This window comes from Cervus canadensis, chromosome 20 (genome assembly GCF_019320065.1).
Source record: "Cervus canadensis isolate Bull #8, Minnesota chromosome 20, ASM1932006v1, whole genome shotgun sequence".
Taxonomy (NCBI): domain Eukaryota; kingdom Metazoa; phylum Chordata; class Mammalia; order Artiodactyla; family Cervidae; genus Cervus; species Cervus canadensis.
The window spans coordinates 41,557,539-41,701,717 of record NC_057405.1 but is presented as its reverse complement, the minus strand read 5'-3'; the positions used below and the strand labels follow the sequence as shown (position 1 = coordinate 41,701,717).

At 38.5% G+C, this 144,179-nt stretch overlaps 2 long non-coding RNA genes across 3 annotated transcripts; both read left to right on the top strand.

The window, feature by feature from the left end:
* The first annotated feature begins 28,607 nt into the window (after nt 1–28,607).
* On the top strand, nt 28,608–121,796 carry LOC122422575. 2 transcript variants are annotated; one of them, XR_006263882.1, is made up of 6 exons: nt 28,608–28,711; nt 50,467–50,524; nt 51,851–51,933; nt 92,462–92,526; nt 114,720–114,847; nt 121,668–121,796. It is a non-coding gene; the product is annotated as an uncharacterized LOC122422575 (long non-coding RNA). The 2 variants fall into 2 exon arrangements; XR_006263881.1 differs by lacking the exons at nt 92,462–92,526; nt 114,720–114,847; nt 121,668–121,796 and adding exons at nt 53,273–53,304; nt 58,796–59,123.
* A 33-nt stretch (nt 121,797–121,829) lies between these two features.
* LOC122422577 lies at nt 121,830–132,542 on the top strand. Its single transcript, XR_006263884.1, has 3 exons — nt 121,830–121,872; nt 123,838–124,130; nt 132,190–132,542. It is a non-coding gene; the product is annotated as an uncharacterized LOC122422577 (long non-coding RNA).
* The last annotated feature ends 11,637 nt before the right edge of the window (nt 132,543–144,179 follow it).

Sequence of the window (144,179 nt, the reverse complement as noted above, 5' to 3'; positions counted from 1 at the left end):
TGCCTCCTGCCTCCGGCGGGGCTGGCGCGGGTCCGCAGCCTGCGACCTCTTCTTGGACTTTCTCCGTCCCTTTGTTCTGCGAACAAGCCGGCAGTTGTTCCGGCCGGTTAATTTTCTCTCTTTTGGTCTCCCACAGTTCAAGTTGGCACCTCACAGAAGCTCCCTCCGATTGTCCTCAGGGCACTCAGGCCCGGACCCTAGGCCAAGCTAGGCCGCCTAAGACTCCCTTCCCAGGACGGGTCTCCGTCCTTAGCTCTTTTGTCTCACTTTTTATCTTTTATATTTTGTCCTACCTTCTTTCGAAGACAATGGTCTGCTTTTCTGGGCGCCTGATGACCTCAGCTAGCGATCAGAAGTTGTTTTGTGAGGTTTGCTCTGCATTCAGTTATTCTTTTGATGAATTTGTAGGAGAGAAAGTGGTCTCCCCGTCCTACTCCTCCGCCATCTTGGCTCCTCTAGATACAGTTTTGATTTATTCAAAGTATAAGGAAAAATTAGTTGGGAAAATTTTGTCCCAGTTTGTTATCATTTATCTTGAGAGGCCCACTGGTCTCTCAGAGAGAGCTTTAGCCAAAGAAGCTTCAAAGTGAGGATTACATTCCAGAGATTGGTTGTTCAACTTCCCAAATCCAGGAAATTTTTGCCAGTATACTTTGAGGTGATGAATTAAGTCTTGTGAACTGACATATAACAAACTTTTTGGAAACTGATTTAAAGAAACTCCAGTGACTAATTTGTAATGAAAGCTAAAACTAACAGACAGAATATTTATGTTTACTGACCTGCAAATAGTTTACTGAACAATTGCTCCTTGGGAGAAAATTATGACAAATCTAGACAGCATTTCAAAAAACAGAGACACTTTGCCAACAAAGGTCTGGATAGTCAAAGCTATGGTTTTTCCAGTAGTCATGTGCAGATGTGAGAGTTTGACCATAAAGAAGGCTGAGAGCTGAAGAATTAATGCTTTCGAACTGTGGTGCTGAAGGAGAGTCTTGACAGTCTCTTGGACTGCAAGGAGATCCAAACAGTCAATCCTAGAGGAAATCAGTCCTGAATATTCATTGGAAGGACTGATGCTGAAGCTGAAACTCTAATACTTTGGCCGCCTGATGCAAAGAGACAATTCATTGGAAAAGACCTGGATACTGGGAAAGATTAAAGGCAAAAGGAGAAGGGGACAACAGAGGATGGTTAGATAGCATCACCAACTCAATGGCAATGAATTTGAGCAAACTCCAGGAGAGAGCAAAGAATGGGGAGTCTGGTGTGCTGCAGTTCATGGGGTTGCAATGAGTAGGACAAGACTAAGTGACTGAACAATAACAATAACAAACAGCAAATAGAAGAGATGCCAAATTACAATCCAGGACGATTTTCTCAGAAAGATTTAATGAGCATCTGGCAAAATAGATAATTTAGATTGATAGCATCAGCAGTCTATTGATAACCTGATTTTAAACTCAAGCTTATTCACCAATTTTAGTTTACATGAAACAAAGGCACAGTGGAACATTTAAAAATGTATTTTGCATGTTTGTGATATTAATAGTTAATATACTTTTACATGTACAAAAAGAAAACATGCATTTAGCTAAGCACATTTCCTTAAATTTGTTACTCATTACAGTGGCTTTTTATTTTTTACATCTAAGTAAATCTATTTTAAAGAAACATTTAGATATTTGTGGTAGTAATACTTCAGATGTGAGGCAGTAATTCCTGAGATGTTTTTTACCCACAGTTAGAAGTTGCTGTAAACTCTTAGGGAGTAATTCTTACCCTTTAGTAGTCTACTAAAATAGGCATGTACATTTAACTGGATTATGCCCTCACTTTATGTTCTCTGCCCATCAAAAATCAGTTCAAAATCCACCTAAAAACTCCTTGCCACTTTTAGAAAACCCTGCATGATGAATTCTGGCCTATCCTGATTACGCTGTTATCATTTCAGAATTGGTAAGTTCATTTTAACTCTATGAATAGGCATTTATTGATCTAAAATGTGCTTTCTGTACTTCTTATTTAACGATTGTGTAGCCAATGTCAAAGATGGACCCACGCATTTTCCTGTTCTGATATTCATAATCTTAGTTGTATCCTTCCGTAGTGAATAGGGCTCAATCAGATCAGATAACTGGATATTGTGGAAGTGGCAGACCTTGACTTCTGAGGCAAGGTCACAAAAGACATTGAAATTTTCCCCTTGAGACTTCTCCACGGTCCAGTGGTTAATATTCCGAGTTTCCACTATAGGGGGCACGGGTTCCATCACTGATTTGGGAAACACGATCCTGCAAGCCCTTCTCTTGCCTGGCCAAAAAAGAAAAAAAGTGAGAGAAACTTTCTCCTTGCTCTCCTGAATCACACACTGTGGGAGAAAACAGTTCAGACCTCGTAAAGACATTCAAGAAGCACTACAGAGACGTTCCTGTGATGAGGAGCTAAGGCTTTCTGCCAATATCCGTGTGAGAAAACCATTCTGGAAAAGGATCTTTCAGCCCAGTCAAACTTTCAGTTAACTGTAGCCCAGGATGATACCTTAACTACAACTCATGAGAGACCTTGAGCTGTAACTAACCCAGTTAAGCTGGTCTTGTTTTCCTGCAACAACTGTTAAGATGATACAATTTATATTATTTTAAGCTACTACGTTTTCCAGTATTGTGCCATGCATAATAATAACCCTGGCATAATGATCACTTGTGTTCTAACATTTAAGCTATTTAAAGTCATAACATTTTTCTTTCCATATCTTTCTTTCTTTTTTTTTTTTTTTTTTTTTTTTTTTGCACAGTCCTTTTGTTATTGTTCAGTTGCTAGGTCATGTCTGACTCTTTGCAACCCCATGGACTGCAGCACGCCAAGCTTCCCCATCCTTCACCAGCTCCCAGAGTTTGCTTAAACTCATGCCCATTCAGTCAATGATGCCATCCACCATCTCATCTTCTGTCGCCCCTTTCTCCTCCTTTAGGTGTAAGAGAAGTAGCAGAATTGATATACAAGGTTAAAGACAAATGTGATAGAGAAATGGTGACCTCGCCACTGTGGTTTGGTGCCATAGCATTTTGCTCTGTAAATAAAATGATGATAGGGCATTCCCTGGTGGTTCAGTGGTTAGGACTCTGTGTTTTCACAGCCGATGGCATGAGTTCAATCCCTGGTCAGGAAACTAAGATCCCTCAAGCCACACTGTGAAGCCAAAAGGAAAAAAAAAAAAAGGATGATGATAGGAATCACAGTTTATTCATCGTTAACTTCAGGGATATGAACTAGATGAGCAGGTACCATAATTTAATCTTTTACTTTTTTTCTGTAAGTTCTTGATGGTAGAATTACTCCCTGGAAGCTAGTAAAATGTCTACTTTTCTCTTTGTCTGAAGTCCCCAAATTAGATGATAGTCTATTGCTGTTCTAGTAAATAATGTAAAACTGTTTTTTCAATCTCTCTAGCTCTCTCCCTCTTTCCTTTCTATCCTCTTTTTTCTTTTATCAAATAACTGGCTGAGGAAGATAGTGAAGGAAGGTTTTAAAAATATCTTTATTATCGATAAGTAATAGTTTTAAGAGGTTAATACATGACCCCCTTTCCCCCTACTTAAGTAGGCATAATCACTTTCTTTGAAAGAAAATTTAAGAAAATTGCCTCTGTTTTTGATATTTGACATCTCATTATAACTAATCAAGCAATAATATTTCTGAAGGTGGGATTACCAATGAGGAATTGAGATATAGAAATAAAAATCATGTTGATGGGAAAATAGGTGAGGGTTTTGATTTATAGTAACTGTTGGTTTATGGTGAAGAGTGAAAATCATTTTGCAAATATTAGGGGTGTTTTCATCCATATACAAATGTTGTTACTATTCAGAAGATGTAAGTGTTCTCCAAAAAATCAGAACAAGTAGACAACATATGCACATATGCATATAAAGATATTTATTTCAAGGTATTGCCTCTTTTAAATATAATTTTTTGTATTTATATTTGACTGTGCTGGGTCTTTGTTTCTGGTCAGACTTTTCTCTAGTTGTGGCGAGCAGGGGCTACGCTCTAGTTGCAGTGTGTGGTCTTCTCATTGTGGTGGCTTCTCTTGCTGCAAAGCATGGGTTCTAGGGAGCACGGGCTTCAGTAGTTGTGGACCTGAGTTCAGTAGTTGCAGCTCACAGGCTCTAGAGTGCTGGCTCGGTAGTCGTGCTACACAGGCTTAGTTGTCCAGTGGCATGTGGGATCTTCTCTAATCAGGATCAGACCTGTGTCTCTTGCATTGCCATGTGATTCTTCACTACTAAGCCACCAAGAGGAGCTCCAAGGTATTGTCTTTTGCTAGTGTGGAGGCTTGCTGTTCAGTCGCTAAGTCGTGTCTGACTCTTGGCAAATCCACGGACTATAGAGCCTGCCAGCATCTTCTGTCTGTGGGATTTCCTAGGCAAGAATATTAGAGTGGGTTGCCATTTCCTTCTCCAGAGAAACTTCCTGACCCAGGAATTGAACCCCAGGTCTCTGGCATTGTAGGCAGATACCTTATCTCTGAGTCACCAGGAAATCCCGTTGTAGAGGCTATCCAATTCAAATTTGTAAGGCAGGCCTGCAGACTGGAAATACCAGGAGTTGATTCTGAAGTCTTTGGGTTCAATTTCTTCTTCTTCACAGAAACCTCAGTACTTGCTTTTAAAGTCTTTCGTCTAATTGGACAGGCTCACCTACATCACGGAGAACAATCTCCTTCACTTGAAGGCAGTTGACTGTACAATGCTAACCACACAAAATACCATCACAGCAATACCTTGATTAGTGCTTGATTGAACAGTTGGGTACTATTGCCTCGCCTAGTTGACACATATTGATAAAACCAGCCATCTTAGAAAATACGAATTTGGAATTAACCATACAGTTCCCATTTATAGTAGGAAATATAAATTCCCTAAACACAATTGTCACCATTAAAAAATGCTTCTAAGAACATTTAGAGTCAACTACATATTGATCTTTATTGTTGGGGAAGATTAAAAAATTTTTCTCTGTTACTGAACTGGTTGAAGTCTTAGTACTGTACCTGCTAAAAGGTCCTTAATCTTCAAAGATTTCCAACTTTTAACATTAAACTCCTTCTCTTTCTCCAAATAAAATGTGCAAGGACTTCTGGCACATAATCTGGAGTGAGAAGTAGTTGGAGCTTGCAGGGCTCCCATTACACCCACGATTTTTCCTTTTTATCTGCAGCAGATTCTCCACTGGTGAAATTTTTCAGTTTAATTTTAATCAGAAACAGCTGTTTCAAGCAGATGCTCAGAGTTCAAAGACATTATGTACACAATTATAAAAACTTTCATTTTCAGACAACAACAGTAAGCCAATCTAAGTGTAGCATGCCTAGGGATTCAAATTACATCCTTGTGTTTTATTTAAGAATCTACCTAGTATAATGCTTCCTAGCAGCTAAGAAAACAGTTCTGTCACTTCTCAAAACCTAGAAAAGCCAATGTCAGGTCTCTGGAGAGGCTGCCTTTTGTCATATCTCCAGATATGCAAATTGCTTATCACAGGGCAGAGGTGTTTTTCACTGCTTCCAAACAAATGTTGCTTATATTTACTGTAAGCAACATTAACAACAAAAATCACCTGTAATTACTGACCCAATGACATCTTTCAAAGTAAAATTCTTGGCTACCCACCCTTCCAATAGGCTGCCAAAAGATACTAGAAAGAGTCTCTAACTTTTGCAAACATTTCCAAAGCCACTGAAATTCAGCTAAGAATCTGAAGTACTTACTCTCCTGGGATATGAATGTTTGTCCCCTGCTGGGCTGATGTGTTGTCACCTGCTTCTATCATTTATTAGGACAGAATTGCCTGATGGGCTAGGTATTTCCGAAAGGGTGAATCAATTCTAAAGTAAACACAAATGGAAAGGCAATGTTTTTCTATTAGATTCTCTGCTCAAATGTGAATAAATTTAGATATGCACTATTCAGTTTTGATAAGCCAAAAAAACATTGGAACTTCTTTAATACTCTATTTTTTTTAAGATGTTCTAAGAATTTGATGTTGGACTGCTGACTTTTTTTCTTCTTTTTGCTAAATTAGAGCATTTTAAAAATACAAACTTCTACAATCTACCATCTTCATCATTTTATTCAGAAGTATCAGAATACCAAGAAATGGAAACAACATCATCTTAGAATAGTATCCACCTTTTTTTAATGGAATAAACTTAAAGAAAAAAATGACTACACTGTCTTCATTTACTCATTTATCCATAGATTTGTAAAACAAACAAACAGAAAGAATCACAAAAGCCCAGCATATGCCCTCTAGTAGTTTTGGAATCACTAGTGAAAATGTTACCTGAAAACTGGTTCACCTCTTTGTAGATGTTGAGTCAAAAGACACAGTCAAGTCAAAGGTTTGGAAAAGGAAGGATTTATTATTTGCTTCAAGTAAAGGGAACACTGAGGGTCTTTTTCAAAGTAATGTCTCCTGGAACTGCAAAACTGGGGAAGTTTTAAGTTAAGCGTACATGCAATTCATGAAGGGGCTTGAGGAGAGGAGAATTCAGTATGGGATTGGGGCAAAGGTCGACAGAGTCTAAGCTTTAGTTGATTGAAATCACTGATAGTTAGAAAAGGCCAACATCATCATTCGTTAGGTTCCAGTTGATTGAGTGGTTGAGTGCCCAAGAGGGCTTTCATTCTGCAAAACAGCTCAAGAAAATGATTTGGGCTTATCTTTACCACTGAAACAAGGGCTTCCCTGATAGCTCAGTTGGTGAAGAATCCACCTGTGATGCAGGAGACCCCAGTTCGATTCCTGGGTCAGGAAGGTCCCCTGGAGAAGGGATCGGCTACCCACTCCAGTATTCTTGGGCTTTCCTTGTGGCTCAGCTGGTAAAGAATCCACCCACAATGTGGGAGACCTGGGATCCCTGGGTTGGGAAGATCCCCTGGAGGAGGGAAAGGCTACCCACTTCAGTATTCTGGCCTAGAGAATTCCAAGGACTGTACAGTCCATGGAGTCGCAAAGAGTCGGGCACGACTGAGAGAATTTTACTTACCATTGAAACAGAACTGAGAGTCTTTACAATTGATTTATTATCTCTACTGTTGTTACTTCACTTGCTGATAACAGTTTGCTCTTTTGTTCCCCACAAGACCATTACTACTGAGACCTGTTCAAAGGCAACCATTGTGACCAGGCTTAGATTACAAAACAGCTTAGGCCAAAATAACTTAAGTCAAGAAAGTCATTCCTGGTTCTCTTTCTGTAGAGAACTCCTCACCTATCTGTTTAGAATTATTCTGCCAACACAATTATTCAGTTTTTTTTTAATAAAAGGTGAAATGATTTGCTCACACACACACACACACACAAAGGTAGAAGAGCCACACTTTGAACCCATATTTTCCAATTCATTGCCCATCTTACTGAACACTGATTTGTCCAAAACTTTTATAGTTCTGTCTCTTCCCAAAATAATCTTGTCTCATCCATTCTTCTATTACTCTAACAAACTGTGACCATGCATATTTTTGTTGTTGTTTAGTCGCTAAGTCATGTCCAACACTTTATGATCTCAAGGACTGCAGCCCATAATGCTTCCCTGTCCATGGGATTTTCCAGGCAAGAGTACTGGAGTGAGCTGCCATTTCCTTCTCCAGGAGATGTTCCCAACTCAGGGGTCAAACTCTTGTCTCTTGCGTTAGCAGTTCAGTTCAGTCACTCAGTCATGTTAGACTCTTCGAGACCCCATGGACTGAAACACACCAGGCTTCCCTGTCCATCACCAACTCCCAGATTATTAGCAGGTGGATTCTTTACCACTGAGCCACCAAGGGAACCTCTGTCATAAATTAATCCTAGTTTAATCACTGCAGAAGACAAGTTCTTTTAAAAACAAAATTTAAGATGAAAATTGGTCTGAGATGGTCTATTGGTGAGTCTTCTTTTTTTAATATTTATTTTTATTTATTATTTATTTGGCTGTACTAGGTCTTAGCTGTGGCACTCAAGAACTTCAATCTTCACTGTGGCATGTGGGATCTTTAGTTGTGGCTTGTGGCATATAATTCCTTGACCAGGGATTGAACTGAGCCCCCCTCCATTGGGAGTGCAAAGTCTTAGCCACTGGGCCACTAGAGAAGTCTAATTGGTGAGTCCTCTTTGTAACAGCACTTTGAAAGTTAAGAGAGGTAGGACTGGGCAGAGAAAAGCTGAAGGAGAGCAGTGTAATTGCAGCAGTGGCCTCAGCCAACCCTCAAAGAGTCTTGGAAGTGGCATTGCACTTCAGAGATGTTCCAAATTGAGACAAGAGGGCTAGGTCTTTGTAACCCTGTGTCAACTAGTCATTGGATGCAGGTTTTCCTTGAAGACAGGCATAACCTTGCAGAGGCAACTTCTTCCAGAGAGGAGAGGTCCCTGAGAGGACTCTGTTGAGAGCTAGCAATGGGCTACACCACCAGCAGCCATGGTAATGAGAGCATGGGTCCTTAATGGGGCCTGGGCAGTGCACCAAGGCATTCACTGCAGTGTTCTCCTGCAGCTCTTAGAACTGTTTTGCTTTCGAAATAAGCTTCTTCCATCTTGGGACAGCTCTTTCTTGCTGTGTTGCAAGGCAGAGCTCTCCACATCACTAAGTGCTCACCTTTAACGGAGAATGAGGGGTTTCTTCAGGTACATTGAGCCTGATATTTCCACTGTAAGTTTTCAGGGTCCCACTCCTTCCCAGCCAGGTCCCTGCCTGCAGGAGAGGATTGAAAACTCATCCTTCATTGCAACACCTTAGTGTAGGGCAAACCTGGGTCTGGTCCTCAGCTTTTCGTGCTTTTGGCTACAGAAATGAGTCTCTGTGTAGGCTGCCAAGGTCTCTGGCTTTCACATTTCATTTGACTTGGTAATTAATTGCCCAAGACATTTTATTTTCTTTCTCTAATGTCTCAGTAGCTTCTGGCTACAACTCTCTGATTCTATATTCTTATAATTACGACTCCTCCTGACCCTCTCAAACACCTGGGGTACTTCTATTATCAGCATATTTCCTTCCACTTGTATCCCATTCCAACTGCACAGTGGCAGTATGCCAGAGGCTCTCTGAACTCCACCTAATATCAGTAATATGTCCTCATGGCTGCAGGATATAGGTTGATTCAACTCCAAAATCCTATTTTAGAACTAATTCCTAAAGTCAGCTCTCTTAGGTGAGTATCCTAGGGAATAGGCTCTGGTAAAATTTAAGTGCAGAAACAATACCTCTAAAGGAAAGAGGGGAGAAAGACTAGGAAGAGGCAGTTTCTACAGAGGCTCTCAGACAATCCCTAGCTGAGACAAAGTGATTTGTGCCTTTATACGCAGGAGACGCAAGAGACATGGGTTCGATCCCTGAGACCAGAAGATCTTTTTGAGTAGGAAATGGCAACCCACTCCTGTATTCTTGCCTGGAAAATTCCATGGGCTGAGAAGCCTGGTGGGCTGCAATCCATGGGTCTCAAGGGGTCAGACACGACTGAGCACACGCATGCACACACTCCAGTATCTAGCATCACTGAATATGAACACCATCACTTTGGGTGAGATAGCTCTTTGAGGCTGGGGGAGGCAATTCCTAGGGGGGGACTTATTTGTGAGTCATCAATAGGCAATGATCATAGCAGCTATGAGATTGGGTACTTTGGTCTTAAATGAGAATCTATACTTACCCAATCACATCTGTCAAAGGAAATTCTTGGCTACCTGCCCTTTGTATAGGCTACTAAAAGATATTAATATTTCTAACTTCTGCTACCGTACTGATATCAATTACAAATAAATTGTGAACTATAGACTAGAAATGCTTACATTTATTGTCTTCTTCAGATTCAGTCATTTATTTATCTTGCATTCAACAAACACCCCTCCAAAATACTAATGAGTACTCATCAAGCACTGGGCTGGATAATAAGACTATAGTAATACATGTGATAGACAAGTTCCTTCTGTCGTGGAAGTTACATTTCTTGTGAGTAAGGCAAGCAATAAACCATTCATTAACTTATTTAATTAATATTTGAATTAGGCATCTACCATTTTGATATCTTATTTCAAATACTAAGGAAATCACAGTAAAACAAAACAAAGAAAAATGCTCCTGCTGTCAAAGATCTAATATATGAGTAGGAGAGATGGAAAACTTGTAAGCAAGCAAATAAAAGAGTGGTATTATTTCAGATCGTGACAGATGCTACAGAGAAAATAGCACACAGTAATGTGATGAAAAGTGACAGAGAGGACGGTCAAGAAGAGTCTGTCTAGAAGGTGGTATTTGAGATAAAACTTGAATAGTGAGAGCAAGCCACTCATGTGAAGGTCAGAGAGACATGTGCTCAATTAAGCACAGGCAACAAGTGAATGCCCTGATGAAACAGGAAGGAGGCCAGCAGAAGTATGGCTGAGGAGGCAAGGTAGATGCTGAGGTTAGAGAAGTGGGCAGGACATGCAGGCCATGGTAAGGAGTTTGGATCTCCAACTGATAGAGAAACTATTCAGTTCAGTTCAGTTTCTCAGTCATGCCCGACTCTTTGCGACCCCATGAATCACAACACACCAGGCCTCCCTGTCCATCACCAACTCCCAGAGTTTACTCAAACTCATGTCCATCGAGTCGGTGATGCCATCCAGCCATCTCATCTTCTGTTGTCCCCTACTCCTCCTGCCCCCAATCCCTCCCAGCATCAGGGTCCTTTCCAATGAGTCAACTCTTCGCATGAGGTGGCCAAAGTATTGGAGTTTCAGCTTCAGCATCAGTCCTGCCAATGAACACCCAGGACTGATCTCCTTTAGGCTGGACTGGTTGGATCTCCCTGCAGTCCAAGGGACTCTCAAGAGTCTTCTCCAACACCACAGTTCAAAAGCATCAATTTTTCGGCACTCAGCTTTCTTCACAGCCCAACTCTCACATCCATACATGACCACTGGAAAAACCATAGCCTTGACTAGATGAACCTTTGTTGGCCAACTAACTTTCAAATAGGTGCATGAAGAGTTTTACTTCAGTTCTGTTTTGTTTTTTAATATATATTAATATTTATTTATTTTACTGCACCTGGTCTTGGTTGCAGAACATGGGATCTTTGATTTTCATTTGGCACAAGAGATCTTTAGCTGCACATGTGCACTCTTAATCATGGCATATGAGACCTGGTTCCCTGACCAGGGGTTAAACTCAGGCCCCCTGCAGTGGCAGCACCGAGTCTTAGCCACTGGACCACCAGGGAGCTTCCTGACTTAAGTTTTTAAAAAAAAAAAAAAGATTATTCTGATTACTATAAAAAATTGAATATGTGGGGATCGATGTGGAAGCGGGTCCTCCAAATAGAGGATATTGCTGTCATCTAAGGCAGTGATGTTGGTAAATAAAGAATAAAAACCTTAGAGATGGAGACAAATGAATACTTACTGAGTGGATTTTGGAGACTACTTGACTACTGACTAGTTGATGATTAGGCACAGGAGTGAGGGAAAGAGGACTGAAGGATCATGTTTTTTCCTTTGTTTATATACTAGACAAATGATGAAATAAAGGTGGTCATGCCATGAGAGTGATGTGATAGGGAATAAATGGTGAGCATCTTTATATGTAGATAGCATGGTTGTGAAAGGCTTCTTGTGAAGGTAATGTTTGAGCAGAGATCTGAGGCATAAGAATGATTGGCCAGCTGAAGATACAGGGCCAGAATGAGTAGTCCGAAGGGCAACTGACACCACAGCAAAGGCCTGATATCAACAGGAACCTATGATGGCTGGAGCACAGTGAGGGAGGGGAAATGCCATGAGATATGGCTGAAGACAGAAGCAAGAACCATAAAATAGCTACTCACAACTTTTTCCCCTAGACCTGTATATAAATCAGCCAGTTCATTGATTAGATAAAAAGCTCTGCATGAGAACTGGAAGAAGACCAGTATGCCTGGGGGCAGGGTAAAGTTTTTATAACTCCCAGTATTTGGCAAAGCTGGTTTGTTTTTACCACTTAGTCCCTAGGGCCATTTTGAGATCTTTTAATTGTGCTTCAAGATTCCCTATGACTGAGTAAATGAAAAATTCATTTGTGGTTTTTAGTTTTAAATTTAGAATTAACTTTTTGGCAGGTTTACTAACAATAATAATATAGAACACATGTAATGTGCAAAATGCTCTCAATTTTCAGCATTTCTGTAAGATATCGCAAATATTATTTTGCTCATTTTATCAATGAGTTGAGTTGAGTCATGGAGCAATTTAGTGAACTTGGCTAAAGTGAATTCCCCACTGAAGCAGGAGTTAGGATTAGAAATCAGGTCCCTTGTTTCCTAGTGCAGAATCCTTTCTAACAGACCCTTTTCTCTCTGAAAATGATGAATCATCACAGATAAAAATGTTTAGTAGAACACACTTTTGGAGCCTTGGTCTGAGCAAAACTACAGAAAGAAGCAACAAAGAACAGCATTCTTTCCAATAAAGAATACTTAAAGACAAATAGGTGAGGAAGAAGCAAGCCAGGAAATTAAAAAACCGAAAGGGACTATTGCTTACCATTTTCTTCCCCCATTTCTAGTTTTTCCCTTTCCTGGAAAATGCCTATTTTTCTAAGATCAAGAACAAAAAATTTTTAACTGTTGGTCTCTCACTCACACCTATTTTAGAGCTGGAAAATTTGGTCCTTACATTGCTTCTTTCTATACTCTTTCCATTTTAACTTTGTGGATTGACTTTTTTCTTTTTAATTTAGATTGCAAACACTTGGAGAACAGAGTGCATTCTATACAGTGTAGAGCACATTATGTAAATATGTGGCAAACATTTTCACAATGATTTAGTTTTTTTTTTTCAAACAAGCCATTATAAAGGGACCATGACTACTGAGTGTTGGTTCATTAGCTAATAAATGCCCATCCAAAGAATAGGCACCAGATCTGAAGCTGAGTCTCAATGTGTTCAACATAATACATGTGGGTTTGGAAATTCAAGATGATCATAGGTTGTGGCTAAGTTGATGAAAGGAGTGTAGACATAAACTAAAGCCTCTGCCATCAGGTGAAACTTTTTCTACTTCTTTTGAAATAAATCTAAAAAATGCTAACCTGAAACTTGGTTGAATAATTCTGCATACTTCAGCTGTAAGAACACTAGATGTTTCTGTACTAACTGGCCCTTCTGGCAGCTAAGGTTTGAGACCTCTGCTTCAAAGTAATCCAATGCCTTGAAAATATGTCATTTGTTCATGTTAGAAAAGCAACTTGACTCTTTTCAATTTTTCATTTAGGTACACACAGGTTCTTCCTCAGTATAAGCTTTTGAGACACGTATGGATAATTGTGAGATTCCTTTTAAATTCTTTAGTTTTTCCTTCTGAAACAAAAGGCTGTATTTCTTCTTCATCCTATAGTCAATTAACTGTTACTATTAGGTGGAACAATCTCAAATTAATAACAAAAAGAGGTTACCAGACTTGGTTCTGAAACTGAATTTTAATAGCATAGGTAGAAAACCTAGGTGTGTGTTTAAAATATTTTGATTCTAATAATCTAAAATATTAAAAATAATGACATAATTATTATTATTGTTTAATAGTATATGGTAATATATTTTAAATATCTATTTGATGTGGTTGAAACGAACTCTAAGATGAAAGCCAACAATCTTCCTTTTCTTTGTTCTCCTCCCAAATCCTTCTCCACTGATCACAGCTTCTCACTCGCCACTCATTTACACAGGGCATCCTGAAAAGACATGTTGGAAAAGGTCTTCCCTTTGAGGGATATGCAATTTCACACGTTATATATCTTATTCCCCTTCTCCCCTTCTCTGCTTCATGAGTGGTAAAATCACACTGTATGTTTTCTCATCCCCAAACTGTGAAAAATATTAATCTGTTAAACTGAACATTTTTTATACACAAGTTTTTATCAAAGAGAAATGACTTTTTTTTTATTTTCAGGCTGGGTTTTTTAGGGGAAGAAAATATAAAAAAAATGATCAGATCACAAAAAGAAGCAATGGTCTCTATACTCACATATTTCTATTACATCATAAGCCCATTATACATGTGTCTGTACTCTTTACCATTCCTTGCTTTGAAGACTAAAATGCTTTGCACAATTCAATTTTAGTCAAATAACTATCTCAAAATATATTTTATAAAAAGTAGAAGTGAGCTTCAACACACTGCAGTGATGCTCCAGCAAACAGCCTGGAACCTCACTAAGAATATTGTCAGAATTTGAAGAGAGATTTGTTCTAGGCATGACATAAAAATGTAAAAATTGAATTTCTTGCACAAACTTAAAACCAAAGCGTCGTATAACCTGTCTGTGTTTTGGACCCAACATGTCTCTGTGTATTTGGATAAAAACTGTTGAATGCACATTTTTTGGTGAACCTTCAACAGCAAAGCATGAAAACAGATATGTTTCTGCTCTTTTCATTATTAGAGAAATAAAAGCAGCTGTGCTGGGCTTGTGTGTGAGGAAAGCTCTCAGTGCGGCCTTCACACTCTGGAAGCTGGGAAACCTGGCAATGCAGAACAGGGTTCACATCATGAGCATCTTCAAACAAGTGCTATTCAGGGCCTTGCTCCTTTCTGGTTTTGCTGCTTTCCTGGTACCAGAGTTCTGTGCGGGAACCTGTGCTAAAGCGAGGTAAAGTTATAATGGCCTAAGTCTGCATAAAACAGTAAGAAAGGCTATTTCACAACCAGACTTCATCAGAATTTGAGACTCTATCATTAAAAGAGTGAGTGTAGCTTATCGCATTTGAGAGTGACAAGTACAAAATAATGCTAGTGCTTCGACAGAGTTCTGCTAAGGCTATCTGAATGAGGAGGACCAAATATGCCCTTTCTAGACACAATACATGCAGTGGAAGAAACCCAGCACGTTTGGTGAAAGAAAAATAAATCCAAGTATAAAAACAGAGTCTTCTTTTATGCACTTGTTGACCTGACAGTAACCAGATGGTAAGGTTTTTTTTTTTTTTTTGCATTGAATTGATGGTTTTCGGGCAGAAGGGCTATTTTGGTCCAGTTTGGAAAATTTGTCACAGAAGTTTGTTTGTTTCAGTTTTTCTCTTCCTCCTGTAGAAATCCTCTGTGTGTGTGTGTGTGTGTGTAGGGGAGTGTGTATGTGTGAAGAGGGAGTACTTATATATGTGGCAATGTACTCAACCTGCCTTATATAGAGCAGAAATTATCCCTCAGTGAAGAGAACAAAGATTAAATATGAGAATGAAGAAACTGGACTGGTGTTGATCTGAAGTTTGAATTGATATTATATTCTTGATCAGAGTCAGAAAAGATTAAAATGAAGACCCTGATAAAGGAACAGTAACATACTTAACTCTATAAATTTTCTAAATATTGCATTTGTTGTAGTATCTTGTGTAATTTTCTTGAAGGGAGGAATAAAATCAAGAATGAATATCATTTAAATGGGCAATAGATTATCAGGCAAACCACTATATTTAAGGTGTAACTGCCACACTTTCTTTAGGTGTCTGTATGACACTCACACATCACTGTAGCCTTAGTCAAAATCCAGGTCACAGAAATAGCTGCAGGTGATTCTAACAAGAAATGCAATTCTGCAGCATTTATTTTCACAAAGTGCCTGTGTGCCAGAATCTCCTAAAATTTGATTTGTTCTCCCTCTCATTATAGATCTCAGAAGACTCAGGTTATGAAGTAGATTTAAAAGAAGAATGGGGAAGAAGAGAACATTTAGGTATAGGTTCCAAAAAGCCTTGGCATAAACTCTGAAACTCTAACCCACACCAGCAATTGTGGAGAGTTACTCAGAAAGCGTTTCTTGACCAAATGACGTTATTTTTGATTCTGTAAGTTCAGCTCATATGGTAATTTTTGGTCTCTTCTCTTTCTTTCTCATTCTCTCTCTCTCTTTTTTTTTTTTTTTTGGTTTTCAAATGGTACCTTATATTTGACGAAGCTCAGATAAATGTAGTATGAAAAAATAGCCATCACAGAATGGTTGTTAGGAGTGACGGTTCAAACGTGAAGGATGTTTGATCAACTATCAAAGAAGTGTTAAACATTTAAAAATTAGCACAAATTTGGTCAAGTCCTATTGATCCTTAAAGCTCAATTTTCAAAAATAACTATGTCCAGGTTGTTCCAGCTGAATATTCTGGACTGTTAGTGGATTGAATGGGAATTCAAAAACTTCCACTCTGTAAGAGAAGGAGAAAAGGCAGACGCCAAGGGAGTAGGCAGCACCTCCTAAGGATGTGACCACATTCTAACCCCAACAGCAGGGACTGCTGAGATCAACTTCTAAGCTTTTGTCTTGTTTACTCTTTTGTATTCCTGCCTTCTCCCAGGACATCTAATCCCCATTTCTTTGGGCTTGATCTAAATCTTGTATTAAGTGCAGAGAATGTGAAGAGAGTAGCAGATTCCAAAGTGCGCTCACTAACAACTCCTTACACTCATCTGCAAAATTAAGTTCACTAAGTATCAGTTCAGTTCAGTTCAGTCGCTCAGTCATGTCCGACTCTGCGACCCCATGGACTGAAGCACGCCAGGCTTCCCTGTCTATCACCAACTCCTGGAGTTTACTCAAACTCGTCCATCGAGTCGATGATGCCATCTAACTATCTCATCCTCTGTCGTCCCCTTCTCCTCCTGCCTTCAATCTTTCCCAGCATCAGGGTCTTTTCAAATGAGTCAGCGCTTTGCATCAGGTGGCCAAAGTACCGGAGTTTCAGCTTCAACATCAGTCCTTCCAATGAATATTCAGGACTGATCTCCTTTAGGATGGACTGGTTGGAGCCCTTAAGTGTAACATCCCTCAACTTTTTCTTCCCCAATTCTGATACACTGATGTACATGCACATTTTCCAATCCAGGATGGGCCCTCCCTCAGGATCAAAGCTAATCTCTCCACCATGCTCATGATTTCCTCTCTTCTTGAAATGGGACCTCATCCATCCATTTCCCCCACTTCTCCCCCCGCCCCCCATTGCCTTTGGTTTATATTAGAGAGAAACCTCTCCTATCCTTAAAAGAAGTTCTTGCTTGAGCCTGTTTCCCCTTCTGTTCTCCCACTGTAAATGTCATAGCAGCATTTTCCTACTCTTTCATCTTTTTCCCCATTTACTCTTCAACCTACTGCAATCTGGCCTTTTTCCCCACCCCAGGGAGCAATTCCTTTATACCACTCCTTTGATTCTCTTCTTATTACTTCTCTGACCTCTCTTCCTGGTTTCTTGAAAGGCTTCTCTTTTTCTGCCTTCCTCTAAGATTTTGATGATCTTCAGATTTCCTTCTTACAGCATATACTCTATCCTAGAGATATCTTTCTGGCTTCAAAATTTTAATTGTTGCCTGTTTACTTAAAGCTCCTCAGTAAATTTCTCTAATATGATTATTTACTGAGAAAAAAAGTATTTTGTATTTACCTCCTCTGAATATTTATACCTGGAATTCATGACTCTTCCATCTTAATACCTCTGAATAGAATCAGTCTTCCTTTGCTATTCCTGGGCTTTGCCTTCTCCCTTTCTCTTACACTGTTACAACCAAACAACCACCAAGTCTTACAGAGTTTATTTATTAAAAATTTCTTGGCCTTTTATCATTCTCTCAGCACCTCTTCTCTGAATTACTATAATAACCTTCTAAATGGTGGTGCTGTCTCAAATTTTTATTTTTAAATCCATCCTGCACACTGTGATTAAAAGGGACTATCAAAAATCTATTTAGCTACCGCCCTTCTCAAAGCATGGGCTTCCCTGGTGGCTTAGTGGTAAAGAACTCTCCTGCAAAGCAGGAGACACTGGCTCAATCCCTGGGTCAGGAAGATCTCCTGGAGAAGGAAATGGCAGCCCACTCCAGTATTCTTGCCTGGGAAATCCCATGGATGGAAGAGCCTGGTGGGCTTCAGCCCCTAGGGTTGCAAGAGTCGGACATGACTTAGCAACTAAACTGCCATACCACTATTCAAAGCATGAAATGGCCTTTCTTAATGTAGTATATAAATTTTCCATCATCTGGCTTCTGCTACATTGTCAGTAGCAGAAAGTCCCAATTTTAGTCTGTCTGCCAATGTTTCTTTTCTTTCACCCCATTTATCTTGCCTTCCCGGCCTTTCCTGTTGTTTCCTCTGACTGAATCACTTTTCCTTTGTATCTTCATCTAAATTCTGTTTACCTTTCAAAGTATCACTTTCTATACAATGCCTTCCTCAATATCTCCTCAAGACTGTCAACCTCATGGGTGGGAAATATTTCTGCTGGTGATTTGGGGCCTCACAGTATCAGCTAGATATTGAGAACAGACAAGTAGTAAAGGTCAGATTAAGTGCTTTGCTTTCTTAGTCAAGGTAAATGTTCCAAAATCCTCTAGGAGTATCCATTGTGTTGAGAAAGTGGGGTAAGATAGTAGAATACAGACACCAGTAAGTCAAAAAAACAACAGTGATTTCAGATTTTAAAATTATGTCCAAAACTTTGGTTGTGGTTACTCCCAAATGAAATTGAGTAGGATCAAAAACACTGGAAACCCACTAAACTTTTGAGGACTTCATATTTTCAAAGAATGTACAAATTAAGTTTACAAAGATATTATGAGTCAAACTAAAATCAGATCATTCTGAACCAGAAGAAATCAACCTGAAAAAAGGAAGGGAGCCCTCAAACATACTTCAGAGATGAGCACAGAGGACGCTAGACTAGAAATAAACTTCCCAGTTGGGCAAAGTCACGGGCTCCTCACAGAGAGACAAATTAGGGCAGTAGACTGTCTATATAAGGAGCTTAATCTAAGGCATATAATTTTCATGATTCTTACCAACAGCCCTTAGTAATCTCTATGGATAGATAACTGTTCAGTATTTCCTATTTTTCCTTGTTTAAAATTAGAGATTTTAGGACAGTTATCCTAGTCCTATTCCACCATTGTAAATTTAGTATAGAGGGGCACATAGCTTGTCTCTTATTTTAGTAGGTTGTCAGATGCTTGAATGAGATCTGGAGAGGGCTTGAATGTGCCCTATGTATGAGAAGAGTACCACAGATGTACGGCTAGGCAAAATGGTAGACTGTGATAGAGCTAATTGATCCCCAGTTCATGTTCTCCTCATCTATGGCAATGGACTCTTAACTCTTACAAGGCCCTTCAAAATAAAGAGTACATTTTTCTAGCTTCCCTTGAGACTAGTTGTGGTTATGTGATTTGATTCTGGCTTGTAGAGCAGAAAGGCAATGTGCCTCCTGGGTTTTTCCTTGAAGGAATGTCCTCCCCTTACTCCCTTCGCCTTTTCCAGTGATGGAAGGTGGGGGTGGGCCATCCATTGAACACAAGATGGAAGCCATGTGTCCTGAAGGTTATAACACTGAAATAGAAGGAGCCTTTGTTTTGATGTGATAACTAATATAAATTATATAAAAGAAATTTTACAAAAAGTACCCAGGGAGTTAACACAACTAATTAAATTTTATTATTAAACCATGTCTATGTTAGGAAAACTTTGTTGTTTTTCATTTTTTCCAAAGGGGTTCTAAACATTTCCTGGAATCTGCAATACTGAAGTCTCACATGCATAGTCAATTTTTTTCCCTTTACCCATCTACATTTTATTTGGGGTTTGGGGTGGGATGTGGGGTAACAGTGGGACACAATTGGAGGATACATGAAAATAAATGATCAGTTTCCACACTCCTTCTTGATTGGTGGTGGTGGTGGTTTAGTCACTAAGTCATGTCCAACTCTTGCGACCCAGTCGACTGTAGCTAGCCAGGCTCCTCTGCTCATGGGATTCTCCAGGCAAGAATATTGGAGTGGGTTACCATATCCTTCTCCATCCTTCTTGATTATATATTAATTATTCCTCATTTGCATTGTGATAGGTACTTATATCATTGCATATTTTGGTAAATATTAATTTACAATGGTCAAAATCCCCAAGAGATTAATTTCAAGTGGGCACAAAAATGATGAAAGGTGAACTTGAGAAATCGAGGTCAAGAATAGTGGTAAGCACCTTTATGATAGAGCTAGAACATTGAAGACCGGGATTTCCTTGGTCATAGAAATCTAAAAATTTCTAAAGGCCATTTCATTTGAGCCTGGTTGATATATTGCCAGAAAATCAGATGTTTCTCTTGTCTTTATCTGTGTCCTCTCCTTCCCTGGCCTAGGAAATTATTTTAGACTTTCTGTATAATCTCTAAATGCCATCACATGTATACTTATAAGAGAGAGGGAGAGGGAGATTTTACACACAGAGACGGTGATGTGAAGAGAGAAGCAGAGATTGGAAGGATGTAGCCATAAGCCAAAAATTGCTAACGAATGCTGGCAGCCACCAGAAGCTAGAAGACACAAAAAATAGATTCTCCCCAAACCTATGGAAAGAAATAATCCTGCCCACACCTTGATTTTGGACCTCTAGACTCTAGAACTGTGAAAGAGTAAATTCGTGTTATTTTAAGTCACCAAGATTTTAATAATTTTTAGTAGTAGCCACAAGAAATTAAAACAATGGGTAAATTAAAACTGTTTAATATACATTGGTTTGTCTTTTTTATAATATAAGTATATATACCAAGATTACTTATTCGTTCATGCATTCCTATATTCACCCAGTAACTATTGTTCTTTTCTGGTGATTGCATGTGTGTGTGTGTAATCATGCTGACTTTGTCTTTTCAGGGTTTAAACAGACAGCATGATGCTATGATGACCTTCTCTACTTGCCTCATTCTTTCCTACGCTTCATGACTTCAGCCTTTCTGGCTTCTTTCTGTCTAAAAAAAAAAAAGCTATGAGTAAGTTAATTACTTGAAGTAGTTTCATCTATTACCACTGTTATTTGCTGATACATGCAAGCACAATTATTACTCCACCTGGCCTGGCAGCATGACAGACATTTGATGGATGGAAGGTTTTACAATGTATTTTATTCTTCTAAGTATTGCACAGGTCTTTATTAGGGTCATATCCATGACAAACAGACCATGTGTTTTAAGGAAGTAAACAACTGAGATTTAGAAATCCGCCAGCTGGTCTGCACAGACAAGGAGCCGAAGCCTCTGCTGTCGTTAGCCTGTGTTCCACTGGGGGAGACACACAGAGAGGTGTGGAAAACATTGGACAAGTATTAAAGCAAGGCATTTTTACCCCTCTACCCCATGAACCATGTTCTATCACAGTGATTCTGTTGGGCTAGCCTATGGAGAAGAGGTAGTGACAAGTGCTACTTTAGGAAGATGGGAGACAGGTAGTGAAAGTCAATGTTATAAAGTAGGTAGCTAGCCCATCCCCCTTGGCTTGGGGTAGTAAAAGAGAAAGAAAAGATGGGACTGAAATAGGGGAGTGAGACAGTCAGACATGGGCTTTTAATGGAGGAGAGCCTAAGGGCTCTGACCTCATTCCCCATTAGGAGTTGAAGAGGAACCCACTGACTAGCGTTGGCCACACAAAAGTGTAGACTGGCCCACACTGGGTGAGTGGGTAGAAAGGCACAGACAGGCTGAGACAGGGTTTTGTTTTTCCTCTGAAACCTCCCTCAGGTCCTATGCAATGTGAATGCTGAGTTGGCAGCCCAGTGCCTGGCCAAGCCAAGCAGACTCAACCACAGGTTCATTAGGTATACATGTCAGTAACAGACACCAGCAAAAAGCACAAGGATGGGACAGGGTCAACCATAGCTCACCGGGATCCAGCCAGTATATTAACAAAGCAGCATAGGATGGTGGCAAAAGGCATGGGTTATAGACTGCCTGGATACTATTCCTGGCTCTGCCATTTACAGTGTAGTGTGTGCTAAGTCTTCAATCATGTCCAACTCTTTAATTCCCTATGGACTGTAGCCTGCCAGCCCCCTCTGTCCATGGGATTCTCCAAGCAAGAATACTGGAGTGGGTTGCCATGCCCTCCTCCAGGGCATCTTCCCGACCCAGGGATTAAACCTAGGTCTCATTATGTTTCCTGCATTGGCAGGAGGGTTCTCTACTGCTAGTGCCATCTGGGAAGCCCTACCATGCAGTAAAATTACACAAAAAACAGTGTCTCTCTCTGCCTCAGTTCCTTCAACTATAAAACCAAGATAATGAAAGTATTTACCTTATAACATTTATAGTGTTACTGCAAGGATTATATTAAGCAATGCACGTAATCAATTAAGAGCAATGTTGAAATTATAATAGTCATTCATTAAACATGGCTGAGTTACCCAAGAACAAGCATGAGGCCAGAGATTCCCTTTTCCACACTGTTTTGAAGAGATGTAAATCCTTCTCCTACTTGAGGAAATTAAAGAGAGCTGAGTAGATACATGTAAAAGATAGAATAATTATAACAAGTCACACCTAAAGAGACTATTTAAGCAGTTGGATTGAATTAAGTTTCAAAGTGGAAGTATAATTCATATAATTTCTTTTTCATTTTTTCTTGATACTAGCTGACAAAATTGGGCACCAGGCTCATGAGCAAGATCAGATTAGCTAATAGACTAAGAAAAGATTCTCTTTTTTTCCTTCATAAATTGTAGTGTGGGTAGATATCTGGTCCTGACCCCTAAGTAAGCAAATGAGCATTCTCTGGAGGTAATGATCTGTTGACAAAACCCCAAGTGGGTAAAGTCATGTGTAATGATTGTATAATGATAGTCCCAGCATTCTTCTTACTTAATTATATGTATTCCTTAACTTAAAATTTATATTTTACATGTATAAAATTATATATAATAAGGGAGCACAGGGTAAGAAAAGAACTCCCTGAGAAAGTGACACTACAGTTTAGACTTGAAGTTGAGAAGGAGTCAGGCTCGTTTATATTTGAAAGAAGAGTTTTCAGATAGAAGGAACACAAATGCAGAAATTCTGTGCCCAGATGAATTGTTATTGTTTTGGGAATGAAGGGAAAGCCAATGTGGCCAGAATAATGGAGACCAAGGTATGTGCCATGGAAGGATATATAGATCATGGTAAGGAGTCTGAGTTTTATTTGAAAAGAAATGATAAACCACTGGATGTTTTAAATTAAGGAGTAAGATGATCTGATGCACATTTTTACAAATCACTTCTTTGCATGGAAATCATTTTCTTTCTAAGACATGACTGGAAGAGAAGTAGACTATGATGTAATCCAGACAAGTGAACATGATAGTTTAGACAAGGGTGATGGTGGTGGAGATGGAAAAATGTCAATGGATATGGAGTATATTTTAGAAGCAGAGCCAACAGGTTCTGCTGATGCATTAAATGTGAAGTTGAGAAATTGAGGACAATTTCTTGAGTTTTTGGCTCTAGTCTGGGTGATTGAAAGCAAATACTCTTTACTGAGGTCAAGAAGAGCAGTTTGAGGTTGTGGGCACAGGGAAAAACAGACATTGAGGATTCTATTATGGACATATTTAGTTCAAAGTGCTTGGTACATAGCCAAGTGTCAATATCAAATGAGCAAGTTCTATGAGAGAGTCTGGAGCTCTGGGTAAAGGTCATGGCTGGGGCATATACATGAGGTGTCATTGGCCATACAGACCAGCAATTAAAACCAATGGACAAGGAACAATCATGTAAGTAAAGAACACAGATAAAGGAGAGGAGCAGGCTCAGGATCTCTTTATGATGAGTCAAAACCAAAACTAAAACATAACAAGTGAACAAAAAATGTTTCTTTATCTTTCTCTCAAATATATAAATGAACTGGAAAAGTGCATGAAGAATACAAGCTAAACTTGTAACACTGATTTGGTGATGGGTATGATATTGGAAAATTAGAGATACCAAGGGAATATTTCATGCAAAGATGGGCATAATAAAGGACAGAAATGGCATGAACCTAACAGAAGCAGAAGATATTAAGAAGAGGTGGCAAGAATACACAGAAGAACTGTACAAAAAAGATCTTCATGACCCAGATAATCATGATTGTGTGATCACTCACCTAGAGCCAGACATCCTGGAATGTGAAGTCAAGTGGGCCTTAGGAAGCATCACTACGAACAAAGCTAGTGGAGGTTATGGCATTCCAGTTGGGCTATTTCAAATCCTAAAAGATGATGCTGTGAAAGTGCTGCACTCAATATGTCAGCAAATTTGGGAAGCTCAGCAGTGGCCACAGGACTGGAAAAGGTCAGTTTTCATTCCAATCCCAAAGAAAGTCAATGTAAAGAATATTCAAACTATGGCATAACTGCATTCATTTCACACACTAGAAAAGTCAGTTCAGTTCAGTTCAGTCACTCAGCTGTGTCTGACTCTTTGTGACCCCATGGACTGCAGTAAGCCAGACTTGCCTGTCCATCATGAACTCCCAGACCTTACTCAAACCCATGTCCATTGAGTCAGTGATGCCATCCAACCATCTCATCCTCTGCCATCCCCTTCTCCTCCCGCCTTCAGTCCTTCAGTCATTCCCAGCATCAGGGTCTTTTCAAATGAGTCAGTTCTTTGCATGAGGTAGCCAAAGTAATGCTCAAAATTCTCCAAGCCAGGCTTCAACAGTACATGAACTGTGAAATTCCAGATGTTAAAGCTGGATTTAGAAAAACAGAGGAATCAGAGATCAAATTGCCAACATCCGTTGGATCATCAAAAAAGCAAAAGAGTCCCAGAAAAACACCTACTTCTGTTTTATTGACTAAAAGCCTTTGGCTGTGTGGATCAAAACAAACTGTGGAGAATTCTCCAAGAGATGGGAATACCAGACCACCTGACCTGCCTCCTGAGAAATCTGTATGCAGGTCAGGAAGCAACAGTTAGAACTGGACATAGAACAACAGACTGGTTCCAAATCAGGAAAGGAGTACGTCAAGGCTGTATATTGTCATCCTGCAAATTTAACTTACATGGAGAGTACATCATGGGAAATGCCAGGCTAGATGAAGTACAAGCTGGAATCAAGATTGCTGGGAGAAATATCAATAACCTCAGATATGCAGATGACACCACCCATATGGCAGAAAGCGAAGAAGTAAAGAGCCTCTTGATGAAAGTGAAAGAGTTGGCTTAAAACTAAACATTCAGAAAACTAAGATAATAGCATCCAGGCCCATCAATTCATGGAAAATAGATGGGGAAACAATGGAAACAATGAGAGGCTTTATTTTCCTGGGCTCCAAAATCACTGCAGATGGTGACTGCAACAATGATATTAAAAGACGCTTCCTCCTTGGAAGAAAAGCTATGACCAACTTCAGTTCAGTCTCTCAGTCGTGTCCGACTCTTTGCGACCCCATGAATCACAGCATGCCAGGCCTCCCTGTCCATCACCAACTCCCGGAGTTTACTCAAAATCATGTCCATCGAGTTGGTGATGCCATCCAGCCATCTTATCCTCTGACTTCCTTAGACAGAATATTAAAAAGCAGAGACATTACTTTGCCAACAAATGTCTGTCTAGTCAAGGCTATGGTTTTTCCAGTGGTCATATATGGATGTGAGAGCTGGACTATAAAGAAGGCTGAGTGCCAAAGAATTGATGCTTTTGAACTGTGGTGGTGGAGAAGACTCTTGAGAGTCCCTTGGACTGCAAGGAGAGCCAACCAGTCCATCCTAAAGGAAATCAGTCCTGAATATTCATTGGAAGGACTGATGTTGAAGCTGAAACTCTAATACTTCGGCCACCTGATGTGAAGAACTAACTCATTTGAAAAGACCCTGATGTTGGGAAAGATTGAAGGTGGGAGAAGTAGGGGACGGCAGAGGATGAGGTGGTTGGATGGCATCACCAACTCCCTGGACAAGAGTTTGAGTAAGCTCCGGGAGTCAATGATGGACAGAGAAGGATGGTGTGCTGCAGTCCATGGGGTCACAAAGAGTCACACACGACTGAGAAACTGAACTGAACGATGATATTGGAAGTAGTTGAAGTAAAATGTTTTCTTTAAACTGCAATCATTTCAGTATTGTCCAAAGAGGCCTGACTTGAACAATACTAATATTTATTAATGTTTATTTACTAATTTATATTTTTTGAAATTAAAACAAAATGTTTGAAGAAAGTAAAAGGTAATACTTGTCCATTATAGACAATTTAGAAAGCTATACCAAGCCAAAATAAGAAAAGAAAAATCATTCATACCCCATATCTCAGAAGTGATCATTTTACATTTCAGGACATGGACTTTTTCTTGTGTAAATATACTTATATAGAACCTTATATATTTTCCTTTTAGCTTTTCACACACACACACAAACAAACACTCACGCATGCATGCACAAAATGATTCACAGAGTCTGTGCTATTAATTTCCATTCTATCCAAAAATTATTTTTTTCAACTTCCATGTTTTGATACCACAAATATTGCTAATCTATATTTAAATCCTATGTACCATCCTCCTCCTGACTTCCCAGGTGGCTCTGTGGTAAAGAACCTGCCTGCCAATGCAGAAGATGTGAGTTGATCCCTGAGTTGGGAAGTTCCCCTTGAGAAGGATATGGCAACCCAATCCAGTATTCTTGCCTGAGAAATCCCATGGACAGAGGAGACTAGCGGGCTACAGTCCTTGGCATCACAAAATTCAGGCATGACTGAATGACTAAACCACAACAACCATCTGCCTCCATCCCTTGCTATCACATACTTTCACTTGGGGATCCCCTAAGAAGTCCAGAATCAAAGAATTAAACTTGAAATTTGTCAGGTGCTACAATCTCCACATTCCAAATTTTGGTAAAGGGTACCATTATATTCCAAATCCAAAAAATTTTTAGGTAATTTCTCATCCTCGACCTGTCTCATCCCCTTGCTATCTGTATCTAAATTGCCGGTGTGTTCTACAAATTCTGTATTTTGTGTGACTCTCAAACCTGATTTCAGCTATCCTCATTGCCACCACTTCAGTTCTACCCTTTAGTTCACGAATGTTTTTTTTACTGTTATGACAGCTAATTCTTTTCTTATCCTGCTCTAAACCAAACTTTCTCAAAAAAATATAAGTCCGATTATCATGACTCCATCATTTCAGACTCCGCAGTAGATACCCACCGCCAACTGTGTAAAAGCTGAACTCCATTGTGTGGGGCACGAGGTGTATCAGGATGGGGCTGCTTTGCCTTGAGTGCCTTGTATTTCCTTATTTGACCCCTTACATCCTCATTTCAAGTCATAGGAATGTACCTGTGGTTTCCAAAATATGCTGCAGTTTCAAGCTTGCCTACAGTTCCTGATAGAATACCTGATACCAAATAGGCCTTCAATGCATGCTTATTGAATACGAGAACGTAAGAGGATTCCCAGAGCCTACAGTATAGATGTGAAACAGCAGACTTAGAGGTGAGAAATTCAAGTGGAAAAGGAGCTGTATCAAAAGGGTTCAGAATAAGGAAGGAATATATGAGATCGTAGGGAGACAGTATCCAGGTATTCATATTCTAACCCACACTGTCCAATAGTAGATCATTTAAAGCTTTCTGGTAGCCATATTAAAAATAATAAAAAGAATCATGTAAAAATAATTTTACTAAGGTCCATTTAAGCTAATATAGTCACCAAATTTCCATTTCAATGCATGTGGCATGCATGCTTGCTCAGTCGTGTCCAAATCTCTGCGACCCTGTGCACTGTAGCCCACCAGGCTCTGCTGACCATGGGATTCTCAGGCAAGAAGACTGGAGTGGGTTGCCACGTCCTCCTTCAAGGGATCTTCCCGACCCAGAGATTGAACCTGTATTTCCTGCATTGCAGGCAGATTCTTTACCACTGCACTGCCTGGGAAGCCTTAATTGATATTAAAACGATTAAGATAGTTTGCATTATTTTTTTCATACTAATTACTTGGAATCCAGTGTGCATTTTATGCTTAGAGCACATTTTAACATCGAGCAGTCATGTCTCAGGGGCTCAGTAGTCACATGTGGTTGGCAGCTACTGTAGTGGATAGCAGGGGTCTAACATCTATGGAGGAGGAGGGGAAAATCTGTTGTAACACTGTGTTGTAACATTGGGAGAAGGCAAGGTGAATCCAGAAGTTCAGCTTGAGGGATTTAGGAATGTTACATTTCAGTGCCCATAGATGGAACTGAAAATGAGCAAGAGGAGTTAGAAATTGAGAGTAAAAAGTTAGGAAGGAATTTTAAACCAAAGAGCAACAGTAATAACTATGATGCAGAAATAGGAAGTTCCAAACTAAAAGCTGTGTTACTATGGTGCAGGAAAACGAGACCTAGCTACTTCAGATAGGTGATCAAAAGGCTTCAGTTCAGTTGCCCAGTCACGTCCGACTCTTTGCGACCCCATGGACTGCAGCACGTCAGGCTTCCCTGTCCATCAACAACTCCCAGAGCTTGCTCAAACTCATGCCCACTGAGTGGGTGATCATAAAGCTTAGGTATTTAGATTTTGCCAAAGGCTGTCTTCTGGTTTACTTTTCTTGGCCTCAGCTGGGAAAAAAAAAAAAAAGTGACCATTTCAGAAATTCTCATAATTTATTATCTATTTAACAGTACTTTTCACTTGTCATAAGTCAAAATCCAAAGTAATGGATTCCATTTTTGCCACCTTGAAATATGAGACAGTCAAAATCTCTGAATTAGTACAGGGTGGCAGCAATCACTGAGCAGAACTTGATGACAGTACCCGGCCTTCCCCTCCAATAAATAGCTGTGAGTTCAGCTAGGGCGCAGAGCTGAACCCTGGCACCTTTATTAGATAAGGACACTAATTATAGTGAGGTGGAGCATTACTCATTTACATACTTCTGAGGAAACAAGAACAGCGACGTGTCTGAACTGATAAAAGGTGAGCAGAAACAGGCTGCCTGGTTTTTGTCCACAGAGGGTACACATCTGTCACTAAAGATGTGAAGAGACTTGATACACAGTCTTTTTAAGGGAATTTCTTGTAGTTAGATTCTCTATTTATAAATAGGCAATAGTCCTTTCTTTTGTTGTTTTTTCTGGACTGTTTTAACTCCTGGAAGAGTAGTTTACAAATTCTTAGAAAAGAAAAAACAAATGGAGATTACACTGCAAGCACCCAGTTCTTTCAAATATTAAAGCAACTGGATATTTGAACAATGCCTAGTTTTTACCATATCTGTCAGCATCTGATGACTTAACATGCAAGAGCCATCAGTAAATATTTCACTTTTAAATAGTATTTCCTTACTCAGTACTTCCTGGTTATTTACCTAAGTACCTCAAAAGATAAACCTCTATATTGTTATTTAACTTTTTGGTTTTAAACCTCAACAAGCATCTAATGAATTTCTTTGATGTACCTTTCAGTGAAGAAACTCAGTTTTCTTTACTGATTTTTTATTCAATTTTTAGTCAAACTTGTACATTTTTTTTAATTTAGCACTGAAAAAGGAGGAAAATTTCATTTTTTATCACAAACAGCAGAAGGCTAATTTATATAGACCACATAAATTTGACTATAGAACTGGACTTTTGAATCTAGTAATGTGAAATCTTTCTAACGCTGTACTTGTGTTGAGACTTATTTTTGGTCCAAGATTAACCCTCCACTGCTGGAGGAAGGCGGGGCAGGGGCTGGGGGAAGAAATCAGGATGTGATTTGTTTGGGGGAGGACTACTGGGTGTGTGGATAAAGTAAGTCTATAGCTTTTGCAGAAATATTGGCTTTTGATGTTACAGGCAAAACTGGTTATTTGTTGCAGAATGAGAAAACACTTGCCATGTCTACATTTGTTTCAGGTTAAATAATTTTAAAATATGTATTTTAAAAGACATAATTGTTCACTGAAGCTAGTAATGTTAATTCTAGTTGGAGGAAGAAAAAAAAAGACCTTCAAGATAATGTTCACTTTGTTTTCTTCTTAAACAAACCCATGGTTCTCAATCCTAGATTGGGGCTTCTTCCTCAAGTTTTAAACAAGTGTTCTGTTATTGCTGTTGTTCAGTTGCTAAGTCATGTCTGACTCTTTGTGACTTCATGGACTGCAGGTATAATTCATAACAGTTCAAGGCAAGATTTTAAAGTTTCTTGTCTATCTCTGTGCCAGTGGTCACCCTCCAATGGCATTCAGCTCACTGGAAATCAGTCCTCAGTAGGAAGAGTTAGTCAAACTTATCCAGGCTTCAGGGAGAGGACTTTCTCATCAAAAAAAAAAAAAAAAAAACCCTTGAGATAACCCCCCTTTACAGTCTGCTTCCATCATTTTGAACCTATAAACTTACTATAACCCAGCTGCTAATGATCTTAGACAACCATATATATTTATTTTATTTAGAGAACTGTTTCCCATGCTTCTCCCAAGTTATTTTGTAGAAATATCTTCCATACAACCAGGAACAATTTGGCAAGAATGCGTTGTCAAAGTCAATCCATGGTAATGGAGAATGGGGTTCTGTTAATTTATACTTGCCTAGGTTTTACTTTTACCTGAAGAAAAAAATACATATGTTATTGCTTTTAAAGGTTTTATTGTATGGAATTTATTTGTTTCTTTGTTTTGTTTTGTTGTTTTAAAGACAAAACTATAGAGGAAATTTCTGAAGAGTCAGTAATATTCTGGGTGTATTTAAGACAGCTAGTTACTACACTTGCTTAGTCACTCAGTAGATACTGAAAAATAAAAAGCATACACCAATATGTAATAAGACTCTAAGGATAATGAATAATAATTAAGGAAAAATTTTAATTAATTGATAGCATTTAAATCAGTTATAGTGGGGTGCATTTCTAATAAAGCTATGTTTTAAAAAGGAGGGGAGTTATTACCAAGGCCAAAAGAAAATATTACAATCAGATTGATGTTCAAAGTTAATAGCACAAGTAACTTTAGCATACTCTGATGTAAGCTTCACTGTCAAGTTGTTAAAAAAAAAAAAAGAAATGATTCAGTCTCCATTTATAGGACAGTCCGTGGCTTGTAGCAATCTATAAGGATGAGAGAGAGAAAAGCAGGATTAACATGTCACTCTCCCATGCTACAGAACCATGGGACCTGCAAATCCCAAGAAAGAGGGAAACTCTTGCAAGGTCACTTGGGATTAGGCATGCAAACTAATGGCCTTACTCATTGTTCCAAGGGGTCCTGTGATTGGGCTTGAAGCCAACACACTGCAGCCAACAAAGTCTCTCAATTAGGTACAGTCCCCATGCCAAGTTTCTCAGCAAGAGCATGTGAAAGGGCTCCTTTTGACTTTTGATCAAATCCATTTAAAATCTTTGCCATGGGACTCTGAAAATCACCATTTAAAAATATGTCTGGAATGCCTCATACCTGGGAACTAGTATTAGAAACGTGTACTTATCGTAGAGATTATTACTGATGAATTCAGGAAGCTCTCAAGCAGACAGATTCAAAACAAAATACTGCTGTGGGCCGTGGTGGCAAGAGGAAATCCATTCTCACTTGCCAGCCGTGCTAGGATATCAGTTTTTTAGGGTGGAGGCCTTGTCTTACACCTCTGTGCAGGTGCAGGGCCCCACAGGTGGTAGACACCTAATGAATGTTTTTCTGACTGGATAGGTGAACAAAACAGATTTGTTTACTGAGCTCGCAAAACAATCATCAAACAAATAGGCGGTTTACCATTTGGAAGATCCTTCTCTACCCTGTTTTCCCAGTTACCCATGGTGAGTCCTGAAATATTTGTCCTTTTAGAAGAGAAGAGCTTTTTACACTGGGAAATCCAAACCAATGGCAGGGTGCCTGCTTTGTGGAGGTTGCCTAATCCCTCCTGCTTTGGAATGCTCATTTGTGTTGGGATGTGAAGTCTCCTACCTTGGCAGGGATCTCAGAACTACAGCGAAGGCTTTCACTTCAGCACCCTTTCTTTTCAAGTATTAAAAAAAAAAAAAAAGTAACAAGGTTTGACCGACACATTGCACTGAATACTTTGTTTTCAGATTTTACTTGCCTTTTCTAATACATTTTTTGGTGACTTTTCAGGCAAGAATATTAGAGTGGGTCACCATTTCCTTCTCCAGGGGATCTTCCCAACCCAGGGATCAAACCCACATCTTCTGCATAGGCAGGTGGGTTCTTTACCACTGAGCCACCTGGGAATCAGCTGTGATAATAAAACACTGACTCACAATCCATAAGAAGGATCCACACATATTCCCTTTAAGAAGGATGCTCCCATGATTTCAACTCAGATTAGGTGGACGTGGTAAGTGGAGACATTGAACTCAAAAGCAAAAGAATTACAACAGACTGCGGCAAATTCTGTGGCCTGTGCATGGGATTATCTGCCTATCCTGCTAAGCTTCGCTCCATGGAGCAAAACATCTCCAAAGAAATGAACTGTTTTTTTTCCTGATTAAAAAAAAAAAAAAAAGCTGTTTATTTTCATCTCATAAATACAAGAATTCATGAGATATTGAACACTTAAATCTCAATCATGAAGGCTTTGAGAGGGTAAATTGTAAAAATGTACTTTTACAAATTTAAACAATATTTGAAAACTTAATTGCCTATAGTCTTCAAAAAGATAAAAATTTATGACTGTGACATGGGCCAGATATCAGATGAATGGGGTGGTAGAGAATGAGGGGGAAGTGGTTAAGTTTGTGTGTGGTTCAAAGTTGTTCAAATTCTTGAAGACACACACACTCAGAGTCACATGCCTTGAGTGAAATGTATCAGTCAGCATATGTCTCCCTTTGGCCATTATTTTTAACTCCTGAATTCTACCCTGATGTTTTGTTTAGTTCTTCTAGGTTAGAGGGATTTTTCCAAGTGAGAGTCAAGCGTAGATCTGCTCCCTGTCATGTGAATTGTTTTAAAAGATGTGATTTCAGAAGTTTTAAAGATTCAGCCCAGTGGAGGTTAATTCCATCTAATCCCTTTCTTTTTTTTTTTTTTTTTTCATCTAATCCCTTTCTAATTCACCAAAAACTCAGTCCACTACTACCTACTACCGTGACCCAATATGGACTTAGTTCAGTTGCTCAGTCCTTTCCAACTCTTTGCAACCCCACAGACTGCAGTATTCCAGGCTTCCCTGTCCATCACCAACTCCCAAAGCTTCCTCAAACGCATGTCCATCGAGTCAGTGATGCCATCCAACCATCTCATCCTCTGCCGTCCCCTTCTCCTCCTGCCTTCAATCTTTCCCAGCATCAGAGTCTTTTCCAAGGAGTCAATTCTTCGCATCAAGTGGCCAAAGGATTGGAGTTTCAGATTCAGCATCAATCTTTCCAATGGGACTGATCTCCTTTAGGATGGACTGGTTGGATCTCCTTGCAGTCTGAGTCACTCTCAAGAGTCTTCTCCAACACCACAGTTCAAAAGCATCAATTCTTCGGCGCTTAGCCTTCTTTATAATCCAATTCTCACATCCATACATGACTACTGGAAAAACCATAGCTCTGACTAAACAGACGTTTGTCAGCCAAGTAATGTCTCTGTTTTTTAATATGCTGTCTAGGTAGGTCATAGCTTTTCTTCCAAGGAGTAAGCGTCTTTTAATTTCATGGTTGCAGTCACCATCTGCAGTGATTTTGGAGCCCAAGAAAATAAAGTTTCTCACTGTTATATGGACTTAGACGTGACCCTTACTCAGTGCTCCTCTCCTTGAGCTCCCCCTAGAGGTGAGAGTCTGCCACTAACAACCTCTGTGGCCACTCACAGTCTTCTGAGAAAAGATGGGATAAATACCCTGGAAGAGGATTAGCACTAGGATGATTGCTAAGAACATAACAATCAAACGGAAAATAAAAGCAATATTTATGTGAATTTATTCCCCATTCCCTCTGCACCAAATAAATATTTAGAGCATATACTGTATGCAAAGAATTGTCATAGATGTTCTGGAAAATAATGAAATCACCAATAACACATCTTCCTCTCTCGGAAAACTAAACGCATATAAAAAAGCAACATTCTTTCTGCTTTCCTGACATTTTTCACTAATTTTTCTCCTAGGTACTTCTTAACTAATGGTGTTCTTCAGAACTCTCTTCAAACTCTCTTTTTTTCTTGCTTTACATTCCTTTATTTATATACTCCCATTCATTCTTTTGGTTCTAATAACCACCTGTTTTCTCAAGATTTCCATCTTTATATCGCTGGTCTGAACTTTTCTTTGAGTGATGGGTTCATACTTTCTTTAACTTTTCTGCTGAAATTCTCCACAAGAAAGTTTCAAAGTCACTTCAAACCAACACACCCAAGTGATAACTCAAGGCCACAAATATTTAACTAGAAATAAGCATTGTCAGTGATAAGGGCTATGAATCTAGAAGGTGACTTTGGGCTGAGATTGTATGGGGAAGTCTTATAGCAGAGCTAAATTTGGGGAGGGCTTTGAACAAGAGATTGTCTGTGGGCAACAGAGTGGATGAAATCAGAAGCATATCTATCACAACTTCTTCAACAGAGACCTTTTCTGTCATCCCAATACTTTTTTAACATCCAAGGTCAGCTTTGGCCTCTATTACAATTCAGTTTTTTTAAAAAGAGAGAAAGAGAAAAAAACACCTTGCTTCACAGAAATCTTTCTTTATCTGCTTTTTTTCCTTTCCAATTGGGGAAATTGGAATTGGAGACCTGATAAACAAGGATGAATCAAGCCACGTTCCCCTCACAACAGGAATATACATATTTTCTCAAACATATTTGGATTTCTCTACCCCTGAAAAACAGAAAAGGCAATGCTGAAGTCCAGTTGAGAGGTGGCTCTTGAATACAAGGCATTTTCTTTATTCCTTCTGGAGCCACTTGAGATTGTGGATCTGACCCTGCCTGTGTCCCAGCCAAGGAGCTGAATGTAGCCGCTGACGCTCACAGCACTGCCCCGCAATTCTTGAGAAAGGCATGAAAGAACTGACTTCTTTTCTGTTCCCTCCCTTGCAGTGGTGCTTTCAACGTAAGTAACTCTCAGCCCAAGTTGGACTTTTTGTAATCCCATCAAAGCAAGTTCTTTTGATGCTTACTTCAAAATAAAATAGATTTTTTCCCTTCTTTTTATCTCATGCAATGTTGCTATTTAGAAGGAACACGGGGAGGCTTATCTGTTCCTGAGTAATCACACTAATTGTTTTTCCTGTTTTACCTTTAAGTTCGTTGATTCTTTCCTTGATCATATCCAGTATATAGATGGGTATGATATACTTTCCTTTTGTTTTCTTTCCTCTGCTCACATCATCAAACTGTTCCTGGGTACTCTCTACTTTTTCCATTAGAGCTTTTTAATGTATTAGCCACAGTTATTTTAAGTTTCTTGACTGATAATTCCAAGTTTACGCCATATCTGAGTATCATTCTGAGTCTTGTTTTGTCTCTTCAAATTATTTTTTTCTTGCCTTTTCACATGCATTGTAGTTTAGTTTTGAAAGCTATGATGTAGTGTATATTAAGAATTGAAATAAATAGGCTTTTATGTGAAGTTTTATGTTCACCTGCTAGGAGTCAGATTGGGCTGTGTTGTTTGTTTTGGCTATAGGCTTCAACTTCCTCTAGTACCCTTGATTTTGTCTCTCATTCATTTTGGGATTCCATAAGAACTCTTCCTTGGATAGAAGCACTCAGCCTTTTAACCAATAATCCATTGTTATTACTCTGGATCCTTGCTGGTTAGGTGGTAAGATATGGGAAGGGAAAACAGTCTCTAATCCTATGAACAAATCTGTCTTTTAGTAGGCTTGAGTTCTTGGGCTGTTACCTTCAAGGGCAATTTTTTTTTTTTTTTTTCCTCCTCTGAACATAGAGCTTTATTATAGAAAACAGTGGATCTCTGAACCTTTTGTAAATTGAAGTTTTTCCCTCTCCCTGCCAAAGCCATAAAGGGATTTTCTTGGTTTTTCACACCAAAAAAAAACCTGGTGGGATTTCTGGAAGCAGAACCCATGAATGTGTGGGTGGTCCCCCTACGACAGTGCCCTTAAGGAATTTCTCACTCACATGCTAGCCCACACTCAGTCTCCAGTAATTCATCAAAATTACAATTTGTGTTCCTACTAGTTTATAATTCTAGAGGCTTCCTCCCCCAGTAAATATATCTCAGCTATGACTCTGGGTTCTTCTGTCTTGCTAGAATTGGGGGGTGTAGGTTTGCCTTGTGACTTCAGCTCTCTGACAGGTCCAAGGAAAGTCACAGATTTTCAATTTGTTCAGTTTTTTCTTATTGTATGGACAGATGGGACATCTTCCAAACCTGAAACATGTCACAGCCGAAAGCGGAGGGTCTCTCTTCTTCTTCATCCTTTACAATCATTAATCAAAGATCCCCAATGTTATCTTCTATCTCTAAATCCATCTTTCCTTTTTATCCCCACTGCTATTGCTTCCATGGTGTTTGTCTCCAACTTAGATCATTTCAGAAACTTTGTAAATGATCCCAGTGTCCTTAAATCCCTTCAAGTGGTATAAACATACATCTAGTTTTCCAGAAAGGATCCCAGTTCATGCCAATTTTCTGAGCGGAATGATTACAGTGCTCCTTTTTCAGTTTCAAAGTGTGCCTGTTTAGCAACCATGATGTGGTCACTCGTGATTCACTCAGGATTGTGAATCAGTCTTGCCCTGAATCCACCTCTGCCCTAAAATAATCTTTCTAAAGTTTAACTATGATCATGTCCCTCTTCTGTATAAAATTGTTCAAGTCTATATCTTTAGATATAGACTTTATCTAAAAGGTAAACATTTAATGCCTTATTAGGCAAGGGCATCCAAGATCCTCCATGACTTGACTCCTGCCTTTTTTGGCTAGTTTTTGTCAACCCCTTGAATTTGACGGCCTTGTGAAATAGAGCTGTTTGGTATTCCTTGAGTACAGTATGTTGCTTTAAACACTGCTACCTTTGCTCTGAAACCATCCAAGGCCCATTCTTTCTCCCTACCTACCATTCCCAAATTATTATAAATTATGGTCAATTAATCATCAGTCATTCATAGTTACATTTTATTATAACCATTGTTTTGTAGACACTGTCACACCTATACAAACACTGCACTACAAACCCACATTGCACACACTAGATTATGAACCCCTCAAGAGCAGAAACTATATCCTAATCATTTGAATTATTTATGTCAGTAATGTAGGTGGTACTCAACAGTCATTCTGTTGAGCTCCATTAGGAGACAGGAGTGCTGTAAGTGTTCTAGTTAGTAGCAAGGGTACAGTCAAATTATAGTCAGCTTTATAGAACAGAGTCGAAAGAGACAAAAGCTATGGATGGAAGTAAATATAAATTTGGGCTGAATATGAGGTCATACTCTCATTTCTCTGTCTCTGCCTTTCTAAGCTCCCTCTATCTGGACTCAGAGTTTCCTTACCTTAGAAACAAACTCACAGCCCTTCTTTCCCTTGATGCCTACAACAGGCTTTGGAAGAAGACCTTTCTCGACTCAAGTCCTCCTTCTTTCATTAATGATTTAGGTAGTCTTCAGTAATTTGGGTGTCAAGATTTCATTCCTCATAAACCTAAGAAGATTAAGATGGATTATCAGATTAGTTTGAGGAAAGTGAGAGAGCTGGTGGCTAGAAATTCTAAAAATAGGATATATTCAGGTACAACCAGCTATCAGAATTTCCCATGAAAATTCTGTGCTATGATCTATAGAGCTTGTTTTGTCAAGAACCTTTCAGTTGCTACTTTATTGATTCAATCTACTGGAGGGAAAATTTATTTCAGCCATAACTGATTTTCCAAGTAAGTAATCAGTCATCTGCTTTCTTCTACCTACCCCAGATAGAGTATTCTAGAAGCAGATGCTGAGATGGAGCTCAGAGTGCAAGCTATTACCCATAAAGGGAAAGGCAGAGGGAGACGTGAAACCATGATACAGGCTCTGCAAAACCTTGACCAACCTATTGTGAAGCCTTTCCCAAGATTAGTCAAAGTAGTCAGGCTTTGTATGCGACCTTGTTCTGTCACTAATGTGGACTGAGCTATAAGGGCATGACCCCAGGTGAGGCAGATCTCCATAGCTGAGGCAGACTCTGAAGCAGTCGACACCTTTGGACCATCTGATGACCACAGTCCCTGTAACTGGGCATTTTGTCCTTCCCTGACGAGAAACCTAAGAGGCACATCTCTGTGTCTACCATCTTTGGCTCTGCTTTATCAGAAGTATGATGAAAGTGTTCACCAAAGCTTCAGACTTATGTCTTATCAGCTGGGCAGCTTTAGAGAAAGAATTTCTTTTACAAAAGTTCTAGTTAATATCCTGAGATTGAATGTTATGAGTTTGGCTTGGGATCAGGAACTCACTACCAGCCCCAGGGGTTGTGAGCCACAACTATACCAACAGACAAGAGAGCAAAGAATGAGGAGATTCCCTAAAGGTACATCGTGGCACTGTTACCAAACTAAAGGTGGAAGGGAGCGGGAAATTGATGTCTTCTACCCTCTTGTGGGCCCGGATACTCACGCATCTTGAGCCTTTCTAGACTAATCTGGTCCCCAAGGAATCATGGGACACAGTTAATTATAGGTAGAGGGTCTCAAAGAGCACTGTTAACTTTCACAGAAACTTCATTATTTTGAAAGACATGACTTTGAATTCTCTTTAAATAAGAGAATTTATAATGTTATAATGTAAAATTATTACAAATTCCCCTCTCCTTTTCTACCAATTGTACTAATTTTCTGAAGTACCACTTGCTTTCCTTTCATTTGTGATAGAGTGGAGAATAACTGTGGGATTCTGCAAAATGCTCAACGGGAAACTAGTGCAAGAACATAACAACAAAGAGCCTTTCATGCGGCAAGGAAGAGTACTTCTGTTGGCATGAAGAGCCTCTACCACTGGGACTGTGAAACTGTGAATCTGTGAAAAGAAAGAGATTTCTATATTCAGGAAAACTTGATACTTTTAAAGTAGTGTCAATTTAGTGTGTGTGTGTGTACATACGCATACGTATGTATGTGCGTGTAGACACACAATTTGTCTCTATATGTATGTACAAATCTTTTGCTTAAAATCTCTTTGGTTAGGTTTATGAAAGTTTTCTTTCTTTAGAATGCTGAATTTATTGCTCTTAAATAGAATAAACCAAGGCTTATACTCAGGAGGCATATGTCAATACAGGCACACTACTTATTAAGTACTGAAATATTTTTCCATGAGTTGGGAAATGGTATAATAATAATAAATGTGATAAGTACTGAAATTAATTAATGAATTTCAGCACATGTGGTTTATCCTCCGAAACCACACACTGCTTTGATTCCAAGATTTTTAAAAATTGTTTAGCTGTGGGCACTAAAGCCCAGAACTGGAAGGCCTGCTGAAGAGATCCTATTATTTGTTTCAGGTGTTGAGGGATTTCTTTGGGGTTCAAATGTCCTTGGCTGGGAGAAGGGAGATCACGCATCACATTATGGAGGAACTTGGTGACAGCTGAAGAATCTGGGAGAATCCTGGGGCAAAGAGAGCACAAGTGAGGCTTCAACCACTCAGGGAGGATCAGGACAATTTGCTTTACTGGAAAACTTTTCCCTGCAGGGACTGACCACTCCTGAACCGTGTCTATGAGGAGGAGATCTACTTGGGATCCCTTTCAAAGATCAAAGAATGTGAAATGCAAGAAGTGACTGTGGGAACCTCCTCTCTGTCTCCTTCCCACGGCCTCTGGCCAGTTCTCCCCACGGAGGAACCTCAAGATTCCTGGGCCCTCCCATCTCTGCCCCTGTCTGGTCCTGCACGTCTTCCACTGGCACTGGTTGAGCCTGGTAGCAGTTACCATTGTTTCTCTTTCCCTCTTCTTTCCCTTTCTTCATTTGTTCTGCTTATTAGCTGGGCTTCAACCAGTCATTTTCATCCCAGCCCCAGTTATTCCCTGCATGGACATCAAAGAGGCAAACATCTCACCCTTTTTTCAGGGGACAAAGCAGACGAACCATGCACATTCTTAGCTCAGGTAGCTAGAACTGGCTGATAACCACCTCCCTTGACCCCTCTTCCTACTCACTTTTGTATTAATAAGATTTATTATTTTTTAGGATGATAAGGCCTACAGGTAAGGAGACAATGGACGTTGGAAAAATAGTTTATTATACAGGCAGATCCCAAGTGGGAGAATACACATCATGCCCCTGAGGGCCACAGGGGAGCACCGGGAAGTCAGAGGGGAAAAACCTGTGGGCAAAAGCCTTTATCACATTTTCCGTGAGAAGAAATAGGTGAGGCAGGGAAGACAGGTTTGGGATTGACTAAGCTGAATCATTCCAGCATTTGGAGCACTGGGGCTGTCCCCAGCTGTCTCACATCTGGCCCTGCAGTGACTAGGGCTGCTGGATCATGGCCAGGAGTGTGAAAGCCTGATGTGGGAGTTGGTAAGAGGTGTGGACGCTGAATTGGTTGGTTTGTTTTGAAAAGAGTGGCCCTGGGAGGATGATTCCTCCTGAGAAGAAGGAAAGCAAAGGAGGCCAAAGCAAGGTGACTCAGCAAAATTATCAGGTTGTTTGGATCAGGTGTCTGTAGTACAAGCACGTAGGGCAGCATTTAAACCATCAAATTTAAAGTAACTAGAAATGTGATAGATACATTTTCTCTTTCTCATTTTTTTTTTTCTCTCTTCCTCTGGCTTTCCAACTTCTGTCAATAAGGTTATAACAAAGGGCCACTGTCTTTTGCTCTTGGATGATTCTTGGAGAGAGATTCACTTTAATGGAGAAGTCTTTGTAAGAACTTTATATGTAAAATCTCAGCTAAGAAAGGAGCATCATTTAATTCTATCACCAAAAATTACACCAATGATTTTAAAATCGTTAGAATGACTTGATGAATGAATTTTATTATAAATTTGAATATTTGGTAAGCAAGATATACAAAGTATAGAGAATACAATTGGCTCTTGAACAGCACAGTTTTGGATTACACGGGTCCACTTAAATGTACATTTTTTTCAATGGTAAATTCCATAGTACTACAAGATCCATGGTTGATTGAATCTGGGGACATGGAATGATGAGGAAGCATGAATGCAGAGGAACCAAGGATACAGAAGGCCTACTATAAGTTATATGTGAACTTTTGAAGTTGGCACCCCTAACTCCTGTGGTGTTTCAAAGGTCAACTGTGTTTATTTGGAGACTAGAAGAAATACATTTTTACAGCCTTGATTTATATATTAAAATATAAACTCTGTATTGTATATTTTATAATATAAATATATTCATATATCAGATATTAAAATGTTTTATAAATTTAAATGACTAAACAGTTTTTACATATTGTATTCTTGTTACCTCCAACTTTCTAAAATGTGATTTTCTTTCAAAGTCTGTTTAAAGCACTGTCTTCTTTTTACAAACTTGGTCATGATCATGACTTGTATCTCTTCTGTCTGTCATCGCCTGCCCCCTGTTGTCTTTCTAATTTTGTGGTGGTAAGATCACTGAAATTCTCCCATCCATTCCTAGAGCAGTCGTACTTTTCAAGGGATGGGTGCATATCAGAATCACTGCGAAGTCTCTGAAGTGTTTGCTCCTAATCCAGCCCCTCACCCAGCTGCACACACACAAAATATATCTATCCAGGAGATATCTGAATCTAATGAGAAATTTTTCTGGAAGTATATCAGAATCACTTGGGGCAATACTGACCTAAAGCAGAAAAAAAACCTAGGAACTGCCTGTCCTTAACTCCTCTTCTAAACTGGGGAACTTGTTTGAGCAATGTTCCTTGACAGACTGACCTTGGTCATGGTGTTCTAGCATTGCTCACACTTACTAATACAATCCAGATCACTGCTAATACTTGCCACTGCACTTCTACAATCTTCTCCAAGTCAAAATTGTTACTGAATATTTCCAGTAGCAAAGTTCCAATGGCTGGGTTTTCAGGTCTCATCATCCCTCTCCCCTTCTACACCCTATCCCAACCCCCCATGCTACATGCCCAGTGTGCTCAAATTAGCGTCCATTGAGTCAGTGATGCCATCTAGCCATCTCATCCTCTGCTGCTCTCTTATCCTTTTGCCTTCAACCTCTCCCAGCATCAGTCTTTTCCAATGAGCTGACTTTTTGTATCAGGTGGCCAAAGAATGGTTTTCATGTCTAGATAATGTAGATGGGGATGTGTTAGGCATCCTGGCTACATTTGTTCTCCTCATAGAGTTTATATCAAATACACTGGCTTTTTTGGGGTAGCTATTTGGATTTAGGGCATCTCTCCCCCCATTATATCTGGAAGAGCTGTACCATTTCTATCTATCCTTCCACTTGGGCTTTGAATTCTTCCTGCTTTCTGCGCCTCAGAACTCTCACACATTATTTAATAAGTGTCCACTTCCCACACTGGATTGTGATTTCTAGGAGGTCAGTGATCTTATTCTATTTTTTATTCCTATTGCATCTGATGCCTGGCAGAGTGCCTGGCACATAATAAGTGCTCAATAAATATGTATTAAGTAAACAAATGAAAAAACTAAGGCTGTTGAAAGTATGAGATGGTGTAATGTAAACTCCATCTTAGAATCTACCACGTTACTCATAACACAACTCGGTGACTTTCACTTTCACTTTCATGATGTTACTCAGACTCTCAAAATATATTGAAATGACAAATGAAGATGCTTGGAGGGATGAATAACTCAATGTCATGTCTGAATTCATGGACTTCAGCCAGAAGAGTAGTGTTCAGTTTTAGAGGAAAGTACTCTGCATAAAGGTTTAGACCTAAATATAAGAAGCCTTGTGTGTGCATGCTCAGTTATGTCTGACTCTCTGTGACCCCATGGACTGCAGCCAATCAGACTCTGTCCATGGAATTTTCTAGGCAAGAATACTGGAGTGGATTGCCATTTCCTCCTCCAGAGGACCTTCCCAACCCAGGAATGGAACCCAATTCCTCTCTGTCTCCGGCCTTGATAGATGGATTCTTTACCACTGTGCCACCTGGGAAGCCCATATAAGAGGATATATCCCTGAATAAAAGTTAAGACAAGTCCTCATCATGTACAACACTTCTGAGTTCATTTTGATGGTCAGTACCCACATTCCTTTAAAAAAATATATGTTTAGATAATTTTCTCCTTTTCATGTTGGCAACAAAACAGAATCAGAGTGACCAAAGGACTCAACACAGTTCTTAACCATGGCCCAAGGCAACAGAAGGCTCATTCTGAGAGCATTTTTGGGTTAGTCCACATCTCCTTCATTTATTATGAAATGTCACTGGTATTTCCTGCTTCCACAAAGAAACTCAAACCCCAATTGATGCATCAGTGACTCAAAAGGACGAGGCTGTTTTCTCTCTCTTCATCCGTAAAACAAAGAATCTTCTCCTTTTCACCAAAAAAAATCCCAAATAAGACCAGGGGGACTAATAACTTCAGCTCCAATTCTATTTGTTCTGTAACAGTGCTGTCCAGCGGAAATTTAATACCCATCATAAATGTGAGCCACAGAAGTAATTTAAAATTTTCTAGTGTTAAAATTAAAAAGTAAGGTACAAGTAATTTTAGTAATATATTTTATTTTACTTAACATACCAAAAATATATCATTTTAACGTGAAATCAATAGGAAAAATTATTAGTGAGATATTTTACATTCTTTTTCCTACTTTGAAATCTGGTGTGTCCTTTACAATTAAAGTATGTCTCAGTTCAGACTAGCCATATTTTAAGAGCTTAAAGCTACATGTGGCTGATGGTGACAGGCTGGTCAGGATAGTTCTAGAATGTGCTTTTGTGCCATAATTTTCCACACAGCCAGAAGAGACATCCCATTCATCTTCCCTGCAGCCACTGGCATCCAAGTGAGGAAGGGTAACCTATTGAAACCTCTGAAAAGTTTTAAGTACATTCAGTAAATAAGACCTGTCACAATGCTTCAGGGGTCACCAGGCCCTGCTCACCACAATTGCAGTTGCCAGTTTAAGTGCAACGTTGCTCCAGCATCGCCCAACTGAGGCCATTCTTGTGCAAGCCAGCATTCTGTCGCTGTCCAGGCTGCAGCTCTGCCTGGGAACAGGGAGGATTCTTCCTCTTTGGGTATTAAGCACAGCCAAGGATGACCGAGCCAAAACTGACCCACTGTCTCAGTGCCACAGGCACTTGCAGGCGTGCTCACATTTTTAACTCTGAAGATCATGTAGAATCCTTCTGGGACAAGTGCTTATGCAAGTTATGGGTGTGTCCTCAGTCCCTCAGTCACCTCAGATGCTTTGGGACCCCGTGGACTGTGGCCCGCCAGGCTCCTCTGTCCATGGAATTTTCCAGGCAACAATACTGGAGTGGGTTGCCATTTCCTCCTCCAGGGGATCTTCCCGATGAAGGGATTGAACTCACATCTCTTGCATCTCCTGCATTAGCAGGCAGATTCTTTACTACTGCACCACCTGGAAAGCCCTATAATGCCTAGTATATTTTTTAAGGAAGACTTAAATAGAAAGGGCTGATGAATTGATGAAGAATTAGGGAATCAGTCTATCTTGACGTGAGAATTGTTTAAGTGTTCTTATACTGTAATACATAGTCAATTACACAAAAGAGTCTGATAGTTTCTGGGTCATCTTTATTAGGGAGTGGTTGATGAGAAACTTTAGCATAAGATGATTTTCTTGATTTTCGAACTGCTTCTTAGACCTCATGTGTCAGCAGAGCCTGCTGCAGGGACCCTTAAGCGAGGAAGGCAGAGAGTAGGGATCAAGGGCACAGCCTTCAGCCAGAGCAGCTCTGTTTGGTTTTCTTTTAAGGTTTCTGGGCAAGATCTAGTATGGATAAGTGGTTTCTGTGCCAAATTTTCAGAAAACCGCCCACCTAAGGGAATTGTCTCTGTTTTCATTCAGTCTGAATTTTTCTGCGCTCCCCATATAGCATTTTTATCCTGCCATCTGTGCTGGGATGGCCACTTTTTCCATAGGGTCTTTACTACTGAGCAGTTAGTTTTCACTTGGGCAATTGTGCAAAGAAAAGCCTTTAAGTACCACATATTTTAGGCTCATTTTTACTGTTTTTTAAAGTAACTCATATTTATTGTGGGAAAATGAAAGAGAAAGCTAGATAGAATAAAGAAGAAAATAGAAAGCTTTCATAATTGCATCACACGAGATAAATGGTATTAACATTTTGATATATTTCTTTCTGGATTATAATATGTATATATTTTAAACTAAATTGGAATCATATTTTACAAGTTTTATGTCTTTCTTTCCTCAGCATCATATTATGATCATGCTTCTATTTCATTAAAGCATAATTGTTATTAGTTTTGAAATTCTTAATTCTATGTGTGCCTTATAATATACTTAATCATTCTTCTATTGTTGAAAATATTGATAGTTCCAGATTTTGTTTTTGTTAAAACTGATGCTTCAATTGTCATTCTTGTAAAAAATAGTGTTTTCAATGAACATTCTCACACATAAATATTTAACTACTTTTTAAAATTCATTTTCTAGAAATTGCTAAGTAAATAAACTTTCTAAATGTCTTCTTTCATGTTGCTCAAATATTGCCCTCTTGTATCAAACTTCAGCCCCACCAGTAGTGAGAAAGTGAAAGTCACTCAGTCGTGTCCAACTCTGCCACCCCACAGACTATACAGTCCATGGAATTCTCCAGGCCAGAATACTGAAGTGGGTAGCCTTTCCCTTCTCCAAGGTATCTTCCCAACTCAGGGGTAGAACCCAGGTCTCCCACAGGAGGATTCTTTGCCAGTTGAGCCACAAGGAAGCCCAAGAATACTGGAGTGGGTAGCCTATCCCTTCTCCAGCGGATCTTCCCAACCCAGGAATCAAACTGGGGCCTCCTGCGTTGCAGCAGATTCTTTATCAATTGAGCTCTCAGGGCAGCCCCACCGGTAGTGGGGTGCTAATCTATTCTCACCCTTCCTGACTTTGAGTTCAATACTCCAAAAGAATCTTTTCAATTTGATATTTTTAAAGTTTTTTAAAAATGATTTGCAGGTCATTGACCACTTGTTAAGGGACTTGTACTTCATTGTCTGATCTATGTTTCCTTTTGACCATTTTTCTTCTGATCTGTTAATAACTTTAGTTTTATTTATTTATTTTTAAAGTTTTACTTTTTTAACACCAAAAAGGTATTGAGGTAGAGCTGATTAACAATGCTGTGGTACGTTCAGATGAAAACAGAGAAGGGATTCAGCCGTACATAGACCTGTCTCCATTGTCCCCTAAACCTCCCTCCCATCCAGTCTGGCACTGTGTAGAGTTCCACGTGCTATACAATAAGTCTTTGTTTGTTATCCATTTTAAATATCAAAGTGTGTCTATGACCTTCCCAAAGTCCCTAACTATCTCCCTCCCCTGGCAATCATAAGTTCAAATAACCTTAATTTTATTCATAAGAACATTTTATGTATTAAAATTATCAGATCTTAGCCTATCATAGTATTTGCAAAAACAAATGATCTCAGGAATATCCTGTTGGTTTTGTGGTTAAGTCTCTGTGCTTTCACTGCTGAGAGCCTGGTTTAATCCCTGGTCAGGGAACAAAGATCCCATAGGCCGTGTGGCCAGGAAAAAAATAAAAACCTAGTTTCTCTTTCTCTTTTATTTTTGCTAAACTTTTTTTTTTTAAACAACATAAGTTTAATCATAAGAACTCTTCTAGTCTCTGCTTATTCTGTCACTCCAAGAAGTTTCATCCACATCCATAGCTTCAATTATTATATATTACATTAATGATTCACAAGCTTACACCTCCAGCCCAGGCAGCCCAAGATCAAGAGAGACTGGCTCAGAGAAATCTGTTGGTTTGACTTTTATCTAACAGAGTGGAAAGTAAATTAATAAGAAGGAAGCCCATAAGGTTTTAGAAGTCACTATATCAACTTGAACTAAAAGATAAAGACAGCACAAAATTAAGACAGGCCTCTGGAACTCCAGAGCATATATTAGGTTGATGCAAGAGTAATTAGGGCTATTGCATTGTTGAAATTTGCCATTTGATATTGGAATACATTCTTAAATATAGTTATGTTATACATCATTTTGATGTGCTTTTCTCACTTTATGTTTCTTTGCTAATAATTTATTGGCTTCCCTGGTAGCTCAGCTGTGAAGAATATGCCTGCAATGCAGAAGATTCCAGTTTGATTCCTGGGTCGGGAAGATCGCCTGGAGAAGGGATAGGTTACCCACTCTAGTATCTTACTGCTTATTTTACATGTATTTTAGACCATGGAAATGGTGTTAGACAAAAACAAATTCAAGCAATTTTCTTATTTGAGTTCAAAATGAGTCTTAAATCAGCAGAGACAACTCAACAACACATTTGGCCCAGGAACTGCTAACAAACGTACAGTGCAGTCATGATTCAAGAAGTTTTGCAATGGAAACGAGAGACTTAAAGATGTGGAACACAGTGGCCGTCCATTGGAAGTTGACAACAACCAATGAGAGCCATCATCGAAACTGATCCTCTTACAACTGCACAAGAAGTTGGCAACGCAACCATTCTATGGTCGTTTGGCATCTGAAGCAAATTGGAAAGGTGATAAAGCTCTATAAGTGGGTGCCTCATGAACTGACCTAAAATCAAAAATATCATTTTTGAAGTGTCATCTTCTCATTGTACACAACAACAATGAACCATTTCTCAATCTGATTGTGACATTCGATTAAAAGTGAAATTTATACATACGACAGCTGGCGATGACTAGCTCAGTGGTTGGACTGAGAAGCTCCAAACTGTTTCCCAAATCCAAACCTGCACCAAAGAAAGTTCACAGCCACTGTTTGGTGGTCTGCTGCCAGTCTGATCCACTACAGCTTTCTGAATCCAGGCAAAACTATTACATCTGAGAAGTGTCCTCAGCAAATCGATGTGATGCACCAAAAATTGCAACACCTGCAGCCAGCATCATTCAACCGAATGGCCCAGTTCTTCACGACAACTCCTGACCACGTGTCGCAAAATCAACACTTCAAAAGTTGAACGAATTGGTCTATGAAGTTTTGCCTCACCCACCATATTTACCTGATCTCTCACCATTCAACTACCACTTCTTCAAGCATCTCGACAACTTTTAGCAGAGTAAATGCTTCCATAACCAGCAGGAGGCAGAAAATGCTTTCCAAGAGTTCATTGAAATCCAAAGCACAGATATGTATGCTACAGGAATAAACAAACTTATCTCTGATTGGCAAAAATGTGTTGATTGTAATGGCTCCTATTTTGATTTGTTTGAGCCTAGTTATAATGATTTAAAATTCATGATCTGAAGCCGCGATTACATTTGTACCAACCTAATACATGTATATACATAAGATCTTATTGGTTCTGTTTCTCAGGAGAACCCTGGCTAACATAATTAAGGATATAATTTGTGTCCTTACTTCCTAGATCTTCAGTTGAAAGGAACTATATTCAAAGAGTTGTACTCAAGGAAGTATACTAGCTTTTACTATTGGATTTTATCTTGTAAGCCAACGTGTGACTCTGTCTTTTGTCAGAGAGATGTCCAAGGACTTTATTGATTGATTCTAGGGGATTCTGCTTGTTTTCTAACATTTTGATCATAAATGCAGCCTCTGAATGGCTCACCAGCCCTGGGAGGGGAGATGCTATGTGTTGTGACTGAGCTCTCAGCTGTCTTCTCAATGGCAATCGAATTCTCAGATGGGATCAGCCTTAAGAACATATCGATGAAATGAGAGGGAGCAATTTGAGACCTCTTTTAACAGGCTGAGGCACTTCTAGTTAGAAATGTGACCTAAAAAATAGAAAATTTCCTATTTTGTAACACCATAATCTTTCCCCGTTGGCTCAACAGTAAAGAGTCCGCCACAATGCAGGAGACACAGGTTCACCCCTAGGTTGGGAAGATCCCCTGGAGGAGGGCAGGGCAACCCACTCCAGTATTCTTGCCTGGAGAATCCCATGGACAGAGAAGCCTGGTGGGCTACAGTCCACGGGGCCTCAAAGAGTCAGACATAGCTGAAGTGACTGAGCATTCATGCATGCACTCTTTATAGTTCAGATTGTAATAGCCATGATTTGTGTGTTTGGCATTATTTTGAATGCTTTATGTGTAACATTTTATCTTCCCAACATCCCAACAGGTAACTCTTACTCTTCCCATTTTACTGATGAAAAACTAAAGCTCAGTGAACGGTTACACTTTGAGGGAATGGTGCCCATTTTACTTCTAAACCTGTTTTCTTCTACTGCACCAAATCCCCCAGTAGACAGAAAAATGCCCGGCAGCACGTTCCTTCTGCCTACTACCCCTTCCTGCAACTCCCAAAAGTTTACTGTTTATTCGCTTCAGGCTCAGAATCGAGTAGGCAATCATGTACATCTTGTTCCTGTTACGTGGTGCAGAAATCAGTAAGATGTGCTCTAATGCAGACACACGACAAAGAAAACAGGTAGACGTCACAGTGTGAAAGTATTAGGAAAGAAGAAAGTCCATCTGAGATGAATTCAACTCGATAAACATTGGATTAGCCTCTGCTATGTGGCCATTCTTGGGGAGATACCGGGATGAAATGAGACTTAACTGCTTGCACATAAGCTCCCAGAATGTCATGTCAACATTATTTGAATTTCATTAGACCAGAAATGTCCAAAACATGAGACTGTATCATGAAAATGAGGAGCACAGTCAAGAGGGCTATGTCTTTACTGGCATTCAAAACAGCGTGCTTTGCGCTTGAGTTAGTGACTCAGAAGGAATGACCTCGAGTAGCCTAGTGTCTTTTTTTTTTTTTTTTTGCCAAGAAACAGCTTATTTCCAAAGACATAACAAGTTTCACACACCGTTTAACTTTTCACTAGTATAGAAGCAAGAATTTTTTTCAATTTCAAAATTACTCTGTTTACAGAAATGTTTGTAGATGCTTTACAGACCTTCAGAAAACTACTAAATGTTAGTTTGGCATGTTAAAAGATTTCTAATATTTTTGTCTAATATTGCCCACAAAAGACTAGTAAACATTCTCCAACTCCACTGTGAAGAGAAGAGCGTCATTTTTTTTTTTCAAAGAAGTCTTTGATTTAAAAGCATAATACATTTCAAAGAAACTTACTCTTGTTTGGAGTTTCCAGAGTGCCTGTTTGCTTGGAAAAACTAAAACTTTGAATGCTGTTTTCCATAATTTGATATTAAATATTCAGAGTATGCTTAAATCTTAGCCTATAAAATATATCTGCAACTGAAATGTTACCTTTTTCTGAATATCAAAACTCTGTGTACAGCTTCCAATCTGATATGGAATATTGTACTTCAGATCTCAGTGCGATTATCTTCAAGTTCAGTACTTGTTGAAATTGTATTTATTGAAAATTGGACATTCTCTCACACACAATCTAATTTGGTAACATTAGAAGTGATGCCAAGTTTCTCACAAGTCATCTCTGTCCCCCTGAAAAATTTATAAGGGGAATCCTAACAGAGACTGGCAGTACTAAGATTTAAACATTTTTCAAGTACTTAAACTTTAAAATTTGTAAATTCCACTAATGAAAGTAGGTAAGAAAGTACTGCATTTAGATTAAAGGACATGATGTTAAAACTTGCCTTACATTTTTTAGTACATCTCAAATTGGAATAAATCAAAAAAATAAAACTTTATGAGTCTGCTGTTATTTCTTGTAAGACACTTGCTTGTAAAACTTTTTCTCTGCCTTCATTTATTTTTATTTTTAGTTTAAAAGCTAAAGCCAAGCCAGGAAGAGGAAGACAAGATGAGGAACCCCAAATCAAGGTAAACATTGTTTTAGCACAGTACAGCATTGTGACATAAACCAGAAAGAACATTATCATGTATGTCATACAAGGCGTCCCAACAAAACTTGCTTTTCTTTTCTTACGGTTATTTTCTATGTAAGATAGATACTATTAGAGCAAATATTTCTGCATACTTGTCTTTCAAAAATGTGTTTCATATGGAATGTGTTCCTTTTTCTAATTTCCAGTTAAGAGAAATATGAAATATCCAACTCTTGCCTGGAGGCTAAACAGTCTTCTGTAACTGATACAATAAAAACTAAAGAGAAAAATTGAAAAGGCTTGAATTTGACAAGCACTTACAAGTTTGTGCATTTATCTGAATTATCTAAACCCCTTAGGTCTCCACTCATGTGAAAGTATTGTGAAGTTTTTGGAAGATTCTCTTATTTCTTCTTGCTTTCAGCTTAGTAGAAGATAGCTCAAGATCTTTGAAAAAAGACTGCTACTTTGCAGTTTGTGTGTGGTCAAATGGTCAAAAAATTTGTTGTGTTTCAAAGGAAAAACAAAACTTACATGCCAAACATAAATTCTGTAGGCACTTAAATTATGCAATATAGTAAAATGATGGCATAATAATGTTTTAAATAACTATTTATTTACTTTTGTCTGTGCTGGATCTTCATTGCTGTGTGGGCTTTTCTCTAGTTGCAGCAAGTGGGGGCTACTCTCTAGTTGCATTGCAAGGACTTCTCGTTGCAGTGGCTTCTCTTGTTGCAGACCTTGGGCTCTAGAGCTTGAGGGCTTCAGTAGTTGTGGCACAGGGGCTTAGTTACTCTGAGATATGAGGGATCCTCCTGGATCAAGGATCAAACCCATGTCTCCTGCGTTGGCAGGCAGATTCTATACCACTGAGCCACCGCAGAAGCCTTGGTGTAATAATTTTAAAATATAGCCTGAGCTACACTAAAAAATGAGAGGAGAAGCTGAAGTTAAATGAATTTGGTTGGTTTCTGCCTTGTATCTCCTGCCTAAAAAAAGGCATCTCCACCCTCCTGCCACTCTACCCACCTGTTGGCCACATGTGGTCCAAAGATACAATCCTGGTTGCCTAGGAAGTTTTTTTTTTTTTTTTTGGATGACTAGGAAGTTTTTTTAGGAATCTCAGCATCCCCAGGGGGTGGCCCTTACAATGGAGTCATGTCACCAGCAAGACATGATGTCTTGTGTACCAGAGATAAGCTGGATTTACTAACTAGGTTTTTAGTTTCAGCATTCTCTTCTATTCTGATTTTTCAAAATGTTTTCCTGTCCTTTAAATGAAGGTCTCGATACTGAACTTGATTCCCTCTCCCTTCCATAGAATTGCAAGCTGATTTTTGGGCTCATCCATTAATTTTGTTGTGTTTGGAAAGATGCAGGATGCGGCGTCTCACCTGAGAGAGAGTAAGTGAAAAGGGCCTTCATTGCTGTGCTTCATTCATTCATTTGTTTGCTTATTCATTCATCCAAGTATTGAATAATACATTTATACATTCTGTTAATGTGTCCAACATAAATTTTTAAATGAGAACTCCAGGGTTTAGTAACTGACTGGATATTGGGAAAAGTAAAGTGGAACTCATTACCAGTTCTGATTTTGGTAAAAATTTTGCCAAGCAAATTTCTACTACTAGAGAGCCAGATCATTAACTTTGCAGCCCTCTCCCCCTTGATGCCACTGAACAAAATGTGCCCCAAGTAAGGGAATCCTTTGTCTTGGGCCTACTGTTCTCTGTTCTTCCCTCTCAATCCTTTCACAGCCTTGCTTTTCATGTTACCTGGGACTGCTGCTTCCTTGATGGAAAATTTGACCAGTTCTTTAAAGAGTGATTATTTTAAATCGTCAGCTAAACCTACTTAAGATGTGCAGCCTTCTTTTTACTATTTAGTGTAAATGACTATTTAAACTCCATATTCCAAAAGGTACCCTTTAGAAGAGGTGATAATTGGATAAGCATAGTGAAATATTTAATAAGCAAATCAAATATGGTATATATTTCTTATCCTCAGGGGAACCTCCTTTCTTATGACTATTATGATTTTGCTATTGAACCTTATAACAGAAAAGTAAGACTTGTAGAATAATGACTTTAATGTAATAAAGAAATTACTATTTTTTTAAAAATGAGCTACTTTTAAAAGTTACAAAGCCAAGAAGACGAAGGAAGGCAGATTATTTTCAATGCACATCTTGTTTTTCTCTAAGGTATATCAAAGCAAATACTTCAGATAGAAAACTAACAGCTTTCTATGGAAGGCATGTGATTGATTGCCAGACAAGTGATAAAGACTAGTTTGACTTGATCTTGTTTCTTTCTTTTTTCCATACATGCGCAAACTTCATGTTCCAACTCATTAGTTCAAAACCCACTTTTGTCAGCTAACAAATGGTAATTAGAGGAGACTTAATCCTAATGTACCTCCCAGAGGTATGTTGACAGAAAGAATACTGGTGATTCTATTCTGCCTTCACATGAAAATCTGTTCTAAAGACATTATTATAAAAAGTCCTCCTTTATCCCCTACATCTTTGAAGAACTTAGGAATGGTAAATATCATCTTTTTGATTATAAACTTGCAAACAAGTGCTAAATGAAAAGTGGTTTTTTTCCTGGCCTGGTTATGTTCAGACAAGACATAATCTTTTCATGCTGGTCTGTACAAAGTCTGATTTTTTTTCCCTAAGATGTTGGGAAATGAAGTAAAAAACTATTTTAATAGTCCCTGTTCTGCTTTTTTCTAGATCTTCCATATTTCTTTCTGAAAATATTGAAGGTTAGTAAGAAGACATGAAGAATTGACCTTAGTTTCAGAAAAAGTAAACTTGTGATTTTATACATGCAATTTATTAGACAGCTGTGGTGAGCTTTAATGATACTCACATTAGTCAATGCCATCTCTTAGCATTAAAATTATCCAAAAATGTTAAGTGTTCTCTATGTCAACAGAGTAAACAAACACAAGCCTCTGTTTAGAAAAATATAGTTTCCCTGTAAATATATAACTCTATGGAAACAAACAAAACGTCATTGGCAGGAACAGTGATAGTATCTCAGTATTCTGGGATGTGACAATGTAATTAACCGGCCCTGCTGCTGTGTGTCTCAGACAAATAACTTGTAAAACCTGATGCTTTCTCAGATTCACAGTTATACACATATGACCGTGTTAGCATGTGATAGACATTTAGCACATATGAAGACATAATATGAGAGGAATTCATAATGGTCAAGACTGTGTGTAACTTCAAATAATATAAATGGATTAGATTTTTTTTAATATAATTTGAAAATTTTAAAACTATAATTAAAATATTTTAAAAATAGACAATATTTACTGATGCACATAAAAGTAATTTTTCTTTCTATTAAAAAAGTTGTTCTTGGGGGGACTTGCCTGGTAGTCCAGTGGCTAAGATTCTGCGCTCCCAATGTAAGGAACCCAGGTTTGATCCCTGATTAGGGAACTAGATGCTGCCTGCCACAGCCAAGACCCCCATGTGCCCAAATAAACTAAAAAAAAAGAAGAAAAAGGGTTTTTTTTTAATTAAAAATGTCATGACAAGAAACCTATTAATTCCTTTTCTTTAGACTGTCTTACATATCTTTTATTTTTTAAGGGAAAAAAATGCTCATACTTCCTTTAGCAACAATGGTGCCTTCTGTGTTCATTAATGATATGAGTATATTCAGTTACTTAAGAACATTATTTCCTACTCTGTATGTGGGCATTCCTTTAATTTTTTTTTTAAATCTGGTTTTCTTAAATAAAATGAAAGAAAGTGTTTACAGGGGACACAAGGTAGCTAGCTTACTGATCTTTCTTTCAATTACAAGAAGTAATTTTCTTTCAACTACAATTTCAATTTCAATTGTAAGGAATCTGAAAATAAAGAGTAAAAATTTGTCCTCTTCCAGGATAATTTTTTAAAGTATAAATTTTAAAATAAAATATTATCACTGTGGAAACATCAAGGAAAAAAGATTTAAGACAAAAGAAAGAGTAAAATAACAAATATTCACTGTAGAAAGATCAGAGGGGAAAAGGTTAAAGAAAAGATAATAGTAAAATAACATATAAGTCTGTGACCCAAAGAGAATCAATATTAATATGTTGGTGGGCACCTTTCAGAATTTTTTTTTAATGTATGTATAAGTAATTTCTGGTTTTAGCAACATTGGGAAATAAAAATAATGCTTTATTTATTTGTGCAAATTAGAAAAAAACTCTGGCCTACTCTTTCCTAAAGGTCTTGGGAGCAAAGATTCCCAAAGACCCCTGGTTAATTCTGACAATAGAAGAATTAATCCTCATGCTAACCTCTGCTCTCTTTGAGAGAAAAAAGCCTCAGATATGACCCTTGAGTCTGCCTACCGTGCGGGAGACCGGGGTTCAATCCCTGGGTTGGGAAGATCTTCTGGAGAAGGAAATGGCAACCCACTCCAGTATCCTTGCCTGGAAAATCCCATGGACGGAGGAACCTGGTAGGCTACAGTCCATGAGGTCGCAAAGAGTCAGACACGACTGAGCAACTTCACTTTCACTTTCATGACCCTTGCAGCCAATCTCTTTCCCTGCAGTCCTCAAGACAGGGGCCATCCCAACCCCAGTGGTCTGTGGCCTTCAGCATCTTCTTCCTGCCATCAGTTTCTTCTGTGTTCTGATGGTGAAACCAGAATTCAAATTTACTTCATTTAGATCAGAGGTCAGAAAATTTTTTTCTGTAAAGGCCCAGATAATAAATATTTTAAAGTTAGTGAAAAAACTTTAAGTGAAAACTTAAAAACTTAAGTGAAAAAATTAAAGATAGTATGTAGGTACCTATATAATAAGAGAGAAAACACATTTCTATATGCTTTTAAATCTAATGATGATAATTGAGTACTCCAGTAGTCAAATTATTTTGGGAATTACAAAATAATATTTTGTAATACAGGATTGCAAATAAAAAAAATAGAGTTAGCTTTTTTTGAGGAAGGGGTGTAACATTTTGCTTCATTGGAGTTCAAAGTTGTGTCCCCTAACATCAAAATCAATTATAAATATTCATCTGTTAAAGTTATCTCTAATGAGATTTTATAGAGTATTTCATCTTTCAAAATGTCTTTTCATAGATACAATATTGCCAAATACTGTTATCAATCCATCAGCATATGATTTTAATCACATTTATAGATTGAAATACCTTAACAAGATTCTGTTAGATTCCTCTTTTGATATTTGTCTTTTAGCATGTCATTATACTTCAGATTAATCACTTCCAATTAAGGTTAGGTGAAAGTTTCTCAATTGTATAATTAAATGGATTTGAAATAGTGGAACTTCTTTTCCACTTGCCTCAAGGTCTGAAAAATGCTGCTGGAAGCTCCAAAAATATACTCACTGTAAGTTTGGAGGGGATAAAAACCTTGATTCTTGTTTTAACTTTTGCCAGCATGTGATGTGTATAAAGCGCCGTAAAATTATCTGTCACTCACAAAAACATTAGTTGTCCAAATGTCTTTGCTGCAGTGTAAGTTTCACATATAAATTCTGTATTGCCTCATAGCTTTAGATTTAATTCATTAAGAGACATTATCAGGGCTACAACAAAAACAACCTTTGCAAAGCTATTCAGTATTCAATGATACTGATTGAGGCAGTTCTTCTTGTTCAAGAAACTTTAATAAGCTTGGTAAATTTGTCCAGCTACACACTCTCTCTATATAGAATGCTTGGTTTGGTAATGTTGATGCATGTTGTATTATTTTGGTACAGCTACAGTGTCACATAAAACCATCTTTCAGCATCTAATTCAATGATAAAATAATCCATACTACACTGTGCCTTAAAAGTATAACTTTCAAAGTCCAATTTTCTCTACTTTTCTTGTGTTGACATGATAGATACACACTGGCAATCTTTAAAAATCATGTCATGGTACAGCAATATGCTGCTGAGTTATAATTACATCACTGTGATTTGTAATGCACAAAAATAAAAATGCGAAGTGATGAGAGTATCACATAAGGTCTCTGCTGAAGCTATTTAACTTTGCCAATATAGCATGAAAGCAATGATATATAAACAAATGAGTGTGGCTGTTCCAATAGTACTTTATTTATAAATATTGAAATTTGAATTTTACATATCATGAAATGTCATTATTCTTTTGGATTAATCTGAACTACTTAAAAACATCAAAAACATTCTTAAGTCACAGACCATACAAAAATAGGCACAGGGTCAGATTTGATCCATGGATCAGAGTTTGCCAATCCTCATTTAAACTAAAAGCTTCATATTGCTGCAATTTCTGCCTCTGTTCCTGAAGAAGAAGGAGAAGGAGAGAGCCGGGGGAAAAAGGGATTTTTATAGCATAGTTCACTAAAGTCTGCTCTTTGTGATCAAAGTCAGCCAATTTTCAATCTCTGGAATGACACTTAGACCTCCTCATTACTCTTGTTTTGTGCTGACAATGGAAAAGAAGAAGTAGCTCCCATAGGCCTCAGATCAGATTTAGTATTCATGACTTTTTAGGATTGTTGATAATAAGAGTAAGCATTGATTTGTTCTCCCTACCTTAGTGTAAATCACAAGGTAAGATAGTGCAATGTTGGTACATTTTCAAATGTCTGCTCAATCTTACTCAAGTTCATATTGTTGGTGCAGAGCTTTCTGTTCATGTATTGTATACAAGGGGCTTCCCCAGTGGCTCAATTGTAAACAATCCACCTGCCAATTCATGACGTGAGTTCAATCCCTGATTTAGGAAGATCCCTTGGAGAAGAAAATGGCAACCCACTCCAGTACTCTTGCCTGGAAAACTCCAAGGACAGAGGAGCCTGGAGGGCTATAGTCCACAGGGTCACAAGAGTTAAACAGAACTTAGCAACTAAACACCAGCAGACCTTACATACAAACTGGAGTACTCCCTACCTGAAATTACTCCCTTCTCAAACACACGCTTTTTAGAACGGTAAATCATAAAAATTTTCATTGGAGCTGGAAAATTCAACGGACAGAGGAGCCTGGAAGACTACAGTCTGTGGGGTCAAAAAGAGTCAGACATGACTGAGCAACTGAGCACAGATGCACGCAAGCACTTCTCAGGAAAGGGAAGAAAGGCTAAACCATTTCTGAATACTTAGTATGACGTCTTTTGTAATAATACAACAGTAAGTTGGGGCATGAAAGGGTCAAATACCTCTTAGAATAATAATGGTGCAGCCCATTTTTCTGAGGAAGTGAAAGTAAAGATAAAAGTTTCAACAATAGCCTTTTATTCTTCACACAAACACAGACATACACACATACATGTATGCAGGTGTGCATGAACATATTTTGGATTTGAGGTTTGGTTTTATAATCTTAGTGCCCACCATGATAAGCATTGCCTACTAGATGATCTAGTGGGAAAAGAAAACACATGTTCCTCTGTGTACTTGCTGAACTAGAATTGGAACAGTCGTATTTAATTTCAATCATGTAACAGGGATACATCCCAACTTCTTCAACCAAAGAGAGTCCTATAAACGTTTGACCAAAGTCGGTGATGCCATTCAAGTTGCCAAATATAAAAGAGATCAAAAAGGGAAATTTCTACCATGGAATAAAGTGGTAAGATTTCCCAAACACAAGCAAAGGACTGAAATAGGAAGGTAAAGAAGTATTTCTGTAGGAAAATTAATTTTTTTTAAGAGAATTGGAAAGGAAGGAATTTTATGAGAATCTATGTGTGGAAGTATAAAGAAGTGACTACATTAACTACATTGGGAGGAATTCCAATTTTCCCTTCTTCTGATTTTATTACCATCCAACAAGTTCCTCAACTCATTTTAACGTATCAGCGTGTTTAATGTGGTAGAAGCTAGTGATGCAAAGTGGCAGGGGAAGGATAGATTGAGAAATGGGCAGAAGGGATTATAGGTCTATGGTTGCCCTTCTGTACCTTTTAAGAGATTATCCAGGTCCTTAAAAGTGTACATCTTTGATCTTTGATAGCTTAGGGCTGTTTTGCAACTCCAGAGGGGTAGGAAACTGATAATTTATAGGAAACTACAGGTAATGCAGATAAATCTTTTCCAGAGCAATGCATATGAAATTGTCCCTGAGAGATGTGTTATTAATTTAAAGATTCACATTAATCTATAACAGGAGTTTCCGAAGTATGATTCAGAGTCCCCTCAGAGTCCCCGAGACCTTTTCTGGAGTCCTAAAAGGTCAAAGTTATTTTCATTATAATACTAAAATACATCTGCCTTTTCCACTTTTATTCTTTCACAAGTTTACAGTGGAGATTTCCAGAAGCTACATGACATATGATACCACTACAGATGAATGCAGAAGATATGAGAATCCAGATGTCTTCTGTTAAGCCAGACATTAAAGGGATTTGCAAAAATGTGAAACAACGCTACTTTTCTCACTAATTTGACTGTGTTTTGGAAAGCATGACAAATTTTTACAAATATATTACTTGTGATTTAAAATACTACCTCTCACCTCAAAATTGAATAGCTGTCACATTTCTTCTTGCATCTCAGAATTTCAACTTTTAATATTTAATTTTAGTAAATTTGTAATTTATTTTGCTATGTGGTATGAGTTAGGGACTTTTCCCTCAAGTAGTTGGCTAGCTTTTTTATTAAATAAAATTTTCTTAATTAATCATTTGATATGGTACCTCTGTCATATATTAAATTTTAATATATACATGATTGTTTCTTGATCTTCTGATTATTGCATTATTTCTTTCTATTCTAGTATGCTATAGAATTTTTAAATTATTAAAATGTATTGTATACATGAATATATATTTTCTATTGGTTCTGTTTCTCTGATGTTGGTGGCTTAGTCACTCAGTTGTGACGCCATGGAGTGTAACCCACCGGGCCTCTTTGTCCATGGTATTTCCCAGGTAAGAACACTAGAGTGGGTTGCCATTTCCTTTTCCAGGGGATCTTCCCAACCTAGGAATCCAACCCAGGTCTTCTCTAGAGAACGCTAATACAACTACCTTAAATATTAGGTTGGTGAAAAAGTAATTGTGATTTCAGACCTTGAATTTTAAATCATTTTAATTAGGCTCAAATACATCTTTATCAATCAAAATAGGAACCATTACAATCAATACATTTTTGCCTATGAGAAATGTTCGTTTATTCCTGTAGAGTAAAAATCTGTGCTTTAGGATTCAATGAATTCTTGGAAAACATTTTCTCCCTCCTGCTGGTTGTGGAAGCATTTTTCCTGCATAAAGTTGTCCAGATGCTTAAAGAAGTGGCAGTCATTTGGTGAGATGTCAGGTGAACATGGTGGATGAGGTAAAACTTTGCAGCCCAATTCCTTCAACTTTTGAAGCATTAGTAGTGAGACGTGGGGTCAGGAACTGTTGTGGAGAAGAATTGGGCTCTTTCTGTTGACCAATGCTGGCTTCAGGCATTGTAGTTTTTGGTGCATCTCATTGATTTGCTGAGCACATTTCTCAGGTGTAATGGTTTTGCCAGGATTCATAAAGCTGTAGTGGATCTGATGGGCAGCAGACCACCAAACAGTGACCATGACTTTTTTTTGGTGCAAGTTTGACTTTGGGAAATGCTTTTGAGCTTCTTCTCAGCCCAGCCACTCAGCTGGTCATCACTGGTTGTTGTAGAGATGCAACTTTTCATCACACGTGACAATTCAATCGATAAATGGTTCCTTGTTGCATAGAATAAAAGACGACACTTCAAAATGATGTCGTTTTTCATTTGCTGTCAACTCACAAGGCACCCACTTATCAAGCTTTTTCACCTTTCCAATTTGCTCCAAATGCCAGGTAACAATAGAATGGTCGACATTGAGTTATTCTGCAACTTCTCTGGTAGATGTAAGAGGAACAGCTTTGATGATCCTCTCAATTGGTCATTGTCAACTTCTGATGGCCAGCCACTGTTCTCCTCATCATCAAGGTTCTTATCTCCTTTGCAAAACTTCTTGAACCACCACTGCACTGTATGTTCATTAGCAGTTCTTGGGCTAAATGTGTTGTTGATGTTGTGAGTTGTCTCCACTGCTTTACTACCCGTTTTGAACTCGAATAAGAGAATCGCTTGAATGTGCTTTTTTGTCTAACATCATTTGCCTAGTCTAAAATAAATATAAAATAAACAGCAAGTGATAAGTTATTAGCAAAATAACATAAAAAGAGAAAAGTACATTAAAATGATGTAAAACATAACCACAGATCTGGAAAAGGTCAGTGTTTATTCCAATCCCAAAGAAGGCAATGCCAAAGAAAGTTCAAATTACCACACAATTGAGCTCATTTCATGTGCTGGTAAGGTTATACTCAAAATCCTTCAAGTTACACTTCAACAGTATGTGAACCAAGAATTTCTAGACACACAAGCTGGGTTGAGAAAAAGCAGAGGAACCAGAGATCAAACTGCCAACATTCACAGGATAATACAGAAACCAAGGGAATTTCAGAAAACATCTACTTCTGCTTCATTGACTATGCTAAAGCTTTTTACTGTATAAATCACAACAAACTGGAAAATTCTTGAAGAGATGGGAATGCCAGACCACCTTTCCTGTCTCCTGAGAAAACTATATGCAGGACAAGAAGCAACAGTTAGAACCGAACATGGAACAATGGACTGGTTCAAAATTGGGAAAAGAGTATGATAAATCTGTATATTGTCACCCTGCTTATTTAACTTATATGCAGAATGCTGCTGCTGCTACTAAGTTGATTCAGTTGTGTCCAACTCTGTGCGACCTCATAGACAGCAGCCCACCCGACTCCCCCGTCCCTGGGATTCTCCAGGCAAGGACACTAGAGTGGGTTGCCATTTCCTTCTCCAATGCATGAAAGTGAAAAGTGAAAGTGAATTCGCTCAGTCGTGTCCGACTCTTAGCGACCCCATGGACTACAGCCTACCAGGCTCCTCAGTCCATGGGATTTTCCAGGCAAGAGTACTCGAGTGGGGTGCCATTGCCCTCTCCTATATGCAGAATAAATCATGCAAAATGCCAGACTGGATGAATCACAAGCTGGAATAAAGATTACTGGGAGAAATATCAACATCTTCAGATATGCTGATGATACCACTCTAATGGCAGAAAGTGATGAGGAACTAAAAAGCCTCCTGGTGAGGGTAAAAGAAGATAGTGAAAAAAAACTTGCTTTTAAAACTCAACATTCAAAAAGTGAAGATAATGGCATCTGATCTCATCACTTCATGGCAAATAGAAGGGATAAAAGTAGAAGCTGTGACAGATCTTCTTTTCGGGACCCTAAAATCACTGCAGATGGTGACTGCAGCCAGGAAATTAAAAGACGCTTGCTTCTTGGAAGGAAAAACCTAGACAGCATATTAAAAAACAGAGATATCACTTTGCCAACAGAAGTCCATATAGTCAAAACTATAGTTTTTCCAGTAGTAGTGTATGGATGTGAGAATTGAGCCATAAAGAAGGCTGAGCACCAGAGAACTAATGCTTTTGAGTTGTGGTGCTGGAGAAGACACTAGAGAGTCCCTTGTGCAGCAAGGTCAAACCAGTCCATCCTAAAGGAAATCAACCCTGAATATTCATTTGAAGGACTGATGCTGAAGCTGAAGCTTCAATACTTTGGCCACCTGATGTGAAAGGCTGACTCAATGGAAAAGACCCTGATGCTGGGAAAGATTGAAGGCAAAAGGAGAAGAGGGTGGCAGAGGATGATATGGTTGGATAGCATCACCAAATCAGGGGACATGAGTCTGAGCAAACTCCAAGAGATAGTGAAGGGCAGGAAAGGCTGGCATGCTGCAGCCCACAGCGTCACAGAGTTAGACATGACTTAGTGACTGAACAACAACAAAAAATAACATAATCACATTTATTTAAGAATGTATTCCAATATCAAATTGCAAGTTTCAACAAGCCAAAACTGCAACTAGCTTGCACCAACCTATAAAAAATTAAGAAAAGCAGCAATAGCAAGAGCCTATTTGCATTTTAGGAGCATATTTAAATAGCTACTTCATTGATCCCAGCCTTCAAATTTTTATGTCTTCTAATTATATGTATTAAATATTTCCTAAATGTTTCTTATAAGCAGTTTTTAATTGTTTTCTTTCAGTTTAATTTATTTAATATGAACCTACATGTACAATGGCTACATGGTTCTTCACATGAATATTTCTTTTCTTTACTCAGTTCTTCAGGCTTTCTATATTAACTGCCTTGGCATAGCTAACTTATTCCACATTTCTCTGCCTTTGAAATTCCAAGAGGGGTTTCCTGTGCTCTCTTGGCCTTTCCCACTTTCTTTCTTTTCTTTCTCTCCCCAGAATCTTCTGGGCAGGAATATCCAACAACTATGAAGACATCTGATATTTCCAGAGAGAGGATTTTCTTGTAGGGAAAAAAAAACTTTTTGGAAACAGGAAATCATTTTTAGTTGACCACATTAAGAGTTCCAAAACTAAAAGCTTTGGAAATTTTTATTTTATTGCTTTTTGGTGTTAGCATAATGCAGTCTTTCATACTTAGTCTGGATGTCTTAGTTGGAATTATTTTTTAGAAAATGATACATAAAAATGTTCTGCAGAATGTAGCCTGATGTGGGTGCCAACAGTTCTACTTATCTATCGATCATCTTCTGTGAAATAAGTAATGCATATGAAACAATAGAGCTATATATTCCAAACAAATCTAGAATTATAAGCAGTGATGTGTAATGTAACACGAAGAATATCCTTTTCTTTTGGTTTATTTTTATTAGTTGGAGGCTAATTACTATATAATATTGTAGTAGGTTTTGTCATACATTGACATGAATCAGCCATGATTTTACATGTATTCCCCATCCTGATCCCCACTCCCACCTCCCTCTCTACCCGCTCCCTCTGGGTCTTCCCAGTGCACCAGGCCCGAGCACTTGTCTCATGCATCCAACCTGGGCTGGTGATCTGTTTCACTATAGATAATATACATGTTTCGATGCTGTTCCCTTGAAACATCCCACCGTCGCCTTCTCCCACAGAGTCCAAAAGTCTGTTCTGTACATCTGTGTCTCTTTTTCTGTTTTGCATATAGGGTTATCATTACCATCTTTCTAAATTCCATATATATGCGTTAGTATACTGTATTGGTCTTTATCTTTCTGGCTTACTTCACTCTGTATAATGGGCTCCAGTTTCATCCATCTCATTAGAACTGATTCAAATGAATTCTTTTTAATGGCTGAGTAATATTCCATGGTGTATATATACCACAGCTTCCTTATCCATCCGTCTGCTGATGGGCATCTAGGTTGCTTCCATGTCCTGGCTATTATAAACAGTGCTGCGATGAACACTGGGGTGCACGTATCTCTTTCAGATCTGGTTTCCTCAGTGTGTATGCCCAGAAGTGAGATTGCTGGGTCATATGGCAGTTCTATTTCCAGTTTTTTAAGAAATCTCCACACTGTTCTCCATAGCGGCTGTACTAGTTTGCATTTTGTTATTCCATGAAGAATTGTTCTAACATATAATTTATTTGAATTTATGTGCTTGCTCTTGAATGCGCACATTATTTTTTTATAAACTATTTAAATTTTAGAAGATGACAAGGAATATGACAACACAATTAATGTGCTAATTTTGTTTATATGGAAACAACTGACAATAGCACTACTTTGACCTAAGTAACTCAGGTTTAAGCCATAGAATCTACATGAAACCCATTGAGACGTATTTGAGTCAAATGGATTTCACACCTTCCTTTTCCATCTTGCCTCTCTCTACTCAAAATGTAAATTGTCAAGTAACAGAGAAACATTATTGAATTACCTCTTTTACAGTTTTTTATTTTTGGTTGCATTGGGTAGGAATCATGAAGAAGAGTCTCATGAAGAAGAGACATGAGAACCTGTGTTTCAGTCATGAAGAAGACTGAAACACAGGTTAAGTGCTCATTTCTGAAAAGCCATTAGTTCATTTTGCATATCTTGGGAAACTAAAGGAAAGCCAAAGGTACCTCAGCATTTCTTTTCTGCATATGCCATGCACCCTCTGGTGACCTGAGTTTGGACCTGGCTTATCTTTTTGAAATATTATTGTTGCCCCCATTATCTTGTAAAATCCTGACATCCCCTATTACAGTAATTTCTCTCTTAGCCTGGCATTTTAAGTTTTAAAGAAAAAAACAAATTCAAAGATAAAAAGGCCAGAATTTCCACTAAGCTTACCAAAAGGAAGAGTAGAGGATGAGATACTAGAGAAAAGGGAAAATTTTACTTTTCAGTTTATATATCCTTTAAAACTTTCATTTTAATATTTTTAAATTGCATTTTACTACATGCAATTATCACTTTTCTAATAAAATTGCAAGAAAGAAACCCTGAGAAATCTGCTGCTTTATTGGATGATTAATATAAGGATGAACAGAAACCAGGTGCAGGTACTGTGGCTACTTGTGTCCCAGCAGTTCAGTGATGCAGCAGATTTAAGGCTGCATCTCATTTGTGAAGACCTACCTTCTCTTTGTTCAGGGTTTCTCTGGTAGCTCAGTAGTAAAGAACGCACCTACCAATGCAGGAGATGTGTTCCCTGGCTTGGTAAGATCCCTTGGGGAAAGAAATGGCAAAGCACTCCAGTTTTCTTGCCTGGGAAATCCCATGGACAGAGGGGACTGGCAGGCTAAATTCCATGAGGTTGCAAGGAGTCTGATAGGACTTAGAGACTAAACAACAACTACAAGGAGAGAGTGAATGACTTACACTGAAACACCGAGGATGAGCATCCTGGCATTATTACGAGTGAGAAGAGCAACTCTAAGAGAATGTAGAGTCCAGGGCAGTGTAATCTGAAAAGAATCTGATGCACAGGTCAACTTCCTGATGCTACTCGGGGGAGTGCTGAACACGATTGTCTAGAGAACTTTGCAGAGCAAGTGCCTCTTCTTACCCCGCTGTATGTTCCTGTCGTAGCAATCCCATCTGGAGTATTCACTACTGAATCTGCAATGTTTACAACATTTCAGGTTCTTGATGAATGTTAAAGAAGGTAACACATGTACTAAATCGCCCTATAGGCATAATCACACTAGCGTTCTAGCCTCTAAGGGACTCAGTGCCAAACTAAAGATTTTAGAGGGCATTAGATGTAGCATTAGATGTATGGAGGTTTGTCCCAGGAAACAGCTGTCACAGGAGTGGCTGCCTGGAGAGAAACTACCAGTAACAGAACAATCGCAGAGAGCAGAGGGAAGCAGGAGAAGCAGTCGAGAGCCACCTTGAGATGCACATTTTGCTAACTGGAATTGCCATGGAAAGCACCAGTCCAAAAAATGCCACACCCAGGTCTCTTCTAGGCCACAAAAGCTCTAAGTGGAAGATTCAGAATTGAAGGAACAAGAGTCAAAGGTTAAGAAAGTAGGGGTGGCTAATGATTTGTCATTTAATTTAGTAATATCTGGCACGTGCATTTTTGTGGATTCACTTTAGGCTTAACACATTTGCTAAGCCTCTTAAAGCTCTGAGCCTTAGTTTTAAACATCCATAACTTCATTGTCAGATCTTTAGGGTTTTGGGGAAAGAAACAACTCACATGAGCTCAACCTATATAAGCCTGGGTTATACCAGAATCAATGCTTCCACCAATGAAGATTTTTTAAGTGTTTTCACGCTAAGTTGCTTCAGTCGTTTCAGACTCTTTGTGACCTTGTAGCCTGCTAGGCTCCTCTGTCCATGGGATTATCCAGACAAGAATACTGGAGTGGGTTGTCATGCCCTCCTCGAGGGGATCTTCCTGACCCAGGGACTGAACTCAAATCTCTTACATCTCCTGCATTGGCAGCCAGAACCCATACCACTAGTGCCACCTGGGAAGCCCTTTTAAACATCTACTAATGTTCAACACAAATAGCTGTGAAAAGAAGAGAAGTGAAAAGAGAAGGAGAAAAGGAAAGATATACCCATCTGAATGCAGAATTCCAAAGAACAGCAAGGAGAGATAAGAAAGCCTTCCTCAGTGATCAGTGCAAAGAAATAGAGGAAAAGAATAGAATGGGAAAGACTAGAGATCTCTTCAAGAAAATTAGAGATACCAAGGGAACATTTCATGCAAAGATGAGCACAATAAAGGACAGAAATGGTATGGACCTGACAGAAGCAGAAGATATTAAGAAGAGGTGGCAAGAATACACATAAGAACTGTACAAAAAAGATCTTCATGACCCAGATAATCATGACGGTGTGATCACTCACCTAGAGCCAGACATCCTAGAATGTGAAGTCAAGTGGGCCTTAGAAAGCATCACTACAAACAAAGGTAGTGGAAGTTATGGAATCCCAGTTGAGCTATTCCGAATCCTAAAAGATGATGCTGTAAAAGTGCTGCACGCAATATGTCAGCAAATTTGGAAAACTCAGCAGTGGCCACAGGACTGGAAAGGGTCAGTTTTCATTCCAATCCCAAAGAAATCAAATGCCAAAGATTACTCAAACTACTGCACTCATCTCACATGCTAGTAAAGTAATGCTCAAAATTCTCCAGGCCAGGCTTCAACAATACGTAAACCATGAACTTCCAAATGTTCAAGCTGGTTTTAAAAAAGGCAGAGGAACCAGAGATCAAATTGCCAACATCCGTTGGATTATTGAAAAAGCAAGAGAGTTCCAGAAAAACACCTATTTCTGCTTTATTGACTATGCCAAAGCCTTTGACTGTGTGGATCACAATAAACTGTGGAAAATTCTTCAAGAGATGGAAATTCCAGACCACCTGACCTGCCTCTTGAGAAACCTGTATGCAGGTCAGGAAGCAACAGTTAGAATTGGACATGGAGCAACAGACTGGTTCTAAATACAAAAAGGAGTACACTAAGGCTATGTATTGTCACCCTGCTTATGTAACTTATATGCAGAGTACATAGTGAGAAGCGCTGGGCTGGATGAAGCACAAACTGGAATCAAGACTGCCAGGAGAAATATCAATAACCTCAGATATGCAGATGACACCACCCTTATGGCAGAAAGTAAAGAAGAACTAAAGAGCCTCTTGATGAAAGTGAAAGAAGAGAGTGAAAAAATTGGCTTAAAGCACAACATTCCAAAAATTAAGATTATAGCATCTGGTCCCATCACTTCATGGCAAATAGATGGGGAAACGGTGGAAACAGTGGCTGACTTTGTTTTTCTGGGCTCCAAAATCACTGCAGATGGTGATTGCAGCCATGAAATTAAAAGATGCTTACTCCTTGGAAGGAAAGTTATGACCAACCTAGACAGCATATTAAAAAGCAGAGACATTACTTTGCCAACAAAGGTCCGCCTAGTCAAGCCTATGGTTTTTCCAGTGGTCATGTACGGATGTGAGAGACTATAAAGAAAGCTGAGCGCTGAAGAATTGATGCTTTTGAACTGTGGTGTTGGAGAAGACTCTTGAGAATCCCTTGGACTGCAAGAAGATCCAACCAGTCCATCCTAAAGAAGATCAGGTCTGGGTGTTCATTGGAAGGACTGATGCTGAAGCTGAAACTCCAGTACTTTGGCCACCTGACGCGAAGAGCTGACTCATTTGAAAAGACCGTGATGCTGGGAAAGATTGAGGGCGGGAGAAGAAGGGGACGATAGAGGATAAGATAGTTTGATGGCATCACTGACTCAATGGGCATGAGTTTGGGTAAACTCCAGGAGTTGGTGATGGACAGGGAGGTCTGGCATGCTGCAGTTCATGGAGTCGCAAAGAGTCAGACACGACTGAGTGACTGAACTGAATGTTCAATAGGTTGCACTGGACTAATTATAAAAGGGAATGTCTAACTATGGTTCAGAGTGTCCCATTTTATAATTTTTTTTGCTCCCTGTGGGGAGGCTCACCTGGCAGGGAACTCTGCTTGTCTTCATTTTTTTCCCAGCTCGCTACCTCAGGCTGTGTACCTCTGTTAGAAAAGACCCATCTATGTAAGGATTGTTTTAATTGTATTACAGTGAAATTCATGCCAGGAATAGCCGGATTTCACAGGCTCCTACAGCAGGTGCTGTGAGTGGATTTCCTGCTGAAGGGCCAGATTCCCCTGAAAGAAGGTTACCAAGTACAAGAAAAGGAAGTGTTGCCAGCTATTAATAGAATGACAATCCTTGCACACAGGTGTTGCCAGGCAAAGTCATGTTTATCCGAGACCATTGCTAACCAAAGGGCTTGGACTGCCTACTGAAAATTACAGCCTCAGAGTTTCCCTGGACTGTGCCAGAAGCATCTTTCCCAAGATCACTGCTTTCAGTGCACTAATTTAAAACGTTTCCATCCTTTATCCTTAGTTACTCTTTTTCACTGAAATACAACACCTTAACATGTAAAAATGCATCTAGGAAATTGTGAGTGGCTGGTCCATTGGAAATACATTCGCAGAATCAATTGAAGAAAATAAAATTAATTTCTAAAATAAATTTATTATCAAATCTTACACAACAAAGACTGATTTCTCCCAAGAGAATTAGATACCAATGTCAAACTCTGTGTGCTGAAATTTCTTGCTACTAACAGTAACATGGTATCTTTTTTCAGCCATTGACTGTGACATGATCCTGTTTTTTTTTAATATTTACTTATTTGGCTGAGTTGGATTATAGTTGCAGCATAAGGAATATTTATTGTGTTATGAGGATCTTCTATTGCAGCACACAGCACTCTGGGCTTAGTTGCTCTGGAGCATGTGGATCTTAGTTCCTGGACCAGGGATTAAAGCCACGTACTCTGCATTACAAGGTGGATTCTTAACCACTGAACTACCAGGGAAGTCTCCTGTTTTGTTTTTTAATGAAAATTCTGGAAGAGACAAAACATTATAATTAAAAAGGAAAAAAAGTCCATGATTTTAGATAACTATATTGTTATCTAAATAACAATTTATCTATTTTCTATGTTTGTACCTTGTGTCTTCTTAGCAGTTATTTGTTAATATTTATGGAGCATGTATTAGCCATGATATCTCTACACTATCTACATATAACTTTATTTTATCCTCACCCCAATCCTACAAATTAGATACTCTATTTCACAAACGAGGAAACCAAAGTTCAGAGAAGTTCAGGAAAAACTCCATACCACACAGTAAAGAAAAGATTGAGATTCAAACCCGGATCTGATTCCAACCATCGTTTGTTAGCCTTTACTGTTTACTGCCAATACTGCAAGGGAGGTCACAAACACAGACATGCTTGAAGATGGATCATCCATGAGGGTAACCACCACTTTTTTTAAGCAGGGGAAAAAAACTGTTACATTCCCTGAAATTTGTTAATCTATGCATTTATGGTGAAATTTAACAAGGCCGGAGACCACTGAGACCAAGATGTCCTCCTAAAATAAATGTCGCCTTTCAGAATCAGAGACATTTGGCAATCCTCACCAAGCCACATGTGCTCATTTGTTGCATATGTAGCTGCAAACAGATGTGCAGACATTACAGAGCACAGAGAAGCCTGTGTTGGAGATTGTTTTGTCCCAAACTTGACATTTAAATTCTTTGGGGAAATATTAAGTCATTGAAGTTATACACAGTTCTAAGAAGAACACAAGAGGTTTTAATATTTTTTTAAACTAATGGACTATAATTGAGAAACACAAGGCAGTCCAAATGTATTTAATATAAGGTGGACTAGTGTCACTGAATTCAGATTTCCCTGATCACAGGAGTAGTGATACATAGTTTAGCTTGGGCTTAGGCTTTAGGCAGCATATGTTGAAGATCTCATCTGTACCAACAGTTGTTCTTTGCCTCAGTTTCTCCGAAAAGTTTGCCTAATGATACTTCAGAGCTCTCTTGTGAACAGGAGTAAATGAACCATGAAATGTCTGGAACTGTGCCTGCTCAGAGTTTGCATTTAAGAAGCATTAGCAATTCAACATTGGAATAGTCAACAGAATCCATAACTTGAGAATATATTCTTTTCTAATTTAGTGGATTTTGTACAGTGTTCCCTTTTCATATTGCAGTACATGATTGAAAATTCAAGAAAAACTTAAAACATACTTAATTCCAAACCATTGTTCCTAGACTTTGATCTTGCTGTCCTTTATGGCACGCTTGCTTAGTCTTCATGATTTCATTACACATTAAGGGCTCTCTCGTGCTTTTTCTTGTTTTACATCAATTGCCAAGTCACATAAAGTACTAATCCTATGCTTTTATTATGTTTATTAGCCTTGTGTCTCTATGATCTCTCAGTATGAAGTCATTTTTTTCTCTATCATTTTAATAATTTATCCAAACTCCAAATCACAAGTTTAAAACTATAAAGCTGAAATGATCAAGTACAGAAAAAAGAAAGCTATTAAGCCAAATGAGCATTAGCAAATCAGAAAAGACAGTTCTAAATTCCAGACCTGCCCAATTAGTCAGTAAGATCCTGTGTGAATCACTTGTGATTCCCTCATCTAGCTTCTCCATCATGTAAAATAACATCTGTCAGGCCTCCCTCCAAGGGTATTGTGAAATAAAATATTATATGTGGAAGTCCCTTGTAAATTGTATAATCTGAGGGTTTGGAAGCTTGTTTATTTAAAACTTCACAATGAGAGATAAGTGAAAGTTCTCTATAAGCAGTGTAGCACATATGTTACACATGACTTTGCATGAGAGCTTATTTATTTAATCCTTCACGATGGAGGCACTGTGGTGTGATTTGGTGTTTTATAACATTGCGCAGGATTTCCGTGAAAGACAGTCTATAACACTAAGTAGAATCTGATAAAGGCCTCATATGCAGTCTTGGAAGTTATGTACTGTAGGTGTCCAGGGAAGGAAATGAGAACCGGAAACTGACTGGGCTCTTCAGGGAACCATATATAAAGAGGTGGGTTTTTGACTCCAGCATGGGATGTTGGTAGGTTGAAATAAACAGAGGACCGAAGTTGGGGTTCCAGATGGAGGAACAACTTGAGTGAACATACACAGAAGCAGAAGAGCGCAGCACAGAGGCTGAACAATGGGCTGACAGTGGTGCAGAGGAGCTTTCCGGTAGGAAGCAGTGGGCGACGAGACTGGCAAGGCTGAGCTGGCCTAAATGGAATGCCAGAGGAATGATGCACTTTGTTAGCCCGGCGCATTTAAAGGGAAAGCCAATGAAAGGGTTCTGAGCAGGAGAACGATGTGGCAAAAACTGTGAAGTCTAGCTTCAGACTAACCAGTTTCTAGTCCAAACTGACCTATTAGCCAATGTTTTCTTAGGCAATACTTACTGGACAAGCATGGTGAAATGGAAAAAGTGTGATGCTGGGAGTCAAGGCGGGCCTGAGGAATGAGGCCTCTTTTCTGGACCTACCTTCGGCCAGCATGGCCAGCAAAGCCATCTTATAGCCTGGCTCTTTCCCGTTGCTTCTGGAACAGCTTTGCCACATCTTTATTTCATTGAACTATCAGCATTCCTCTAGGTTAAGAGCACAGAAACAGGTTAAAAGATATTTTCTCCTGAAAGTCTTCATAAAGGTTCCAAACTGTCCTGTCTGCTATTAATTCTTTTTCCATTCCTTTATTGCCCAATCTTTAGTTCGTCACATTGCCTCTGAGCATGGAGTGTGTTTCTACATCACAATTAGAAACATATGATTGCATTTAAATGACCATTTCCTGTCCAGGTTCATCATTAAAATGCCCTTTGTTGCTAACAAATTCCAACTCATATTAAAGCTATTTTAACATCAGATATAGTCTTAATACTTAAAATTATCCTCAGTCAACCTTGTGTTCAGTTCAGTTCAGTTCAGTCACTCAGTTGTATCCAACTCTTTGCAACCCCATGGTCTGCAGCACGCCAGGCCTCCCTGTCCATCACTTTTTGTAGAGAGTTGGAAAATCATTTTTGTATCTACTGTGGCTTATGTCCATTGCATTTGGCCAGAAAGAAAAATATTTGGTTCTAAAGCTATTTGTGGGTCCCATATTGATTATTTAGGTACTGACGCTAGCAGTAAGATTTTTCTTCCCTTTTCTTTCTTTTTTATTAGGAAAAATAAAATCATTCTACCCATTTGCCCTCATTTTCTCAAAACTGGAATAGGAGGGAACTTGAGTTTTCACATATACTTTAATTTTTAACTCAGTTTCCTGAGAATGGCAGAAACCTGACAACTATAAATTTGGAATGAGCATTATTTAAACCATGCTCCACAAAACCTATCTGGTAGACAAAAGGCAAGTCTGCAATAACTACTAAGCCAGTAAAGAAGTCTGAGGAGAGTCAGTAAAGTTATTAACAAGGTATCCATCCCACTGAAGTAGAAATATGAGGAGCCTAAAATGGCCACAGTAGAGAAATGAGGATCACTGTTTCTAAGTTTCTATTTATTCTTTCTCATAGACATGGATGTAACTTGAGGTAAGTTGTCTCACCTTTAAGAATATGTTTGTATTTTACTTTTCACATTTTAAAATGATATAGACACTCTATATCCCAAATAAGAATGGTCTATCTAGGGATCACTTTGAAGTCCTCTGGAAATAAACGGTAAACAATGGTAGAAATGCCTGATGGTGATCTATATGTCTGGAAACCTTGATAATATCATTGTCATCTGAGTTTTAAATTGTTATAAAATAAGAACAGACTTAGAACGTCGTTATGAAATTATTCCCTATGCCTGTTCATCAGTAACATTTACAAATATAAAGTGATGTTTCAAGATATTCTAGGGTGTTTACTTTCTAGTTTATTATTGTTACACTTAAAACAGCCAGAGGTGAAATTATATGGAACTAGACATCAAGGTGTTCAATATATGTCCCTGGCTTTTCTATAGTTTGATTGTAGTCTGTCATGAGCTCTCTCTCTCTTTGGAGAATTATTTTCACAAGCCCATTCCTTCTCAAATAAAGATTTGAGGTAATTAAAAGGGATTTTTTTTTATAAAACAACACATTCCTACTAAGAAAATTAGAATTCATTACTGAAATGAGATGATAAAAACCTAAAACTATCTCTTGCCACTTTTTGAAAGCTATATTTTTATAAATTACATTTTCAAAGCCAGCACTTCTCCCAGATGATGAAGCAAAATGAAAACTGAATGTTTTAAATCAAAAAAAGAATGCTTGTGGGAGAGAGAGGGAAGAGAAATGTATTAGTCCTCAGAACTATTCTTAATTACAGCTACAGTTAATTCGCATCCTTTAAACATAAAGTCATTAATACATATGCAATACCAGTTGTGCATATGTCTATGGTGCTATCCAATGACACAAGATATTGTCACTGCTTAAGCCAAATGGGAGAAATAAGTGAATATGTGTATTTGCCTGTATATGTGCAATATGAGGATGGGCATATCAGAACACATTTTAGGAAACACAAGAGTAACAGAGAGTTTTAATATACTGTCCAGATATGTAACCATATGGGAAACTGGAGACAAAAATTTTTCAAACCAGACAGTTCACAGAAAAGGTAAGATTGCTTGGTTCAGGAGAGTCGGAAAGTGACTTAGCAGAAAGGAAGTAAAGAAATACCGTGTGTTACATACCTCTGTGTGACCCATCAGGGCATTCTCCTTTCATTTCAATCTGCCTCAAAAAAGGGGCTGCTTTGACTCCATCAAAGGGCCCTGGTGTATTCTGACTTCTGGATAAGTTTGAGTTTATTTCTTCCGGTCTCCATTCCTCAGCACTTTGGCATTAAGAGTGGTAACATCTCACTGTGGCTGGTCCCCATTCCTGCCCTATTTGTGGTGATCCCCTTTTACTCCAGACAAACTTATTATCTGTCACTTTGTAAATAAATGCTCAGCCAAAGATCTTTTTTCTGCTGGGAACTTGACTGATACATGAGTTGGTACCGGAAGTGGCTCCAGGAAACAGATTCCTTGAACTGAGACTCTGGGATTAACACATCATATATTGGAGGAGTGCTAGGATAAAACTCTTTGCTGGGGGTGTAAGGTAGGGATGAAGTGAAGTGAAGTGAAGTGAAAGTCACTCAGTTGTGTCCAACTCTTTGTGACTCCATGGAGAATACTGGAATGGGTAGCTGTTCCCTTCTCCAGGGCATCTTACCAACCCAAGATCAAACCCAGTTCTCCCTCATTGCAGGCAGATTCTTTACCAGCTGAGCCATGAGAGAAGCCCACGAATACTGGAGAGGGTAGCCTATCCCTTCTCCAACCAGCAATTGAACCGTGACCTTCCTAACCCAGCAATTGAACCATGGTGTCCTGCATTGCAGGTGTATTCTTTACCAACTGAGCTACCAGGTGAGGTAATGATAATGGTTGGCATATTGTAGCCTTGTAAATTTTCAAGTTACCACTGTGGTTGCATGAGATGAAGAGCTAGCAGAGACAATTAAGTGACAATTAAGATTTTAAAGTAATTCAGCTTCTTTCTACACTCCTAGAGAATATTGTCAACTAAAAAAAAAAAAAAAGCACAACCTGAAAGTTGAGAGTTATGTTTTATTAGGCAGACGGAACTGAGGAATGAAGCCCAGGACTCAGCCTCTCAGATAGCTCTGAGGGACTGCTCCAAAGAAGTAAGGGAGGAATCAGGATATGTCAGTTTTTACAACAAAGATCAGGTGGGCAGAACATCAAAAGCTTACTGTTAATTAAAGAAAACCAGATATCCCAAGTTAAGGAATCTGGCATTTTTCTATGTATGGGAAGATGAAAGAGTCTGGGCTCACTGAAATCATTCCTTTGATATGCACCTCAGCTATCTAGGGCCAGTATCCTGCGCTTTCTCATCCTGAGTCTCCTCAGGGTGTATCGTTAGGGATGGCTGCAGTGTGATGGCCTGATGGCTGCAATATCCTTTGTTTATGGATATGGCAAGCAACAATTTTTCATTGACAATATCAACAGGGAAAAAGAGAATGAAAACTATGAACAAGTAATTACAGATGCCCACGGGAAGTCAGACGTTTTCCTGAGTCACTTTGAAGGAACCGTTCTCTCCTATAGTCACTCAGAAGATATAGATAATCAAGCTCACAGCATGACTATAAAGGTTGTAGAGTCATAGCACTAATTATAAATCAGACCAGCCAGATCTACTATGCTAAGAGAAAGTCAGTCATCGAACAACAGAACCATGAAACACAGTTTTGAAAAAACAACAGGACTATGCCTCAGTGGATGGGATATTTTGGAAGATATAGATTAAGTTAAGAACTTCATCTATGTGAAGTGAATCTCTAGATTTTCTTGAACCCTTGCTTCAGAAGCAAATATTGACTTTCCTCACATTCACCCCCTCCACTGGGTTTATAATAAGTTAGAGCCCAGCATGGCCTGTTCTGAAGAACACAAGATCCTATTTATAAAAAGGAAGAATGAAGTTTCAAGTCATCCTGCCAGGTATAAAAATCCTCATCCAGCAGAAGTGCTTGCAGAAGCCAAGGGAACATGGAATTGGATGGTGAAAGTAGACCTTTGTGATAATCAGTTTATGCAGTGGCTGGCTACAAAAGGAAAATACAGATGCAGCACTTTATGGTATTCTTTTATTTTTTAAACTCTTTTTCCTATTAGTTCTTTAAATGAAAAATAGCAGAAGTAGTTAACATTTTCAGACTTTGAGAAGGAATATGATGATTGACATTACCCCATAATGATACAATAGCCGGTGAGACTCTGTTCTTGCTTGTTGCAGACAAAGGCTTTCCAACCAGACAAAGACAACATTGGGTGCTGAGGGGCAAAAAGGACTGACTTCTTTGGTATTACAATAAAAAGTTTCCCATACCCTCTGACTTTCGGTCAACGGGGAGCCTAGCATACGGTAGGAAGTAGGAAAGAGAGTGATGGAAGGGAACTTCCTCTGTTGGCTCCTTTCTGGTGGAGTTAGGTAGGGCTGGCTATACTCTCAATGGGGGAGAGGGGGGGAACCAACTCTGCTCCTCCCCAGGTGGTCTTTTCTCATCACTTTTCCCACTGAGTCTTCCTCTTACCTCTCAGCACCTGCATGGGGTAGTAAGAGTTCAGCTGTGGGTGGTCCTAGAATCCCCAGTTGTTTCCTAACCTCCATTCACACCTTGGTCATTAGTCTCTTTGTAAATAAACCTTCCTTAAGTTACTCTATGTGAGTAGGCCATCTGTTTCCTGTGAGGAAGGACCCTGACTGACACTCAGATGTCTGATAACAAACATGCCAAAACCAACTTTAGAATTTGCAGAAGCAAATTTGGCAAACTTCCCTGTTAGAAAAAAGTTCACTAAGAATTTTCCTCTACTTTGTATCTTTTTTTTTAAAAAGATATCACTGAGTCATCTAAGAGAATATAGGTTTTGAGGTCTAATCATTTCTGAAATACTGATGTTCTCCATGAGGGCTGCCAAATGTCCAGGTCATGGAATGCCTGGGATTTAGAATAATGCTTTGGAAGGTTTTAGTGATGGTAATCTCTTCTAGAAATCTTAAAAATCTACTAATATAGAACCATGAACCATACCAATTCATACAAAATATTTACCATAATTACCCTTAAAATTTCTCTTCTCATTTTACCCTGGAGTACTCAGTCTAAATAAGCATGACATCATCATGTAACTCATGAGAATTTTCAAGTAGTGATGGTGGATTTTTACTGATCCATGATCCCTCTTGTTTATTTCTCTCTGGTGACTAATGGTGAGTAATCCGAGAAGGTAACTCATCTGCAATTAGGTTTCCTATCTCATTACCTATCTGCTAGTGGGCTAAGCAAAGACTAGAAACACATTCCAAGTAATTAAAATCCATTAGGTTTGCTTGCTCTTACCTAAAAGTCTAAAACGAAAAAGCAAGCAAAAATAAAGGATGATAACATTGCCTTAAGCAGGAATTAGGTTTGTTTTTTGTCATTTGTTGTCTGACAGATTCATTAATTCAGCCAACATTTGAATATCAAAAAGGTGATGAAGAAATAAAAGAAAAAAATCATTCATGAATCTTCTTTTGGGGGGAGTTCCTACTTCAGTGGTGCTTGGTGCTTAGTCACTCAGGTGTGTCCAACTCTTGGCAACCCCACGGGACTGTAGCCCGCCAGGCTCCTCTGTCCATGGGATTCTCCAGGCAAGAATACTGGAGTGGGTTGCCATTTCCTTCTTCATTCTAGTCCACTTGGGAAGAAGCAATTATAAGTAACATAGTAAAGTTAAACCATATATACACATAGGAGGGGAACCTTATAAGTCAGGTTGGAGATGGTCCAGAGAATCTTCTTAGAGGCATTACATAGGAGAAATGTTTTGGAGAAGAAATAGATTTAGATAGACTAAGAAAGGGGGAAAGGATATCCCCAGGACAAACACAGACATAGGTGCAAAGACCTGAAATAGTATGATGTGTTCAGGGAACTGCCAGCCCTACTTTAAAGTTGGAAAAAAGGGTGAGTATGGGAAGGTGACTAGTCATGAAACAAGAGAAACAGTAGTAACAAGGTCACAAAATCTGGAACAAGGCTGCAATCTTTGCCCTTCATACAGAAAGTTGTAGGGTTATATTACTTAGAATACCAGTGGTTGTGAGTGTAGTAAATGGCTTACAAAGAAGGAAATGAATGGCTTGTTTAGCTGTAAATTCATGATAGGATTGGCTTCAAGGTTAGTAAATCCAGAAGCTCTCAAGATTTCCTGAGGTTTTCTTTCTTCTCTGTGTTGGGTCCAACCATGGACTATAAAAATGCCCCATGTGAGACAATAGACACATGTGTTTGTGTGGCTGAGTGCCTTCACTGCTCACCTGAAACTACCACAATAGTGATAATCAGCTATATCCTAATACAAAATAAAAAGTTTTTAAAAATGCCCCATGGGGGCACAATAAATGCCGTTGCCCTTAGACTCCATTGTACACCACAAGGTACTGAGGAAGATGAGAGGTTTCTATCCTAGCATTTGAAGCAAGGGTTCTGAGATTCATCCAGATTGAAACTTTTCAGGTCACAACCCACCTTAAACCAAACAGGGTTCAACCCTGGGAGTGGGAAAATTTCCAGTGAGGCATGTATGTCAAATTCTCCAAACATAATTATTTCATGAGTAATGTGATTACCTTCTTTTTAACACTACATTTTACTAAAAAGCTAACTAGTGCTGTCTTAGAGAGACTTTACATTTTTCCACTATAGTAAGTCAGATAGTCAAATGATACTAAATCCTGGAGAGAAGGATGGCACATTATAAACCAACCAGAATTTCATCATGTTATTTATGTCAATTAGGCACAGTGGGCACCAAAATTCCAATGCCTATCCTTTTCTAAGAAATTAGTTGAGAACTTTTACCCGGAATCAGTGTAACCAAAAACATTGTCACAGAATCTAGTATACATCCTTTGAGTGTTGGTTGTACATTATTCTGTATTGGCTAGTTCATGCTGAGATGTCCAAATTTTACTTCTGGCATTCATTACTGAATTCCTACTTCTTTCTAGGTTTTATTTAACATATAATCTTTGAGGATGTCATCTTTGCTGTTTGATTTCTTGAAGAGCTTGCTTCCCTCTAACCTGCTTTGCACAATGGGGCCAGCGCCCCTTCCACACATTCGCTTTGGTGGCTGCATTCCTCCTGGTATGAAATGGTAGACTCATTTTAAGCCCGTTTTGTGAGAACTTATTTTTTCTGTGCATTGTTTACAGTACTTTGATGTGTGAAGAAAAAGAATGCTAAACAACAAAAAAGATGACGATACTCTTGACCGTCATTTAATGTATAAGATTGTATAGAATATATCTCTACTAACTTTGTGAATGTCTAAATTGATGCTTGTTGAAATCCATTTCACATTTGTATTAATAGCAGATTATTTTCTTCTCTTTCAAAACTGGCTACTTTGGTTTTCATTGTTCCTTAATGTTGATCTGTATCTGACAGGACTGATTAACCTCTTCCCAGGTATTGTTCAATTTCTAACAATGTTTGGGTTAACTCTTAAGCGTGTTTGATACTGATTATGCATTCATTGCAATATCTTCTCCAGGAAATAAATTTCTTGAGGTGACTTTAATGTTTTCCTTCTCAACTATTCTATATACTTTCTAGTGCTTAGAGGGCCAGATTGTCAGTGAGTATTCAATAAATAATTGATCACTAATAATTTGAAAACCAAGTTGGGAAAAGTGCTATTAACCATAGTCCTTTAATTTGGATAAATGTTGAAATCAAGTATTTTATCTAAAGATGAACTCAATTCAGTTCAGTTAAGTTCAGTTGCTCAGTCATGTCCGACTGTTTGTGACCCCTTGGACTGCAGCACGTCAGGCCTCTTTGTCCATCACCAACTCATGGAGTATCCTCAAACTCATGTCCATTGAGTCAGTGATGCCATTCAACCACCTCATCATCTGTCATCCCCTTCTCTTCCCAACTTCAATCTTTCCCAGCATCAGGGTATTTTCAAATGTCGGTTCATTGCATGAAGTGACCAAACTATTGGAGCTTCAGCTTCAGCATCAGTCCTTCCAATGAATATTCAGGACTCATTTCCTTTACAATGGACTGGTTGGATCTCCTTGCAGTCCAAGGGACTCTCAAGAGTCTTCTCCAACACCACAGTTCAAAAGAATCAATTCTTCAGTGCTCAGCTTTCTTTATAGTCCAATTCTCACATCCACACATGGCTACTGGAAAAACCATAGCTTTGACTAGATGGACCTTTGTTGGCAAAGTAATGTCTCTGCTTTTTAATAAGCTGTCTAGGTTGGTCATAGCTTTTCTTCCAAGGAGCAAGCGTTTTTTAATTTCATTGCTGCAGTCACCATCTGCAGTGATTTTGGAGCCCCCAAAAATAAAGTCTCTCACTGTTTCCACTGTTTCCCCATCTATTTGCCATGAAGTGATGGGATCAGATGCCATGATCTTAGTTTTTGGAATATTGAGTTTGAGGCCAGCTTTTTCACTCTCTGCTTTCACTTTCATGTAGAGGCTCTTTAATTCTTCTTTGCTTTCTGCCATAAGTGTGGTGTCATCTGCATATTGAGGTTATTGATATTTCTCCCAGCAATCTTGATTCCAGCTTGTCCTTCATCCAGCCCAGCGTTTCTCATGATGTACTCTGCATATAAGTTAAATAAACAAGTTGACAATATACAGCCTTGACATATTCCTTTCCTGATTTGAAACCAGTCTCTTGTTCCATGTCCAGTTCTAACTGTTGCTTCTTGACATGCATACAGATTTCTCAGGAGTCAGCTCAGGGGGTCTGGTATTTCCATCTCTTTAAGAATTCTCCACAGTTTGTTGTGATTCACACAATCAAAGGCTAAGGCATTGTCAATAAAGCAGAAGTATATGCTTTTCTGGAACTCTCTTGATTTTTCGATGATCTAACGGATGTTGGCAAGTCAATTTCTGGTTCCTCTGCCTTTTCTAAATCCAGCTTGAACAACTGAGGGTTCACAGTTTATGTACTGTTGAAGCCTGGCTTGGAGAAATTTGAGCATTACTTTACTAACATGTGAGATGAGTGCAATTGTGCGGCAGTTTGAGCATTCTTTGGCATTGCCTTTCTTTGGGATTGGAATGAAAACTGACCTTTCCAGACCTGTGGCCACTGCTGAGTTTTCCAAATTTGCTGGCATATTGAGTGCAGCACTTTCACAGCATCATCTTTTAGGATTTGAAATAGCTCAACTGGAATTCCATCGCCTCCACCAGCTTTGTTTGTAGTGATGCTTCCTAAGGCCCATTTGACTTCACATTCCAGGATGTCTGGCTCTAGGGGAGTGATCACACCATCGTGATTATCTGGGTTGTGAAGATCTTTTTTGCACAGTTCTTCTGTGTATTCTTGCCACCTCTTCTTAATATCTTCTGCTTCTGTCAGGTCCATACCATTTCTGTCCTTTATTGTGCTCATCTTTGCATGAAATATTCCCTTGGTGCCTCTAATTTTCTTGAAGAGATATCTAGTCTTTCCCATTCTGTTGTTTTCCTCTGTTTCTTTGCATTGATCACTGAGGAAGGCTTTCTTATCTCTCCTTGCTGTTCTTTTGAACTCTGCATTCAAATGGGTATATCTTTCCTTTTCTCCTTCTCTTTTCACTTCTCTTCTTTTCACAGCTATTTGTTAGGCCTCCTCAGACAACCATTTTACTTTTTTGCATTTCTTTTTCTTGGGGATGGTCTTGATCACTGCCTCCGGTACAATGTCACGAACCTCTGTCCATAGTTCTTCAGGCACTCTGTCTATCAGATCCAATCCCTTGAATCTATTTGTTGCTTCCACTGTATAATCCTAAGGGATTTGATTTAGGTCATACCTGAATGGTCTAGTGGTTTTCCCTGCTTTCTTCAATTTAAGTCTGAATTTAGCAATAAGGAGTTCATGATCCGAGCCACAGTCAGCTCCCACTCTTGTTTTTGCTGACTGTATATAGCTTCTCCATCTTTACCTGCAAAGAATATAATCAATCTGATTTCAGTACTGACCATCTGGTGATATCCACATGTAGAGTCTTCTCTTGTGTTGTTGGAAGAGGATGTTTGCTTTGACCAGTGCATTCTCTTGGCAAAACTCTATTAGCCATTGCCCTGCTTCATTCCGTACTCCAAGGTCAAGTTTGCCTGCTGCTCCAGGTATTTCTTGACTTCCTACTTTTGCATTCCAGGCCCCTATAATGAAAAGGACATCTTTTTGGGGTGTTAGTTCTAGAAGGTCTTGTGGGTCTTCATAGAACCATTCAGCTTCAGGTTCTTCAGCTTTACTGGTTGGGGCATAGACTTGGATTACTGTCATATTGAATGGTATGCCTTGGAAACAAACAGAGATCATTCTATCGTTTTTGAGATTGCATCCAAGTACTGCCTTTTGGACTCTTTTGTTGACTATGGTGGCTACTCCATTTCTTCTAAGGGATTCTGCCCACAGTAGTAGATAGAATGGTCATCTGAATTAAATTCACCCATTCCAGACCGTTTTAGTTCACTGATTCCTAAAATGTCAATGTTCACTCTTGCCATCTCCTGTTTGACCACTTCCAATTTGCCTTGATTCATGGACCTAACATTCCAGGTTCCTATGCAATATTGCTCTTTACAGCATCGGACTTTATTTCCATCACCAGTCACATCCACAACTGGGTGTTGTTTTTGCTTTGGCTCCATGTCTTCATTCTTTCAGCTTCCCAGGTAGCTCAGATGGTAAAGTGTCTGTCTGCAATGCAGGAGACCCTTTCCCTGGGTCAGGGATCCCCTGGAGAAAGAAATGAAAACCCACTCCAGTATTCTTGCCTGGAAAATTCCATGGACAAAGGAGCCTGGTAGGCTACAGTCCATGGGATCGCAAAGAGTCGGACACAACTGAGTGACTTCACTTCATTCTTTCTGGAGTTATTTCTCCACTCATCTTCAGTAGCATACTGGGCACCTACCGACCTAGGGAGTTCATCTTTCACTGTCCTTTTCATACTGTTCATTGGGTTCTCAAGGCAAGAATACTGAAGTGGTTTGCCATTCCCTTCTCCAGTGGACCTCATTTTGTCAGAACTCTCCACCAGGACCTGTCCATCTTGGGTGGCACTATACAGCATGACTCATAGTTTCATTGAGTTAGACAAAGCTGTGGTCCATGTGATCAAATTGGTTCATTTTCTGTATTAAATTAAGTCAGATTCACTAATGATGTTCTTCTTAGGAAAGGATACTTTCCTATAAAGATGGCTTCCATTCACCATCTCTGTTGATGACTTCAATTACAGAGTTTGGGCTTTGCCTTTGAAATCTGTAGAAAATTCTAAATTTATAGGGGTAACAAAAACAGGTAGATATAAACTGGTCATAATACTTTGCAAAAATGAACCTGTAAAAGTCTAATAATGATTTATATGATGTTAGAGTATGCAAGATATTATTAAGGTTATTAGATTTTGTCCAAAGGTAACCAATGTAATAAATAATAACAGAGTATAAAATTATCAAAGAAATATATCATGGAATATTTTTATTGCTAAGAGAAAAAAACTATTTGGTGCTTTGAAAGTGGTGATATTTATTCATATTGTTCACATTTCAGATTTTTAACAGAACACTTTAAAATGGAGTGCTCTTTTATTATAATATCAGTTTTATCCCTCTTGCTTCAAGGAGTATATCCATACCCAGAAGAGTTGTACATCCTAAGATATAAATTGGTCACCCTTTATTAGGACAACTACCTGATGAGCTCAATGGATTTTCTGAGGTCCTTTTAAGGTCATTGTCCTATTGTAATTGTGAGGGAAGAATGATTACTGTATAGAATAGCAAGAAATTCTTGATAATTTCTCCTCCTCATCATTTGAACCCTATTGAAGTTTATGCTTCATTTATTTTGCATTATAGATAGCTTTATTTACACTTGTCTAACTCCTTCATTATTCTGTTTTTAAAGGTAAGGACTGTGCCTTATGTATTAGGTTGGTGTAAACATAATTTGGACCATGAATTTTGAATCATTAAAATGTGCTCAAACACATCTTCATTAATTAAAATAGGAACCATTACAATCAACAGATTTTTTCCAATAAGAAATAAGTTTGTTTACTCCTATAGAGTAAAAATCTGTGCTTCAGGAATTCAACGAACTCTTGGGGAGCATTTTCTGCCTCCTGTTGGTTGTGGAAGCATATTTCCTGTAAGTAAGTGTCAAGACGCTTGAAGAAGTGGCAGTCAGTTGGCAAGAGGTCAGATGAAAATGGCAGATGAAGCAAAACTTTGTACTCTAACATGTTCAACTTTTGAAGTGTTGGTTGTATGACTTGCAGTTGGGCATTGTCATGGAGAAGAATTGGGCCCCTTCTGTTGACCAATGCTGGCAGCAGACGTTGCAGTTTCCAGTGATTCTCAGAGGTAATGGTTTCACCAGGATTCAGAAAGCTATCGTGGATCCAATGGGTAGCAGACTACCAAACAGTGACCATGACTTTTTTGGGTGCAAGTTTGGCTTTAGGAAGTGCTTTGGAGCTTTTTCTTGGCCCAGCCACTGAGGTGGTCATCACTGGTTGTTGTATGAAATCCACTTTTCATCGCATGTCACAATCCAATCTAGAAATGGTTCATTGTTGTTGCATAGAATAAGAGAAGAAGATACTTCAAAAAGATGTGGGTTTTTTTTTTTTTTTTTTTTTTGGTCAGCACATGAGACATCCACTTACTGAGCTTTTTCACCTTTCCAATTTGCTTCAAATGCTGAATGACCATAGAATGGTTGACACTAAGTTCTTTGACAACATCTCTGGTAGTTGTTAGAGGATCAGCTTCGATGACAGTTCAGAGCTGGTCTTTGTCAACTTCCAATGGCCAGCCACTGCATTATTCATCTTCAAGACTCTCATCTCCTTTGCAAAACTTCTTGAACCACCGATGCACTATATGTTCATTAGCAGTTCCTGGGCCAAATGCATTGTTGATGTTGCAGGTTGTCTCTGCTGCTTTATGACCCATTTTGAACTCAAGTAAAAAAAAAATTGCTCAAATTTGCTTTTAGTCTAACATCATTTCCCTAGTCTAAAATAAATATAAAATGTGCAGGAGGTGATAAGTCATTAGCAAAAAAATAAAGTGAGAAACACCTGTAAAATGATATATAACATGACCACATTTATTTAAGAATGTATTCCAATATCAAATGGCAAAGTTCAACAATGCAAAACGGCGATCACTTTAGCACCAACCTAATTTGGTGCAATTTTCTCATTTCTTACATTGCTAAGAAAAGTTATTTTCATCTAAAAGGGAGACCCCAAAATTTGAGGAGTTGAGTTGACTGTCAGGAGAACCACATAAAACCCACTCTTATTATTAGCTAGCCGTGTGACTGATATTTGGTAAATCACTTTTAAGCCTGTTACACCTCAGTTTCTTCATCAGTAAAATGAAGGAGTTGAACCAGGGAAACCTGAAGTCACATCCCAGTTCTAAATGGTGCAGAGTATATGATAGCAATAACAAAAGCATTGGTCTTCCCTATTAACATAACTGCTAGAAATCTATGGAGCATATTTACATCCCAATATATTTGGATTTCATGTGCTATCAGTCATCTAAAACCTACAAAATGGTTTGGATTCCACAGTTTTATTTAGGTTCTTTTCATTAGCAAATGCGCCGAACTGTACTGGTTTAATGTGTTCTGATCACTGCTCCTACTCTGCCAAGACTGGGTAAAGGAATTCTTCCTGGTAGATTAAGTCACTTTAGAGAGATGTCGTACCTCCTGTAAGAATTTTTGGATCGCGGTATTCACATTACCTTGCCATGTTTCCCCAGGCAGAAACTTGTCTGGTGGTGCAGGCAAAAGAATTCAAGATGAAAGTTTTGTTTTGTACTCTTGCTTGTTATCTTGACTTTGTAACCTGTTCTGAGTCAAGGGGTCAAACTCCCCTGCACACCGCCCCAACCCCCCAGCTTATTTCTTAGGAAAAAATGAAAGGAGTGCAAAAGCTACTGACTCTCAGGTATACAAGATAAAGACCAAACGTGAGTAAGGGTTCATTTTGGATTAAATGTATTCTGCAATAATACATTTACAAAATTCCTAAAACTACAGATTTTTTTAGCTCTACATGCTGAAACAAAGCATACACATTCCCCACCCACACACACACTTTGCAGAGCTGTACTTTGGCACCGCGGGTGTGACTCCGAAGTCATAATAAACAGGATAGCCAACAAAAACCACTTAACGAGGCCCACCTATACAGTGTGACCCAGTACAGGATAAGCCTCACTCAAATATTTCACCTGGCAGGAGTTCAAGTTCTGAAGCTGAATGAGTTTGCTTTTGTTTCTCACTAAGTTGGGAAGAAAGAGGGCTTGTTGCAGAGGAGGAGCGCAAAGAAGGGAGGAATGAGTTAAGTCCTAAGCATCTTTAGTTCTTTTGCTTTGCTTCTTTTCAAACAAATACACCACACTGAATAGCATGTGGAAAATTGGCATTTCTCGTGAATAAAAATTAACTGGCAAACAACAAAAGGAAAAACAGAGGAATGCTGTTGGATGCTGTTTGCCTTGTCTTGTCTTGTCAGAGAAAGGACACGTGTGAATCAAATGGCTTAAGATGAATTTTACCTACACATCTGGCTCCTGTTCAGATGTCTTAGATTTCTGACTGAACCTTGCTTACTTGGGAGGGTTGGTTTTTTTTTGTTGCGTTTTTTTTGAATAAATTTTTTTCCTGTAAATTAAGAATCAAAAAGGAGAGGACCATTTAAAGTTGTATGGGTGAACAACTGTTCAAATGTTCCACTTCAAAAAGCTTCCTTCCTAACTTTTGTTTTCTTTGGGGGAAACATTTTAAAAAATTAGTAAAAAAGTCAGAAAACCAATAAAAGTATCTAGAGTTCTGGTCTTTGGAGAAGATTGATAATCTGGTATTTTCAAATAAAAGTACGTCTCTTTAGGAAAACACATAAAGCTTTTTTCAATATCAAAATACTTTTCTTCATGAACAATAGTACCCCCCAATATGCTGCATGAACTTAAAACTATTTGAAATCAAAACCCCATTTCATTCTAGGGAATTTAAAATTGTTCATTTATTTCTTGTGCTGTGAGGTTATCCACTGACCAAATGTGTTCTGTCCCAGTAAAAAGCCAGAAGTGAGACTCATGGTTGTCTTGTTCTTTGCTCTCTTCCTTGGAAACATAAAACCATCTGACACAACTTATTTCATTTGAAGAAATTATCCTCTGAATACAGAACAGACTCCATTTGTCATGCCAACTCCATCATGACTTGTGGTGGAATCAATTAATCAAAGCAGGTATCGAGTGAAAGAACATATGTTCAGTGACAGAGATCAGCTTTCCTGAAGAAGAGCTGCAGGCCAAGTTGCACAAGCTTATATTTTGGTGACAAGGATGTCAAACAACTCATCGCATATGTAAAATAACTCACAACCAAGACCTTTTCAACAATACCAAAGTCATGGTGTTTTCATTACTCTCCATGTCATTAAATTATAATGACTAATGGTGCATTTCAAACAGTGTTTAACTTTCAAAATAATTGGACATTAACTTCAAGGGAAAATATATCATGAGGGGAAAAAAGTCCCCTACAAAAGATACTGCTCAGTAAGGCCTGACTTCATAATCTGATATCAGGTTAGAGCCATATGAAAGGCAAGAACTTTAGAATCAGAGACTGGCTGAGTTGTATGGGAACTTAGCTCACTGAGCATAATTATGTTACTTAGTGAATGAAGAAGCTTAATGATAGCAAATGACTACACAGCAAGTTATGAGCAAAACTTGATCAAGACTCCCAACTCCTAGCCCTATGTCCATTACATTTACAGCATTTTATGTGGTTTCTGGGGTGATATACTTGTCTTCATTTCATACTAATGTCTCTGGCCTCTAGTGTTAAGAGAGAAGTGCCTGGGTTGGAGCTGAGGATATGAGAATGGATGGCGCACTAACTATCCTTTGGAAACAGTGGCAGTGTCTCTGCTGAGCTCAGAATCATACAACTGCTCACTCTAAGCAAACATTTTAGGGGCAAATATTTTCCCCAATGAGGTTATCATTTTGATGACTTTCTGCTGTGTGTGCATGCTAAGTCACTTCAGTCATGTCTGACTCTTTGTGACTCTATGGACTGTAGCCCACCAGGCTCCTCTGTCCATGGGATTTTCCAGGCAAGAATACTGGAGTGGGTTACCAAGCCCTCCTCTGGGGCATCTTCCTGACCTAGGGATCAAACCCACATCTCTTAGGTCTCCTGCATTGGCAAAATTTCTGTTAGAAGGTGGCAATATCTTTCTGAAGACAAATATTCCTGCAAAAGCAAAATAAAAAAGAGAACTGCTGTTATATTTTTTTCAGTGACCTGTTTTTCAATTTAGTCACTGTGTATGCATGTGTGCATACAAACTGAGTGAAAGTATTTTTAAGTATTTGGATCACAAATTTAAAAAAGAAAAATTAAATATTCCAAAGGTAACTTTTATATTCTAAAATGGATTCACTCTATGAAGGTTTGGTTTTATTTGTTTAAAATAAAATTACAAGATTTAAAGCAGAGCATATTCAGCAGACTTTGAAAGGTTCGTAATTGTTTACTGTAGCAGCAGGTTATTAAGAAAGGGTTCAGAAACTATTTTGCATGGCCCTCCAAACTATTCATCATTTGAATCAGTCCAATGTGTTCAGTTTTCACAGACCAGCTTAGTATCACTGCCAAATTAAAGCTGGCATCTTGAAAGCTTATTGAATCTTTTTGACCAAGTGCTTTGCAGTTGTTTAAAATTTTGCGAAGTAAGAAAGAATAATTATCGAAGATGGAAAAGCACTTGCCCATGAAAATAAGTTTTTAACACTCTTCCTCTAAGAATTGTATTTTATATGGAAACATCATATTTCTCTTGTATGCCAGTGAATATGCAGCTATGCCTCAATACTTGTCTTCCTGGAAACTTCCCTCATCTTACTTTGGTTCATAATAGTTGACTTCCAGTACTACAGAACAGGGTAATTTAACCCTCGAAGACACTAACACTAAAGTATTATTTCTCATCATGGTTTTTTAAGTTTGCCTCTATTTTTTTTATTGGCTACTTTATTTTTTCTTACATTATGTTTTTTTAATTTAATTTTTATTTTATATTGGGGTAGAGTTGATTTACAATGTTGTGTTCATTTCAAGTATGCAGCAAAATGATTCCATTATACATATACTGTATTTATTTTAGGAAGAGACTTCAGATCAAAACCACATGTGTCTCTTGCTAGGGTGGCGTGAGTGTCTCATACAGAGTGACATATTAGGAGGCCATATAGAGGCCATATTGGGAGACAATTTTCTATGGGTGTCTCACATCTTGTGAGCAGAAGAAATGACTTGCCATGTTTAGAACTATCTTCCCTGGTGTATATGTACCATAGCTTCCTTATCCATTCATCTGCTGATGGGCATCTAGGTTGCTTCCATGTCCTGGCTATTATAAACAGTGCTGTGATGAACATTGGGGTGCACGTGTCTCTTTCAGATCTGGTTTCCTCAGTGTGTATGCCCAGAAGTGGGATTGCTGGGTCATATGGCAGTTCTATTTCCAGTTTTTTAAGGAATCTCCACACTGTTTTCCATAGCGGCTGTACTAGTTTGCATTCCCACCAACAGTGTAAGAGGGTTCCCTTTTCTCCACACCCTCTCCAGCATTTATTGCTTGTAGACTTTTGGATAGCAGCCATCCTGACTGGCGTGTAATGGTACCTCATTGTGGTTTTGATTTGCATTTCTGTATATACACCATGGAATATTACTCAGCCATTAAAAAGAATTCATTTGAACCAGTCCTAATGAGATGGATGAAGCTGGAGCCATTATACAGAGTGAAAGTAAGCCAGAAAGATATAAGAACATTACAGCATACTAACACATATATATGGAATTTAGAAAGGTGGATAACGATAACCCTATATGCAAACAGAAAAAGAGACACAGAATACAGAACAGACTTTTGACCTTTGGGAGAATGTGAGGGTGGGATATTTCAAAAGAACAGCATGTATACTATCTATGGTGAAACAGATCACCAGCCCAGGTGGGATGCATGAGACAAGTGCTCCGGCCTGGTGCACTGGGAAGACCCAGAGGAATCGGGTGGAGAGGGAGGTGGGAGGGGGGATCGGGATTGGGAATAAAGACCTGCCCTCTGTAGTTGAAATAAAAAAAAAAAGAAAAAAGAAAAAAAAAAAAATAGAACTATCTTCCCAAGGGTATTTGCATAGCAAACAGCCTTAGCAGGTTGATAATCTTCCTCTAGAGCAGAGGGCAGATTATTTTTCTTCTCCCATATAATAAAGGTAATATCTCCTTAAGGTAAAGATCAGAGAGGTTTATTGTCCATTACTAAAAAAGCAGTTTCCCTAAACTTGGGATTTATCTCCTTTAATGAAACCCATTGCGTGTATAGCTAACACTTTGACCCACTTTACAATGACTTATGGAAGTGGGGCTCAAAGAACTGGCACAATGCAGATACTTCAGTTACTTCCACTGTTTTCAATAATAAACCGTCTTTTGAGTATGACCCAGTGTCTCATGGCTTCTGTCGGTACTGCCATCCGTGAAACTGGCAGGTCAACTTGTTAGTTTGCAAGTAGGATAAAATCTCAGTTCTTTCACAGTTCTTGACAGGGAGCTGGCTAACCCCAAAGTGAATGATCCAACAGACAAAGACAGAACCTGAGGTGATTTTTGGAATAGCTGAGAAAGCATAGAGTTCTTCTGGCCAGCCTTGATTCTGTGTGGGAAGGGACTAGACAAAGGTGGGAAATACCAGAAAGTGAGAACCATTAAGAGTTATTCTGATACATGGCTATCACAGTTCTTCTAAATATTGTAAAGATTACAAAAACTTGAGCTCGGAAATAATATATTGATTATCTTTGTGTTTCCTGCAGAACTCAAACTATTGTCTTTCACATAATATCTACTCAAAATACTGTTTATTGAATTGCAACTTCTCTAAATATATTACATATGGTATAGGGAAAAAATTTCCATATGAAATATGATGAGTAAGTTCATAAAAATATAAAATATTTATCAGTGTACCTTTTATTATCTATTAAACAGAAGAAATCTCAGCACTGAATCAGAAGTGGTTCACTAACTAGCCTTGTAAAGACCCAAGATAAGAGATATAACTGGCTAATTTGATTGCCTATTATTTTCTGCTGCATCAAAATCTTCTGAGTGTTATAGAATAAAGTCAAGAAAATAAGATTTATAGAATGTGTGGCCAAAGCTCAAACACTCCACCCGTACAAATTTTTCAAGAGTGAGGTAAGGAGAATGGACAAAAAGGACAAAAACACTCTAATTCATTTGAGTAACTTAACTGGAGAATAATCAGAAAATTAAAGATTTTCTTTTAAATCATTTTTTAATTTAAAATCATTTTTTAAATTATAGAATTAATCATTTAACTGGGGAAAATGAATTAATCCTTAGATTGCTTCCAGTTGTAATTATGGAATTCAATTGTATTTTTATGGATGTGTACTAAAATCCCTAAGAGCAAATAAATTTGGATTAAGTTGGAGACATGCAATCATATTCCATTTGGGGTACATTTAAATTTGTAAATTCAACTTTGTAAGTTAAGGAGGGGGAAAGTGGCTTTCATAAAACAAGGCCACTAGCTGTAAACAAATTCCTTCTTCTGATGCACAAAGAAACAGTAACCTATCCCCACTCTAGGGAAAATGATTTACTGTAGGGAACTTCTTGAGAGATGGAATGATACCCAAAACATGTTTGCTCTGCCTCATGTACAATTTAAAGGACTTTCAAAGTTAACTTTGACATTTACAATTCTTTCCTTATAAGAATCTTTAGAATCTAATCACTGAATAATACGGCAGCAACACCATGCACTATTTTTATGAAATTGTAAGCCAGAAAGGGAAAAAAAGAGACTTGAGCGTGGTGGTGTTTTTCATCTAAATATTTATAAATCAAGCTTACATCTTCAAATCCTGAATTATTTTGGTTCATGATATCAGCTAAGCTAATAGTGCAGACTTCTTTGAAGCTCAGTGACTGAGATTTATCAAAGAAACCTACCATGATCTCTGCAGAAATAATCTTCAAATTCTTATGCAGTTATTCTATTTCCTGGCCTGGGAGCATAATGAGTTTAAAGCATTAATTAGGAACACATTCCATCTTTTGCCTCCCATGGTTAAACGGTTTAATTAAAGGCCTAGAAGCCTTCTGGGTAAAACAATCAACACATGGTGTGATCATCTCCCTCTTATTCTCTTTGCTTTGTGCTTTTTCATCTTTTGGAACTTAATTCGTTTATTCTAGGACTGTTTGGCACTCTCTACTCGGCAACAGTAGACAGAAGGAGTCAGTGGTAGTCTGGTTTGTGTAGATTCTCAGCAAGATTGATTTCTGATTGTTGAAGACAGTCATGCACTGCACAAATATTTGTTGAGTGAGAACCAACTGAGGTTCCTGACATTGCTGGATGTTTTGAAACATCTGATGAATCAAACTTTGCTCCTTGTTTACACGTTCAGGCAAGGAATGCTCAAAGCAAGAAGGGAAGATGAGACTGGAACACAGCTATCTGCAACCCAAAGAGGTAAATATTAAAGTAAATATTACAACAATGCAGACAGAGAAGAGACTATTTCTTGACAGGAGGAATTAAGAGAAGACACAAGAGTAAGGTGGGATTTAAGGTCTACTAGAAAGAATTTAGACTTGCAGAGTTTGAGGAATGAAAGAATGTGGGGGAAAAAAGAGACAAAGTAGACAAGGGCAGTGTGGATTACCAAGGCAAAGTTTATAAAAGGAAATCATGTGGGGAAAATTGAGTTAAGGTTAAAACAGTGACTGAACTGAACTGAAAAACAGTAAAGCTGGACTTTAAATTCTACAGGTAACAGGAAACCATCAAAGCCTTTTTTTTTTTTTTTTTCAGAGTGGTGACATAATCTAGATTTGCTTGAATGCAAGGGAATGAAGGTGGTGAGGCCATTTAGGATGTCAAATCATGCAGGTTCTTGTTAAGTCTTTTCAATGATTTTGGACTTTATTCCAAGGCCAAAAGGAAAACATTATTAAGAAGGTTTTAATTGGTGAACTAGTTATTTAGATTTGTGTTTTAAATAACTAACTCAGATTATAGTGCAGATTTGATTGGAAAGAGAAAGAACGGAAACAGAGGGAAAAGAAACTAGCCTGCTTCTTGTAGCTTTTAGTATTTACAGGCTGCCCTTTCTGCTTGAGAACCCATTTTACATAATGACAAGCCATTCTGGCTTGACTTGGTATCCTCTTTAAAGCATCTTTTTGATATTCATCATCTGGTCTCTCACCTTGTGACCATACCTAAAAACTGTTTCTTCCATTAGTAGAATCATTGTACTGGGCTGACTCATTACATGGCTTCCCCAGTAGGGTGTTGGTGAGTGTGTGAGTGTGTGTGTGTGTGCACGCTCAGTCACGTTAGTCATATCCAACTCTTTGCAACCCTAAGGACTATAGCCCACCAGGCTCCTCTGTCCATGGGATTCTCCAGGCAAAAATACTGGAGTGGGTTGCCATGCCCTCCTCCAGAGGATCTTCCCTAGCCAGGGATTGAATCTGAGTCTCCTGTGTATCCCTTATTGCAGGCAGATTCCCTATCCCCTGAGCCACCCGGGAAGCCCAGTAGGTGGGTGAGTAGGTGATTAGAAACGCTGCTATTTGTCATCACAGTTGTTATAGGCTCTCTCTCTGTGTGGATGTATTAGAAGAGTGTGAGGTTGGCCTATGAATGTGGGTTTGAAACAAAGGGAATCAGGTTTATGTCTTAGGCTCAGCAGTCTCAGGAAGCAAGATCTCTGAAACTCTTAAGACTGTGGGAATAGGTAGAGAGCAGTTACTGTGTCCAAAATGAAAGGGCTAATTAATATTTTGCCAAATGGAGTGGATGCTGGAGCACCCTAAGGCAATTACAGACTTGGAGAACAAGGCCTTTTTACAAAGAACCTTAAAGAAATCTTGTGGGATGAAACCAGGTTGGTAAAGCTACGGCAAGTTAGGACATACATGGCTCCCATGTACTTGCTTAGCCTCAGAGAGCAGAGTCTATGTGTGAATCCCATCACCTCAAATGCCCTATGGGTAACCACTTTTTATACCTTTGGGTTGATAATAAAGATAGTTGAGCCAATTGTAAATATTTCCTTTTGTTATGTAGAAATAAATTTTCTAGGGGAGAAAATGCTGTAATTTAAAGAATTTCTTGCTAGCCTCTTTCTATGTTGTTGTATTGACTTTAAGACCCTGTGGCTAGAGTAATACTTCCAATGTGATATGAAATAAATATATTAAAAATGTAGTCTTCTGGGTGGCAACATATGTAACATGGCAAGAGATTAAGTCTCTTGCTCAAAGTTACAAGGCAAATTGGTGTGATGCCATCTTGTACACCGTTTATCATCAAGTCAATGGTTGGGTTTGCATTTGTGAGGATAGAGACTAAGATCAAAACTCAATAAAAGAGGACAACTGCTGGCAGAGACAAGAAGATGGCTCACAATGAAGCAGTGTGAATAGCACTGTTTTTTTTGGGTTGGCTATCAATGCTTCCTCCCAAAACTCAAAATAATGAGATGTAAGAAAACATTTAGATTATTTGATTCATAAAAAGTACTAACCGTCCTAAGATGACATTCATGAAGTGGCTTCTAAGCAGCCATTTAATTGTAAGAAATCTAGCTTATAAAATTATAACTTGAGGTGCCATTAAGGCCCAAATCCATAATAATTCTTCAAATACTGTTAAAGGTTGTTTGCATCATTTAAAAAAAGTTTTATGCATCTGTCACTGAATAATCATACACCCAGTCTCATGTAAAAATAACTGTATTTGCCAATAGTTTGCAGTTTGAGTAAAAATAAATCTCTTCAATTAGAGAAACATCTCAAAATGTTTCAATATTTGCCTGTATACATTTTATATTGCTTTTCTGACATCTATTCATGAAGTTATGCACTTAAGAAGTTTTGGCAATGTTAACCAATGCCAAATAGCATAGGTCCCTGTTCTCAATCAACTTACAGTTTAAAAAGAAAGGCAAGTAATATATTTGTGTATTAAGAAACTTTGTTAGCTATTTCTGTAAACAATATTTGCCCATTTTAGAAATATGTAAAAAATGCTATATGGCAGTGTTTTTTTCACATTTTAAAATACATATGTGGACATTTAAAAAAATGATTTCAGCCTCTGAAGCTGGCTTAAATAGTTTTTTCCACTCTAAGACTTAAAAAGGATTCTCCTGTATATTTTCAGAGTATGTTATGATTTTATTCTTACAGTTATATAATTAAACTTTCTAGAATTAATAGAGTATTAAAGAGGTTTTAAAAATGTACCCGTCTACTTTTTCTAAATGAATTTATTTATTTATGGATGTGCTGGGTCTTTGTTGCTGCACCTGGGCTTTCTCTAGTTGTGGCGAGTGGAGGCTACTCTCTAATTGGGTGCAGAGCTTCCCACTGAGGCAGCTTCTCTTGTTGCAAAACACAGCTCTAGGGCGTGTGGGCTTCGTAGCTGTGGCGCATGGGCCTGGTTGCCAAACAGCATGTGGAATCTTCCCAGACCAGGGATCGAAGCCATGTTCTCTGCATTAGCAGGCAGATTCTTAAGCACTGGACCCTCAGGGAAGCTCCCATTTATTGTTTTTTTAAGACCCCATTTATTGTTTTTTTTTCCTTTTCTTGCCTTCTTTTTAAAAAATATTTTATTGATATTGTGCTAGTTTAAGCACAACAAAATGATTTACATTTTGTCATTTACAGCAAGATGATTCAGCTTTATATATGCATGTATTATGTGTATGTGTATATCAGTTTTATATATATATGCAGCGTTATGGTGTAGTGTTTAAGAGAGCTGGGTCTGGAGCCACCCTAACTGGAATTGAATCCTAGCTCCAGAGCTAATGGTAGTATGACCTTGCACACATTAATTAACCTCTTTGAGACTCAGTTTCTTCAGCGTAAATATATATATGTGCATATATATATATTCTGTTTCTACATTTTCTTCCCTTATAGGTTATTACAACATATTAAGTATAGTTCCCTGTGCTATTCAGTAGGTCCTTCTTGGTTATCTATTTTATATAGTAGTGTATATATTTTAATCCTAAACTCTTAATTTATCCCTCCTCCATTTTCCCTTTTGGTAACCATAAGTTTGTTTCCTATGTTTATGAGTCTATTTCTGTTTTATAAATAAGTTCATTTGTATCATATTTTAAGATTCCACATAGAAGTGATATATATTTGTTTTTCTCTGTCTGGCTTACTTCACTTATTAAAGAGAATTTTTAAATGTCTAGCAGTTCATCAAGCACCATGTGGTATTTTTTCCACTTGAAACAGTCAGAATATCTTTATCTTTAGAAATTTTATTTTTATTATTTTAAATATATATTATCTAAAAATATAGTATTTAAACTTAATATTAATACATTTATTTTTATTATTTAAAATTAGTTTCCATTTACATACAAGTAAAAGTAAAGAGTGCATGACATGAACCACAAATATGTGTTTTTTCAAAGAATAATTAATTGCCTGGAAGTAACAAAGGGAAAATAAGGTGACAAGGGAAGGATTTTTCTCTCTTCTTGAATTCTCTCACAAGTTGAACAAATCAGGAAAAATAAAACTTCAGATCCTGAAAATTAAACACCTTCATTTTTCTTCTCTTTTTTTTTTTTTTTGGCTGCAGTGGATATATGGAGTCCTACCCCTGGACCACCAGGGAATTTCCCTTGTCTTTCAAACTAACCATTTTTGATTATTTTATTGTTGTTGTTTCCTAACCAAGACCACTTAAGAATCTTATTTAAAATTATCTTTATAGAGGCGGCATTATGGCGTAGTAAGAGAGCTGGGTCTGGAGCCACCCTAATTGGATTTGAATCCTAGCTCCACAGCTAATGGTAGTGTGACCTTATGCACATTAATTAACCTCTTTGAGACTCAGTTTCTTCAGCTGTGAAATATGGATATAATTATACTATTCTCATAGGGCTGATACAAGGATTACATTAGTATATCTAAAGTACCTTCAGTCTGGCAGATAGTAGAAACTTGATAAATAATATTATTGTTAATACAATTATTACACCAAAACAACAAAAGTTACTTTGTAGAGTAAAAAAAAATGTTTTTAGTCTTACAAAAATATTTTTATATTGTCCAAGTGAAACCAACTCATTAATTTTTTGTTTATTTCATATTCAACCAGTTATGATAACATGAAGATATAACCTGAATGTCCTCTTTATTTTTATTTCTCACATTGCACAGTTAATGCTTTAACTCATAATACTGTCTGGATATTTTTACCTGTGATGGTTTCTGCTCCTTATTCTCTCTCTTAACTTCTTAAATCCAATACTTTTTACACCTCATTTTTCTTGTTCTTATTGTTTGAACAGAGAAATAGCAAAAAGTAGAAAATACATGGATATTTGAGTTGTACTTGAACTTTAATTTGTGTATATGTAATTGATTACCTATGTTTGACTTAATGGACACAGGATTTAATTGTTCTGAGCTTGAATATCACCACCAGGTACTCAACTAAGTCAATGTGTGTTAGTAGCTCAGTCGTGTCTGACTCTTTGAAACCCTATGGACTGTAGCCCGCCAGGCTCCTCTGTCCATGGGATTCTCCAGGCAAGAATACTGGAGTGGGTTGCCATTCCCTTCTCCAGGGGAATTCCCAACCCAAGGATCAAACCCGTGTCTCCTGCATTGTGGGCAGATTCTTTACTATCTGAGCCAACTAAGTCAACAGGTCCTCTCATTTCAGTGGGTATATAAAAACAAGGAAGTCTCCTTAAAACGTAGCTTCTTGGAACTTTCAACAAGCTACCATGTAATTCTGAAGATGCTAGTCCTCAGCTCACACCTGAAGTACCAAGGCTCAGTACTTCCTGCTAAAGCAATACTTTAAACAAAAGAATAAGAACCTTCCCACTTTGGTCTCCACTGCCACCCCTCCTCACCAGGGACCAATAGCATTAAAACTTAGAGCACTTTTTATGGTGATTCCGTACTACGTTATGTCTCAGAATCCAGTTCAACATAATGTCCCATTTATATCTGCTCCATTCTACTTTGAACATTCTCAAATGCTAAGCCACTTTTTACATTATTCTATGCCATGGGTTCTCCAGCGTGCATGAGGGCTTATTAAAACACAATTTACTAGGCCCAATGCTGAAAGTTCCTGATTCGGTAAGTCTGAGATAGGGTTGAAAATCTGTACTTTCAACAAGATCCTAAGCAATGCAGATGCTGCTGCTCAAGCACACACTTCAAAACCACTGTTTTGTGCAATAGTGTACATGCAAGAAAACCATAACAAAGCAAACTCATGCCGATATTCAGTGATTAAAAAAAAGAGAGAGAGAGAGAAAGTTCAAATAAATGCAGAAGAAATATTTTTCTTATTTGAATAGGTCAAACTGGAAAAGCAGGTCCTTTCAAACTTCCCAGAAGAAAAAAGAGAAGGATTGGAAAGGCAACTTCAAAGCCAAGGGTGCTCCCTGAAAAATGTACCACATACAAGCTGAGTATAGAAGTGTGAAAAAAAAAAATCTTAAAAAAAAAATCTTAACTACCCTCTGAAGCAAAAGAAACATTGGTTCATGAGATTTGTAATCCCTGCTCTTAAAACTAGCACTTGAGCAGGACCAATGTTGTGAACTGTAAAGGAAGGGAAAATATCTGATATGTAGCCACATTAAAATATTTCATAATTATTCCCTTGTTGAGACTGTTGAGATGAAGTCCTCCAGGTTTAAGTGTAACCTTTTAAGTAATACAAGATGAGGGAGAATTTTGTGACCTTCTTACCTTCCTCGAGTGTTAGGAGGACTAACATGCTAACCAAGGAGAGGCAAGCAGAGAAATTTTGTTAGGATGGTAGGAATTCCTTTATTTGAATGTTTTGGACTGAAACAATGTCTTTAAAAATAAAATTAAGTGTTCCTGGAAAAGTTTATCCTGGGGAGGGTTTTAGGGAGTCAGTGAGTTCAGAAGTTGCCACAATTCCTAATTTGACTTTTAGAATATTTAATGTGAACATCAAGAAGCTTCTGGACTTTGAATTGTTTCTATTCCTAATGTTATCTGAATAAAAAATGAATTTGGAATGATTCACCACATCAATTAGACATTTTCTGCTTATAAAATTTCCTCTTAAATTTGAAAAAATTAAGACTTTTTTGATGAATTAACACTGTACCTTGGGAAAACATCATTTACATTTGAAAATTTGAGATTAAGTTAGCAAATAATAATGACAAGTTTTCCCTGAAACGTGTAACAGTTTTCAGGAGATATATTATAAATTTACTTTTTATAAAGTAAATAAATTGTAAGAATGTTTTCTCAAATCAATCTCCCAAGGCAAAAGAAATAAAAAGCAAAAATAAACAAATGAGACCTAAACAAACTTAAAAGCTTTTGCACAGCAAAAGAAACCATAACAAAATGAAAATATACCCCATGGAATGGGGGGAAAAGCATTTGCAAATGATCTGACTGACAAAGGGTTAATATTCAAAATATACAAATAACTCATACAACTCAAAGTATTGGGAAAAAAATCCAATTAAAAACTGAGCAGAAGACCTAAATAGACATTTCTCCAAAGAAGACAAAGATGGTAAGTGGGCACATGAAAAGATATTCAACATAGCTAGTTATTAGAGAAATGCAAATCAAAAATCACAATGAGGTACCACTTCGTATTGGTCAGAATGGTTGTTACCAAAAAGTGTACAAATAGTAAATGCTGGAGAGGGTATGGAAAAAAGGGGAAACACTTGCACTCTGTTGGGAATGTAAATTGGGGCAGTCATTATGGAAAACAGTATGATGATTTCTTAAAATATTAAAAATAGAGCTACCATATGATCCTGCATTCCCACTCCTGGGTATATACAAGAAAAAACAAAAACTCTAATTCGAAAAGATATATGCACCCCAGTGTTCACTGCCACACTGTTTACAATAGTCAGAACATGAAAACAACTCAAGTGCCCATCAACAGGTGATTGGCTTAAGAAGATGTGACATATATAAACTACAAAATATTGATATTACTCAACCACAACAAAGAATGAAATATTGCTATTTGCAGTAGCATGGATAGATCTATAGAATATTATGTTTAGTGAAGCAAGTCAGACAAAGACAGATATTATACGATACCTCTTATATGTGAAATCTAAAAAACAGTGCAAATGAATCTATATACAAAACAGAAACAGACCCACAGACAAAGAAAACAAATTTATGGTTGCAAGAGTGGAAAGGGAGGAGAGCAAACATCTTCATTTGTAAATGCAGGAAACATTGCACACACCATGGATTCTCACATTCCAGTTTCTAGAATGTAACCATACGTCAAGTAACCATACATAGCTACAAGGGAGGCTGAGATATTTAATAGATGATCTCTAGCTAGACATCAGGAGAAGGCAATGGCACCCCACTCCAGTACTCTTGCCTGGAAAATCCCATGGACAGAGGAGCCTGGTAGGCTGCAGTCCATAGGGTCGCTAAGAGTCGGACACGACTGAGCAATTTCACTTTCACTTTTCACTTTCATGCATTGGAGAAGGAAATGGTAACCCACTCCAGTGTTCTTGCCTGGAGAATCCCAGGGACGGGGGAGCCTGGTGGGCTGCCGTCTATGGGGTCACACAGAGTCGGACATGACTGAAGCGACTTAGCAGCAGCAGCAGCAGCTAGACATCAATGTGTTTTAAACCATTTAAAAATGGGATTTAAGCTATTTTCCTAGAGATGCTTTTCAAATGGAGAAATCGTTGCTTTGCCCCTAAATTCTGCGCGTTTGCCCTTTATGCACCAGAGGCTTTATATAGCATATCTGGGAACTGAGAAAAAAATTTTTTGCCAAGTGAATAGTTGCTATCCTAGGAAGCTGGGACTGTGTTAATTTTCTCCACCAAAGATATCACCTCCAGAATAGCAGCTGCAATCAGTTTAAATCAGCTTTCAATAATCCAGTAATTCTCCAAGGTCCATCTTCCCATAAGCTGACTTTCCAGATCCTTTTTCAAGAACTTCCTAGGTCTGCAAATTCAGTGGGAGATTATAAGAAGTAATGAATCCCTGAGTTCATAATGGAAATTAAGTTTCTGTTTAGCAGACACATGCTCTTTCCAGTTACAGAGATTAAGTAATACCTTGTCGGCTGCCCATCTACTTTATCCTGGAGAACATTGCTATCAATTAGCCACAGCCACCAATTTCTGTAGGTCAAAACACTGGTTGACGCTCAGTCTCGGGCTGATTGTGGTCATTGTATTATCTTTTCTCTTAGGGTTAAGCGCTACCACATGGTCTTTCCCAGGACTGTGTTATTTCCATTGAAATGAGCGATCACAAGAAATGAGAGACCTTACTACAATAGCCACATTCTTCATCTTTACTTTCAGTTTGCCAAGGACAACTGAAAAATCCCATGGACAGAGGAGCTTGGAGAGCTATAATCCAAAGGGTCACAAAGAGTTGGACACGACTAAGTGGCTGAGCACGCACACACACACAGCTACCATGGAAATTCTCAACCGTTCTCTTCTTGATGAAGTTTTTAAATTTCTTATTGCCTTGATGAAAGTGAATTTCTCTGAAATCTCCTGATGGACATAGAAGGAAGATGTGGAGGTTACATACAATACATCTATCTTAAGGATCTCAATTTTCAAAACCTTTAGATTCCTTTCTTCACATAAGGCAGGGAAGTTGTGGCATCTTAACATCAAGAACAGTTGGATTTCATTGAATCCAGGCTTCAGTAGTCAGCAGAGGAAACTACTAAATGTACTTAAAACTGTTTTGGCTGGCACATTAAATTCAAAATGCTAAGTAAGTACATGCCTACAGATAAGTCTTCTGTCTGCTCTAGGAAAACACTCTCAGACACCATCCCCACACAGCTCATCATTATATTACTGATATAACTTTAAAAGATTTTCTAAGTCTTAGGGTGCATGGTCTGTCTCTTCTGAGACAAAATTATCAGTTTTCCACCTGAGCAATTCTGGGATCTATCTCTGTGGCTATAGAGGCAATGAGGGAGAATGGGGATGGGTATTAAGAAAAACTGATATCCCGTTGTGAGGCAAAAACCCAGATGGAAAGGTCTTTATGTATGAAAAGATTATTTTTCTCATACAAAGGGAGACAGGCTACTTCTTCATACACAAGAATCTCTGGATCATTTGAGGAATTGAAGTTCACACCTTCAAATGGGTCTATGCAAATATGCTCATCCTAAACCTCAGAGTCCAGCTTCTCAACCAGTGTTCTAGCCTTATCATAACAGCTGTGGTGATGCTGTGTGTTTATACAGTGCAGCAATTCTGCAACCTAAACAATCATATTTTGGGCCCAATCCTCAGGCTTGTCTGCCCTATAGTTACTAGACGGAAGGGTTTTTTTTAAGGTTACCACAGAATTACTTAGCACTCCACTAGTTCTTTGAGCTTGAAATTTAAGTCCTGTACTTATCTTTTTTTGTTTTGTTAAGCTCCCAGGATAGCAGAAATAGCCAGTCTATTCCATACTCTTTGTAATTATCATTATTGTCATTGAAACCAAATGCAAGAGCCATTTGATATCTGGCTCTTCACCCCACATCAGCATTGAGTATTTATGATGCTGTGACATTTATGCCATTACCAGCTTCTCATCGTCCTCCAGGAAGACCATGAGATCATCAAATACATTAACAAATCAGTTCTGGAACACCAAACTGAGGATCTACTTCATGTGGCTACTTCTGGGGTCCAGGACTAGATCAGGCAGAACCTCTACAGGAAACAGGATTCTCCCCAGATGATCCCATTTTAACAGTTGGCTACCTATGGATGTGTGTGCAGGTTAAAGGGAAGGTGAGGACACATAGTTATGCTAGTGATGATATTACTTCAGCAGGAAAACAGACCGCTCCTAGGACCTAGAAGCCAAGGATGAAATAAGTTCCTTGAGCCCAGAGAGAGCTAGAATTGTGATAAAGGAACCACCTGGCTGAAGTTTTGAAGTTGGAGAGATACAGCTAGTGCTGAATATATTTGCCAAGGTGTGGAAACACGAAGGAAGAATTCCTTGACTTCTCTCTCCTGGTACCCTCTGATCTCCAGCCAGTGCTTCCACTGGCTGAGCTTAATTGGAAGCCAATCAATAACTCTGGCCACAGAGTTAGGCAGGGGAAGGGAGAAATGGAACTATGAAAGTGTTCACAGGGCTGGGAATGGAGGGGAATGCAAATGGAGAACTAGCAGAAAAGGTAACTATTTCCATTGTTACCACAGTTTATCCTTTTACTATCTCTGTTTTCCACATTTTATAAAGAGGAAAAGTGAGGGTCAACATGACGAAGTAAATCGTTTAATATCACATAACTAGCAAAGGTCAAGCCAAGGATGAATCCAAGTCTGTCCAATTCATACTTATATTCCTTTCTCTTCTATATTATATCATGACAAACTTTTAGATATGAGCAATATGAGCATGGAAATGAATCCCCTTCATGGATCACAGCCTTGTCATGGTGATGCAGCTTGCATACCTCAATGAAGCTATGATCCATGCCATGTAGGGCCACCCAAGATGGATGGGTCATAGTGGATTCTAACAAAACGTGGTCTGTTGGAGAAGGGAATGGGAAACCATTCCAGTATTTTTTGCTGTGAGAACCCCATGAGCAGTATGAAAAGGCAAAAATATATGACACCAGAAGATGAGCCCCTCAGATCAGAAAGTGTCCAGTATATTATAGGGAAGAGTGGAGGGCAAATACTAATAACTCCATAAAGAATAAAGAGACTGGGCCAAAGCAGAAATGATGCTCAGTTGTGAATATGTCTGGTGGTGAAAGTAAAGTCTAATACTATAAAGAACAATATTGCATAGGAACCTGGAATGTTAGGTCCATGAATCAAGGTAAATTTGATGTGGTCAAATAGGAGATGGCAAAAGTGAACATCGACATCTTAGGAATCAATGAACTCTAATGAATGTTAATGGGTGGACTTAATTCAGATGACCATTATATTTATACTGTGGGCAAGAATCCCTTAGAAGAAATGAAGCAGCCCAAACAGTCAACAAATGAGTCCAAAATGCAGTACTTAGGTGCAAACTCAAAAACAACAGGATGATCTCAATCTGTTTTCAAGACAAACCACTCAGCATCACAGTATTGCAATGGCTAAGTCTATGCCCCAACCACTAATGCCAAAGAAGCTGAAGTCAAATAATTCTATGAAGACCTATAAGACCTTCTAGAACTAACATCAAAAAATATATATATATGGCCTCTTCATCATAGGGGTTTTGAATACAAAAGTAGTAAGTCAAGAGATACCTGGAGTAACAGGCAAGTTTGGTGTTCGAGTACAAAATGAACCAGGGCAAAGCTAACAGAGTATTTTCATGAGAAGTCACTGGTCATAGCAATCATCCCCTTCCAACAACATAAGAGATGACTCTACATATGGACATCACCAGATGGTCAACACTGAAATCAGATTGATTATATTCTTTGCAGTTGAAGATGGAGAAGCTCTATACAGTCAGCAAAAACAAGACCAGGAGCTGATTGTGGCTCAGATCATCAACCACTTATTGCAAAATTCAGGCTTAAATTGAAGAAAGTAGGGAAAACCACTAGGCCATTCAGGTATGACATAAATTAAATCCCTTATGATTAAACAGTAGAGGTGATGAACAGATTCAAGGGATTAGGTCTGGTTGGTAGAGTGCCTGAAGAACTATGGATGGAAGCTCATAGCATTGTACATGAGGCAGTGTTCAAGACCATCTCAACGAAAAGGAAATGCAAGAAGGCAAAGTGGTTGTCTGAGGAGGCTTTACAAATCCCCAAGAAAAGAAGAGAAGCAAAAGGCAAAGGAGAAAAGGAAAGATAGACCCAACTGAATACAGAGTTCCAGAGAATAGCAAGGAGAGGTACATATACACCATGGGATATTACTCAGCCATTAAAAAGAATTCATTTGAATCAGTCCTAATGAGATGGATGAAACTGGAGCCCCTTATACAGAGTGAAGTAAGCCAGAAAGATAAAGAACATTACAGCATACTAACACATATATATGGAATCTAGAAAGATGGTAACGATAACCCTATATGCAAAACAGAAAAAGAGACACAGAAATACAGAACAGACTTTTGAACTCTGTGGGAGAAGGTGAGGGTGGGATGTTTCAAAAGAACAGCATGCATACTATCTATGGTGAAACAGATCACCAGCCCAGGTGGGATGCATGAGACAAGTGCTCGGGCCTGGTGCACTGGGAAGACCCAGAGGAATCGGGTGGAGAGGGAGGTGGGAGGGGGGATCGGGATGGGGAATACGTGTAAATCTATGGCTGATTCATATCAATGTATGACAAAACCCACTGAAATGTTGTGAAGTAATTAGCCTCCAACTAATAAAAATAAATAAATAAAATTTTTTTAAAAAAAGAAAGTTTTTATTTAACTGAACAATGCAAGGAAATAGAGGAAAACAAAAGAATGGGAAAGACTTCAAGAATGTTGGAGCTATCAAGGGAACATAGTCTTATGACCCAGATGACCACAGTGTTGTTGAGCCAGAGTGTGAAGTCAAGTGGGCCTTAGGAAGCATTACTACAAACAAAACTTGTAGAGGTGATGGAATTCCAGCTGAGCTATTTAAAATCCTAAAAGGTGATGCTGTTAAAGTGCTGCACTCATTACGTCAGCAAATTTGGAAAACTCAGCAGTGGCCACATGACTGAAAAAGGTCAGTTTTCATTATAATCCCAAAGAAGGACAATGCCAAAGAATGTTCAAACTACTGTACAATTGTGCTCATTTCACATGCTAGCAAGGTTATGCTCAAAATCCTTCAGGCTAGGCTTCAGCAATATGTGAACTGAGAACTTCAATATGTGAACTGAGATGTACAAGCTGGGTTTAGAAGAGGCAGAGGAACCAGAGATAAAATTGCCAATGTTTGATAGATCATAGAGAAACAAGGGGATTCCAGAAAAACATCTTCTGCTTCATTGACCATGCTAAAACCTTTGATTGTGTGGATCACAACAAATTATGGAAAATTCTTAGAGACGGGAATGCCAGACCATTTTATCTGCCTCCTGAGAAATCTGAGTGCAGGTCAAGAAGCAACAGTTAGAACTGAACATAGAACAACAGACTGGTTCAAAATTGGGAAAGAAGTGTGACAAGGCTTATATTGTCACACTGCTTATTTAATTTCTATGCAGAGTACATCATGTAAAATGTCAGGTTGGATGAATCACAGGCTGGAATCAAGAGTGCTGGGAGAAATATCAACAACCTCAGATACGCAGATGATACCACTTAAATGGCAGAAAGTGAAGAAGAACTAAAAAGCCTCTTGATGAGAGTTAAAGGGAAGGGTAAAAAAAGCTGGCTTAAAACTCAACATTCAAAAAACTAAGATCATGGTACCTGATCCCATCACTTCATGGCAAATAGATGGGGAAACAGTGACAGATTTTATTTCTTAGGCTCCAACATCACTGCAGATGGTGTCTGCAGCCATGAAATTAGAAGAGATATCCTTCTTGGAAGGAAAGCTATGACAAACCAAGACAGCCTATTAAAAAGTAGAGACATTACTTTTCCAACAAAGGTCTATATAGTCAAAGCTATGGTTTCTCCAGTAGTCGTGTACAGATGTGAGAGCTGGACCATTTAGAAGGCTGAGTGTCAATGAATTGATGCTTTTGAATTGTGGGGTTGGAGAAGGCTCTGCAGAGTCTCTTGGATTGCAAGGAGATCAAACCATTCAATCCTAAAGGAAACCAGCCCTAAATATTCATTGGATGGACTGATGCTGAAGCCGAGGCTCTGATACTTAGGCACCTGATGGGAAGAGCCGACTCATTGGAAAAGACCCTGATCCTGGCAAGAATGAAGGCAAAAGGAGAAGGAGGCAGCAGAGGATGAAATGGTTAGATAGCATCACCAACTCAATGGACATGAATCTGAGCAAACTCTGGGAGGTAGTGAAGGATGGGGGGCCTGGCATGATCAGTTCATTGGGTCGCAGAGAGTCAGACACAACTTAGTGACTACACAAGAACAACAAATGAAAATGAAGAGATTGAAAGTGATGGGGCCAAAATGGGGGAAAGGGCACCAAAAAAAAAAAAAAAAAAAACCCTGCATTTTTTGACATGCTTGAACATGAAATTTTAAAGATGCTTGTTTTCTTAAGAGAACTTATCACAGTCTGAGATTACTTCCTTCTTTACAAGTTTGTCATCTGTTTCACTTACTGGAATATAAGGCCCATAAGGACAAGTATTTTGTTTGTCCTTTTTATTGCTGTATTCCTCTGCCAAGATCAGTACACAACATCTGTAGATGCTCAAAGAATATTTGTTGAATGAAAAAGTAAATAAATGAATAAATGAGTGGGTCAGGATACAAGCATATTCCTCTGGAAAATGGGAACTCAGAATCTTATCCTGAAATTTCAAATTTGCAAGTAGTCATGAATACCAATCAATGTTTGCTGAATATTTTCAGGAAAGAGTTATCAACTGTATAGGCATCTATTCTCCTATTTAAATACATTGATAATTATAGTCAAACCTTTACTGAAGGCAATTCCATTCTGTTTTACCTGCAATTTTAACCTCTATAATAGCAAAGATAATATCTTAACAGCCACTTTTTAAGTACTTATTAAAAAACATTATTTAACCATTTTTTCTCTGTGTAAGATAAAGCCACTGGTTCCTTCAGCTTTTCTTCATGTAATGTAAGCTAGTTTCTAGTTATGTTACGCTTCTGCATGCCCTCTCCTCTGCACAGACCAGTCTTTCAACAGTTGTTTTTTTAAATGTTAAAACTTGATAATGATAACATGAACTTAATACAATATCCCATATGTTGACTGGCTTATTAAGAGCAAAACTGCCTCCCTTGTTTTCAGAAATCTCTCTCTCCTAATTAACGTGTGAGTAAAAACTATTTTCCTTTGCAGCCTCATCGTGTTGTTGATGCAAACCGAACAACCAAGGAACTAAACCCACAGAACTAAAATCATAAAGTCAGCAGGATTTTGTCATTGCCAGCTTTGCTTACACTTTTAAAATTTCAGGTTTAGGATGATGGTGATCCATTTAACTGTGCTATTCTCTAAGACTCACTGGGTGCTGGTCTCAGATTCCAGTCTATTCAGTCTCAACAGGCTCACCATGGGTATCCCCAGAGTTTATTTATCCTATGTACCTAGCACCTATATTTTCTTATACATTTTTCCTTTTCTTATTTCCTTTTATTAAAAAACTGCCTTTTCAACAACTTGTCTAACTCTATGCTTTACCTAAAACCCAGTGAGGTAAACGGAATAAAGCAAAGTCATTGCAACATCCAAGGATGTACTCAGACTTGAGAAGTATTATATTTGAGTGAATGTGAGAGAATAACAAATGTTTGTATAAATGTGTGCCCATCTGTGTGAATTGGCTGGGAAATCCTATGTTTATCTACAATTGGTATTGTAACGTGGGGTTGATAAAATGTATGTAAATAATTTTCTTAAATAAAAATGTCAGTTAAAAAAAATGGTACCCTTTGTAATATGTAACACCAATGGCAAGTTATACCTGGCTAATGTACAGCCTGCGGTAGTGTCAAGAAGCAATGGGACAGGGACTTCCCTGGTGGTCCAATGGTTGGGAATCTGTCTGCTGATGCAGGGGACATGAGTTTGATCCCTGGTCCAGGAAGATCCCACATGCCTGGGAGTAACCAAGCCAGTGTTCCACAACTCCTGAGCCCAGCACTCTAGAACCCCGGGAACCACAACTACTGACCCCACGTGCCCTAGAGTCCATGACCCACAGCAGGAGAAGCCACAGCAATGAGAAGTCAGCATACAGCAACTAGAGAGTGGCCCCTGCTTGCCGCAACTAGAGAAAGTCCATGTGCAGCAACGAAGACCTCCCCCGCCCAAATAAAAATAAAGAAGAAACAGTGGGACATTCTACCCAATCATATCCCTTCCCATTGGTCACTATGGTAGTGAAAGTTCGCTCAGTCGTGCCCGACTCTTTGCAACCCCATGGACTATAGCCCACAAGGCTCCTCTGTCCATGGGATTCTCCAGGCAAGAACACTGGAGCGGGTAGCCGTTCCCTTCTCTAGGGATTCTTCCCAACCCAGAGATCAAACCTGGGTCTTCCACATTGCACGTGGATTCTTTACCATCTGAGCCACCAGGAAAGCCCTTTACCTCTACACTATGGAAGAGTTCATGATTTTTCTCAAGTTCCCCTCCCGCCATCTGTCTGGAGGTGCACAAGCAGTGGTGGAGGGTATTTTCCAACTTCATTGATGTTGAGGTTGACCATGTGAAGTTTTAGGCCAACAGATTTGGAATTCTGAGTCAAAGTCTTCAGAAGAGACATCACATATTTCTTCCTGCCTTCTTGGCCTCCTGGGAGTCCCTATGAGGAGACTGGCTTGGGTAGCTCCTGGTCCCATTAGTGTGCAAACATGATCATTGCCACCTGTAGCCAACCTGAAACTTGGGACCAACCCAACCAATCTAAATTCTATAGCAGAGCCACCCCAGAAAAGCCATAGACCTGAAGAAGAAAACTAAGCTCTGGTGACTACAAGGCACTTAACTTATTTGAGTGGTTTGTTAATGCAACATTATAGTAACTACAGCTGATTTACATGGCTACATTAAATTTGGGGTTTGTTAATACAACATTATAGTAATTATAGCTGATTTACACGGTTACATTAAATTTGGGGTTTGTTAATACAACATTATAGTAACTATAGCTGATTTACATGGCTACATTAAATTTGGGGGGAAATAAGTATCAAAAGAAGATACAAGAAAAAACAAAGTTAAGGGTAAGGTCAGGAAAGGAGCACAACCTTTTTCAACACTGAGAAAGAAATGAAAGTCTTTTTAAAAAAGAACTCATTTGAACCAGTTCTAATGAGGTGGATGAAACTGGAGCCCATGATACAGAGTGAAGTAAGCCAGAAAGATAAAGGCCAATACAGTATACTAACACATATATTTGGAATTTTAAAAGATGGTAATGATAACCCTATATGCAAGGCAGAAAAAGAGACACAGATGTACAGAACAGACTTTTAGACTCTGTGGGAGAAGGCGAGGGTGGGATGTTCTGAGAGAATAGCATTGAAACAAGTATACTATCAAGGGTGAAACAGAACACCAGCCCAGGTTGGATGCATGAGACAAGTGCTCAGGGCTGGTGCACTGGGAAGACCCAGAGGGATGGGATGGAGAGGGAGGCGGGAGGGGGGATCGGAATGAGGAACACATGTAAATCCATGGCTGATTCATGTCAATGTATAGCAAAACCCACTACAATATTGTAAAGTAATTAGCCTCCAACTAATAAAAATAAATGGGAAAAAAGTAAAAAAATAAAAAGAACCACAATCCCCTTTGCCTTCAATTCCTGGCCTCCTCTCAGGCAATGGGTTAAATGAATTATCTTGACATATTAAAATTTTAGTTTTTAGGGATCTACTAATGTGAGTAGTGAATAAAAGATATCTAGAAGCAAAGGAACAGTTTACGTTTCTTTTTTTAAAAAAGTATAAATTGGAGGATGGAAGGTAGGAACAGATGGTCTGTGGTTCAGTTTACATGAATCACCCTTTCCAATGAAATCCTGTGTGCATCTCAATTAGGTTTAAATGTTAGCGATGCATTTATAGGGTACAATATGTCTGTTTTTGATATCCTAATCACGCGCCATGGAAAAGATAATATGGACTTGGAAAAAGCTAAAAGGAAAAGACAATTTTCTTCTCTTTGGGCAGGGGGAGGGGAGGGACAAGGTTTCTACATCCTGCAAGTGAGCTGAAGCTTTGTTTTAGGTGTCTTTTGCTCCTGTCCTGCTATGAGAACCTGAATGAAAAATCTGATCCACTATTTTTAAACCTGGGGAAATTAGAAAGTTACTCTTCAATGCTTTTATGGATATATAACTAATGAGAAATAGACCTAGCTACATTCTTTAGCTTCTGCCACCTCCCAAGAGTGGTGCCTCTAATTTAGCATGACCTGCTGTCAGTTCAGGAAATTTCCACCCTGAGATTTTCCTAGCCGAGTCAGAATCAGTCACAGTCAGAAACAGATAAAGATTGTTTTTATGAGAGTGCCTGAAACAGCACTTAAATTCTATCTTTAAAAGTTGCAAAGGTCTTGGCTAATGATTTTCCATAGTGTCATTTTAAAACTATTTTGGCATGCTCTGTGAATAGTACATACATTTACCGTTCAAAAATTAATAAAAAAGGCATTATATTTCTTGGAACAGAGTATCTTTGAGAAAGCAAAAACCCACCCCAGTACACTGCTGTTATCCAGCTGGTTAGGGGTGACAGACATAGGCCTGAGTAGACCTTGGTCTGGCAGTAGATTAAGAGTGAGAGAGGAATTTGGAACAGGCTGGGTCTCAGGCAAAATGATTCTGTGATGTGGGTTCCAGGTGGAAGTAACTTAAGGTGGGTTTTGGAAATGTCTCCACTCCTTTTCCGCAGCTGAGTTAACTGTATAGTCTCCAAAGACATTCTTTTTGGGCAGGCTTACTATAAGGAAATTTCCAATATCCTTGCATCCTCTTTTCTTTTTTTTTTTTTTCCCTTGAATTCTGTAAGGTTGTTCAAGAAAATTCAGTGAGGAGGCAGAGAGAATAGATTTTGGAGTTCAGGTCAGTTCAGTCGCTCAGTCATGTTCAACTCTTTGTGATCCCATGGACTACAGAACTCCAGGCTTCTCTGTCATCAGCTCCCGGAACTTACTCAAACTCGTGTCCACCGAGTCAGTGATGCCATCCAACCATCTCATCCTCTGTTGTCCCCTTCTCCTCCCGCCTTCAATCTTTCCCAGCATCAAGGTCTTTTCCAATGAGTCAGTTTTTTGCATCAGGTGGCCAAAGTATTGGAGTTTCAGCTTCAGCATCAGTCCTTCCAATGAACACCCAGGACTAATTTCCTTTACGATGGACTGGTTGGGTTGCCTTGCAGTCCAAGGAACTCTCAAGAGTCTTCTCCAACACCACAGTTCAAAAGCATCAATTCTTCAGTGCTCAGCTTAGTCCAACACTCATATCCATACATGACCACTGGAAAAACCAAAGCTTTAACTAGATGGACCTTTGTTGGCAAAGTAATGTCTCTGTTTTTTAACATGCTTTCAAGGTTGGTCATAGCTTTTCTTCCAAGGAGCAAGCGTCTTTTAATTTCATGGCCACAGTCAACCATCTGCAGTGATTTTGGAGCCCCCCCAAAATAAAGTCTCTCACTATTTCCATTGTTTCCCCATCTATTTGCCATGAAGTGATGGGACCAGATGCCACGATCTTAGTTTTCTGAATGTTGAGTTTGAAGCCAACTTTTTCACTCTCCTCTTTCACTTTTATCAAGAGGCTCTTTAGTTCTTCTTCACTTCCTGCCAGAAGGGTGGTGTCATATGCATACATCTCTGAGGTTATTCATATTTCTCCCAGCAATCTTGATTCCAGCTTGTGCTTCATCCAGCCTGGCATTTCGCATGATGTACTCTGCATAGAAGTTAAATAAGCAGGGTGATGATATAAAGCCTTGAAATACTCCTTTCCCGATTTGGAACCAGCCTGTTGTTTCATGTCCAGTTCTAACTGTTGCTTCTTGACCTGCATACAGATTTCTCAGGAGGCGGGTCAGGTGGTCTGGTATTCCCATCTCTTCAACAATTTTCCACAGGTTATTGTGATCCACACAGTCAAAGGCTTTGGCGTAGTCAATGAAGCAGAAGTAGATGTTCCTCTGGAACTCTCTTTTTTTTTTTCAATGATTCAACGAATGTTGGCAATTTGCTCTCTGGTCCCTCTGCCTTTTCTAAATCCAGCTTGAACACCTGGAAGTTCATGGTTCATGTACTGCTGAAGCCTGGCCTGGAGAATTTTGAGCATTACTTTACTAGTGTGTAAGATGAATGCAATTATGTGATAGTTTGAGCATTCTTTGGCATTGCCTTTCTTTGGGATTGCAATGAAAACTGACCTTTTCTAGTCCTATGGCCCCTGCTGAGTTTTCCAAATTTGCTGGCATATTGAGTGCAGCACTTTACAGAATCATCTTTTAGGATTTGAAATAGCTCAACTGGAATTCCATTACCTCCACTAACTTTGTTTGTAGTGATGCTTCCTAAGGCCCACTTGACTTCACATTCCAGGATGTCTGGTTCTAGGTGAGTGATCTCACCATGGTGATTATCTGGGTTGTGAAGATCTTTTTTGTATATTTCCTCTGTGTATTCTTGCCACCTCTTCTTAATATCTTGTGCTTCTGTTAAATCCATACCATTTCTGTCCTTTAATGTGCCCATCTTTGCATGAAATGTTCCCTTGGTATCTCTAATTTTCTTGAGGAGATCTCTAGTCTTTCCCATTCTATTGGTTTCCCCTATTTCTTTGTATTGATCACTGAGGAAGGCTTAGGCAAAGGAGAAAAGGAAGGGTATACCCATTTGAATGCAGATTTTGGAGATGGAGTTGCAAACGTAGGATAGATTCTTACTGTGGTCAGTTATGAACTATGAACTATGTAGAGAATATACTAAGAAACAAGTATAAAACTATTGATTCCCTGTCACTGGCATAATGGGGACAAGGCAGAACAAGAGGAGTTTACAGGCAAGTCAAATTACAATTAAAGCAAAAGAACACAAATAGCTTTATGAAAAAATGCATGTAAGGCATATCCAACATTTGGGAGCATATACTCTATTCTGCTCACCTCATTTAACAGTGTAAAATTCTACATACTAAGTTCAAAGACATTAAACTTCAAATAAATTATTTCATAAATAAGGTCCAAAGGGCTTACTTTTAAATAGCCTGAACTGATTTATATACATTTTAATAGATCTATCCTTGGTCAGTTATTGAAATAGGAGCTAACGAAGCAAAATTAGAGTTCAGGCTCCCTTTCCTTCCTTCAGCTAATTTCTCCAGGTTTACACCCAATATGATAGACTTTGCCTGGGCTTAGTGCTAATCCTTTAATTAACCCAGAGGTTAGACATTAAACCCACTATGGTAGGGACTGAGCCAACCCTTTCACTAGAACCAGCACTTAGCACAGTACCCAGCATGTAGCTAAGACTTCATAAGTATTTGCTGAGTAAAAAGCATGAATGATTGACTGTCAGCCAGGAGTAGAGTACTGGGGTTGAGGCACTCAATGAACAATGCCTCTACACTTTGCTTGGCTCATGAACCATCTGAAAAGTAGGACAAAAGAGTAAGACAGATGGAGAAATGAAGTAGTGCATGATAAGGTGATAAAGCAGCATATGGCTTAAAGGTGTGGGCAAATGGATTTCCTAGTATTCATCTTCCGAACTAGATAAACATATCTATAGAGGGACAAGCACCCCTGGACCACCAGACACCTTCTCCCAAAAAGATAATGGGAATAGAACAGGGCTCGTTTTTATAAGGAGAAGGAAATGGCAACTCACTGCAGTGTTCTTGCCTGGAGAATCCCAGGGACGGCAGAGCCTGGTGGGCTGCCGTCTATGGGGTCGCACAGAGTCGGACGCAACTGAAGCCACTTAGCAGCAATTTTTATAAAGATAGTTTCTTCTGGATTCACCTATTAAATAGAATCTTTTATCTCTTTAAGGAGGAATAAATAAGGGGTGGAGAAAAGCTCAGAGTATCACATTAGTGCTCATCTCCCATGTGAAAGGCAATACTGGGAGCGCCAAGGAGCTGTCTTCTCACCTTCCAACAGTGAGCACTGTTTCAGAGGTGAGTGGCGAGAAACAGAGGCACACTTGCTACATAAAGTAGTGTCCATTGGTTACTTTCAGTTTCAAGCAGCAAATGTCTTTCAAATGTCGACTTTTGATCTATAGAAATCATAAAATTTACAAATGTGTGGTCTTAGTGTTTGCCTCCACAAATTATCACTAATCAATCGATCCCTAAATAACTGAGTTAACTGTAATTTCCTAAACTGCCCTTTAAATTTAGAGACAAATTCTGAGCATGTCATTGTCCTCAGTGGAGGATTCATGGAGTAAGTCACTGATGGTATTAACACATGAATCATGGGAAAAAATCCAAAGGGCAACTTAAAATGTTTTGAAGCTATCTGAGGATTTGTGAAATATGCTAGACTATAGGAAATGCTTTAGTTAATTCTGTGTGTAATGGTATTTTAACACCATAAAATACACCCAGAGAAATCCTTAAAACATGCAAATATGGATTTGTATTTCAGTTCTAAGAAAAATCTTAGTAAAGAATCTGCCCACAACACAGGAGACTCAGGTTAAATCCCTGAGTCAGGAAGATCCCCTGGAGGAGTGCATGGCAACCAACTCCAGTATTCTTGCCTGGAGAATCCCCACGGACAGAGGAGCCAAAGAGTTGGACATGACTGAACAGTTAATACTAACACTTAGAGAAAACTCAAATTTAACTGAGTTTTAGGGTCAAAAGTCTTAGAACTACTATGCAGCACATTGTTCCCATAAGAACGTAACTGAGTATTATCAGTCAAAAATTCACCCCCAAATTGTTGAGTGGCTTAAAAGTCATTGAGAACATGGTCAAAATCATTAAATTATACAGAAGAAGAAGTTTCACCTGATTTTACTTTTTATAATGGAATCTCTCTGGGTTCTAGTGAGCTAAAAACTGCTAACATTTGTCTCAAGTAGTGACAAATGATTGCAAGTTGTCAAACACAGTTAAATAAAATGAAAGGATGACAAAATTATGCCTACCTGAGTAACTTAGAAAGTAAACAGGAATGGTTTAAAAGGGGAAGGGAAAAAGTTAAATAGGTTGAAATATTGCATTAAGAGAATTAGGTTTGTCAGAGAATTGTTTTTGTTTTTGAATTGAAGCTAAATCAGTGTAAATTTCTGATAAAAATCACAGATTTGACAACAATTCATGAGTAATTTTGTTTCTAGTTTTAGCTATATTTCTTACGAAAATAAATAAACAAAATAATTTAGGCACACTCAGAGTCCAAGTTCTATGAGTTTGATTTCATATGGGACAGTCATAAACAGATATTTCTGAATAGTTTAGACCTTCTCATCCTTGCAGTGTTTCCATAATGCTTTCAAAGAGGTAATAAAATAACTTAAAAATGTATATGCCTTCATCCATTTGCAGTACTATATTACCATATATCATATGGTATATGTCCAATCATCTTTTCCAAGATAATTTTAAGCATGATTTTAATGGAGAGACATATAAGTACAGAAATGCGTGAAATATTACAGAAATAAAGCTTCACATTCCTGCATTTCCTTACCTTTTCCATCCCTCACCTTTACTTCTTGCTTTCCCAAGAGTCTATTTACAAATATTTTCCTAGTCTCTCCGTGTGTGTTAACTCAGACAATTTTTACTCCAGTCTAGTGCTTTTTACACACTGTATTTCTTCTGTGATTCCTAAATTTCTAACGTGGATATTCCCCTTACCTCTGTGGTTTAATCCTCATTTTGCACATCCTGAGATGATTTTTTGGGGACGGAAAGCTATATTCACGGCCACAGTGTCTATTTTCAGTCTCTCAAGGCAGGAATTCTGAAGTCATCTTCTTTCCTCTATCTTTCTTCCCCAAGTTATCTAATTTATCCACCTAGTTTATCATCAAAATAACTAACTTCTTTCCTTTAACATAGTCTCTGATACACTATATCTTCTACAGTGGGATGCACAAAAGAGAGTTGCTTTAGAGTATAAATATCTTTATACTTACATTTTAATTCCACTAGTATAAATATCACGCTAAATAGAAACTGAGTTATGACAATTTTGGTCTCAGTACTCTTTGCAAAGTTTGAAGGTAGATATATCTACCTAGTGCTGAAATAGTCATTCCTGTTCTGGATTATCAGCAGCCTGATAAAAATAGAATTATATATGTGTGTGCATGTGCTAAGTTGCTTCAGTTCTATCAGACTCTTTGAGACCCTATGGACTGTAGCCCACCAGACTCCTCTGTCCATGGGATTCTCCAGGCAAGAATACTGGAGTGGGTGTCCATGCCCTCCTCCAGGGGATTTTCCTGACCCAAGGATTGAACCCAGGTCTCATATGTCTCCTGCATTGGCAGGAGGGTTCTTTACCACTAGCGCCACTTGGGAAGCCTAGAATTATATGTGTGTGTGTGTGTGTGTGTGTGTGTGTGTGTGTGTGTGTGTGTGTGTATATATATATCTCAAGGTGTCATATTTATATTTTTTTACAATGTTATCAATATTTTCAATAATTCAAACCTATGGAAAGTTACCAAATGGCACCATGGGTGATCAAGGTGTCGTATTTCTTATCCTTGCTTCTGAGACTGATCTTGTACTTTGTGGGCAGCACAATTTCTGATATTGTGAGTAACAAATTAACTGGTATGCACGATTCGTTACCTGCTGGTCCTATGACGCAAATAATGTGAGAGTATTCGTTCACTCCTTTCTCTAACTGCTTTCTCATTCCTTTCAATTCCTGCTGGCCAGCAGGAGAGCCAGCCATCTTATGAGATAGCTTCAAATTCAGTCTTGTCAGAAACAGAAGGATGGCTAAAATGGATAGATTTCAACACTCCTTCTTTCCTAAAAATTTGACTTACCCATTTATTTTTATAAAGTTATTTGATAAATAAGTACAGTGAGTCTGTTGGCACAACCATGGGAAAGATGAGCATCAAGATAAAACCATCACAGTAGGAAGATTTAGCCATTGCATAATGAGAAGACAGTTGCATAAAATTTATTTTTCTTTACATATTTGTAGACTTTGCTTTCCTTGGAATGATATTTCTTTTTCAAGTATTAAGGTAAATATTAAATATAAAAACTTCATCAAAATTATGCCAGATTATTAAATACACCTGTATAATTTGGTTGATTATAAAAAGATGCACAGATGAATTTGATCCAAATGCATGACTATCTTACTAACTGAACTCATTAATCATCAAACAGTGGAATAATCAGTAATAATTAGCCATCAGTTGCTTTTTCATGGTCATTTTACTAATTAAAATGTTAGCTTTAATTTGGAGCATAGGAAATATAAATTAAAAAGGGTTTATTCTTCCTACAGATTACGTGACCAATTCATTCTCATTTTGCTTGCATTAATTACCATGAGATGACATACAGGTCCTGTGGCTATTTCCATCTTACAGAACCTGCATGTAAAATTACTTTTCAAGTAAGTGTTAAATCAAAGAATTAAAAAAAAAACACATTTAGATCTTGTTGTCATCCATTTTAAGTAAAAAAGGAAAGTTTTTGCTCAATAATGAAAACCACTGAAAAATGAAAAGGTAACCTGCAGAATGGGAGAAAATATTTACAAATCATATATCTGATCAGGCTTCCCCTGTGGCTCAGCTGGTAAAGAAACCGCCTACAATATGGGAGACCTGGGTTCGATCCCTGTGTCAGGAAGATCCCCTGGAGAAGGAAATGGCTACCCACTCCAGTATTCTGGCCTGGAGAATCCCATGGACTGTATAATCCATGGGGTCGCAAAGACTCGGACATGACTGAGTGACTTTCACTCTCACTCTCACTTTCGTATCTGATCAGGGCTTAATATCCAAATTATATAAAGAACTCATACAACTCAATGGCAAAAACAAAAACAAAACCTCAGTCTTATTAAAAAATGGGCAGAGGAACTGAATGGTTATTTTTCAAAAAAAGACATATAAGTGGCCAGTGGTTTCATGAAAAGGTGCTCAATATCTCTAATCATCAGGCAAATGCAAATCAAACCACAAGATATCATTTCACACTTGTTAGAATGACTGCCATCAAAGAGACAAGAGATAACAGATGTTGGCAAAGATGTGAACAAAAGTAAACCCTTGTGCACTATTGGCTGACTTTATCTTTGGGGGCTCCAAAATCACTGCAGATAGTGATTGCAGCCATGAAATTAAAAGACGCTTGCTTCTTGGATGGAAAGTTATGACCAATCTAGACAGCATGTTAAAAAGCAGAGATATTGCTTTGTCAACAAAGGTCCGTCTAGTCAAGGCTTTGGTTTTTCCAGTAGTCATGTATGGATGTGAGTGTTGGACTATAAAGAAAGCTGAGCACCAAAGAACCGATGCTTTTGAACTGTGGTATTGGAGAAGACTCTTGAGAATCCCTTGGACTACAAGGAGATCCAACCAGTCCATCCTAAAGGAGGTCAGTCTTGAGTGTTCACTGGAAAGACTGATGCTGAAGCTGAAACTCCAATATTTTGGTCACCTGATGCAAAGAGCTGACTCATTTGAAAAGACCCTGATGTTGGGAAAGATTGAAGGCAGGAGGATAAGGGACAACAGAGGATGTGATGCTCAGATGGCATCACCGTATCAATGGACATGCTGCTGCTGCTGAGTCGCTTCAGTTGTGTCTGACTCTGTGTGACCCCAAGATGGCAGCCCACCAGGCTGCCCCATCCCTGGGATGCTCCAGGCAAGAACATTGGAGTGGGTTGCCATTTCCTTCTCCAATGCATGAAAGTGAAAAGAGAAGGTGAAGCCACTCAGTCATGTCCGACTTGCAGCGACCCCAGGGACTGCAGCCCACCAGGCTCCTCCGTCCATGGGATTTTCCAGGCAAGAGTACGAGAGTGGGTTGCCATTTCCTTCTCCCAGTGGACATGAGTTTGGGTAAACTCCGGGAGTTGGTGATGGATAGGGAGGCCTGGCGTGCTGCAGTTCATGGAGTCACAAAGACTCAGACACGACTGAGCGACTGAACTGAACTGAACTGTGCACTATTAGTGAGGATATCAATTGGTGTAGCCACTAGGGAAAACAGTATGAGGGTTCCTCAAAATGTTAAAAATAAAACTACCACATGATTCAGCAATCTCACTTCTGGGTATATATCTAACAAAAATAAAAGCAGGATATAAATGGATATCTGCACTCCCAAGTTCGTTACAGCATTACTCACAATAGCCAAAATATGGAAATACCCTAGGTGCCCACAAATGGGTGAATGTGTAAAGAAGATATGGTATATATGTACAATGAAACATTATTCAGCCGCAGGAAAGAAGTAATCCTACCATTTGCAACAACAGGGGATGAAACTTGAGGGTGTTATGCTAAACAAAAAAAGCCAAACAGAGAAAGATAACTACTGTGTGGTGTTTTGTTTATATATGGAATCTTCTTTTGGAAAAGTCAAGCTCATAGAAGCAGAAAGTAGAAAAATGTTTGCCAAGGACAGGGGTTTGGGGGAAATTGGAAGACATTGGTAAAAGGATCAATTCAGTTCAGTTCAGTTCAGTCGCTCAGTCGTGTCTGACTCTTTGCAACCCCATGGACTGCAGCACACCAGGCTTCCCGGTCAATCACCACCTCCCGGAGTTTACTCAAACTCATGTCCATTGAGTCAGTGATGCCATCCAACCATCGCATCCTCTGTCAATATCTCTTCCCAGCTTCAATCTTTCCCATCATCACGGTCTTTTCCAATGAGTCAGTTCTTTGCAACAGGTGGCCAAAGTATTGGAGTTTCAGCTTCAGCATCAGTCCTTCCAATGAATACCCAGGACTGATCTCCTTTAGGATAGACTGGTTGCATCTCCTTGCAGTCCAAGGGACTCTCAAGTGTCTTCTCCAACACCACAGTACAAAAGCATCAATTCTTCGGTGCTCAGCTTTCTTACAACTCTCACATCCATACATGACTACTGGAAAAACCATAGTTTTGAATAGACAGAACTTTGTTGGCAAAGTAATGTCTCTGCTTTTTAATATGCTGTCTAGGTTGGTCATAACTTTCCATCCAAGGAGTAAGCATCTTTTAATTTCATGGCTGCAGTCAACCATCTGCAGTGATTTTGGAGCCTCCAAAAATAAAGTCCGTCACTGTTTCCAGTGTTTCTCCATCTATTTGCCATGAAGTGATGGGCCCAGATGCCACGATCTTAGTTTTCTGAATGTTGAGTTTGAAGCCAACTTTTTCACTCTCCTCTTTCACTTTCATCAAGAAGCTCTTTAGTTCTTCTTCACTTTCTGCCAGAAGGGTGGTGTCATATGCATGCATCTCTGAGGTTATTCATATTTCTCCCAGCAATCTTGATTCCAGCTTGTGCTTCATCCAGCCTGGCATTTCGCATGATGTACTCTGCATAGAAGTTAAATAAGCGGGGTGACAATATACAGCCTTGACGTATTCCTTTCCCGATTTGAAACCAGTCTGTTGTTTCATGTCCAGTTCTAACTATTGCTTCTTGACTGGCATACAGATTTCTCAGGAGGCAGGTCAGGTGGTCTGGTATTCCCATCTCCTTAAGAATTTTCCACAGGTTGCTGTGATCCACAGAGTCAAAGGCTTTGGCATAGTCAATAAAGCAGAAGTAGATGTCTTTCTGGAACTCTTACTTTTTCGATGACCCAGCAGATGTTGGCAATTTGATCTCTGGTCCCTCTGTCTTTTCTAAAACCAGCTTGAACATCTGGAAGTTCATGGTTCACGGCTGTCGAAGCCTGGGTTGGAGAATTTTGAGCACTACTTTGCTAGCATGTCAGATGAGTGCAATTGTGCAGTGGTTTGAGCAGTGTTTGGCATTGCCTTTCTTTAGGATTGGAATGAAAACTGACCTTTTCCGTCCTGTGGCCACTGCTGAGTTTTTCAAATTTGCTGACATATTGAGTGCAGCACTTTACAGCATCATCATTTCGGACTTGAAAGAGCTCAACGGGAATTCCATCACCTCCACTTGCTTTGTTCATCGTGATGCTTCCTAAGGCCCACTTGGCTTTGCATTCCAGGATGTCTGGCTCTAGGTGAGTGAGCATACCATCGTGATTATCTGGGTTGTGAAGATCTTTTTTGTATATTTCCTCTGTGTATTCTTGCCACCTCTTCTTAATATCTTCTGCTTCTGTTAGGTCCATACCATTTCTGTCCTTATTGTGCCCATCTTTGCTTGAAATGTTCCCTTAGTATCTATAATTTTCTTGAAGTGATCTCTAGTCTTTCCCATCCTATTGTTTTTCTCTATTTCTTTGCGCTGATCACTGAGGAAGGCTTTCTTATCTCTCCTTGCTATTCTTTGGAACTCTGCATTCAAATGGGTATATCTTTCCTTTTCTCCTTTGCCTTCCACTTCTCTTCTTTTCACAGCTATTTGTAAGGCCTCCTCAGACAGCCATTTTGCCTTTTTGCATTTCTTTTTCTTGAGAATGGTTTTCATGGCTGCTTCCTATAAATGTCATGATCGTCCCTCCATAGTTCATTAGGCACTCTGTCTATCAGATCCAGTCCCCTAAATCTATTTCTCACTTCCACTGTATAATCGTAAGGGATTTGATTTAGGTCACACTTGAATGGTCTGAGGATCTAATGTGGAAATAGGCTATAGTTTAGAAAGTGCTGGGCTGTGCCAAGTCACTTCAATTGTGTCCGACCCTTTGTGACGCTATGGACCGTAGCCTGCCAGGTTCCTCTGTCCGTGGGATTCTCCAGGCAAGGATAGTGGAGTGGGTTGCCATGCCCTCCTCCAGGGAATCTTCCCAACCCAGGGACTGAACACAGTCTCTTAATCTCCCGCATTGCCAGGTGGGTTCTTTACCTCTAGGGCCACCTGGGTAGCCCCATAGTTTACAACACTATACTATATAATTGAAATTTGCTAAGAGAGTAGAACTTAAATGTTTTCATAGAAAAGATAAAAGTAATGAGATGGTGTATATATTAATTAAATGTTGGGAATCCTATGCATATATTATATCAAATCACCATGATGCTACACTCTACATATCTTGTGATTTTATTTTTCAATTATACTCCCCAAAGGCTGGAAAAAAAATTTTAAATAAAAGGAAAAATTTCATTCAAGGCTGAAAATTGCTCCTTGTCAACTGTCACCGCAATGAAAAATTTTAAAGTGTCAAAATAGAATTTCAGCCTGTCTCAAGGACTGAGTACATTTCTGCCTCTAACACAAATCCATGAGTAAAAGGATGCAATTGAGGGATTTTTGTTCTCCTGTTATCACTGTAGCTGATATGTTTACAAACATGTACAGAGAACTTGAAAGTGATTAGAGGAGAAAACAAAGAAGAAAATTCTATTTTGTATTGTTTTTTCAGGTCTTTATAGCTATGGAGCCCAGGGATGAGTATAAATGAGCATTCCAAGAAATCTTTTACCTTATTTATCTGAAAGTCTCTGATACAGAGAATACTCAGGGAGAGATTCTGCAGACAGTTTCCTTAATACCTTCTGCTTTAGGCAAAGCTACACACAAATGCTCATATCAGACAAACGTCTTATTTTTATGGAGAATTCCACAGACTACATGGACACCCCATTCCAGAATTTAACAACCACCCTGAAGATCCGCCTTATTCTATAAGGTCATTTTCTTCTCCCTGTTCTGTGCTCTTTTGAGATTGAGAACATCTGGTCCTCATTCCTAACATAATGACATTTCCTGCTCCAGAGTTCCTTTTAAAATCACCCTCAACCTTCTCTTCTTCAGGCTAATTTCCAGGTCTGCTCTCCCGTCTTCAGAGTCTTACGTGCCAAGTACCCTCGCCCTGCCCTGAATCCATGAAGAGCTCCTCCGCCCCAGCCAGACCTGGACCCTGCGCTGACACGAGGATCCCCACCGCGCAGTCCCAGGGCCACATTTCCACATCTCTGCTCACCCCCTGCAGCTCTCAAACTCGTTCAAGGAAGAGGCATATTTCATCTCAGGGAAGAGAGGCTCTTCCCATCAACTTGCTTTCCCTCTCTGTCCCCAGGGGGAAGAGCAGAGAAGACTGAGCTCTGGGAGTCAAGTGGCAGACAGCTGTGGTTTCGGCTTCCAGCGGTCACACAACTCCAGAGGGACCGGAAGGTCAAGGAAAGCATGCAGAACCGCAGGCTGTTCACGTGGCTCTGAGGAGGAGATGACCAACCCCTAATAAAACACCGTCTGCCGGACGTGCCATTGGGACTGGCATGCTAATTGAAAACAGCAGGCTTGGGGCTGCCTCTCTGACTTTAGCACTCCAGCTAGGAAGAACTTTTCCTTCCACAGAAAAAGCAGTATTCGGTCAGTAAAGCAGTATTTGTTACTAATTTAAAAAAAGAAATCAAACAAACCGGCATCACTGCTCCAGCAGAGGATAGGAAATATTTCTGGATTTCTCTTTATTTACTTTTCTAGAAAGTTCATGTCTTGTTTATTTCCTTTCTGCTAGGCCAAAGCTTGACACTGCTGTGCACAAATGTTTTGTTGCCTTAGGACAGAGAGTATCTATTAATCCAATTCATCTTTCAATACTATTAGTGCCTTGTGATTTTTAACTGATTACTTATTTTTTCTAAATCAAAATAATGTAGGCACATAGGTCAACAGTTCCATATTATTTTTATTGAATGTCTACTTCAACACAAATCAGTCTTTCTGTCCCAGAAGTACTTTGGCTATTTTCTTTGCTATGTACCTCTGTATATAACATATATAACATATTTAGTATTAGTTTTGTTTTTTTTTTAATTTTAGGCATTATATTCTGACTTTCTACTATGGAAAAAGAAAATTTAGCTTGTGTCACTATATTTTCCTTATTCCCTTTGTGTTTCCTCAGCCTCTGGATGAAATTGCATCATAATTTTGGTTAATTAAATAATAACTAGTATTCACATTATTATGAATAATTCATATTTAAATAATTCATAATTCATATTAAAATAAATGATATAAGGTAACAATTAATTTTCACCATTTGCATAATTTTCTATTTCCCTAGAGTATAAATATTTACTTATTTTTCATTTGTTTAGTTTTCTATGGACTCATCACTAATTCATTCTCAAACTCTCTTCCAGTCACCTATATCTACTTTTTAGATGTCTGAGGTCAATTTATGTTTAAGGATATGTTCATCCTGTAGCTTTTTGATTTGCCCTAACCTGGCCTGGTTTCCCAGTCAACAGCTGTGATTATGGTCTTTCTCATCACTGTTATCCTAAACAGTCCCTCTCTTTCCCTTTTGAATGGCTCTGCTGTTTTCTATATTCCATCCATTCCTCTTAATGGATTTATCTCCATTTTGGTGCAGACGTCGTCTCAGTAATTTTCTGAGAAGGTATTCATGAATGACATTTTGAGATCTTTCAAGTCTGAAAACTTCTCCATAATCTCTCACATGCAATAAGTTGATAATTTCTTTGCATATAGAATTCCAGGTTGATTATCATAGTCACTTAGAATTTCAAAGACTTTATTGTCACCCAGTTTCCAGTGTTGCAGTGAAGAGTTCTAAACCATGCTGATTCTGGATCCTTTTTTTTTTTGTAAGCTATTTTGTTTTCTCTCTGGATATTTATAGGATCTCTCTTTTTGTTCTTAATGTTTAAACTACACAATGGTGTGTTTTGGTGAAGCCCATTATCAGCACTGGGGTACCCAGGTGGCTCAGTGCTAAAGAATCTGCCTGCCAGTGCAGAAGCCACAGGAGACTCAGGTTCGACCCTTAGGATGGGAAGATCCCCTTGGGATGGGGAAGAAAATGGCAACTCCTTCCAGTATTCTTGCCTAGGAAAACCCAGGGACATAAGAACCTGGCAAGCTACAGTTCATGGGATTGCAAAGAGTTGGACATGACTTAGCAGCTAAAAAACAGTAATCAATATTGTTCTGGGTTCTTATTGGGACATTTTGATTTTGTAAAATTATCTTGAATTATTTATGATCTCTTCCATTTGATTTTCTCTGTTCTTCCATAAGTATTGCTTTTCAAATGTTGAAACTTCTGGATCAATTTTATAATTATGTTTTTTCTTATCCCTTTATTCTATTTCTTTTAACTTTTTATATACTTTCTGTTTTTTCCCTCTCTCATCTTTATCTTTCATTCCTTCTATTGGAGTTTAAATTTCTACAACCATATCCTTCAGTTTCAGGAAAAAAATTTGTTTTGATTCCATTTTTAAGATAATTCTAGGGCAGGAAGTCTCTATTAATCCATTTTCTATTTGTTGGTGTCCTATTCTTATTTAATAGATGCTACATATTCTCATAATTCTTATAATAGTAATGATTCTCTTTAAAAAAAAAAAAAGCAACTTTTCTTCTCCGTGTGTAGTCTCCAGCTATCCAAGTTGCTTCTATGCTGTTTCTTTTGGAATATGTGTAGCTTTTATGCTAGCAGACTTCTTCAAGTGTTGACAATCATTTATTGGCTCCAGAAGGAAATGGCAACCCACTCCTGTACCCTTGCCTGGAAAATCCCATGGGAGGAGCCTGTAGGCTACAGTCCATGGGGTCGCAAAGAGTTGGACATGACTCAGCGACTTTACTTTTACTTCTGTTAAGAAGTTAAGGTAGTGACACAAATAAGCTGATTATAAACTTAGTTCTCCCTGGGCACTTCATTCAGTGTGACCTGATTAAGCCATTTCATGGGGGAAGCCTGAATAGCATTGGAGCTTTTCTCTTAGGCTGATCAAACTCCCCTCAAAATAATTCTACTAGCTTCTGCTTGGGAGGTAATAGTCTGCCTCCTAGTATTCTGGAACTCAAGTAGCAGAAGAAAACTGGTACTTCAACATTCAGTTTAAAAACTTATGTTGAATTCCTCTGTTATCTGTGAAGTGAAGTGAAGTGAAGTCACTCAGTCGTGTCCCCATGGACTGTAGCCTACCAGGCTCCTCCATCCATGGAATTTTCCAGGCAAGAATACTGGAGTCGGTTGTCTTTTCCTTCTCAAGGGGATCTTCCTGACCCAGGGATTGAACCCGGGTCTCCCGCATTGCAGGCAGACACTTTACCATCTGAACTACCTGGGAAGCTGTAATGATCCCTAAATCTCAGCTCTATTCGAGCATGTGTGTTAGTGGCTCAGTCATGTCCAACTCTTTGCGATCCCATGGACTGTAGCCCATCAGGCTCCTCTGTCCATGGGATTCTCCTGGCAAGGATACTAGAGTGGGTTGTCATTTCCTCCTCCAGGGGATCTTCCTGACCCAGGCATCAAACCAGGGTGTCCTGCATTGCAGGCAGATTCTTTACCACTATGCCACCTGGGAAGCCCCCAGCTCTATTGAGTACCTCACAAAGAATTTCTGCTTTATCTTTACAGAGAAAAAATAACTGGATTGGGAGAAGAGTAGTTGTGTGGAATGAAAGAGAGGATCTAGGATGTCTAATAGTTTCCTAATCAAACCTTTAAACAAGATTCTTTTCGGCTCCATCTTCAGTTCACTTTCACAGGTATGGAGTATCACTTTACTGAACCATGTGAGGCACGATAGTATAAACTGAGCTGCTTTTTGTTTTCCCAACTATTGTATTAAAAATCTGTTTTCTCAGTCTAATGATGTCAATTACCACTTATTATGCTTTTGACCTTTCCAAAATTTCCTACTCACATATTATTTCCATTTCTTTTTGACCTTGTAAATTTCATTTAGTAAAGCTTTATTTTGTTATTTTAGTAAGCTTTTAAATTAATGAAGAAATGTTTATATGTTTAATATGCTTTATATGTTTTCTTTTTCATTTATTTTTATTAGTTGGAGGCTAATTACTTTACAATATTGTAGTGGGTTTTGCCATACATTGACATGAATCAGCCATGGATTTACGTGTGTTCCCCATCCCGATCCCCGCTCCCGCCTCCCTCCCCATCCCATCCCTCTGGGTCTTCCCAGTGCACCAGCCCTGAGCACTTGTCTCATGCATCCAACCTGGGCTTGTGATCTGTTTCACCCTTGATAGTATACTTGTTTCAGTGCTGTTCTCTCAGATCATCCCACCCTCGCCTTCTCCCACAGAGTCCAAAAGTCTGTTCTGTACATCTGTGTCTCTTTTTCTGTCTTGAATATAAGGTTATCATTACCATCTTTCTAAATTCCATATATATGTGTTAGTATGCTGTAATGTTCTTTATCTTTCTGGCTTACTTCACTCTGTAAAATGGGCTCCAGTTTCATCCATCTCTTTAGAACTGATTCAGATGAGTGCTTTATATGTTTATATGTTTTATATGTTTAATATTACTTTAGCTGGAAACCGCCATTCATTCTTTTACTTATTTATTTAAAAACTCTTAATTCTGGGTTACAAATGAGCTATCACATGAAAATAATCGTGTAAAAATACCAATCCACAGAACTTTATATTTCCAATTGCACTAGTCTACATTATATCATAGTTCTGTCAAAATTTGAGCTGGTGATCTCTTCCTGTGCACGCTAAGTTGCTTCAGTCATGTCTGAATCTTTGCCACCCCACAGACTGTAGCCCACCAGGCTCCTCTGTCCATGGGGTTCTCCAGGCAGAAATACTGGAGTGTGCTGCCATGCCCTCCTCCAGGGGATCTTCTGGACCCATGGATTAATCCCGCATGCCTTTCTTCTCCTACATTGGCGAGCGGGTTCTTAGCACTAGCCCCACCTGTAAAGCCCTGAAAGTGATGCATTCTGATTAAAAATTCTGAGATGGAAGTAGACGTTATGGTAGTTTAACAGTGGCCTTGTTCCTGAACTTAACAGAAAAGTTTTCAGCTTTTCACTGTTGACTATGATGTTTGCTGTGGGGTTTTCATATAGTGTTTATTATGTAGCAGTAATTTCCTTCTATTCCTAGTTTGTTGAGTGATTTATTATGAAAGGTATTGAATTTTGTCAAACACCTTTTCTGGATCTGTTGAGGTGATCATATGATTTTTATCCTTCACACTGTTAATGTGGTGCCTCACATTGATTGATTTTTGTATATTGAACCATCCTTGCATCTCAAGGAAAAAAAAGTCTCACTTGATAGTGGTTTAGTATCCTTTTAATGTGCTATTGAGTTTTGTTTGCTAGTATTTTAATGAGTATTTTTATACCTGTTATCATCATGGATATTAGTTTGTAATTTTATTTTCTTGAAGAGTCTTTGGCTTTGGTATCAGAGTAATGCTGTCCTTATTAAAATAAGTTTGGAAGTGTTCTCTCCTCTTCAATTATTTGGAAGAATTTGAGAATAATTGACATTAATTTGTCTCTAATTGTTTTGTAGAATTCCCTAATGAAGATATCTGGTCCTGGACTTTTATTGTTGGGAGACATTTTATTGCTAATTCAATTTCTTTTCAGGTTATGTCTGTTCAGATTTTCTATTTCCTCATGAATTCATCTTGATAGTTTTCATGTTTCTGGAAATTCATCCATTTCTTCTAACTTATGCAATTTGTTGGCATATAATTGTACAGAGTAGTTTCTAATATTAAATTTCTATTTCATCAATTACAATGTCTTTTCCCTCATTTCTGGTTTTATTATTTGAGTCTTCTTTCACTTTTTCTTAATTAATCTAATGATTTTTCAATTTCATTAATCTTTACAAACAATTAACCCAGTTTGATTATTTCTCCTATTGTTTTTCTAATCTCTATTTCATTTACTTATTCTTGAATCTTTGTTACTTCCTTCTTCTAACTCTGTGTGTGTGCTCAGTCATGTCTGACTCTTTGTGACCCCATAGACCATGGCCCGTCAGGCTCCTCTGTCCATGGAATTTTCCAGGCAAGGATACTGGAATAGGTTGCCATTTCCTCCTCCTGGGAATCTTCCTTACCCAGGGATTGAATGTGTCTCTCTTGCATTTCCTGCATTGGCAGGCAGATTTTTTTACCTCTGAGCCACTGGGGAATTAGACAACTAAGTTTGGAGTTTGTTTATTCTTCTTTTTCTTGTTGCTTGAGGTATCTTTGGGTCATTCTCTTTTTTTTTTAATACAGGTATTTACCACCACAGACTTCCCTCTAAGTACTGCTTTTGCTGCATCTCACAAGTTCTATTATGCTGTATTTTTGGTTGTCTTAAGATATTTTTTAACTTCTCTTTTGATTGCTTCCTTAACTCACTGATTGTCAGGAGTGTGCTGCTTAATTTCCACATATTTGTGAATTTTCCAGTTTTTCTTCTGCTATTGATTTCCAGTTACATTCTCTTGTGGTTGGAAAAAATACCTGGAATGATTTCAAACTTCTTAAATTTGTAAAGACTTGTTTTGTGACCTGACAAGTGATCTATCCTTGGATAATGTTTTTGGAGAAGAATAGGTATTCCGCTTGTTGTTGGATGGGCTGTTTTGTATATGTCCTTTAGCTCAATTGATCTGTACCATTGTTTAAGTTTTTTTCCTTTCTATATTGATCTCCAGCTGGTTATTCTATTTATTACTGAAAATGGGATAGTGAAATCTCCTACTATTATTTTGTTGCTGTTTCTAACTTTAGTTCTGTCATTGTTTGCTTCCTATACTTGAGTACTCTGATATTGGATGTGTGTATATTTGTAATTGCTATCTCCTTGGTGAACTGATCCTTTTATAACTATGTGATGTCCTTTGTCTCCTGTGACAGTTTCTGACTTGAAATCTTTTTTTTTTTCCTCTTTGTGGTTATTACCATTTTTTCCAAGCATGATTTTACTGAGCTCATTTGCATCTTTATGATGATTATCTTAAATTGTCAGTTAATTTATAATATTCAATTCTTTAAGGTCAGTACCTGGAAATTTATTTTGTTCCCTTGATTGGGCCATGTTTTTCTGTTTCTTCATGTGACTGGTTACTTTGGGGTTGTAATCTGCACATGTAAAACAGCATCTACTTCTTCCTGTATTTTTGGACTAGCTTCTTGCAGGGAAGGCCTTCACCCACTAGCCTGAACAGAGATCCTTGGAGCCTCTTAAACCTTTCCTGCGGATGTGTCTCCTCTGGGCTTGTGAATATAAATGTCCAATTAGAGATGTTTTGCAGGCTCTTTCTCCAAGAGTTCATAATCTCTTTTTCCCTCTATTGTCTCTTTGTGGTACTGCAGGTTTTCCGGAGTACCATAAACCACCCAGCTCTTATCTGTTCTCAAAGAACCATCCCCCCCACCCCACCCCACCCCCACCCCACCCCTGCCCCAGGCATCTAGAATATCCCAGGTCCCATCAGCACTCCAAGTCAAATGAGGTGGAAATTCATTCCTCTGGCATACCCCCACTCTCAAAAGAAGCCAGACATTGAACACATGATTCAACTCTTTTGCTCTCCAGGGAGATGCCAGGAGTGGGGGTTTTCCCCCCTTGCTCTATTCTGAGATGGAAGAGTGGAAATTCTAGTTCAAACATTTATCTTTGTTCTTATCACCACCACCCCCTCTCCCACAGTCTGGTATCCTTTCGTGCAGTGTTTATATTCAAGCAAGAAAGAAACTAACCACTGTTAGCCCCCCGCCCAAAAGTCAAGATGTTATTAGATATTCTGTTTTGTTCCCCCAACCCCAGAGAATTTCCTTTGAATCATGCTGCTGTGTGCTGCATTGTGCTGGTGGGAGGGATTCTGGTAGTGAGTGCTATGAATTTTCCTACCAGCTTTGAAGTAGCTGACTTCAGGCTTGTCTGGGGGTGAAGTAGCCTCTTAATTGGTGTCTGGATTTCTCACAAAGGGAATTGGTCTGTGTATCATTCTTGAATTGATGTATCAATGGTGAGAGGAGAGTTTGAGGCTTCCTATTCTGCCATCTTGCTGATGTTTCCATTCAAAGCATGATTAATTCTATAAATAATAGGAAAAGTTCTCTAAAATGTGAAGCAGTTATTAGAGCACACAGGTATGTTATTAAGAGAGTTTTTGATAGAGCCAACTCCCAGCCTTCCTTTCCTACCTTCCTCTTCTCTAGCTCACATTGTAATTGAACTTCAAAGAGAAGTTCTCTTTTGAAGGGGGCCTTACAAGGATATTTTACAGGAGGTTCTATAGATATTTTTAGAGTATCTGAAATAAGTCTCCTGTGAAGTAAGTTTCTAAAATTCTACATCTTTTCTTTCCTTCATCACTCAGCATTAAAGTTGGAAAACCATATTTCATATTAATAGTCTTACAAAAAGAGTATCAGAACTTCATGTCACAAGTAGTCCAAATCACCTCAGTTCCCCTGGCCTCTTTTTCAGATATCTTTTGCATGGAGAGATGAGTCCCAACTGCAAGGTTTTTTTACTAGCTGTCAACTTTCCATTGATCAATGGGTTACTTTCTCATTTAATAAATCACTTCCACTCTGCTACACAGTAGGAAACCTCCTGGTGCATTTCCAGAATAACTGAAAATAGTTTGATGTTCTCAGCTTCTCCCCGAATATTTGAATGAAGATATTGGATAAACTGCAAAGTCTCTGTGTGCTGAACATGGGATCATCAAACAGTTTTGTCAGCTTGCCAGACAGCCAAAGAGAAGCAAACTGCAATTGAAGGAGAAATATTCTGCTGGCCAAATGGAAAGATGAGCACATTTGGATTACACATTCCAGTCCCAAAGACTAAGCCCAGATATATGTATGTATGTACCGTCAGATATCATTAATAAATTATTTATAAATATGCTAGAGAATGTTTTTCTTAACGTTCTTCCTCTGGAATAGACTATGTTAACATACTAGATATTCCATTGTCTTAAATCTCTTTTTTGTTCTATCTCTATTTCTGGACTAATTTATTTATCAGGCACAGTGATAAGGACTGACAAAACACAGAAAAGAAAAAGTAAACAACAGTTAGTAAACAACAAATAATTAACTTAAAGTATTTCTACTCAAGTAGCTTTCCTTAGAGGAATTAGCAAATTTAGTCTAGTGAGGCATAATGCTACTGATGTTTATTTTTGGCTCTTTGGCCATAATGCTTTTGGTGGAAAATTTTCCTAACACTAATTTTAGGAATAATATCAGTAAGCAAATAATCTCCAAATAACATTTATTGAGCATGTAATTTGTTTCAGGCACTGTTCTAAATGGTTAACACAGATAGTGGCAGAGCTGGAATTTAAATCCACTCTCCTGCTACTGTTTTGTTGCTAAGTCATGTCCAACTCTTTGTGACCCCATGGACTGTAGCCTGCCAGGCTCCTCTGTCCCTGGGATTTCCCAGGCAAGAACACTGGAGCAGGTTTCCATTTCCTCCAAGGGATCTTTCTGACCCAGGGATCAAACCTGGGTCAGATTTGATCTGACCTGCTCGGCAGACAGATTCTTTACTGAGCCACCTGGGAAGCCCTTAAGCCCATTCTGCCTGACTACAAAGCCTATAGTTATAAACATTATCTTATTCTGCCTTCATTCTTGGTGTTCAGTAAGAAATAGCATAGCCTGCTTGCGCTATAGCCTTACACAATGAAGGGACAGAATAGGAAAGAAACTGTAATAATAACATCCTGCGCTATTTTATGGTAAAGCAAATCAGTCATCACAAAAAAGAAAATGTTTTTTATATATACATAATATAAAATTATATATATATATATTTCATTATGAATCTATAAAAAAGTCTCATTTTTTGTCAATATACTTGCTGTCTAAAGACTGAATTGAGCACACTGTACCTTCTTAGACCTATCCAGGAAAGGATAAGAAAGTTTATATGGTTTTTTTTTCCTTTCCTAAATGGCAAGAAGCCCAGACTTTTTGTTACCATTCCATGGTAAACATTTGTCTCTCTAGTCACCCAGATTCATGATTCATTTGTTAGGGGCTTAGTGGGCACATTTTGGCCAGCAGCCTGCCGTGTGCGCATGTCAGGCCTTGAATGAGTTCTGAACAGAGGAAGTCTCCTTTTGACCATACAAGAACATGTGCATGGGATTTCAACCAGAAGCAGCTTAGCAATGAGATAGGTATGCAGCGCAGGAAGGGCCCACGGAGGCACCTCGCCCATGAGTTACCATGGGAGCCGCACTGAGCATCAGGCGTCGTTGGCTCTCAACCACTGTTGCAAGGCGGAGGCACTGTAGCTGCATTGTTCCATCGTGCCTGTCCGTGTTGGACAGGACAGAGATGTGGCTTTCAGATCCCGTCACTGCTTGGAACATGGGAGTGTCAAGTCTGAAATCGCGACACCACACAACCACTGTGTGTTTACCTTGTATCATCCTGAGTCACAATGGTCTCTTGAGCTTTGTAGCCTCACTATTTGAAATAACCTCATCATTTAAAATTAAGGTGAGCCTTCCATCAACACAGAATCTAAGACTCTGCGTGAAACGTCTGCCCTGCTGCCTTCCCACCCTACCCTTACCACACGTGTTGGAGCTCAAGCTCTCGCCTCCAAAGGAGCCATTGTGCTGAACAACGACCAGATGAAACTTGGAAAACAAACACAGGAAATATGTGCAAGTATAGGAAAAGTGAAGAGGCTGTAAAAATGCAATCCACATCTTTTTCTGTTTTACTTTTTATATTTCTTATTTCATTCATTCCTTCAGTGAGTAATTATTGAGTACGTTCCACATGGGAGGGACATAGTAGGGACAAGAGTGGAGGGAGATGATTTTGAGGCATGGAGTCCTTTGGGACATAGGCTGGTTCTGGGTAGTATGCCAATAAACATAATTTAAAGCAGGAAATGAGCATGGCACACCCCCAAAACTGAGCAGCAGGCAGCATTCAGGTGAGAGGAAAGAATGTAAAGTGAAAAGGTTCCTATATATATATAGCCTATGACAATATTTTATTCATATCCAGTCCTAAAGGAAAGAATTCAGTCTTTCTTCAGGAAAGAATTCTCTGACTGCTTCCTCCCTGAACTCAGAACTCTGTCTCAAATATAATAACCACAGTTCAACTTAATTACACATTCAGTGGGTTTCAGGTGGAGAGAGGCTATAATTTGAAATATTTTCTGTGAGAAATTATGTTTAAAAGCAAAACCATTTACAAGCAAATTTTGAGGGCTATGTGTATCTACATGGAATCATTATTCTTTTTCCCTTTCCCAGGACTTAATTTGTTATATAACTGTGTTTCTAACTTTAACTACCTAAGTAAAGACAGGCAGAATATGGAGCAAAATTTCTTTTGTCACAGTTAAAAGTTCTAGATATATTTATGACCAGTATCTTTCCACCTATACACCACAAAGTGGTTTTCTTTGGCATTTCCAAGTATGAGATTTTTATCCCAAATACTCACTAATAATATATTAATCATACATTTAAAGTGTTTTCCTCTTGAGTTTAAATTTGTAATAGAATTCTTCTACAAACTTAAAAAACTTAGAATTCATCTAATCCTTCTTTGGGTGAAATTTTCAAAGCAGTAAAAAGAATGATTTTTTTTTTCCACTCTGTACTGAGATCATTTCAACTAATAGTGCAGCACATATTTAAATTCTTGTGAGTAATTTTAATTGATTTGCTGAGAGATCAGCTTAACTACTTGAGGAGAAGAATCATTAATAAGGTACCAGTGTTATGACACAGGTATGTTATGACACAGGCATGTTATGTTCTTTTCCTTCTCCAAAATTTCTCTGACTGTAACACTTTATCAGATTCAATTGCTTATTAGAAATTAAACTTAGAGACTCTTCAGTCATGAGACTGCATCTTTAGTTTTTGTGGGACCTGAATCTAAAGAGAGAAATCAAGTGTGGTTGTGCAATCTGAACTAGTATTGAATTAGTATTGCCGGAGATTCCACCAGCAACACAACTGCTGTTTGCAATATCTGTTGTGACTTTAGTCATGAAGATTGAGTGCAAAATATTTTAACATTTCCTAAAACATTACAGAGTTCATTTGGGGCCGCTATTGTGGTTCCCATTATTCATCTGGACACACATTTAATGGCAGAGTAAATGACCAGTACGACTGACGTTATGAGAAAAAGAAGTAACTGAGAGATTTTTCAAGTTGTATGAATAGAAAAATCTTAAGAGAATCAAAATATCCGAGAAATATTAACATATAAAAGTAGAAACGCCCCCTCACTCTGTCTGTGCTGCCCTGAGAGGTACTTCACAGGTCAGCATCAATCAGAGAAGGGCGAATCCTGCTCTGCCTGCTAGTTCCTCAGAACTTGTGCTTTCATGCAAATTACTTAAAGGTTCTGAACATGGATTTCCACATATGTAATAGGGATAAATATAGGGTACTGTATAGTGTTCCTGTGAGGATTAAATGAGATCCCGAACAAAAAGAATCCAAGAAAATGGCAGGGAGATAGTAGCTTTTCAATAAATGGTAGCTATATGTGTTCAGTGGAGCAGGAAATGGCGACCACTCCAGTATTCTTGCCTGGAGAATCCCATGGACGGTAGCCTGCCAGTCTCCTCTGTCCATGGGGTCGCAAGAGCTGGTCACGGCTTAGCAACTAAACCACCACCACCACCATATGTGTTCAGACACTCAATTGTGTCTGACTCTTTGTGACCCCATGAACGGTAGCCCACCAGGCCTCTCTGTTCATGGGAAGAGAGGCAAGAATACTGGAGTGGATTGCTGGGCCCTCCTCCAGGGGATCTTCCTGGCTCAGGGACTGAACCTCTGCCTCTTACGTCTCCTGCATTGGGAGGCAGATTCTTCACCACTAGCGCAAACTGGCAAGCAAATGGTAGCTGGGTAGCTCCATATATCAGGAAAAGAAATGCTTTATAGTAATGGCAAGTCAATCACCACAGCTCTGTGAGTGCAGGGTCTGAGTCCTAAAGAACCTGTGAAATTCAAAAAGCATGGCCTTTTCAGTGACTAGTGTGTGTTTGGTTAGTGTGTGTGTGTGTGTGTGTGAGAGAGAGAGAGAGTTGGGGGGAAAGTGGAATGTGTGTGTAGGGAACACAGTTTATGATGGATGAGAGAATTAAGTCTAGTTTTCCATTTTTCTTTCACTCAACAGGCAAGGGTTTCATGTGCTCAACTTCTTGCTTCTTAGTTGTTTGTTGTTGCTGAGTCACTAAGTCATGTCTCACTCTTTGTGACCCCATGGACTGTAGCACACCAGGCTCCCCCATCCTTCACTATCTCCCCAAGCTTGCTCAAATTCATGTCCATTGCGTTGGTGACACTGTCTTACCATCTCATCCTTTGCTGCCTTCTTCTCCTATTGCCTTCAATCTTTCTCAGCATCAGAGTCTTTTGCAGTGAGTCAGCTCTTTGCATCAGGTGGCCAAAGGATTGGAGTTTCAGCTTCAGCATCAGTCCTTCCAATGAATATTTAGGATTGATTTCCTTTAGGATTGACTGGTGGTTCTTAGTGCTTATTTGAAGCATTAAGTCTATTTTTCTAAGAGTACAGGATTGGTAATGGGAGTTAATCATGTAAACTAGAGGCTGTACATGTGTTAGCTAATTCTTTACCTTTCTTGGATGTAGAAATGTTTTGACTTTATTAAAACTCTAGCTCCCTAAGAAGACACTAATTCAGAAATTACACTGTTGGAAATTTCAGGAAAACTACTGGGCGCCATTTTTAGGGACTGTCATGTACATTATCCATGCAAACTTCTAGACTCTTTCTGCACACTCAGCCAGTCCTAACTGTGGCTTCTCTGTTGTTTCCATGGTCTACCTTGAGTAAAGGTGGGGCTGTACTATTTAATCAATGGCCTAGATGACTTTATTCTTTGGTTATATGATGTAATCTTTTTGGAAAACTATTTAGGAAAACGTGCTATAAGCCTTGCAGATATCTAAACACTCATATCCAGTTAAAATGCCATAACTGATCATTTATCCACTGGAAAATAGTTCAAAGAAAAACAACATACAAAAGTAATGTAAATGAAGAAATCACTGCAGGATTATTTATAGTAACATTGGAAGCAGCTTAATTGTTCAACAAGAGGGAAACGGCTGAATAAATATCAAAACAAGTCAATGAAATATTATGTAGTTGCTAAAGTAGTCATTATGAACGTTAGGTAATAAGATGAAAATGTCATGAAATAATGTTAACTAAATAAAACAGAGTAAAGGTCATATTACCTCATCATTACAACTTCAGAAAATATGTAAGCATGAAAGTACTAGGAGTAAAAACTGCAAATTGTACACTGTGATGACAGAAACTATGGATGTTCTTCATTTCTTTTTCTATTTTCTATCTTGTCATAATTAGGCGTGTGCAACAGAAACAAGTATTGAGTAAGCAAAAAATAATTAAATATGGTCTACACAATTCACAACAGTATTCAAAATATGTTCAGGTATAACTTTGTAGATCAAGATTTACCTTGTTACTATTTAAATTAATGATTATATGGATAGCTCAACATATGCAGTCACTTTAATTTTTTAGTTGGTGTGTGTGTGTGTTAGTTGCTCAGTCGTGTCCAACTCTTTGCCACCGCATGGACTGTATCCCACCAGACTACTCTGTCCATGGGATTCTCCAGGCAAGAATACTGGAGTGGGTTGCCATTTCCTTCTCTGTTTTTAGTTGGTATCTCTAGAAAAAACAAGGAATGAATGTAGTGATTAAAAGACATGGAATGCTGCTTAAACTTAGCCATAATGATTGTTTAACCTGAAATGGTTTCTTCCCCTGAAACTGAATTTTCTCACATGTAAAGCTCAGGAATTGGACTAGAAGGTTTTTAAGGTAAATTTCCTATCAGTTCTGTGATACTGAGCTTATAGTTCTTTATACAAACCCTATCTGATGTTTACCCCCTCTATTCAGGCACCATCTTGCATGCTAATAATAATATTAATCACTGGTTTTATATTTATTTGTGAAAGTCCACTCAGTTGTGTCCAACTCTTTTATGACCCCATGGACTGTAGCTTTCCAGGCTCCTCTGTCCATGGGATTTCACAGGCAAGAATACTGGAGTGGGTTGCCATTTCCTTCTCCAGGGGATCTTCCAGACCCAGAGACCAAACCCGAGTCCCCTGCAGTGCAGGCAGATTCTTTACTATCTGAGCCACCAGGGAAAGCCTGATTTAATTGAATTCCAAATGATTGTTAAGTCTTATCCACTATTCCCAACTCCCTATCAATCCTAAGAATTTTATCCTTTAAATTGTACAGGATAAAAATTGTATAAACATGATCATTCTATCTGAAAATAAAGTATCAGTAGCTTCTTCATACACACTTCTGCTTCTTTTTAAACTTCGTCAACATAAAAAACATTTTATGCCCAATTTAAATTTTTCAATTCAGCCAGGAGACCACAGAATTATGAAATAAAGTTTTCCATAAAAATATAACTCGATCAGGTACAATTTTCTTGTTAATTGTAACTGTTAACTATAATTAATTAAAACCTGGTAAGATAGAATTAGAAATGAGGAAATCAATTTGCTTATAAATATAAAACAAATGACTGAGGATATTTAAATATAAGCTCCAGCCAGAAACTTCAAAGAATCTCTAAAACAAAATATATTCTAATTCTTACCACCTTAGAACTAACTGGAATCCTCACAAGTAAGCTTCAAAGTTAGGACCATCCAGAAGCAGTCTACTTTTTAACATTTTCAGTGTCAGGAAGGAAACCAATTACCTCTAATCAGAGACTTTGGTATTTAGCACAATTCAGGAGCTCACCACCTACAGGAAATGAAAAGACAGAACACAAAGTCTGTTAAAGCAGGTTGTTTTGCTTTGATCTTCAATAAAAGTCTGTTTGCTCCAGGACCCTGGCATTCTTAACTTTGTTGAATGTGATGGTTCATAATGAACACAGTGTGTTGACGTCTGATTTCAGTAAGGAAACTCCACCTCTGTCTCTCTGCTCTCTATTTTTGTTTTTGACAAGAAGCTCTTCCTTCTGTCGATAAACTCATCAAACTTTATCTGATATGGCACAAGGGAAAAGTTTGGATCACAAAACACTCAGAGTTTGTGGAGGTCAACCAAATTTTATAAAATCTTTCCTCCAACAGCTTCCAGTAGGTACTGTAAAAGCATTTATCCAACAAGTATCTATGGAATATTTATTTGTACCTGTGCATATGATTTTTTAAGTGTGAGAAAGAGGGGGAAAATTGCAAAATATTCAGCACCATCAACCCTAAATTTTAAAATACCATGGACTTTGAGGTTTGATTATTTAGCTCAAGTTGTGGGTTGGATAAGAGACAATCTGGTCAGATGACTTATTATTTTAGATGTTTTATCTCCTAAGTAATACTGGTGATACAGAGATTCCAGGAATGTACGGTCAGGGAAGGTGCAGAAAGCAATATTTTCATCAGAGCTGCTTGAGAGGCTGGAAAAAGACATATAGCAAGAGATTAAATAAACTATTCCCCAAACCCCTGTTTGTCATTTACATTAATGACACTTGCCCAGAAAGCAGGGAAAGAATTGACCCAAATAAAGTCTATTTAGTCTAACGATTCATCAATCAAACATTTCCTAGGTCTTCCCCATGCCCCAAACACTGTGCCAGGTATGGGATCTGGCAATGACTACCAAGACAGCCACTAGCAGGAACAAATACTCATTTCAAAGCCACTGGCCTAAAACAGCTCCTTTAAGAGATTTTTTTTTTCCTTTAGTTTTTATCCAATGATGATTTCACTAGTTCCTTATGGTTTTGCCACTTAGATATTTGGCTTTTGAACTGAGGCCATTGAGGGAAGGCTAAGAGACCATTAAGACCGATTAGGATAAAATACTAGCAAAGTCCTTTAGGATTTTGTCTACTGAGTTTGCTCCATGAAATCCTTCTCAGAGATATCTGCCTAACAAATACAACTATTTACTTCTAATTAATTTTTAAAAAATGTTTGGTGTGCATCACTGGGTGGGGCTGATGGAGCAAGGGAAAAGTGAGTTCAAGTTTTTTGCCCCATTTTTAGAATTCATTTTTTTCCCTTATTTCTCTCTTTAATTAAATGAGCATCTAAGCTACATGCCCTTTTTGACCATAATTTTTTTAACTGATCAAAAAGTTTAGATGTGGGCAATGCAAGAATTAGGCACATTTCTGTCAGGTTTTACCCTTGAGAAAATTTTACATGTCCTCTCCTGTTTCTCCCTTACTTCAACCATCCAGTATACCTGTGTTTCCAAGAACAACCCTGTAACTTGAAATTCAGTTTCTAAATTTTAAGGATGACTTTTCAACACATTTGATTATTGATTCATGATTAACCCTTTAGTTCTGGAATAGGGTTTTAGAGCTTAGTTTCACTGGAGTTTATCTGGTCAATTCCATTAATTTATACTAAGTATATGAGGATCTTCTCTGAATCACACAGTTTATTTCAGTGGAAACAAAATGAGAACCCAGGTTTCCAGACTCCTATTATCCTTCTTTGCCACATTGTTTTGTTTTTTTTTTAATTTTACCTTCACTTATTCCTTCTTTTTTCACTTATTTTTTAATTGATGTATAGTAGATTAAAAGTATTTCATATGTACAGCAAAGTGATTTAGTTTTATATATATCTTCTTTTTCAAACTCTTTTCCATTACAGCACCTTCTTATTCAGGCTTTCAAGATGCAATATCATATATAAAGAATAGCTCAGGGTTTTTTAAATAAGTATTTCTGCAAAGGGAAACATGGAACTCAGCCGGTAAATTTAGTGAGGAGACATAATCTCTAACAAATGGAGACAATGAGAGAAAAAAACTAAGAGTCCTCTCAGTCTCTCTTGATCTCAGTAACTTCTCAAGAAAAAAACTCTCCTCTATGTAGGCTTGTTTTTTCTTAAGACCAGAGCATCTGTGTGGAATTATTTCAAATGCTGGACTGTGAATAGAAAAACTCTGCGAAACAGGTTGAGAGTAAAATCTTGATGCTGCCATGGTATATTTTAATAGCACCCCTGAAGTTAAACAACATACATTCTGTCTGATTCCCCTTATGTGAAACACCAAAGTCATTTTGAGAATAGAAATGGCTCTAACTCACCATTAAACTCAGTGTCTGTTTTTCAAAGGATAAAAATGGCTTTAGTAACTTAACTTTAAAAGTCAAAAATCTATTAATGAAACAGTCCAACAAACCTAGTAAAATGAAGGATCCGTATCTGTATTCATGATTCAGGCATTACTGCATCTTTATTCAAAGTGAATATATCTTTAATCTTCTATAGTTATGGATGGTGTGTGCATGCTCAGTCATGTCTGACTCTTCGGTACCCCCATAGACTGTAACCTGCTAGGCTCCTCTGTCCATGGAATTTCCCAGGCAAGAATATTGGAGTGAGCTGCCATTTCCTACTCCAGGGAATCTTCCCCACCTAGAAATCGAACCCAAGTCTCCTCATTAGCAGGCAAATTCTTTACCGCTGAACCACCTGCAAAGCCCAACAGAAGGGAAAATTTTTCTGCCTCTATACATACCTGATGAAAAACTAGTGCAATATAAATGTTGATATATATCACTAAAATCGCATTTCTTAGGGAATTATCCATTTAGTTTCTGACAGTTTTTTGCGAACACAATTGATACAAAGGAAAAGGTATCAGGGCTTTCAGATTAAAATTAACTGACATGTTAACCAACAATGTTAAAGGATTTTTGAAAAATCCAACATAGTAAAAATGCGTATTCATCTGTATATGTGCTCAGTTGCCTCCAACTCTTTGTCACCCATGTAGCCCGCCAGGCTCCCCTGTCCATGGGATCCCAGACAAGAATACTGAAGTGGGTTGCTATTACCTACTCCAGAGGATCTTCCTGATCCAGGGATGGAACCTCATCTCTTGTGTCTCCTGCAACAGTAGGTGGATTCTTTACCCCTGTGCCAACTGGGAAGGCTCATAGAAAAATACAGAGTAAAGAAACAACAAAAGGAAATAAATTAGCTAAACTGTCAAGCTTTCCTAATTAATTGAAGGAAGTGTTTAGGGGATTAGGCATGTGGATTCTTATAAGCTCCTACTTCAAGGCGAGATGATGTTGGCATAAACATTTCAGGCCTTCCCTCAGTCTTGTCCACATTGTTTGGTAAGCTCCAGGCAGATGCTTCTGTGATACAGTAATATCTTCTCTTTGGATATGCTTTTCATTTCAAATCAATATGTAAACAGTACACCTCCAGTTCTAGGAGACCTTGAGGCACAAAATAAAAGCAGAAGGGATGTGATCATGGGAATATCCACAGTGAGGCATTAACATCCATAGTTAAATGTGTCAGCTTCAGACTTCCTGTGGTAGCACCCACCATTTTACACAGTTCAGCCAGTTGACTCATTCAAAACCTTAAGGCTCATCAGAATAAATGAGTGAGTCATCATTAACAAAGGGGAAAAATATGTCTCTGGATCCTCACTGGAGTAAAAGAACCCTCCTGAGTACCTCTACAGTAAATATATTGTATATCAACTATCTATTCTTTTGAATTACTAAGGTCATCAATAACAATTTGCATACTTAGAGAAGACACAGTTTTCAGGGTTCTGGGTTACTACTTGCCAAAAACTGTAAAGAAATAATTTTCCATATATTTATGCAGAAAAAATTAATTGACAAACAGACTTCTTTGTGATCCTTAATAATAATCACAGTTTTGTGTGTGTGGTAGGATGAAGCAGTTGGAGATGTAATCCCAGCATTCCTGTCTACATGTTCATAATTTATCCAAAGTAGGTATTCAAAGAAAGGCCTTTGTTTTGCATTTTATTTGAGTTCAGAAGCTCACACTGTGCACAATAACATTTTGTATTCCCATAAGGTGATATAATGTTAAGAATATGTTTGAGATCAGCAGCTGAGATATTAAATGTAAATACAATATTTATTGACAGAAGCCAAAATACCATTCGAGTGACTGGGGGAAAATAGAAATTCATATGGGTTCAAAATCCCAAATAAGGCCTCCACAAAATGCTTATTTTAATCAAATTAACTACTTAAATAAACTAATATACTGTTTTCCTTTGCTTTCTTCTATTACTTTTTAAAATACTTAACATCTTTATTGGACTAAAATTCACAATCCTAAAAATTCACCCATTGAAAGTAAGCAGCCTGATGATTTCTCGTATTTAGAATTGTGTGAGTATCATCATGGTTCAGTTTTAGACAACATCCCTTGCTCTAAGACAATCTCTCATGTCTGTTTTCAGTGAAACTTGTTCTCTCTCCCTGACCCGGGCAACCACTGATGTAGGTTTTGCCTCTCAGTTCAGTTCAGTTCAGTCGCTCAATCATGTCTGATTCTTTGAGACCCTGTGGACTGCAGGGCGCCAGGCTTCCCTGTCCATCACCAAGTCCCAGAGCTTGCTCAAACTCATGTCCATCGAGTCGGCGATGCCAGCCAACCATCTCATCCTGTCTCTGTTTCTATCTCTGCATTTTACTTTTTCTACAAATTTTATATAAAAGGTGTTATAAGAAGAATAAAAACCTCTCAAAGATGTCCACACCCTAATCCCTGTAG